Below are 144,179 nucleotides of genomic sequence, written 5' to 3' on the forward strand. Positions count from 1 at the left end.
TTCCACTTAATGAGAACAAAAGTGGATTTACAGACAGGCATCTCTATTACTGCCCAATCAATGTGATGCATATTATAACAATGTAATATCAAGACATTCAGCGCTAATTAGTTCTCATAGAAAAACTTTTTTTTAAAGTTTTTCTATAAGAACTAATTAGCGCTGAATGTCTTGATATTACATTGTTACTATAGATCGCTTTAGGCTGTATACCCTATTTTCAAGATTTTGGCTGCATCTAGAATCAGAGCGCTGTGTTAGTGGTTATTTAAATATTTATCTATTGTGATGCATTTCAGTGGTCTATTTGCGTAGATCATTCCTAAGATTCATATGTGCCATTTTTAATGTTGCTATGTACTAATTCTATATCATGCATGATAAATAGTTCATCATTTTTAATTCTATGCCTAATATGTGAACAGTATTTTTCACTTGTTTAGTTCATATTTCTATTCTATTGGCTACAAATTTATTAAATACATATATATCTATCGGTGATTCTGCGCAATTCATTTGTCTGTTCTATTAAAATGATGGTGTCTACTACAGAAATATCAGAGTGCCAAAAGCAATGCTGCTCAGTTCTGCGCATGTCTGGAAGTGACGTCTGACACATTTTTGTTATTAGGATAATGCACCATCTGAAGCATTTTCTTCTTTTTGGGATATACCATCAAGAATCTAATATATATATATATATATATATATATATATATATATATATATATATATATATATATATATATATATATATAGAGAGAGAGAGAGAGAACAAACTTGACATCATTGAAGATATCCCCGTACACACATCATTTTCAAAGCCTTTTTGAACAGAGATCTCCTTTGTGTAAGTCTGAAATTCAGAAGGGAGTGGATTGAATACACGTGGTGGTGATAAGTAATCAATGCCACTGAGGTGTTTAAAGGTGCTGGATTAGTTTTAATCATATATGCATCAGATTCTGATAACTGTTTCTTTATCTATTTTTTATGCACATCGGTGGAACACAATATCTGGATTCATAAGATCAATGTATGGATTGATTGCTCTATTGACTTTAAGTATTCAGGAGCACGGAAATTTCATCTTTTCTGGACAGCATGACTTTTAACCTATAGATACATGTATGAATATATCCATTTGATTTATACATTGATGCACTGTTTAATATGTATTAGATCATTAGCGCCTATTCTATTTCACTAATATTTTATGTTTTACTTGTGTACATATGTTGATGGAATATATGTAAGTGAATAGTGGCAGCTGTTTGATCTTGTCAGCGCAGATATACCAATCTATTTATTTTACTTAATGCACATCAGCCTGCATCTATTCACAGATCTTGTTTTCACTAGCAGACAATTATAGTTGCCAGTTCATTTGTTTGGTGTATGTAGATGTGCTTACAGGAGTTTACTATTATACATATATGCTTTGTAGTGGATGATTTAGGTTATATTTTAATCATACTTGCCCACTCTCCCTGATTGTCTGGGAGACTCCCTAATTCTGCATAGATCTCCCGCAGCACCAGGTTGGTTTTCCCGCATCCTGCTACTTCCTAGTGAGGAATGATTCTGAGGATGCCCTATCACAGTAAAATCATATTTATATATATATATTATATATATATATATATATATATCACACACAAACAAACAGATGTATAAAATGGCGCTCACAACCACAACGTAGTCACAATATTGCAGTATAATAAGCAGAAAAGTTCCAGATGTGTAGATGAGATGAGTTTCTCTGGCGCTTTGGGGATTATGCAGCGTGTGCGATCATATCCCTTAATTATATAACGTAGCCGACGAGATGAAAGCAAATATCTTGATATATTAGTATTGTTTACTGTGGGGCATATGGGTGGCTCTACTAGAATATCATACTACATATACGGAATTACAGTACTGATCCGTCCAGTATTTGTGAATATCAATAAAGTTATTCTGACGCATGCGCAGTGAGTGGCGGCTTCCGCGCATGCGCCAAGATGGCGTCCGGGCTCTATTTAAAGCCGGTAATTCAGCGGTGTATGTATCTGCTGTTTTCTTGCTCCTGATGAAGTCCCGTTTTACCGGGACGAAACGCGTTGAGCCTACCTTAAACATCTATCTGCACTCCTTGATGTAAGTGCATATATTCATTTTTTAATAAAGCGCTATTGTACTTTTTACACCTCTTTTCTTGTCATTATTGCTGCCAATGACTGAGACTGAGGGAGAGGGATTATACAACTGATCCTCCAAAGGATTGATTTTGTGCCAATTTGAAGAGACCATCTGGTACGCAGTTTATATTTGTATACCCTTCCTTTGGCTGATACACACGGGTGTCTTATATATCATAATTGTTGATCACTGTGTATATGTGTTTCTGCACGATAAGGAAGCCCCATAGGTGGTGTATATTTCACAGGTGGTGTGATTGCACATCCTGACAATACTACTCTATGTTGTGCTCTGTTTTCTGCATTGTCCATTACCTGACCAACTGGGAGGAACAATTTATGAAGATGATCTTCCTCCTCTGATTAGACGACCTACCAAAACCTTATGGTACGCATGATATTATATCCATTACGTTATACAAGTGGTAATACACATTGAGGCGCCCTGCCTGTTTTCTGTTACAGTGTCTTCATTTCCGGATTAACCATCTGGCTACAGGGTATCGTGGCTGCCGCTCATACTTGAGCTATCTACACATCTGGAACTTTTCTGCTTATTATACTGCAATATTGTGACTACGTTGTGGTTGTGAGCGCCATTTTATACATCTGTTTGTTTGTTTGTATGTATATATGTATGTGTGTGTATATGTGTGTGTATGTATGTATGTATGTATGTATATATGTATATATATATATATATATATATATATATATATATATATATATATATATATATATATATATATATATATATATATATATAATCATTGGTCTGCTTGTTTGTCCAGTTATGCTTTCAGACACCCCTGTACCGATTGGGATGAAACCAATGCGAGATGGTCCACTTGGATGCTGTCCAGGTTTTAGGGAGGTTAGGGTCCCGGTAGAACCTCCCGTTGGTGTGGTGTACGCTGGGCAGAAATTTGACCTGACAAGCCTGTTCTGGTCCTTCCATTAGATGGATTTCAATGACATTTAATATAAAAACGAAAACGACACTGGGCAGCCACCTACTGGGTGTGTTGGAAGACCTGCTAAGCTTCTAATTATTTTGAAAAGGTTGACAGTTACATCCAACTCATTGATAACTTAATAGCTTGAAGATTTAAGCCCAGGCAACTCCGGGTACTTCAGCTAGTAATTAATTAAATAGGACCTTAATTTTGCAAATAATCTTAAGAATAATCTTTTTTTCAATGCCACAGCTTTTGTCTCTCAGGACTTATTGTGGTGGGCACAATATGCAATGAAAATTAGAGTGCACCACATTTGTGCACGGCAAATTTAGGATCAGACACGCACCTAACTTAAAATTACCTGCACTGAAAAAAGATGTAGTTAGTGGCACACTGTACAATTAAGCCCTAGTGGGATTATGATGGATCAATTGCAAATCGCATTACAAGTTACTTCTTGTTGATATAGGTGCAAAACTAAGTTTATTATGCAGTGACCTCTCTTTTCATCAGATGTGGTGCAATAGACTTGGTGCTAGATGTATTTTTTTCCCCATATGTGGACATTTTTTTAATCATAACAACTGTGAATATGTAATGATTGTCAGGCTAAAAGAAACGTAGGCATTCAATAAAACAATCCTAATATGTGGCACATGGTTCTCATAATATATTGGCAAATTATGTCATTACTTTTTAATAAAAAAAAGACAATTAAGAGAATAGATAGAAGTATATTATTTGTTTTACATTGCTTGGTTCAGTGGGTATATTTCATGCATTTATCTAATATTTTGACATGCTTTTAGGACACAAAAGGAAAGCAAGAAGGTGTCTTCCACACAGGTCACATATAGACAGGATAGACATGTAACAAACATCTAACATACACAGGGAGGGGGGTGTGCGAAACTTATCTTGCAGGTCTGGTGGCTTGTAAACAAAATAAAATGTGCTTTGTGCCTTTCTACCTCCCTCCCTCCCTCCCTCCCTCCCTCCCTCCCAATCTCCCTCTCCCTGGTCATCATAACAAGCAACAACATAAAATCACTCTTCACTTTAAATTCATCAGGCATTATCAGGTGGAGCAATAACATGAAGTTCGAGAGTATAAATAAAATAATTAATAAACTGTCTATATTAGGTTTCTTGCTTTCTCCTTCGTTAATATCGCTTGATCAACGGACACTGTAAAAAAAGAAAAACCAGTAACAGTCCGCTCCAGAACGTGTCCTTTTACCTTCTGGAGCGCAGCTCTGGGAGAAGTAAGTCACAAGCATCATTTGAACTGTCCGTTAAACTGGTGACTTTTCAGCAGGATCCTGCAGTTAGAGACGATACTTGACAGACACACATTCTGTTGAAAAGTTCCAGGGACAGCATTCAAGAAGTGTCGTAGTCCTAAGAGCGGAGGTAACCAGGGAGGGATTAAAAAAAAAAAAAAAAAAAAGCGTCAGCGTGAGCAGAGGGTTGGTATGTACAGAGATTGTGATAATAGATGTAACAAGTGGAAATGGATAGGACAGTACTAAATACGTTTGTAGTGAAAAGATAATTATAATGGAAGACAATATGATTTCAGTAGGAGAAGAGTAATTAATGATGGAGAGTACAAAGGTTATTACTACAGCAGCTATTTGCATGGATTGTAGGGGACCAAGATATCATTACAGCAAGATGGAGGTTGCAGCAGTCTGGACAGTACGTAACAAAAATTGCTTTGTAGTACAAGAAAAAATGTTTTATTTCTGAAAGAGTAATCAGGGAAAGAAAACAGAAGAAATAATAGGATTTTTATATATCCGATAAATCCTTTTATCTTAGTCCACTGAGAGACACTGAGAAACATTAGGGTATAGTGTAGGGACCAGTCATGCGGACACTTTAAGACATCCTAGAAGTTCACCATAGCTTTACCCCCTCTACACCACTCTCCCGATAGGCCTTCAATTTATGTTTAACCCTGAAGAGGAGTAGACAGGCTCAAACATTAGCGATCGTGGGTGGGCAGTACATCATCATGCCAATTTCTTATCAGCAGACAAGAGAAAAAAAAAAAAAAAAGGAGAGAAACCTGGGCACCTTAGCAGGAAGTAAAGCACTTTTTCCTCATGTCGCCTAAGTAATAATATTGACTAACTACCGCCCAAACAGGACACCCACAGAAAACGGAACTGACTCGAGTCTTCTTAAACTCCATATCAGTTTCCAAGGACTAAAGCCAGAGAGTCCAACAAGCTATATCCATGCCCCGATCAATCCAATGTCCAGCAACACCTCTCCCAGATACTGCGTAGCTCTCTGAATCTGCTCCACCAACAGGAGCAATTCAGATCACGGATTGCCAGCTAAGAAGCCCCCCAGTAAGGTGCTCGGACCAACATTTCACAACCTTGGTCACCCAAGCAGAGGCCAAAGTGGGCTTTAAGGAGGCTCTTGCTGTACTAAAAATGACTTAAGGTTGCCATCCTTAAGCATGGCTGTATTAGGACTTTGGATAATAGTTGTCTTGGACAACTGCGCTACAGGTGCGCCCGCCCACCTTAGGAGGTGTCTCCCATTTACCAATATCCTCAGAGGGAAGAAGTAAAAAAACTGTAACCTACTGGGAAACCTGGAACTTCTTGCGGAAAGTTACAAACCTCCCCCAACAAATTATCCAGCAGAAGAAAAAAGGACAAAAACCTTAAGATGAGCAAAGAAAAGGAGAGCTGGTGATCCAAGATGGCTGCTGTTCTGGTGACTGCACATGTGGTGTGACAGACCACTGGAGAGAAAGTGCAGGGAAAGGAAAGAAGCACCTCCCACAAGAAATGCATTGGCAGCTGTTCAAAAGGACGTACCCTCCACCAGTCCAGTGCCTAGTGGGGGCTTACATATACACAGTATCCCCCACCTGACCAAAGCACCTTAAGGAAACGTGAAGCCTGCCCCAACTAAGAGGTATCCATTCCTGTACCCCACATCAACTTGCTAAACCCATCTTCCAGCACTGTGGTGAGAAAGGTTAACACTTAGTCTTGACGTCCTACAGAGCACCACAGTAATAAAAAAAAATATGCTCTGCCACGCTGGGCAATTAATCTAAAATGAAGGCCTACAGGAGAGGGGTATAGAGCAGGAGGAGTGTCAGTGAATTTGTAGGATGTCTTAAATCACCCATTCGCCTGGTCCCAACACTATCCTCCAATGGTTCCTGGTGTCCCGCAATGAATGCCTGAAAAATATCAAAATTTAAAAGTTATGGATGGATAAGTGAGAAAGCTGAAGTATGCCACCTAAAAAAAGTGCGTAGAAAACTGGATGTATTGTTATTTTTATGAGATCATCTTTTATGTATGGTGTTGTGACAAAAGCAATTATACTCATGGCCTGTAATGATAATATCATCCGTGTACAACGTGACTAGATAAAGTATTTTTAAAAAGCAAAACCACAACATCTATGGCAATAACGGTCTCTGTATTATCTCACTTGCTGGTAAGGCTTTACTCCTCTTTCAAATAAAAGATGCCTCTTTTCATTTTGAAGTAAGAGTTGTCGGGATGGAGGCAGCGGGGCATGTGAGAGATAAGATAATGAGAACGTGTCATGGGGAATATCAGAGAAAAGTTGGCAAGTGTTGTCAGGATATTGTTGGTTGAGGAGGGGCCGTGTGGGGAAGAGGCTTCTCTCTCACATGCCCCCTCTGCCCACATGCTTTACTCACACATGGCCCCCTTTCTGCCCATCACCTTCACACATGCCCCCCTCTCTGCCCTGCAGCAGCTTCATCACACATGCCCCCCTCTCTGCCCTGCAGCAGCTTCATCACACATGCCCCCCCCTCTGCCCTGCAGCAGCAGCTTCATCACACATGCCTCCCCTCTCTGCCCTGCAGCAGCAGCTTCATCACACATGCCCCCCCTCTCTGCCCTGCAGCAGCAGCTTCATCACACATGCCCCCCTCTCTGCCCTGCAGCAGCAGCTTCATCACACATGCCCCCCTCTCTGCCCTGCAGCAGCTTCATCACACATGCCCCCCTCTCTGCCCTGCAGCAGCTTCATCACACATGCCCCCCTCTTTGCCCTGCAGCAGCTTCATCACACATGCCCCCCTCTCTGCCCTGCAGCAGCTTCATCACACATGCCCCCCTCTCTGCCCTGCAGCAGCTTCATCACACATGCCCCCCTCTCTGCCCTGCAGCAGCTTCATCACACATGCCCCCCTCTCTGCCCTGCAGCAGCTTCATCACACATGCCCCCCTCTCTGCCCTGCAGCAGCTTCATCACACATGCCCCCCTCTCTGCCCTGCAGCAGCTTCATCACACATGCCCCCCTCTCTGCCCTGCAGCAGCTTCATCACACATGCCCCCCTCTCTGCCCTGCAGCAGCTTCATCACACATGCCCCCCTCTCTGCCCTGCAGCAGCTTCATCACACATGCCCCCCTCTCTGCCCTGCAGCAGCTTCATCACACATGCCCCCCTCTCTGCCCTGCAGCAGCTTCATCACACATGCCCCCCTCTCTGCCCTGCAGCCGCTTCGTCACACATGCCCCCCTCTCTGCCCTGCAGCCGCTTCGTCACACATGCCTCCTTCTCTGCCCTGCAGCAGCTTCGTCACACATGCCTCCTTCTCTGCCCTGCAGCAGCTTCGTCACACATGCCCCCCTCTCTGCCCTGCAGCAGCTTCATCACACATGCCCCCCTCTCTGCCCTGCAGCAGCTTCGTCACACATGCCCCCCTCTCTGCCCTGCAGCAGCTTCATCACACATGCCCTCCTCTCTGCCCTGCAGCAGCTTCATCACACATGCCCCCTCTCTGCCCTGCAGCAGCTTCATTACACATCATCATTTATTTATATGCCCCCCTCTCTGCCCTGCAGCAGCTTCGTCACACATGCCCCCCTCTCTGCCCTGCAGCAGCTTAGAGCACACATGCCCCCTTCTCTGCCCTGCAGCAGCTTCATCACACATGCCTACCTCTCTGCCCTGCAGCAGCTTCATCACACATGCCCCCCTCTCTGCCCTGCAGCAGCTTCATCACACATGCCTCCCTCGCTGCCCTGTAGCAGCTTCATCACACATGCCCCCTTCTCTGCCCTGCAGCAGCTTCATCACACATGCCCCCCTATCTGCCCTGTAGCAGCTTCATCACACATGCCCCCTTCTCTGCCCTGCAGCAGCTTCATCACACATGCCTCCCTCGCTGCCCTGTAGCAGCTTCATCACACATGCCTCCCTCGCTGCCCTGTAGCAGCTTCATCACACATGCCCCCTTCTCTGCCCTGCAGCAGCTTCATCACACATGCCCCCTTCTCTGCCCTGCAGCAGCTTCATCACACATGTCTCCCTCTCTGCCCTGTAGCAGCTTCATCACACATTCCCCCCTCTCTGCCCTGCAGCAGCTTCATTACACATCATTTATTTATATGCCCCCCTCTCTGCCCTGCAGCAGCTTCGTCACACATGCCCCCCTCTCTGCCCTGCAGCAGCTTCATCACACATGCCCCCCTCTCTGCCCTGCAGCAGCTTCATTACACATCATGATTTATTTATATGCCCCCCTCTCTGCCCTACAGCAGCTTCGTCACACATACCCCCCTCTCTGCCCTACAGCAGCTTCATCACACATGCCCTCCTCTCTACCCTGCAGCAGCTTCATCACACATGCCCCCTCTCTACCCTGCAGCAGCTTCATCACACATGCCTCCCTCTCTGCCCTGCAGCCGCTTCATCACACATGCCTCCCCCTCTCTGCCCTGCAGCAGCTTCGTCACACATGCCCCCTCTCTACCCTGCAGCAGCTTCATCACACATGCCCCCCTCTCTGCCCTGCAGCCGCTTCATCACACATGCCCCCCTCTCTGCCCTGCAGCAGCTTCGTCACACATGCCTCCTTCTCTGCCCTGCAGCAGCTTCATCACACATGCCCCCCTCTCTGCCCTGCAGCAGCTTCATCACACATCATCATTTATTTATATGCCCCCCTCTCTGCCCTGCAGCAGCTTCATCACACAGGCCCCCCTCTCTGCCCTACAGCAGCTTCATCACACATGCCCTCCTCTCTGCCCTGCAGCAGCTTTGTCACACATGCCTCCCCCTCTCTGCCCTGCAGCAGCTTCGTCACACATGCCCCCTCTCTACCCTGCAGCAGCTTCATTACACATCATCATTTATTTATATGCCCCCCTCTCTGCCCTGCAGCAGCTTCGTCACACATGCCCCCTCTCTACCCTGCAGCAGCTTCATCACACATGCCCCCCTCTCTGCCCTGCAGCCGCTTCATCACACATGCCCCCCTCTCTGCCCTGCAGCAGCTTCGTCACACATGCCTCCTTCTCTGCCCTGCAGCAGCTTCATCACACATGCCCCCCTCTCTGCCCTGCAGCAGCTTCATCACACATCATCATTTATTTATATGCCCCCCTCTCTGCCCTGCAGCAGCTTCATCACACAGGCCCCCCTCTCTGCCCTACAGCAGCTTCATCACACATGCCCTCCTCTCTGCCCTGCAGCAGCTTTGTCACACATGCCTCCCCCTCTCTGCCCTGCAGCAGCTTCGTCACACATGCCCCCTCTCTACCCTGCAGCAGCTTCATTACACATCATCATTTATTTATATGCCCCCCTCTCTGCCCTGCAGCAGCTTCGTCACACATGCCCCCCTCTCTGCCCTACAGCAGCTTCATCACACATGCCCCCTTCTCTGCCCTGCAGCAGCTTCATCACACATGCCTACCTCTCTGCCCTGTAGCAGCTTCATCACACATGCCCCCTTCTCTGCCCTGCAGCAGCTTAGAGCACACATGCCTCCCTCTCTGCCCTGTAGTAGCTTCATCACACATGCCCCCCTCTCTGCTCTGAAGCAGCTTCATCACACATGCCTACCTCTCTGCCCTGTAGCAGCTTCATCACACATGCCCCCTTCTCTGCCCTGCAGCAGCTTAGAGCACACATGCCTCCCTCTCTGCCCTGTAGTAGCATCACACATGCCCCCTTCTCTGCCCTGCAGCAGCTTCATCACACATGCCCCCCTCTCTGCTCTGAAGCAGCTTCATCACACATGCCCCCTTCTCTGCCCTGCAGCAGCTTCATCACACATGCCCCCCTCTCTGCTCTGAAGCAGCTTCATCACACATGCCCCCTTCTCTGCCCTGCAGCAGCTTTATCACACATGCCTCCCTCTCTGCCCTGTAGCAGCTTCATCACACATGTCTCCCTCTCTGCCCTGTAGCAGCTTCATCACACATGCCACCCTCTTACACTGCAGCTTCAATCTCACACACACTAGCTAGCTACTGTCACATTACCCCTTCCTCTTACCTTTTTATTAGACCAGTAACTCCGGAAACAGACAGAAATGCTGCAGCTCTTGCACTGACTACCATAGAGTTCCATCAGCCCGCCTTCACTGTGTACCATGTGACCGCGGTCACATGACCCTGGGATGTCAGAGTGACGTGGTAATGTACCTAAACTGAAGGAGATTTTGCAGCTACCAAAAGCAGTGCTGCGCATGTCCGGAAGTGATGTCTGACACATTTGAAAACGGCTCGCGGGGTTGGAGACTGGTAAGTATATAAGGCAACTATACAACAAGCCGCGTAACAGCCTCTTCGTGATTTTTGGGTACTATTATTTTCGTAGTTCTGTTAGAATGGATTAAGATATAGAATACGATGTTTTATAACTTTTGTATTACATTTAGGAAAACAAGATATAGATTATACTGAATGAGCAAAAGGCTTGTGCCTATATTGTATACAGGTGTTAATGGTGCAAGGCGAACACCTAGGCAGATGACAATAAACGTTTTTTATTTGTGTTAACAGACAAAACTGCATTTATAAAAGGTACCCCATTCTGTGATGGAGAAATCAAAGTTACCTGTTCTTAGACCTCAAGCAACAAACAGAGGAGGTAAAGCAGTCATTTCAGGTTTGTTTATAAACCTAACGTACACAGCCTATATAATATGGGTTTCTGAGAAATAATACATTTGAAAATAAATGAGTTCTGAATACTATATTTAGTAAGAAACGTTATGATGATGCACATTAATTTAGACTTATAGTTTTAATTACCCTTACATTCAAAATTTCCATCTCCTGTGATTAGCAGTGGCAAATAACCATGATGATCTTGGTTGACATATGCAGATGTTGAGGACCATATAGATATATGGACTATTTCTGTTACTCTGCCAATATCTTTACTGAGATGTCATAATGTGTTCTGTTTGGTTTGGTGTTTACTGAGGTGTTCTCCACTCAGTATTTTTTGTGTGTGTGGGCTCAGAAGATATATATATATATATATATATATATATATATATATATATATATATATATATATATATATATATATTTTTTTTTTAATCATTGTGTCCTGGATATATTATAACTCCCATGTAATGGCCTACTCTTTAATCATATAAGCCTTCCATATTTTACAAAAAAGAGGGGTGGACAGCTGTTACCTAAAGTACTTGGTCTGTCCATAGCCATTCTATGAAAACTCATTTAAAGAGCTCTACTGAATTGTTCTGGATATGTTTGTGATACACTAGTAGGCAGTGGTTGAAGTGGAGGTGTATACGGTGATATGCCATACCATCACTTCTCCTATTTCTTTGATTATAAAACTATCAAGTTCAGTTCACTTACTCACCTATTACATTTGTCACTTCTAAATTTCCACTTGGACTGCTGCTAGTATGAGAATTTTTTGCTGGCTGTTTTTCGGTCTTTCATATAATGTGATTCCCTCACGTTATATGTTGGGGTTATGTATCATTAAAAAGATGACCTTATAAAGCTTTCAGTTTCCTGTCTCCATAGGTGGGTGGACCTCCTTTTCATGAATGGTGTTATAAGATATGGAAACATAGCCATAAGGCTTGTTGGCATTCTTCCTGATCTCTTATTAATTTGGTTGAATACATTTTTCCTGTGCTCACATTGGCTTTAATAGAATAGCCATTAAATGATGAATATTTTTGCACTATGCACATAACCCTCCTACGGTGTTGTGTAGTAAGAATTTGGAAGGCATTATAAACTATTGTACTCCTCGTGCAGTTTCCCATAACTAATGATGTAACATGCAGCACTTTTTAAAGTAGTAAGAATATGGTCTGTTTGTTAAAATTTCATATTTTCTTTTTCTCTCAGATTTAATGTTGCCTTGTGCCAAGAAACCTTGTCTTCAGAAGCCTGTTCTTACAGTCTATAGTAAGGATCCCAATATTGCTTTCTCATCTAATGCTTCTGGTGTTGGTGTGTTTAAGACTGGAGGTAATGGGTAAGTCATGAAATAATAGTGATCATATTGCTTTGTCTGCTTATATAAAATAACAAGGCTACCATTTGGCCAGGTTGATTTGTGTTGTGTTGGCAATGTTTACTTATGTAGTTTAAATGTAGTGTGCTGATGAAAGTAAGCTATTTAGTCTGAATGTGCATGGTGTAGTTTTGAGAATTAGTGTTTTGTATTTTGACAGGTACGGTTACGAACATATGGCCTTTAACGTTTGATTGGTTAATAAAGACTATAGGAATAGTGTGGCTTTAATATTAAGGATAACCAGTGCTGAAATATATTTGTTTATAGTTTTTATTGCTGCATGTTTACACTGCCACATGTAGGATGACTATTAAGCTATGCTGGTGCAGATTTTACAAATAAACCTTTAGTTGTGAGGCTAATTTTTCTCTGGTCCAAGACAGTGACCAAGTTATTATAATTTTTTTTTTTTTTTTTATATATATGTATGTTCAGAAAAAAAGCGGTCTTGCCTAAGAAAACAGTTCCTCATGTGCGTGGGTGAGTAACAGTATTTAGATAATGGAGATAGAGATATATATATATATATATATATATATATATATATATATAATTAATGGAAAACTGTACGTTATTTGTATTCTTAATGTGGCAACTGCAAATAAATACATTGATATGGGGGGATGTACAATGCTGTAGAGAATGACACATGTTGGCTTTGTGCAGCTTGTAACCATCTCCACACCTTTCAAACTTGTTCCTACCATTTGCTGTTAAAAGCAGCTAACCGCATGTATCACAGGGAAACAGTACCTCATGTTGAGAGAGATGGGCGGCATTTAGCATGTAGCTATACCGAAAATGATGGGATACTTTGCATTGAACGAACAGATCACAATTCAATTGCTTAATTCCTAGAGCTTCCATCCTCATTATATTGAAGTTTTTCTAAAAGTCAGTTTTGTAGGGTCACTAGAAGACATTTGTATTACATTGTTATTGGACGTTGTTTTACACTATAGACCTCCTGATACTTGTATCTTGTGATCCGACTAGATATAGGACTTTTTTACTCGGCATATATGTGTTATCTTCACAAATCGCCATTATTAAAGAAATCTTTTTACCTGCTAAGGGTTAATTTATCATATATCTGAGCATTGTTTCTTTTTTTTTTTTGCTTTTTTGTAAATGCATATCGGATGACTGTTGCCCATTTTGTTGTGTTAAAAAAAAATAAAAAAAAAGATAGGATAATCACTATTGAAGTTTTTACAAATTTTATGTAAAGCAACTTGTATTTTAAGTTGGGCTGTCTTTTAAAATGTATTTATTGGCATGCTCATTGTGTGTACATTTCTGTGTATTTTTTTTGTGCAGCCCAGTTAACCGGTACAGAATGGAAACTGAGTTGAGGGACAAGAATCAGTTATTGGAGGCTGCAAATACCAGCTTACACAGCAGTTTGGTCAGTGCACAGGTGGGTGTGTCTGTATCTTTCACTCCTTACAGAAGTCTGAACTAGAAAGAGTTATGTAGTCAAATAAGGAAATGAGAATAGCTAAGTTCAAAATTTAGTTTTGATATATTAATTTATAGGTATTGTATTCTTACCAAGTACATGTTGTCATACACTATATGGCCAAAAGTATTCAGACGCTTGACCATTACACCAACAGGGACTGCAATGACAGTGTATTCAACTACATACTTTAATATGAAGTTGGTCCCCCTTTTGCAGCAATAACCGCTTCCTCTCTTCTTGGAAGGCTTTCCAGAAGATGTTGGAATGTTTCTGTGGGAATTTGTGCCCATTCATTTTGTAGAGCATTTGAGGTCAGGCACTGAGGTTGGATGAGAAGGACTGGCTCGCAATCTCCGTTCCAGTTCATCCTAAAGGTGTTTGATGGGGTTGAGTTCAGGGCTCTCTGCGGGCCAGTCAAGTTCTTCCACACAAACTCATAAAACCATGTCTTTGTAGTCCTTGCTTTGTGCATTAGAACACAGTCTTGTCGGAATATAAAAGGGCCTTCCCCAAACTGTTGCCACAAAGTTGGAAGCATAGCATTGTCCAAAGTGACTTGGTATGCTGAAGCATTAAGATTGCCCTTCACTGGAGATAAGTGGTCTAACCAAACCCTGAAAAACAGCCCCATACCATTATCCCTCCTTCACCAAACTTCACAGTTGGCATAATGTAGTCAGGCAGGTAACATTCTCCCGGCACCCACCAAACCCAGACTTGCCCATCTGACTGCCAAACGGAGAAGCGTGATTTGTCACTCCACATAACACATTTCCGCTGCTCCACAGTTCAGTGTCTGTGTGCTTTACACCACTCCGTCCGACGCTTGGCATCAGGCTTGGTGATGTGAGGCTTGCATGTAGCTGCTCGGCCATGCAAACCCATTCAATTAAGCCCGTGCCGCACAGTTTTTTAGCTTACATTAATGCCAGTGGAAGTTCGGAACTCTTCAGCTGTGGAATCAGCAGAGCGTTGGCGACTCTTACACACCATGCGCCTTAGCAGTTGTTGACTCCGCTCTGATTTTACGTGGTTGAGTTGCTGTTGTTCCTAAGCGCTTCCACTTTCTAAAAAATATCACAGTTGACCGTGGAATGTCCAGCAGGGATGAAATTTCATGAACAGTCTTATTGCAAAGGTGGCATCCTATCACAGTTGAGCTCTTCAGAACGACCTATTTTGTTTCACAAATATTTGCAAATGGAGACTGCATGGATAGGTGCCTCATTTTATACACCTCTGGCAATGGTTCCGATTGAAACACTTAAATTCAATAAGTAACAGCTGTGGCCAAATACTTTTGTCCATATAGTCTATCTCTGAAAATGTCCATCACTAAAATGTTACCTCTAAGATTACTTACAATATGATTAAGAGGTTGCTGGTAGCTGAAGAGTTAGACTCTTGATGCTTTATTTGTTATTGTTTACCAGATTGCACTGTTTACGCCCTGGGTTAGTTGGGCTTATGTCTCTGGGGGTGATCTGATGCACCCCTTCTGCTTGCTTTCCAGCCCATGGAATCATATTGCTTTGTTACTAATTATGGGAATCTGAAGCTTCTGATGTGCTGATTTTGCGGGGAAAATGACTAATTTATCATTACTAGAAAGGCTGCTTAATGGCAAGTAGTTGTCTGAAAAAAGTAATGGAAATTAGTAAGGTTAGCAAACTCTTATCTAGTCCCAGCTCTGGTGGTATGACTGCAGTGTATCTCTCCAGCAAACCTGTCTTATGGTTGTTTAGTCAGTGAATCCGGTGTTTGGGGAGATCCAGCAAGTTTAGAGTTATACAGTCAGGTCCATAAATATTGGGACATCGACACAATTCTCATATCTTGGGCTCTATACACAACCACAATGGATTTGAAATGAAACTAACAAGATGTGCTTTAACTGCACACTTTCAGCTTTAATTTGAGGGAATTTACATCTAAATCAAGTGAACAGTGTAGGAATTACAACGGTTTCTATATGTGCCTCCCACTTTTTAAGGGACCAAAAGTAATGGGACAAACTGAACAATCCTACATCAAACTTTCACTTTTTAATACTTTGCTGCAAATCCTTTGCAGTCAATTACAGCCTGAAGTCTAGAAGGCATAGACATCACCAGGCGCTGGGTTTCATCCCTGGTGATGCTCTGCCAGGCCTCCACTGCAAATGTCTTCAGTTCCTGCTTGTTCTTGGGGCATTTTCCCTTCAGTTTTGTCTTCATCAAGTGAAATGCATGCTCAATCAGATTCAGGTCAGGTGATTGACTTGACCATTGCATAACATTCCACTTAGCTTTAAAAAAAACCCTCTTTGGTTGCTTTTTCAGTATGCTTCGGGTCATTGTCCATCTGCACTGTGAAGCGCCGTCCAATGAGTTCTGAAGCATTTGACTGAATATGAGCATATAATATTGCCCGCAAAACTTCAAAACTCATCCTGCTGCTATTGTCAGCAGTCACATCATCATTAAATACAAAGGAACCAGTTCCATTGGCAGCCATACATGCCCATGCCATGACACTACCACCACCATGCTTCACTGAAGAGGTGGTATGTTTTGGATCATGAGCAGTTCCTTTCCTTCTCCATACTCTTCTCTTCCCATCACTCTGGTACAAGTTGATCTTTGTCTCAACTGTCCAAAGGATGTTGTTCCAGAACTGTAATGGCTTTTTTAGATGTTGTTGCCAAACTCTAATCTGGTCTTTCTGTTTTTGTGACTCACAAATGGTTTACATCTTGTGGTGAACCCTCTATATTCACTCTTGTGAAATCTTCTCTTGATTGTTGAGTTTGACACATATACACCTACCTCCTAGAGAGTGTTCTTGATTTGGCCAACTGTTGTAAAGGGGTCTTTCTTCACCAGGGAAAAAAATTTACCGTCATCCACCACAGTTTTCCGTAGTCTTCCGGGTCTTTTATTGTTGCTAAACTCTCCGGTGCGTTCTTTCTTTTTAAGAATGTTCCAAACAGTTGATTTGGCCGCACCTAATGTTTTTGCTATCTCTCTGATGGGTTTGTTTTGATTTTTCAGCCTAATGATGGCTTGCTTCACTGATAGTGACACCTCTTTCGATCTATTGAGAGTTGATAGCAACAGATTCCAAATGCAAATGTCACACCTAGAATCAACTCCAGACCTTTTACCTGCTTAATTGATGATGAAATAACAAGGGAATAGCTCACACATGTCCATGAAATAGCTTTGGAGTCGATTGTCCCATTAATTTTGGTCCCTTAAAAAGTGGGAGGCACCTATAGAAACCGTTGTAATTCCTACTCCGTTCACCTGATTTGCGTGTAAATACCCTCAAATTAAAGCTGAAAGTCTGCAGTTAAAGCACATCTTGTTAGTTGCATTTCAAATCCATTGTGGTGGTGTATAGAGCCCAAAATATGAGAATTGTGTCAATGTCCCAATATTTATGGACCTGACTGTAGATTGTGGTAAGCTTGTTGTACATTAAAGGCCTCAGTGTTTGGAGTAAATCTGTGGAAAGTGCAGTTGTGCTCTTGGGAAAAAATGTTACACTGCAGGGGATACAAACTTGTTCTGTTATATTGATAGATGTCTTATCTTTCATTTACTCCATAAAATATGATGCATGTTTCTGCTCCTATGAAAGTTATAACGATTACTGAGAATTTTGTAGTACTCAAAGCCAAAAGTTTAGCATATCAGGTTCCAGATTACATGCATACAAGCCTTCTTTCATCTCTAATTGCTCATCAATGCTTTCATTTGACAGAATAAGATTAAAGAAATGACTGAACAATACGATGAGGTCAAAGAGGATCTAAAAGAACTAAAGTGGCATTTGGAGAAAAATATGATTATTTTAGAGAGTAGAAACATCGACCCAGGTAACTAGATCAGGCAAGTAGTATGACTAGACAAGAGCATCAAAATCAATGTCCAAAGGGGGAAAAAAAAATTAAAATATCTCCTCTCTCCCTCTCGAACAAAGCATTACCTGAATGTTCTGTATTTGAAACAGAGGTAACATATGTTCTGCTCAGTAAAACACCATCTTTATGTATCCATGATGATGCATGTTTGATTTCTACCACTAAATGGGTCTGTTGGGAGACCAGACCATGTACGTCATGACAAACTTATTCAAATGAAACCCTATTATAGACTTTGGAGAGAGTACTTGTCATGCTTGCTTGTTTTATTCCCACCATGTTATGTTAGAAAGGAAACTAAACCCCAACAATGTACGCTTTAATATATGAAGCATGAAGGTGAAATGCGCAGTATAATCTTGCCCTGACAATCCACTACAACGGTGTTAAGAAGTAAAGTGGGATTGAACCACTCTTTTCCATTCAATTCCACATCCTAAAGTCAAATATCACATATTTAGCACACTGTCCTAAGTGAATCTGATGCACAAACTGAAAGTAGCAGCATGTTGGTTAGTATATACCACCCTGTTTACACAGAAAAGTCCACATGGCAAGAATGTTGCTACCACTCTGATACTTCTGGTTGATAATGGATAGGAGGTACCTCTTCCCTAACAAGGCAGCCTGCTAAAGGGTGAGAGCATGCAAGATGGACAAGCATAGTCAGATGGGTTATTTCACAAAAATGATTAATCTTGATAATACATGAACTGTCAAATAAGTTATCAAATAGTGGATTGAATTTACTACCTGTAAGAGGTGGGGAGTTGGAGTTCTTCTTTAAAATGTGTTTAGTATCTTGCAGTCTGTTATAATATACAGCGACGGGTTGGTTTTGTTTTGTTTTTTCATCAATTTGGAACGGTGGTCTTAACTTCCTGTCACATTTACAAATATATACATTTTATTAAACTTTTTAGAATTTAAATATTAACAATATTGAGTAATTTTGAATTAATTTAGATAACTAGTGTTTATGTATGATTGACAACATCAGTGACATGATTTAAAATTTTATTTATAAAAAAAGAATGCCAGTTTCATATTTGTCTTTATAAAAGTGGATTTAATATTAATCTGAATAATATGTGCACCAGATATTTCCTTCTGCATAAAAGTACTTGGCAGTATGCAGAAGGAGAACTCTATGTTGAAATACGTCTCACACACGTTTGCTGTCAATACCTGCGACTTGAAAAACTAAAAGAGGGACTTGGAGAAGTGTGTTTTTAAAAATGTTTAGGCTGCAAAAGTGTATTAAAGTAAAATTAGCCTTGTAAAGAAAAGACAAAGAGGATAAAAAAATATGATCTGTTTCATTGTTTTTACTGCCATTTAAAATTTCTACAAAGAACTTTTATTTCTCTGCATATTTAAATTTTTAGGCTGATTGGGAATTTTTCATGTCCTAATTATCATTTAAAAGCTGTTTCGAACAAGCCAGAAAGAAGCAAAATAGCGCCGACCTTGGGATAATTGATCCCAGTGCCTGCATGCATACCTTGTCAGTTCACACGAGCTTCAGCGTACATGTTTTTCCACTGTGGAGACATGCCAGCCAAATGCTCAGTATGGCAGATCCAAATCAACTTCGTAGCGGAGTCTTAATAGTTGTTGAATTCTTGTTATATTTTCCAAGCAATAACTTTACTTGGTTAGAACACCAAGCAAATGTATACTTAAGACTACAGGTAGTATTATACGTTAGAAATTAATTCCAATATTCAACATTTGCTATACAAGTCATTTACCTGTATTAACACTAAGCATAGACCAGAAGCTGCATAAGAAGGCAACATGCCTACAGATAGTGAGCCAACGCTTTGTCAGAAGACTGGCACTAATATATGTATAGTATTATATAATACCTTGCCTTCCCTGTCAGTTTCAGGTGAACATATTATTGCTGCTGCAGCAGAAACCAGAAAAATGAGAGAAGAGACTACGGTGAGAAACCTGAGGTTTATGATCTGCAGTATGTAGAATAAGTCGCAGTTTGGGTGTGATGAGATTGCCCAAATGCAATGATCATGTTGCCTGCTCATGACTGCCCCCCCCTAGTAGCACAAACAACAATGGGGAATTAGAATAGAGATGTACTGAATAATTTATCTTTGTCTATCATCTATAGATCTATTTTTACAGGACTATTTTTGGATGTACTGAATGGTTAGAAACCATAACTAAGAAGGTGTTATAATGTCTGTGTGCCAAAGACTTAAAGGGGGGAAATCAATTGGCCACGTTACTGATGAAAGTAATGTGGCCTGCGCACTATTACTGTTACTACAGTAACAGTCTGCTCTATTATCGTTAATACAGTAATTTTTAACAGATTTTTTTGCTCAGGGAGCCGCGAGCAGAAATCCGGGTTAAAATTACAGAATTAATGGTAATAAACTACAGGCCGTGTTACTTTCGGCAGTAACGCGGCTAATTGAATTCCCCCTAAAATGTAATAAAAGTTGCAAGTTGTATTTTCAGATAAACATTTCAATGCTTTTCTATTTAAGGTTGTCACAGAGAATCTATTAAAAGAGCTGAAGCTTTTTAGCCTAACTGCTGCGAAACAAAAAAATCTTATGCAGGTATGTATTCCGTTTGTTTATTTGGCCTCCTTATAAGTACAAGAGTAATTAGTTGTTGGCTGTTGGTCCTGTGGTGTTTGCTATTTAAATCCAATAAAAGAAAAACAAAATATGAATGTAACATGTGAGGGAATATTTATTTCTCTTTCATCCAGTCTGGGGGACACTGCTTTACCATGGGTTGTGGAGGGGAGCTGGGAGTTGGCACCTAACTAGTTAACTTTAGTGCTGGTGATAGACCCCTCCCCTCTACAATCCCCCTGCCTCTTCCTGTACAATCTAGTTTTTTTTAGGTGCCCTGGAGTTGGGCAGCCTTTTTGCTTAGTGCTTAGTTTAATGTTAAGAAATTTTATTTTTTTCTTTTACTTTTTACTTTTTTTTTTTTCAGGTGGCAGCGCTGGAGTGTGTTCTAATATAGAGAACACACTCACAGCTTGGCAGCGCAGGCATTCCCCTGTCAGCAGAGAGCCAGCGGTTCTCACTGACAGGGACTGAAGTACAAAGTGCCTGATTGAAGGGAGTGACAAGCAGTCTCATGGACCGCTGCACTCCTACAGCCTCCCCGTTAACCGGCGCTGCCATTACAGGCATAGAGCGCCGGTTATCCGATAATGAAAATGGCGGCGGCCATCTTGGATTTCGGCAGGCAGCGCCGAGGAGAAGGGGGCTAAACCAAGATTCCCCCCTCAGACATAGGAGGGGGTCGTCGGAAAGGTACCGCTGCGGAGACCTCTGTCCTGGGAAGAGGAACTAATAGAGGTCTCCACAAATCTGCCACCAAAAGCCGTTTTTCCTATGGATTTTCAAGCAGGAACATCGGCATCAGGGAAGAGGGGGGAGCTAAAACATAGAGTTCCCCCCCTTCCTACAGAGAAAGAGAGAGATGGACTGTCCCAGGGTTCTGGCGCCAAAGCAGAAGCCCGGGAACAGGAACAGAGCTGAGGGAGAGCACAGACTGCTGTTGGACTTCTCCCTGTCTTGGTGGCCCTTGGGCTAAGTACAAGCTTATTTAAACACATATTTGTTGTTTTATTACTGGCTTAGCAGGTTTACATTATAGTCTCCTGCTAGCCTAAAATATTTATGGTGTTTAAAAATATTCAAGTACAACTTTTTCAAAGACATTAGTTGATTACTTGTAATTTACTCTGTTCTTTTAATATATTTTACTCTCTCTCTCTCTTCCTTTATCTCTATCTGTATATTCAGCTAGATTGATTTTGTGTGATTGGTGTGCCTTCCTTTATATAAAATGACAGATAAGGGAAAGGGCCCTATGGCAAAATATTTCACATGTTCTAAATGTCATGTTAAAATACTGTGTGGGCAGAAGGACCCTTTGGCGCTCTGCGCTGCATGCGAAGCAGGGGCCCCCTCTGTGCAAAGCCAGCAGGTTACAGCCCCTTCGTCTGAGGAACCGGCCTGGGTAACCTTCCTAACACAGTCGGTTACCTCCCTAGCCCAAATGGTTTTTCAATCAAATCAGTTGCTATCAACTGTGGCAACTTCGGTGGCTAGCAATACTAATACGCATTCAGACCCCCAGGCTTTCTCAGATGCCAGTGGATCGAGTTTGCCGGGAGCTTCCACATCACAGGCTGACCCAGCCCCTGCTAATACAGACCCGGCTTGGTCTACAGCTTTTTTGAAGGGATTAAACAAGCTTAACCATTTGCTAGATTCCTCTAATACCCCACCTGCTAAGAGAAGGAGGCTTAGAGCGGTAAATCCCCTTGTGGTCCTTTCAGATTCTGAGGAAGAAGGGGAAATCTATTCGGATGCTGACCATAGTCATTCCTCAGAGCAGGAAGTGTACCCTAGAAACCAATTTGTTAATGATTTGGTTTTAGCGGTTAGACAGGCGCTGGACTTCCCAGAGCCGGAGGAGGTTTCCCCCAGGGACAGAAGTCTGTTCAAAAAGGCCAAAAGAAAAACCAACCGTTTCCCTCCTTCTGCAGAACTCAGAGAGATTGCTGAAGGGGCCTGGAAACAACCTAAGAAAAGGTTTTTCATTCCCAAAAGGTTCGCCTCTCTGTATCCTCTTCAGGAGGAAGAGGCAACTCGCTGGGAGAGTATTCCCAAGGTAGACATTCCTATTGCTCGCCTGGCTAAACATACTCTACTCCCAGCCCCGGGTTCAGCGTCTCTCCCAGACACCAATGACCGTAAGGTAGAATCCCAGCTCAAATCAATATTTGCGGCTGCGGGTTCTGGCTTTAGACCCACATTTGCTTCAGCCTGGGTAGCAAAAGCCATGGAAGCATGGGCAGACCAGCTGGCAGAAGCTTTACAGGACTCCGAGCTCCTTCCCCTTGCTTTGCATTTAAAGGAAGCTTCGGGATATCTCTGAGGCGGCCCAGAATTCAGCGGCGGTTTCCTCTGCCATTCAGGCGGCCTCCATTTCAGCAAGGAGAACACTATGGCTGAAATCCTGGGAAGGTGATGCAGAGTCAAAGCGGTCCGTTGAAACCATCCCCTTTTCTGCAGCGGGCTTATTCGGCCCAGAATTGGATACCCTCGTTTCCCAGGCTACGGGGGGCAAAAGCACTTCTTTGCCAGTATACGCTAACAGAAGCCGCGCTCAGAGAAATAGCTCCTTCCGACAGCCCTTTCGAGGGACCTCCTTCCAAAGGGGTCAGTCCTTCAGAGGAAGGCAATCTAATTCCCGAGGCTCCTCCTCTAGGGGAAGATCCTCGTTTACTTCCAAGCGCCAGGCCGCTAAGACCCAGGAAAAGCCTGCGTCCTGACGACTAACCTGTTCTACAGGGGGCGCCAGTGGGAGGACGTCTGTCCCTGTTTCAGAAACAGTGGACAGCGTCTTCCCAAGATCCTTGGATTCAGAGAATCATTTCAGAGGGGTACAGAATAGACCTATTGGGCCCGGCTCCACAGCGTTTCTTCCAGACCCCGCTACCTCAGGATCTTTTAAAAAGACGGGCTATACAGGATTGTGTCGCTTCTCTTTTACTCCAGCAGGTCATCTGCAGAGTGCCAGATGGGCAGAAAGGAAGGGGTTTTTATTCAAACCTGTTCCTATTTAAGAAGCCGGACGGCTCCTTTCGGCCCATCCTAAACTTAAAGGGCCTCAACGTTCACTTAAGGGTGGAGAAATTTTGGATGGAATCTCTGAGGTCAGTAATAAATGGCCTAGAGATAAATCAGTTCATGGCGTCCATAGATATAAAGGACGCTTATCTCCACATTCCCATCTGGATCCACCACCAGTCTCTTCTCAGATTCTCGGTAGGATCTGCTCACTATCAGTTTCGGGCCCTCCCCTTTGGCCTCTCAACTGCGCCAAGGGTCTTCACGAAGATTGTCAGTTATGGCAGCATGTCTTCACCTGCAGGGAGTTCAGGTCGTTCCTTACTTGGACGACCTACTCATCAAGGCTTCCTCAGAAGGTTGCCTGCGTTATCACCTGTCCCTCACCCAGGCAGTTCTCGAGGGCCACGGTTGGCTAATAAATTCAAAGAAATCCCAGTTGATCCCGTGTCAGCGCATGGTATTCTTGGGACTCATCATGGACACCAGGTGGCAAAGAGTGTTTCTTCAAGCAGAGAAAATCTCCTCTATTCAGTCGGTAACCTCCCAGGTTTGTCTTACCCCAGCCCCTCAATGCACTTGTGCATGAGGCTACTCGGAAAGATGGTGGCCTCTTTCGAGACCATTCCCTTCGGGCGAGCCTATTCTCGATGTTTCCAATGGGATCTGCTATCGAAGTGGTCAGGGTCACACCTACACCTGAAAAGTCAAAAGATCTCTCTATCTCAGAAAGCGAGAAAATCTCTTCAGTGGTGGATGTGTCTGCACAACATGAGCGTGGGAAAATCCTTCGCACAATGGTCATGGATGATAGCCACGACAGACGCCAGCCTGAAGGGTTGGGGGGCGGTAATCCTTCACCTCCGACTCCAGGGAATTTGGTCGCCTCAGGAATCAACTCTACCGATAAATGTTTTGGAATTGAAAGCCATTCTCTTGGCTCTCCGGGGAGCCCAGTCTTTTCTTCAGGGCCAACCGGTCAGAATTCAGTCCGGCAATGCCACGGCCGTGGCATATGTCAACAGACAAGGAGGAACCAGGAGTGCAGCGGCTATGGAGATTGCAGCCCAAATATTTGTTTGGGCAGCGCAATATGTCACAGCAATATCGGCGGTTTTCATTCCAGGAATAGAAAACTGGGAGGTGGACTATTTAAGTCGAAACCAGCTGATGCCGGGGGAGTGGTCTCTACACCCGGATGTCTTCCAGTCTCTGGTTCTCAGGTGGGGTCTTCCGGACATAGACCTCATGGCCTCCAGACACAACCGGAAGGTCCACAAATTTTGCGCAAGGGCAAGGGATCCCTTAGCGGCGGCAGTGGACGTTTTGACGATGTCATGGGAGTTCAGATTGGGATACCTGTTTCCCCCAATTCCCATGCTTCCTCGAGTACTCAGACGAGTTCGGCAGGGCCTTCGGCCAGTAATTCTAGTCGCTCCCTCTTGGCCGCGCCGAGTGTGGTACGCAGACATCATATCTATGGCGGAAGGGCCGGGGTTCCGCCTTCCGTATCGAATCGACCTGCTTCTGCAAGGTCCATTCCATTTCCAGAATGTACCTCAGCTCAATTTAACGGCATGGCTGTTGAATCCAGCCTCTGGAAGGCTAGAGGTTTTTCGCCCAGTGTAATTCAGACTCTTGTGCGAGCCAGGAAGCCAGTTTCTTCTCAAATCTATCACCGGATTTGGAAGGCCTACATTAAATGGTGCGAAAATAGGACGTTCCACTCGTCCTCTTTTCAGCTTTCCCGTCTATTAGCCTTCCTTCAAAATGGCCTGGAAGCAGGCCTTATACTAGGTTCCCTAAAGGTCCAGGTTTCGGCACTTTCTGTATTTTTTCATAAGAAATTTGCCAAATTGCCAGACATTAGGACTTTTTCCAGGGAGTTTTACATATCCAACCTCCCTATGTCCCTCCTACTGCTCCTTGGGATCGTCAACATGGTCCTGGAGATGCTCAAGGGCCCCCCCTATGATCCTTTGAGTAAGGCAAACCTAAAGTGGTTGACCTGGAAGGTCCTCTTTCTTTTGGCTATCGCTTTGGCTCGTAGAGTTTCCGAATTAGGAGCTCTGTCCTGTAGGGAACCATATTTGGTTTTCCACGAGGACAGAGCGGTGTTAAGAACTCTCCCTTCTTTCGTACCAAAAGTAGTGTCGGCTTTTCATCTCAACCAGGAAATTGTAGTTCCGGTTTTCTCATCTTCTTCCCATACGGATCAGCAATCGATGGAATAGTTAGATGTGGTTAGGGCTCTCCGCATTTATGTTAGGAGAACCTCCCAGATTAGACGTACAGACTCTCTATTTGTCCTTTATGACGCTAATAAGAGAGGCTGGCCAGCCTCAAAACAGTCCATTGGAAGATGGATTACGTCTACCATCAGACAAGCTTATATAAAGGCTAGCCGTCCTGTGCCGGAGAGAGTCACAGCCCATTCCACCAGATCGGTTGGGGCGTCTTGGGCAGCAAGGAATGGTGTTTCTGCGGGCCAGCTTTGCAGGGCAGCCACTTGGTCCTCTGTCCATACGTTTACTAAATTTTATCAATTTAATGTCTTTGCATCAGCAGATGCAAATTTCGCTCGTAATGCTTTACGAGCGGGATTTTCAGAGTAGTCCCACCCTTTAGGGGCTGCTTTAGAATGTCCCCATGGTAAAGCAGTGTCCCCCAGACTGGATGAAAGAGAAAAGAGGATTTATGTACTTACGTTAAATCCGTTTCTCTGATTCCGTCTGGGGGACACTGCGATCCCTCCCTTCTGTTATTCTTCTGTGTGCTCTTGTTTGACTGCCCTTTTTTCTCCTGGGGCTTTTTAAAACTAACTGGATTGTACAGGAAGAGGCAGGGGGATTGTAGAGGGGAGGGGTCTATCACCAGCACTAAAGTTAACTAGTTAGGTGCCAACTCCCAGCTCCCCTCCACAACCCATGGTAAAGCAGTGTCCCCCAGACGGAATCAGAGAAACGGATTTAACGTAAGTACATAAATCCTCTTTATTATTATTATTAATTTTTATTTATAGGGCGCCACTAGGTATCCGTAGCGCCGTACAGGGACAAACAAAGTACAATACAAAGGTGAGACAGCACGATACAGTAAACAAAATGCACAGTAACTCCGAGATCTCAAAGCACAGCTAGAGGTGCGGGGGAGGGGAGAGGGGAAGGTCCCGCATATGGCGGAGCCCAAGAGGGCACGGAGGGCAGGGAAACCCCCAGAGAGGAGAGGGAGCAAGAGGGAACGGGGTGGAGGAGGGCAAGGTAGCTGGAGAGCAGAGTTAAAAGTGGTGAAGACAGGAGGAGAGATGACCCTGCTCAAAGGAGCGTACAATCTAAGGGGTGGGGTAGACAGACAGAGAGACACGAGGGAGGATAAGGGAAGGGGAGTGAAGGGGAAGAGGCAGAAGATCTGGTAGGGAGTTAAGTGGGAGACTGGAAGGCTTTAAGAAAAAGGTGGGTTTTTAGAGCCCGTTTGAAACTGGACAGATTAGGGCAGGTTCTGATAGAGGAAGGGAGCTTGTTCCAGTGGAGGGGGGCAGCGCGGGCGAAGTCTTGGATACGCGCATGGGAGGAGGTGATCAGGGGAGAAGAGAGGCGACGGTCATTGGCTGATCGGAGAGGGCGGGAAGGAGCATGAATAGAGAGGAGGGTGGAGATGTAGGGTGCAGTGGAGTTGGCGAGGGCCTTGTAAGTAAGAGTGAGAAGCTTGAAGAGGATTCTGAAGGGGAAGGGGAGCCAGTGAAGGGAAAGGTAGAGGGGGGAGACAGACGCGGAGCGGCGAGAAAGGAAGATAAGCCTAGCGGCTGCGTTAAGAACAGATCGAGGGGGAGCGAGATGAGATTGGGGCAGGCCAGTAAGGAGGAGGTTGCAGTAGTCCAAGCGGGAGATGATCAGAGAGTGAATAAGACATTTGGTGGCATCTTGGGAGAGGAAGGGCCGGATGCGAGCGATGTTACGCAGCTGGAAGCGGCAGGATTTCGCAAGAGAGAGAATGTGGGGGCTGAAGGAGAGAGAGGCGTCGAGGATGACACCGAGGCAGCGAAGTTGGGGGACAGGGGAGATGGAGGTGTTGTCGACAGTGATAGCGAGGTCAGTAGAGGGCGAGGTATGAGAGGGAGGAAAGACTATGAGTTCTGTTTTGGCGAGGTTGAGTTTGAGGAATCGAGAGGACATCCAGGAGGAGATGGCAGAGAGGCAGGCGGACACCCTAGAGAGGAGGGAGGGAGAGAGATCAGGTGAGGAGAGGTATAGTTGAGTGTCGTCAGCGTAGAGGTGGTAGTTGAGGCCATAGGAGCTGATGAGTTCACCCAGGGAAGAGGTGTATAGAGAGAAGAGTAGGGGTCCCAGGACGGAGCCCTGAGGGACCCCGACTGGAAGGGAGGACGGGGGGGAGAGAGAACCAGATGTGGTGACGGAGAAGGATCGGTCAGCAAGGTACGAGGTGAACCAGGACAGGGCCGGAGAGGCCAAAGGACTGGAGGGTGTGGAGGAGAAGGGGGTGGTCGACGGTGTCGAAGGCTGCAGACAGGTCAAGGAGGATGAGAAGGGAGAAGTGGCCCCAGGCTTTAGCAGAGAGGAGATTGTTGGTGACTTTAGCTAGGGCCGTTTCAGTGGAGTGAAGGGGGCGGAAACCAGACTGGAGGGGATCAAGGAGGGAGTGTTCGGAAAGGTAGGAGGAAAGACGGCTGCAGACGAGCCTCTCGAGGATTTTGGAGGCAAAGGGGAGAAGTGAAATGGGGCGATAGTTAGAGGGAGAAGTAGGGTCAAGATTAGGTTTCTTAAGGATGGGGGATACGAGAGCATGTTTGAAGGAGGAGGGGAAGATGCCGGTGGAGAGGGAAAGATTGAAGAGGTGAGCGAGGTGGGAGCAGGTGGTGGGGGAAAGGGAGCGAAGAAGGTGGGAAGGGATGGGATCCAGGGGACAGGTAGATGGGGGGGAGGATGAAATGAGAGAGTGGACTTCCTCGTCGGTGGTGGGGCGGAAGGAGTGGAAGGGAAGGTGGCTGGGGGGGGGGGGAGTACGGAAAAGAGGGGGGGTGGAGGAGGAGATATCAAGTCGGATGGCCTCAATTTTGGAGGAGAAAAAGGAGGCGAAGTCTGAGGCAGTCAGGGAGGAGGGGGTGGGGCCAGGAGAGTGCTGAATGTGGCGAAGAGGCGGCGGGGGTTAGAGGATTGGGAAGAGATGAGGGATTTAAAGAAAGATTGTTTAGCAAGAGAGAGGGCAGAGCTGTATGATGAAAGGATGAATTTAAAGTGGAGGAAGTCCGCTAGGGAGCGGGATTTTCTTCAGTGGCGTTCAGCGGTACGGGAGCATTTTTGGAGGAAGCGGGTGAATTTGGAGTGCCAGGGTTGGGGTTTGGAACAGCGAGGGTGGACGGAGTGGGCAGGGGTGACCGCATCCAGAGCAGAGGTGAGGGTGAGATTGTAGAGGGAGACCGCCTGGTTGGGGCAGGCCAGGGAGAAAAGAGGAGAAAGGAGGGTATTGAGAGAGGAGGACAGAGAGGCCGGGTTAAGAGCGTCAAGGTTGCGTATGGATAGAGTAGGTTTAGGCAGGGGGGGGGGGAGCAGGAGAAGAGGAGAGAGAGAAGGAGAGGAGATGGTGATCGGATAGAGGAAAGGGAGAGATGGAGAAGTCAGAGAGCCTACAGAGGTAGAAGACTAGGTCAAGGGAGTGACCAAGGCAGTGGGTAGAGGAGGAGGTCCATTGGGTAAGACCAAGGAAGGAAGAAAGGGTGAGCAGTTTGCTGGAAGCAGGGTCAGTGGGATTGTCCATGGGGAAGTTAAAGTCGCCAAGGATGATGGAGGGGAGGTCGGAGGAGAGGTGGTGAGGAAGCCAGGCAGCAAAGTTGTCAAGGAAGAGGGAGGTGGGGCCAGGGGGACGGTAGATGACCGTGACGCGGAGATGGATGGGGTAAAAGAGGCGGATGGAGTGGGCTTCAAAGGAGGAGAAGGAGAGGGAGGGTTCAGGGGGAATGACGCGAAAAGTACAGGTGGGGGATAGGAGGAAGCCCACTCCCCCGCCTGGGCGGGCACCAGGTCTGGCGGAGTGGGTTAAGGTGAGGCCACCATAGGAGAGGGCAGCGGGGGAGGCGGTGTCAGAATCGGAGAGCCATGTTTCAGTAATGGCAAGGAGGTTAAGGGAGTTGGATAAAAAGAGGTCGTGGATAGCAGTCAGTTTGTTGCGGACTGATCTAGCGTTCCAGAGGGCACATGAGAAGGGAGGAGAGGGGGGAGATGGGGATGAGGTTAGCAAGAAGGGCAGTACGCGGGGGAGGGCGGGCAGGAGAGGTAGGGCGGGGGGAGAGTGTGGGTATGGAACGAGAGCAGGGAGGCATAGTAGGGAGAGAGATGGCAAAAAAAGGGTGGAGGGAGGAGGAAGGGAGACCAAGAGCGAAGGGGATGAGGTCGGGAAGGGAGGCCTAGTATGATGAAGCTAAAGATCAGGCGGGGAGGGCTGGGAAGACAAAAACAGGAAATAAGGCAGGGAGGCAAGGAGTAACAGAACAGTGAGATAAAGAGAGAGGACAGAGAAATATAGATAAAACAGGGCAGGGAGACAATGGCAATATGGAAGACAACAGGGAGACAGTGGCAAAATGGGAGACAATGGCAAAGTTAGGGCGTGGAAGGCATGGAGCAACAGGACAGAGAGATACTAAGGGCAATGAAACAGGTCAGAATAAAAACAGGTACAAATAGTAAAAAATATGTAGTAAAAAAGTAACAGGTAAGTGTAAAATCAGGAAGAAAAGAAACAAAACAGAGTAAAGGTAGGTAAAGTATTATAAGGCAAAACAAAATAATGGCAGGTAGACTAAAACAGATAAAGATTAAAATCCGGAAAAATAGTATCTGGTACCAATCAAGTCTGAGGTGCAGGCAGAGGTGCAGATCCAGGGGGAAAAGGTAAAGTCACGGTGAGGAGGTCAGTCACAGTTCCAGGGAGACGGTTGTGGAAGCAGAGCACCAGATGAGATGAGGGGGAGCAGGAACATGGAGAAGACATCAGAGGAGGATAGGAGATGACTCACGGCAGGAGGTGGGCATCAGGAGAGGAGAGCCAGCAGGATCGCTGAAGGCCAGGAGCACGGGGAACCATCCGATGGCGATCAGTGGAGGAGGAGGTGACCTGGGCGAGGATGATGGCAGCGGCAGTTCAAGGCAGGGGAGGAGACCAGCACTCAAGCCAGGGATTCAGGCCGGAAGTTGGCCTCACCGACGTGCAGGCAGGCCAGGCAGCGAAGATCCGGAGGAGGCAAGACAGCCAGTGGTTGCAGCTGGGCCGGAGATCCAGGAAAGCCAGGAGCGGAGGCAAGAAGGCGGCTGCGGTACAAGGCAAGCGAGGAGACCGGCACCCAAGGCCGGGGAATATGAGCATGTATTACATGCTTCTGTATACGCAAATACACGTGTGTAGTAAAGATAAGGGTTTTTGGTTTTTTAAAGCCACATGGTCAGCATCTATGCGGTACTGAAGGACATAATCTGACATAGGTTTGTCAGGTGGTTAAGTTGTTCAGAGTTTGTTTAAATTCCATTATTTAATTTTGCCCAGTGTAAAACCATTTTACATTTATATTACACTGAGACAGTCAATCCAGCTAGCATGGATGCACATGTTTCGAGTCTTCTAGACTCTCCACTGAGTAAACATCATATGCTTCCCAACTGACTCATAAGGGATTAAAAACTCTTTTAAAGTTAAGGGGTCCTTCTGTAATCTAGGCATTAATAGTATGGCATTAAAAAGACAAAAAAGGAAATCCCTTGATGCTAAATATGACAGAGTGTGAGGACCACTGCACGAGGTCTGCGTCCCCGAAAATACAAGAGCAAATAAACAATATAATGCAATGGTGCCTCCGGTCATCAAAACACTACTAAATATAATTTTAATTGATTTTAATAAATGCTTATTTAAACAATTATCCACAGTGCATTAGTAGTGTTTTGATGACCGGAGGCACCATTGCATTATATTGTTTATTAATAGTATGGCATAACTGCTAGGATCTAAAATTATATTTCTTCACAACGCCATATTAATTTAGACTGCTGGAATTACATAACTATACCGTTGTAAAATTAGTGGGAAAGGTAAGAGAACTTGTGCTGTGTTTTTATGTGTGATCTGTTTTGTTTAATTCAGTTAGGTGTGTGTTACCCCAAAGACATGCATAGATCCCATTATATCTTGCAATACATATCCCATACCATGTCCTGGTTAGTTATGCATTTTCTAGATCCTGGTCTTAAGCCCAGTGAACCAGAAGAATACTTAGTGATATATTTACTCAAACGTCTGAAAGAGAAGAGCGGAGATGTTCTCAGCAACAATCTGATTCTAGTTATCATTTTCTATCTGTACTTGATAAATTATAGCTAGAATCTAGTTACTATGGCAACACCTTCACACTTCCCTTTTAAAAGTTTTAGTAATTCTGCCCCTGGACAGTATAACATAGATTAATGTTGTGGCGCACCAAGGATTCAAACCTAGGGGCTTGTTCACATATTGTGTTGAGTAACGCAACATCACCCCCTGTAAGGATATTCCAAGCTCTGTAACTCTTCAGTGTGTCGAGGAAGATATGAAGAATTTTGCAAACATAGGATGTTTCGTTTCTGGATTGTTTTGATTAGACATCACCTCTTTTGGAAGTAGGAGGTGTGATACTCGCCCAGACCAAGTGGTTGTCCTATACACAGTAAGCATAGAAGGTTTTCTTAATGTAGTTGACTAATGGACCTTCTTTGTTTACTTGCTCAACATTCCAAAGTTAATAGCAGTTCTAGATTAACCATAAACTTTTAGGTCAACATGGAGCAGAATATACAATACTTCACAGGCCCTCCTGTCATCATCATCCGCTATTTATATAGTGCCAATTTCGCAGCGCTGTACAGAGAACTCACATCAGTCTCTGCCCCATTTGGAAGACTAGGCTCAATTTTAATAGCAGCCAATAGTCCTACCAGTATGTTTTTGGAGTGTAGGAGGAAACCCACGCAAGCACAGGGACAACATACAAACTCGGGAATCAAACACATGACCCCAGTGCTGTGAAGCAAAGTGCTTACCACTATGCCACTTTGCTGCCCATTAGTATCGCTTAAAAACAAAAGTTAGTTTAGCCTACCTATATGTAAATATTTCCAAGATGTTCAACCTCATCCGTGATCCTCCTTACTTTATACCCCGAATAAATGAGTTTTAACTCCAAAACCTGTTCTGAAAAAGGGTGCACTAGAGCAAAGCTGCATGATTGTAGTAACTTTATGGCACCCATAAGCTACATAAGAAGGTAACATGCCTACAGATAGTGAGCCAACGCTTTATCATAATGCAAGTGACTCTTGGCTTGTGTAGAATTTTGCTGTGATAATCCCAAATCTTTACCTGTATTAATAGATTTGTAGTGCCCTTAACACGTGAGACATCTGTTCACAACAGTTTACTGTCCCATAAGCAAAAACAGTCTGCTGTGAAATCCGTCCTGTGCGTGGATGAAGAGTTGATATTCACCACGAAGACACAGGCAACTCCAGGGCAGGTGAACAGCCCTATGTTGTGATGTAGTACCAGCTATCCAATCCTAAAGCAATACAGATAGGTGGCCAGTTTATCGCTAAACATGGGCCTATGTCCTCCGCTGGCAAAAAAGAAACCATTTTCCACATGTGATGCATTCTACTCATTAGCTATTGTTGAGACAGGTAGCTCCACTGCATGTATCTCAATTCACCTGTGGACAGTGTTTTGATCTTTATAATGCAAGAACCATGTGCCTGCAAGAGGGCGCACCAGGTTAGGCATGTGTCATTTCATATGATATCTGCAAAATAAAAATCCCCCCACCCTAGCATACTTATTTTCCAGTAGCTCCTCTTATCAGAGACCCTAACAAAGCTGGGTTCTCTTTATTAATGACTTGTTGCTTTGATTACAGCCTCTTGGAAGCCTGCCTCTTATAGCTTGTTCTCCAGCAGTTTAACTCAATCCCCCCTTATAGGCATGTCCAGTACTGTAATTATAGATGCTAGAGTGGGTTATCACCTCTCTTGGTATCCAGGCTCAGCTCTACTGATCTGCATTTTGACTATTGCTTGCTGCTCAAACTCCTTGTGTGAATTGCTAAACCTTTACATGTAATCATTCAAGCAGCACTGTATCCAGAATTGCACCCACCACCACAATGTCCACCTTAAGCCTCTTTCTGCAGTTGCTTAATACTGTAATTTAAATACTCTGAATGGAGTATTAGCATGTTCCACATGCTTATTTCCCTAATAGAAAAGCATTGTTGCTGCCTAATATACATATAGCCAAAAAAATTATAATCTTGAGCACTAGTGTAAGAATCAGTCCACCGGTTTAATATCTCGGAAGTATAACAAAATAACCTAACTAGTTTGAGTACTCCATGTGGGTTGTTTTATGACTAAAGCTCAAATGTGCAAAAAATGTACACAACCAGTCATATATTTACCATCATTGCCCAAGTTTCACTAGACTGGTCAAAGCTAATAACATTGTTGCTCTGGGCATACTGTACAAATGTACTTTGAAAGCAAATATCACTTTACTGTGACTTTGCTTATCTTTTTGTAAAGAATGGTTGTGTTGCATATGTTGTATAGCTTGTAAACATTGCCTAAACTCCTGAACTCTTAAGATCCTCCACACCACAGGTAATAAAACATCCTGCACACCATCTAATAGAAATAAACGTAATAAAGCAAATATAGTAACCATAAATCACATGCATTTATACTCATGGAAGACTTCTCCTTTCTACACAACAAATTATGTCCAATGCTACATATTTTGCTGCCAATGTATAAGACCAGAAACATTCCCCTGTATAAGGGATGTGATTTACTTATTCCAAGTGGTTTGCATTGAACATCATGACTAAGTCTTTTTAATTAGTCAGTTCTTATAACCCATTTCTCTGTCCTACCACTGGGGGACACTGCGTTACCTTGGGGTATAGTAGGTGGGACTGAAGTTAGGCACTTATAAACTTGTATGTTCCCCTGACTCCTCCCCCACTATGCCCTTCTTCTGTAGCTGACTTCAGTTGTTGTAAGTGCCTTCTGGAAAAAGGTCACTTCTGTATAGGCTCCTGCCTGTACTTAGTTTAGCAGTAGGTTTTCCTGTTTTTATTTTTATTCCTTTTTCAGGTGCAGCGCTGGACTGAAAAGACCCAGAGGAGTGAAAATCCCCGGGATTTCTTCACTCTGCGTTCCAGCGCAGGTAAGCAACACGCTTCCCTTGCACCTCTGCCGGCAGTCTACCCCTAGAAAACAACGAGCAAAGGGGCCATTTATGTTTATTAACGGCCTTATAGACGGCCAGGGCCATGGTTTATTTAAAGTGTGCCTTTATAGGCAGCTTTATATGGGGCGCATATGTTTGTTAACGGCCTTATAGACGGCCGCGGCCACGTTTAAACAGGCGGGAGTGAGGGTGTTTCTGCCTCTCCTCCCCGCCCGCAGACTTGCCGGCAGCCACCCCCCTCCTCCGCCCCTAGATAACGAGCAGCAGCGGGGGAGAAGGACAAGCATCGCGCTCTGTAGAGGCAATGAAGTCAGTGAGACCGCACGCACCCTGGGCATGGCAGAGCGGCGGTTCTCAATATTACAGGTACTCCTCACTTAACGACCGAGTTCCGTTCCTACGACTAGGTCGTTAAGCGAATTGGTCGCTAAGTGAGTACAGTACTGTTATATGCACCTACATGTATTGTAATCATTTTTATTGATTCTGAATGAAGAAATAGACTAAAGAAAACTGTATTTTGTTAGTTTGCTTTACATTACATAACGCTGCATAACAGAAAATAAACATGTGTACAGTAAAGCTCTACAAACAGCAGCAATTATACCAATGAGGACCCAGGGAGAACCTGGTTGTAACTCCGAGCGGTCATTAAATGGGTAGGTTGTTAAGTGAGGAGTACCTGTACACATATACACACACACACACACACACACACACACACACACACACACACTGTCGCTTCTGGTGGCCGAACACATTAAGGTGATTTTTAAGTTTTAAATGGTACGTGAGTTATACCCTTTTTCATGCTTCTACACACGTTTATACTGTGCTGGTTAAGCACCCACACAGCTTATATCTGTCCGCTAACACAGAAGCGGCATTACGCTGTTCAGGTATAAAATCATCTGCACAGAGATGCTGTTGTTCACCATCTTCCACAGATGGAGAGGATTTTATCTTTCACTGTTGCCACAGTCAGAATAAGGATGTTGTTCATTCCTCACCAGAGGATGTCTATTTCCATCTTGTTTTACTATCAAGAGGAATGTTCTTGCTGATTACACTTACGAGGTGGATAATCCCAGCTTAAACTGTACCCAGTTTTCGCATTTGCAAGACTTAGTCTATCCTTGGTTTTCAATTTTCAACCTAAGCCTTAGTGACACCCTAGTTGGGAAAAATGTTTTTCCTCATATCTTAGACTCGGTGTCTTTCTTTTGTCAAAGACCAGGTAGACAGTATTAGACTGGCTATGTTTTTCACCTCCCATAACTCTCCAGAGTCAATACAAGGGAGGTCCCTGTTGGTGACAATCCGGTGGCTCGTCTGTTCTCTTGTTCTGCTGTCCCCAGCGGGAGCAGACAAAGAAGTCCTCCTACGCAGAGCAGGGGCTGGTAACGGGTTTTATCTAGCGGCTCTCGGACAGAAGTGCTCTAGCCTTTATTCTCATTAAGGGTTAATGGGGTGGTTTGTATTCAGCCAACAGCATCATAGCTGGTAGGCATACAGCTATTCAGCTATGATACCTATAGTTAGCCACATGCTTACAGCACTTTGTTCCAATATCAGAACTCTCAATTTGTACTATTACAAATGAGTATCCAAAGGCTTCTGGCAGTAGGTGTGCTTTCTTTGTTTTATGTCGGCGACACCAGGCCATGATGTTTACGTGTTCCATCCGTTGATCCTCTCTGTTGATTTGAGGTCAGGGTGCCACATTCCGAGTCAGACTTAGCCTTACAGGGGTGGTTATAGTTTATGTGCTGTGGAAATCGGGTAAACATCCTTTGATTTGTGGACATTCCCCGAAGGTGGAAGTTATTTATTACATCCAACGCTTAGCTTTCAGCTAGACGTTTTCAGCCAGAACATTATACTTGCAGCCTCTCAGCAAGAAGCAGGGTTGCAATATTGGGTTCACAGGTGATCACTTTGAGCCTACCCAGCTCTTCGTTTATTCTACCACGTTATAAGCGTTAGCTTATGCCTTATCTTCTAGTTCGGGGTTTTCAGTAGCTTACTACCGAAGAACACGCTCATCTCTTTTCTACACAGTTCCAAATTGCTCCTGGCAGAATTTCCTTTCAGTATCAGGAGTTTCTGTTTTGCAAAATAGGATACGAAGTTTCTACTTGTATCTTTGGCTCTCCTTGTTCGTAACATCTCCCATGTCTCAACAGGGAGATTCTTATCAAGGAAGGCTGATTTTAAGGCTTTGGACGTGCATAGCACCCCTTTGCCTTAATTCACTAATTTACCTTTCGGGTGGTGCTTAGTCACATTGTTTTTATTAGTGAGTCAGTTGTTCTTCTTTTACAGAGGGTCAGAAAACCTGTAGAGATTCGGTCTCAGAATGCAGTGCTGTTGCATATTTGTAGTACTCATGCAATTCCTGTATCCTAATGCAGGATAGGGGTTGACCTGTGTATGGTCGGAGGGGTGTTCCTTGTGCCATCCTATGGGCCAAGCTAGACCAACTTATTATTATTATTGTTATTGAGGGCCGAATGCCTTAGCAATCAATCCTTTAACAGGTAGAGTGGGTCACCTCAGGGTAATACCTTTGTACTCTCCTGGTTAGGTCATTGGGCTCTCTAAGAGGGAGCCCAGGTTCTTTTCACATGTTAACCTGTTTTCTCTATCGGCTCTCAATCTAATGACCCTCAGGTGGATTTGTCCATAGCCAAGTCGGGTCTCCCTATAACTTAGGAGGTGATTCACAGCTCCTATTTACTCGTGGGAGTTCAAGAGTTTCTAGGAGGGGGCGCATTCCAGCTAGTCTGGTGGTCTGCCGTATGTCTCGCAAAACAGTGTTCTACTGTTTTAGGGGACTTGTGTTGTCGTCCCTCTTTTCCCGTTTTCAGAGCGGCCTCATCTCGTAGTTCGGCTCTTTTTGTTTTCATCATCTGGTTTGACGCTGTGGCGTCGGATGGCTAACCTTTTCGGCTAGAGAAGGTTATGGTTGCTACCTTCAATTCAGCGGTAGAGATTCTTTCTCAGCTGTTTTCTTTGGGCTAGAAATTATATTCGATGGTGTAAATTTCTAGAATTTCACACGTCCCACTCAGGAATCTTTTAAAGAGTTTTCTTTACCAGCTGGCTTCTATGGGGTCTACGCCCTTCTTCTTTCAGCGTGCAGCTTCCGTGGCTCTCTGTCTAGCTCAGCGGAAGGTTGTTTTGCTTAAGTGGTTTCTTTATGCTCAGCCCTCCCTTGGTTGGTTGTGGATTTCCAGGGAGTCTAGTTCTAGTCATCAGGAGGCTTGCTTTGGCCTCGGGTGACTCTCTGAATTAGTTAAGCTGTTAGCTCATGAAATGAGTGCTCCCTTGTTTATCTCTGAATGGTTTAAGCACTGTATCAGTGCTCCCTTAGATATCACTGAGTGGCTTAAGCTGTTGCATCAGTGTATATGGTGATCCTTTGTATATCATTGGGTGGATTGAGTTGTTCGCTCAATGCAGGCTGTTCTCAAGGATGTCCCATCTCGTAGGGGATCTGGGGCGAGAGTGTGCATGGCTCTTCCTCATTTTCTTTATCAGAAACTTAGTGGCGGCTCGAGACATAATTGGTTATGACCATTAGTGCCTGCATTCCACTGACACAGAGATTGTAGTTCATCATTCTTGTGCCTCTTCTATTTGTGTAACGTTTCTGCGACGGGAGATAGTTTGTGCTCTTGTTCGCACAGTTCCTGTTTAGGAATTTAATGCCCATTTAGCCTCTCTAACGCTAAAGAGCGTAGGGGGGACAGGGTCTAGGTGGTCTCTTGCCACTGCATCACGACCAACATTCTGTCTGTACCCCTCTGCAGGTTCCAGTGACTTTTACAGTGCACTTTCCAGGAGGGTTGCAGCTTTTTGTACACCACAAAAGAGTCATTCAATGGCGCAGTTGTACAGAGTGGCAGCGTCTGTTTCTGCTGCATATTGTTTATTTGTTGCATGCCTTTGCATTCACAAATGCAGGATTTTGAACACAAAACATTGCGCACAGCCGTTCCAGAGCATTCCCGCCCTTGGACACAGCTTTGGTAGCTCCCCAAGGTAATGCAGTGTCCCCCAGTGGTAGGACAGAGAAAAGAGGATTTTTACTCACCGTAAAATCAATTTCTCTTACTACACTGGGGGACACTGCGTGCCCTCCCTTGCTCTGAAAGTAGTGCTATCTTTGGTGTTGCTTTCTAAATTGCTTCTCTCTTCCTGGCTTGGTTATACAAAACTGAAGTCAGCTACAGAGGAGGGGCATAGTGGGGGAGGAGTCAGGGGAACAAACAAGTTTATAAGTGCCTAACTCCAGTCCCACCTACTATACCCCAAGGTAACGCAGTGTCCCCCAGTGTAGTAAGAGAAATTGATTTTACGGTGAGTAAAAATCCTCTTTTCTTTATGTATGTAGATTAGTAGAAACACTGGTTAGTAATTTTGCTAAACTATAAAAATACGGTACTGTGTGACTGAAATTACTTAATTCTTTTCTCAGACTATCACTACAAAGTGGAAAGAGGCCGAAGACAGCAGGAATGTGTTTTTGGAGGAGCAACAGGCTTTTCAGAGTGACATGGAACAGTTTCGGTCATCTCTTAAAGAGACACAGAAATGGCTTGATTTGTGACTACCATTTTAATAATCTCAGTGCTAGTCACCTGTCACCCATGTATACCTGACAATTCATGTTTTCCATATATTGTTGCAAGTACAAAATGAACAATTAATGGCTTAGTAAATCTATTATCCTTTAAATGGGTTAGTTATATTCTTTAAAACTTTGCCTATTAATTGTAATTAGTGAATGACAACGGTTCTCTAGGTTAGTGTGAGGTTTTTGTTTTGTTTTTTTAATCCTCTCCTTAAATGGGACCTGCTAACATGAGATTGTAGTTATTTGTGTAGCATTTTGCTGTTGTGTGGTTCTTATGAAGTTGATATGGACAAAGTAGAAACAGAACCGTTTAATCTTCACAAGACAAGAAAAGTTGGCTGCAAACATTCTATGGGGCATATTCACTTGTCTGTGTTACTTGCAAAAGTAATGCGGCGTTGAGTATTACCGGTATTATGGTAATTCTAAGCCGGATTTCAGCTTGCAAGCTCCCTGAAAGCCGGCGTTAAAGGTACCGTAATGGTAATTATGCGCACTATTACCGTAATAACGGTAATAGTGCGCACGCCACGTTACTTTTGCGAGTAACACGGACAATTTAATATGCCGCTATGTCGCTTGTGTATTTATTTCTAAATTGATTTTTAAAAAAAATAATTTCATGCCTGAAGGTAAGTGCATCTGCAACGTGCAGTTAAGTACTTCTCAACTGTACATTTTAAAATGAATAGCTGAGACATACATGCAGCAAAACTTTTACTTGAGAAGACCAAGAAGTGTCTGGCTGAATTGAGGATATGAAAATTGTGAGCATTATTCATTATTCTATACATATTGAGTATATACTTTCTCCAGCATCCTTAAAGCTATTGTAAATTACTGCAGTCTTTCCGTGTATATTGTTCAACAATAATTACTTATTGCTAAACGATGTTTGTTTTGCTGTAACAGAGCGTGTTGTGTTTTTTATATAAATATGTATTTGTAAATAAAATATATACATAATCTCTCCTCATGATATTTGGGTTTCTAGGTAAATTTATGTAAATCTGTCACGAACACGCTCCCAAGCTCCGTGACTTTGGGTGTTTGCTGTATGAAGTTACACATGATTCCAGCCTGCAGTCTCTCTCTACCTATCACACAGGTTATAGACCTACTGAATCGCCCCCACAACAGCGCTCACACTCCCACACACTGTTTGCCACCACCTATTGAATACAGGCTATAGGACCCCAATCTACTGGCACACACTGGCACACAAGGCTTCTGGCTACCCACAGGTTAGCAAAACCCACACCAGCAATCAAAGGGTTAACTTGTCACACCTCCAGACTATTCCACAAATTTAAATGCAAGCGCACACTAAGCTGTTTAGTCAATTGTATTAACAAATCACACACCGACATTCAAAGGGTTAACTTGGTCAAGCTATATTCTTAACAGGCTAATGGATTCATTAAGAGTATCAAGGATGCCACTTATGTTTATAGATTTAATATACAAAGGTACAGGGCATTCAGATATAAAAAAACAATTAACATAACATACACAAGCAAAACAGTTTAAAATGGGTTACATTCAGAGTATACCTTACATGAGTTGTTTAATCTGTGCCATGGGAAATTGGCTAGGAAGACTGACAATTGATCAATGTGGATTGATTTTCGCAGAAGACTGACAATTTGCCCATTCCCAAGACAGGTTTTTTTTAAGCAAAATGAAATGGGACGGTCTCACGGACAGTGTTAATGCTAATTCGGCAGGGATGTCCCCTGGGTGTCACTATAGTTTGCTCACAAATATTCCAAAAGTTTTGACCTTTGGGTAATTCTTTACAGATATATCCCAGAGACATAGCTTACCCCTTCAATAAACCTGGCATAATCTCCCGCACGTTTAAATACCATCATGATAGAATTATGACAGTGACATACCTTTCCCAAAGATATGCGATTATAGCTGTTCCCGGATAATGCCTGTACCTGTCATTCACATCCCTGGTGTGATATCTGCTACTCAGTATGGAGTGGCACCCACATTTCCCAAAATATGAACTATGAAGATATATTCCTTTTTGAAGTTCATATTTCTATATACCTGTATAGGCCTTCAAATGATGCGTTTGGCTGCAAGGATGTCAAGCTGTGACCGACCCCACAAAGTCTATTCAGGTGTCCAAAAAAACTAACTTGTCAGGATATAACTCACAGCAGGGGCCCTTTGAAGCTGCTACAAGTGACACTGTTATCTTCTAACACTGGAATGTGCAGAGCCATCAAATACACACAACGGACTTTCTGACTTCACATTTTACACTTTAGTAGCTCAACCTACCAATGGATTCAATTGATGTACCTGACTTGCACTGCAGTTATGATTTAGCCCTTATTCCCCACAATTATGTGATGGGTTAATCCTTATAAATAACGAAGTTCTCTATGTTCACAACAAAATCTATAGCATGGCTCCACTTGGTTGTCTACACACAATGTAGAGCAAGGGTGCCCAGATTACATCCTGCCCAGACCTTTTTTTTTGCAGACTGTACAGCTTCTGTTGACGTCCCTGTAGCTCAGCCCATTCTCAGAATTACTCTAGATGTCAAAAAGAAAATGTAAGTTTGCAGAAATCTGCATAGGGATAGAAAACATTCATGATCTTGATTTGAAACGAAGGCTTTCAGTGCCAAATTTGCCACCCTAGCTTTAAGACTTATATGTAAGGCTGATTCCCTGACTGTCCAGATGCCCCTTACTGTTTTTTTTTTGTTTGTTTTTTAAAGAAACCTTCCCAGCCTTGTACGAACCTTTCTGTTGTAATGCTCATGTAAGGAGGGGGATGTAGAATAGAACATGGAGGGGACAGACAAAGATTGCACCTAGGAGACTGCTTCCATCTTACTCACTGTTTCAGTGACGTATTGTCTGGCCAAATGTAGTGTGTGCAAATAAACTCTAGGGGCTTGAGTCATTAAGGAGAGCAAGGCAAAAAAAAGAGTACATTTGATCCAAGACAAACCATGTTAAATGCAAGCGGTGCAAATTAGTTTATTTTGCATGTAAGGAAAATGTTGGCTGTTTCATGTAGCACACACATACCTGATATCTTTATTTTTACACTGAAATTTAAAGTTGATCCAGGACATGCCCTATCCCAACTATAAATCTGTCCCCACATTTTAAATTTACCTCCCCCTCCAATGTAACATGGTTTTGCCAAGATGCAAAGTTAATCACTTTTTTTTTTTTTGTTCTCAATAAATCAGACTCTATGAGTCTGCATTGGAGCAGCACAAGCAGAAAATGTGGGTAAGGAAAATCATTTTCCCTAAGATTCTTGGTAGACACTGAAGAGTAATCCTCTGAACACATCGCTGTACCTCTAGCCATTGTCCTGGAGCCACTGCCTGAGGAAAGGAAGGGGTATCTCATTCTAACACTAGAACTGTAAAAGAAAAGGGAGCATGTCGTCTAGATACATCATGCAATAAATACTGCTGATAGAGGTGTGACACTACTGCTTTCATCACTCAACAGTATAGGGACAATGGGCCTGCCAAACACAAGTACAGTCCAACAATAATGATCTTTCCAATTAAAGCTCAAGAGCAGTAAGTGTTAAGTGAAAGTTTTAAAAGAGGCTTTCCCTTTCATATCCAATCTTTATGGACTAACACCCCTTGGTTAGTAAGGGATATTTGGCAATTTTTTTTAATTTCGGTTTTTGTTTTTAAATAGTGTTTGAAGGACCTGACATAAACTGGATCAATCCTGATTTGTGATGGGAAACAAGTGATTGGTCCAATGGAAGTACGGGTCAGACAGTTTTATTTTTCCATAGTACAGAGCTAACTTTAGGACCTCGTCCAGCAGAAACTAATTTAATTTCCTTGTACAAGGAAAAATCTGTTGTGGAAACCTTTTGATGGAAGGTGTAGCACTGATTAAATTATCCATTACAAGTGGTCTGTTGTAGTTTCCTGCCATACATGTAGGGTGTCCCTGAGTAAGGATATTATGGGAGGAAAGTGATACACTGACAAAAGTTTTTTTTTTTTTTTTTTTGTTTTTTTTTCCCTTTTCTGAAGGAAGTCAAGGGACTTGACACTGCACCTATAGCATTGTTGTGGAGTCTGTATCTAAAACCTTTGTGGGATTTTCCAGAGCCTTTATTCTTGGGACAGAAGCTTTGCTTTGAAAGGACTTCTTGACTGGATCTTGACCCTTCTGGAGGTTGTAATATGAGTATTTACCTCAACAAGTTAGGAAAATACAGAGACTTGGTGGACCAGGTCTGCAAGGCCTACTGTGGATAGCCAAGAGGGTGGATATTAGTTCTATAATTAAAGGTCTATCCTATAATGACTGTCTCTCTGCTGATTGCTTTGAGGAGAGCAATTTTAGTCTTCCAGAAACGCAAAAGAGCAAAGAGTTACCTTGCCAAGCACATACCAATAATAATGGCCCAGCCACACATGCAATTGGAGTTTTCTTGGTATCTGTTCAGTGGGGTTATGCATCTTTCTGCTGACAATGGAGGCAAATGTCTGGAGCAAAGAGTAATACTCTGCATTGTAGAAGCACATGCAGAAGACCTGGGTACAGTCATGTTCCCAAAGCACCTTGACAGAAACATAAGAAAGCCTCGAGCTGTGTTTTAGAGTCCAGTGTGTACCATATAATGCAGTTGATGGTAAATTATACTCTAAGGCCATACTGGCCATTTTGGATCTTACCAAGTTTTTTTGCTTGGACAGGGAGGTGGGTCGTAACTCGTCCTGAGTGTAAGAGGAACCTATCAATCCCTCCTTCAGGGAGATATAGTGTGGCTTGTGGTGCGTTGACCCCTTATACTGACTATGGGCCCCTTTATGCTGCCAACTCGGGACAAAATAAGTATGCTAGCTACATGCAGGTATAAGCTTGTTAGCTACAGGGAGTGCTCTAAAACGTTTTATTTAAAAAGTTTTTACTCCAAATGTTCTCTTTTTTTTCTTTAACACTGAGTAGGGGTAAGAAACGTTGGTTGCGTGATCTTGTACTTCTACCTCAGAGTGAGGTAGAAGAGAGCAAAGGTTCCCTGTAACACTTTTTCTTCTCTCTAAAATTAGACAGCTCTTTTGGTGGTCTTCCTTCAAGATTTGTACACCTGAATGCTGCTGGGGGGTAGTGAAACTTTCTTATCACTGTCTCTCTCCTTGCTACAGTGGTATTTCGGGGCTTGCTACCTGACCACCAGCTGGTGCTAGGTGGTCCCAATGAACAAAAACTCTGGTTTGAGATTGGCCACACTCCATTTGTGGGCTGGCCAATGAACAGCTGGTGAACTGCTCATTATAGGTAATGCTCATTGACAGGGCATGGGTTGCACTGTGCCATAGTGATTCAGGGCAGAACACTGATAGGAAGCCAGGGAGAAAGGTTGCCGCCAGAAATTGCCAGGCCCAGTACAAATGTAAGAGGCAGGGCCCAACTTCTTCCTTCCTTCTCTCACCCCACCCCAATTTTTAAATTATCCTCTACCCTGAGGCGGTCACGATGCTTACAAGGGTGCCTGCTGCTGCATCCCTTAATTCAAGGCAGAGGCCCCATACACCCCTTGCTTCTCAAGAGCAGCTGCTGCCTAGAAAGGGAGCTTGCCACATCCATTCATGGGCATAGGTCTTGTTGGCCCCAAACTGCTGTACTCCTCTGATGGCAGCCGTGCCTGGGAGAGAAAAGTTGTAGCGGGCAGAGCTTTTGTGACAATGTGGGAACCCTGTCAGAAATACCTGTCTGGGTATTGCTTGTATGCAGGACTCCCTTTTGACTACATACAGAGGGGCACTTCCAGAAAAATGACCCACAAAATCTCTAGATTCATTTCTAAAGTCACTTAGTGAACCCCAATGAATTAGTGTATTATTCCACACCCACATAATCAAAAACCATGCCTGAATTTGTGTAAACCCCACTGCTACACTTATTTCACCAGCCTCCTGTAGTTTTGCAGGTGGTTAATACATTTTCTCAAGCCTTGTGTAAAGGTTTACTGCATATTTAAAGAAAGCAATCATTTTTCTTATGCATGCATATGAAAACAAAAGTTTTGCGGCTGTGAGAGTATTGGCTTACTATGCCACCCTGTTCCACAGGGCTTTGCTAATTTTCAGCAACAAGTCATCACTGACTACTATTGGTGCTACTTGGCCAAGTCAGCTTCTCATTGACTGAAAATGTCAACTGCACACAAACCTTATGTCCCCAATTGTAGGAGGGTAATTGCTGCCACCACAAAATTCCTTCACAGGAACCTAGAACCACTCACACCTCTTTGGCAGTATTTACCTTTGCTGGACACTCTGGCTGATTCCTTTATGATCGCTTACTGTGGATTAGGACTACTAGGTATCTTGCATAGCAATGATTGAGGACAACTAATCTCAAGGCCAGACATCTGGGGGTGCATTAAAGTGTAATCTTTAATCTGTTGGTCACAAGAACAGTGCAGGGACAGGCACAATCACAGGAACAAGCAGGAGATTACCTCCTGCTTGTTCCTGTGATTGTGCCTATTTGGACAGGGCGGTGGGTTCGGTAATTGTGTTTATTAGCTCAAATAGCACTTAGAAGAGTTGTACCAAGTGCATACACATATACCACAGGAATGTTACATTTGCATGGGCTACTTGAACACATTTTTACAAACTGGTCTGTGCATTGGTGGGTGGACCAGCCCTTTACCCAATCCAGGCATATCTGTCTACCTGGATATTTCACATTAACTATAGTAGTGGGAGTGTATGTACTACTTTGGTAGTTTAACAGCGACAGACCTCACAAGACCACCAGAAAATGTTTTGTTAGTTTTTTAATTTTCCCCTTAAATGTCAGAATACCGTATCTCCCAACATGTTTTTGTAAATCAGCACACGGACATGCCCCTCTATCAAAAGAGACATGGCACTGGCAGTGTCATGTGCCCAACTACCCTCAGTTGTCAGCAGACACCTCTCTGTGGCTTTGGTACTGCTGTCCAGAACGGTGGTGATGGGACATACCACCCAACATTCCCAGCAAGGCAAGACAAATGTCCTGCCAGCTGGGGCAGTCCCTTACAATCTGGACTAATTTGCCAAAGTTGCTGGGTATGAAATTGCTGTTTTCCTGCAAAAAAAAAATAATAATTCACCTGCAATATTTCTGTGAAAGTTCGGACAATGTCCTTAGTCCGTTATTTCTTTACGACCTGTTTATCCATATCTACCCTGTTAAGACTTTGTTCTTGTAATCGTATATAAAACCCACAGGGCGCTCTCAAGGTGAGTCAGCCGTGTAGTGTAAAGAGTGGGCGTGGCGTTGGTGGACGTCATTGTGGCAGGAAGTATTGGTTATCCAGAGGTGATTGGCTCAGGCTCTTCCACCCCCTTTATCATTGCGTTCCATAGGAGGGAATTGCGTCGATTGTTCCTGGATACCATGGCCGTGCTGCTCCGTAGACTGACCCGTTGTAGCCTCCCGAGTTGGCCTGTGCTGGCACAGAGTAGCCGGAGATGTTTGAGTGCTGAGGTCCCGGTAGATGACACTGTTAACGGACTAAATGATGAGCAGAAACAGGTGGGAGAGCGTGTACAGGGTGACCCCACTCATCCATACGGCTCTAGGGCTGTATAACATTTATGTTTGTAGTGTAAGGATTAGAATATAATGTACAATACATGCGTGGATGGATCCAGAGAGCGTGATTCTGTTACCGGTCATTAGCTGGTTAGTGGTACCTTGCTATTGATTGATAAATCGTGGATGTTAAAATGTGTCTTGTTTTGTGTTATTAGTTGTTCGTCCCGTGAAATTTCGGTGTTTAATTTGGCCCCAGCATTCTAGATGCTGCATCGGTTATTAGCTGTGTTCAAGCTACTGCCAGGGTCAACTCTGAAATGAAAAACAAGCCCAACTTACAGGGGAGTTGTTGTAGTGAAAACTACAAAGTTTATTGTTCATTATTAAATAAATACATATAAAGATTTCTACAATCTGTCTTCAGTGTCACTATAATGGTATTTCGCAGCACACATTGGCATTTAAAGCTTACTAGAATTTTCATAAATATTCATTGTAATTTTTTTTTGTAAGATAAAGATAATTAAAGCAGTGAAACTGCTTAATCTACAAGGTAGTAAACAGAAGCCCAGAAAAAAATATGAATGTCTATGAGAGAAGTTATCATTACCGGTGGAAGCAACTTGTACTTTGTGGGTAAGGCTTTTGGCTTGTTCCCACAAGAGAACAATGGATAAAATCTAAAGAAAATACTATACCCTCTCTCATACAGCATCTGGTACAGTAAAACATTTACCAATTGTGTTCTCACTGCTATTAAAATGCATTGAATGAAAGAGGTAATAATTCCAGTCAGGAACAAATATGACATATATACATGAATATAAATATTCACAGCTTAAAATAGGGATGTACTAAAAGGGTGATCACAGAAGGGGATGATCAGGATGATTACCTGCAGTTCACCTCCACACAGTCTACAATAGGAAGTGTATGTATGTATGTATGTATGTATGTATGTATGTATATATATATATATATAATTTTTGTGAGGAGTCTGTGTGTGGACCAGGTGTATTATAATAAAAGAATATAGCTAATCTATAGTTATAACAATCCTTAGTGTGTATTATTATACTGTAGTGACATATTATTTGTACATTGTATAAAAAAAAAAGCTTTTATATTTACGTGGGATGATCACATTTTAAGCATAGATATGCACACTGTGGAGTGTTTCCCCTGGGAAGATGGCTATATCTTCTTTATGTATTTGATATAACCATCTTCCCACTGGAAACTCATAGAAAACACTCCACAGTGTACATATATATGCTTAAAAGGCCTTAATTTCACATAAACAAAAAAAGAAAGAACTGTTTTGCTAGAATAAATCAATGCATGTAAGTTTATTTGTAATTGTTACATTTTGTTACGTTTTTTTTTATCAACAGGAAGTTATATTAAAGTAGAATTCATACTTTAATAAATTGTAAATTGAAAATAGTTATAAATTTAATAAAGTGTAATAGAATTGCTTTTTCTCTATTAGCAGCATTGGTTGAAAGAAAAAAGTTAGTGCCAACTAATGGCAGAAAATGTAACTGCGAACAACCATCCCCATCATCCTTTTCTGTGATCATCCGTTTAGTACATCCCCTTAAAATATTTTATGTAGATCTAGACTCCAGTTCTATTTTAATATAATTTATTGTAAATTCAACTTGACTTTAAGTTCTATGGAAAGAGTATGCATATACATGTCCTAGTATATGACCCTGCATTCCTCACTGGTTTCTTTACTAATCTCTTATGTTAATATTATATATTCTATGTTTTATAATGACTAGTAGCTGTTGGATCCTCCATGCTGGCTATGTTTACCCTGATTGGCTAGTCACAACACTTATTTAGTCATGTGCCATATTCACTTCACCATTTCCCTATGTGCTATAATATCCACAGCAAAATAGTGTTTTCTCTCTTTCTCACTAAGTCGTGGCTACTGACTGTAAATAAGGTAATGTTGTGAGTTCATGGGGCGGTACCCAGAAGCAGGCTGCGCTAGCGGGCAGGAAGCATCTGTCCCCGCCCCAGGCTGGTACCATAGTGGGCTACCTTGGCCTGGGTCACTAGGCCTCCTGCATTTTCTTTCTTTTTAAAATGTTCCTAATAGGCTGCTAAGCCAGCTATTGTTCACCGGGCTAAAATTTGCCAGCCCTCCCCTGGAGGTGCCACATTAAATTGGGTGACTAATTGGGTAGATTTACTAAAAATGGAAGTTTGAAGTGTTACCCATAGTAACCTATCAATTTCTAGAATGCACGTGATAAAACGCCTCCACTTTTCCTTTTTAGAAGTTTTAGTAAATCTACCCCTATCACTTCAGTCACGTGTGCTAGTCTTCTCAGGGAAGGCTCATTTAAGTCTGGGAAGAAACAGCTGTCATACGGATTTTGATCCCTAAAATAAACCCTACTCTTGTCCACTTTTGAACGCTCATTTAAAACACACTGAAAGTACAACATATATTCATTGTACCAAAAAAATGGTGAACAGTGTATGTAGTACCGATATTTAAAATTGGTGCAAGATCGTAACATAAATGTAGACCAATATTCGTACGGACTTTGCTTCAAGGGACATAAAAAGATGCTATGTAAAAAAAAACCTATAATACCCCATTCATACTGCACCAAAATCCCGGGTTTTTGCCGGGGCGAGCTCAAACGACCCGGGTCTTGGTGCAGTATGAATGGTACAAGTCAAAAATCCCGGGTTTAAAAACCCGGGTCTTCAACCCGGGATTTATCGAGGGGTAATTCCCGGGTCGGACCCGGGTTGCCTGCACTATGAATGGTGCAACCCGGGTTTTTCAACCCGGGTTGCACAGAAAACAAGCTGATTGGCTGTCTGCCTGTCTCTGGAGGATGATGTCATCGGTGGGAGCCCGTGAAAGATTCGAGAAGGAGTTTAGGAGAAATGGTGGATGGTGGAGTGCAGATCAAGCTGAAGCAGAATCGGAGTTTGTTGGAGAAAATTGCTTTTATTTCACTGAAAAAGTCACCTTTCAATGACATCACCATTTTTCAGCCAATGAAAACTGCTCTGGTGATGACTCCCACAAATTGCCAGGGCACAGACTTGTGCAGTATGAATGGGGTCAACCCGGGAAATTCCCGGGTCCGAGGTGCAGTATGAATGGTGTTTCTGAGCTGGGACGCTCCGAGCCCCGGCAAAAACCCGGCTTGAAAAACCCGGGATATTGCTGGGGCGGCAGTATGAAAGCGGTATAACATTGAAAACTAATTGATAGTATCAAGTATATATGGATTATGTGTTCCAGATTATCCTGCTTAACTTCTGTGAGAATATAAATAATAACCTGTATCTGGGAAAGGTAGTTTGTGATATGTTTGGACTTTGCTATAGCTTTTGATACTTTTCCACATGACCGATTGTAACCTACGTATAATGAATACTATTAGACAGTTGAATAGAAGTACCCAATGCCAGTAACTTCTGCAAAGGCTAATAATATCCTGACATGCTTTAAAAAGAAATGTACATGTTTCCGTCAATAACTAGACAACACCTTGAGTATGGTGTACTGTGTTGAATTCCTGTAAAAAAGACATGAGAACTAGAGATCGCTGGGTGCAGGTTGTTGGACAAAAGGAAATAGACTTCCAAGAGATGAAGTCATTGTTTAGGGGATATGTACACATGTTCCCATGCCTATAGAAGAGGCGATTTCTTGTACTGCTACCAAAGGGTACTCACTCCTGACCTATTAGTGTGGTGGAGACCAGCCTGAAATGCCGTGCGCTTATGAGATCTATTTCATTGCAAGTGCAGCTTTTACTGTACTACATATCCCATTAAACCAAGTATGTGTTTCCCTTTTTCTCCAACTCTCTCCATTCATGGATCTGTGATTACTTTACCGTGTGGCTGAGCAAATACTGAGATTCCATTTCCCAGTATCCTCTCGGTTGGTGGTGCTGTGGACTATAGCTACACATAAGTGTATAAACTCTACAGAATATATATAATTTTTTCCTATGGGGGGGCACTGTAATCGGTATATATTTGATATATATTTATTTTCGGTAATCAAAGATGGCAACTTTATTAATGAAAGGGATAGATAATTTAAGCAGCAAATTATGCTACACAAATTCAGATTGTTCACATAATGAACACTGCATCTAAAAGCAGACCTGATTAATGTGTACAAATATAATCATAATCAGCATAAAAGGGTAATGGATGCACAGCCTCCCCACCTTCTCTGAGCGTCACTCACTTCAGGGTGATAAGAGGAAAACTAGAAATTAAAAGGGCATAAATATCTGAGTCATTGCTGTCTGAAGAAAGCAGTGACTGTAAACATTGATATTATATTCAGTGCAAGAAGAAGCATAAATGAGTTTGTACTATTTAATCTGTATTTATGCTTTTTATTGCTTTCTCTAGTATAACTGTGTTCTTAACTGGTATCAATAATCTATATTTTTTGACTGAAGATTTATTTGTGCTCTGTTTCTGCATAGCAGCCCATTTGTACTTACCGTAAGAGTCGTAGAGGTATAGTATTCTCTGTTACAGAACGTGTTTGTCATATATACTAATTGGATTTCAGAATGGATTAAATACATTTATTTAAGGAAACAGTAGTGTCAAATAGTAAATATTAATTTATTGGGATAATTAATCCAGGGAATTGGTTGCTATTTTTTGCTTATCTTGTATCACTGTTTTTATATGACACTATAGTCAATTTTCATGAACTATATATGGAAAGTGATTGCAGAAATCATACTGCTGCGTTCCACTACAAACTGTACATTTGTATTGTTAACATTTATTTATAGAACAGCAGCAAGCTTTACAATTGTGGTAGTAAGTAACACGGTAATACAATAAGACTGGGTATTAACAGACAGACAAAGCGGTAAGAGGGCCCTGTTTGCGAGTTTATAGGAAGTTTATAGGAAAACAGGAGTTTTATACAGGAGTAGAAGTGTCACTTATGGCGTATTAGTTCAGACAGATAGCAATGGAAAAAGGGTTTGCTGAGGCTGTGTGATTCCTTGAGGGATCAGAGGGGTTTGGAATGTAGAAGCAGAATAGCTATATGTTCAGTGATCTCTGTAGAGTGGTATGTAATCTGGTAGAATAGCCTTGGAGGCTTGGGAATTTAATAAGCTTGTCAAAAGTGGTGAGTTTTCAGGGAACATTTGGAGTTTTGGAGCTTGGGGGAGGGGACACCACGGAGTGAGTGCAGCCTGAAAGAGTAACCGGGAATTGGAGCAGGTAATGTGTGGATGAGAGGTGCAAATCTTGGGCAGACTGGAATGGTTGAGTTGGGAGATATTTTGAGACTAGTGAGGAGATGTATGTAGGTGCAATTTTGTTAATGACTTTGTATGTTAGTAGAAGTGTTTTATATTTGACTCCGTAAAATACAGGCAACCAATATAGGGACTGACAGAGCAAAGCAACAGTAGAATAATGTTTTGCATAGTAAATTGGTCTAGTTGCTGCTTTCAAAATAGTTTGTAGAGGTTAAAGTCTGGTTTGGTGAAAGCAAAAGTTGCAATAATCAGTGTGGGAGATTAAGAGCATGAATTCGTTTTTGCAGCATATTGTGTGAAATATGTGCGTGTTCTGGAAATGTTTCTGAGATATAACCTGAGTCAACACAGCTGGTGATAGATGTAGAAAGGATAGATACATGTGGGTATCATCTGCATTGAGAGGATACTGAAATCCAATGGAGCTTATTAGCTTTTCCAAGAAAAGTGATATAGATAGAGGAGAGGACTTTAGTCTAGTCTCTAAGTAATGTAATTAACTGGGCAATTTTCCAGTGAATGACAAACAAGACTACACTCTGTATAAAGTAAGTGATGTCACAGGCTTGTCTTATGTCCAGTATATTGAAATAAAGTATTTCTTTATTGGAGATCACTAAAATGATCCTGTGGCCTGGGATGTAGTTTGGCTTCCAAATAACCATAAAACAACCTACCTGTTAAAATGTTTCAGTTTTAACATAAGTACAGACGGTTTACCAACTTAATGTGGATGATGCTATTTGTTAAGTTGATGGGTTTTGTGTTTTTTAAACGTTCGGTAAAGTAGGCTTGTGTAAAAAAAAATTAGACTGTACTGTAGCTATATAATTGTATTCCATTAATAATTGGTCCCCGTTTTATAAATGAATACATAATTTCCCCATCTACCAAAACAGAAACGCCTCCTACTGATCAGTAACCTATACTGAACTAATTGGAGGAAAAATGTCTCCATATAAATCATGCAATGCCAAAATACTGTATTAATAATCATTTACATATGGAGTAGAATTTTAAACTTGACCATCCAGATTATGTAGATTTTTGGGTGGGCTTCAATTTAAATTCTAAACTGGATTATTGTGATATTACGTTCCATTCCAGCATTTATTCAGAACAAAATGGTCTGTTTCTGGCACATGTGCTATAAATGTAATCTCCCTCCTATTTAGCTCCGGCACACACTGCGCAAGTTTCTTCAGGATCATCTGGCCCCTAAAGCACAGGAAATAGACCAACAGAATGAGTTCAAGGACATTCGGGTGAGTAACAGTAGTGAGAATGTGACTGGAAGTTGATGGTCCTCTTGCAGAAACAATTTACTGTGAAGTATATCCCATTGTTAATCCAACTTCAATACATTTCTGCTTTGTTCTGTTGTTCACATCTATAATATCTAATAAGTTCCTTTTCTAGGCTTTTTAAAAATTGATTAAAGAGGAAAAAGATAAAAGGGAATTAAATAATAGGCTGCTTGTGTACAACCGTCTGACCCACTTTCTCTCCACTCATTCCTACCTTTGCATTTGGGTTTCCATCATCCACACTCCACAGAGTTTACCATCACTAAAGTTGCCAACAATCTACTCGCGACTAAGTGGAATGCACATCTCTTTACTCATCCTCCTTGACCTCTGGCGATCTCTGCCCTCTCTCCTGGACACCCTTTCTTCACTCTTCTACTTGCATCCTCCCATATTTATAGGAATTCCTTTGACAACATCACTATCTGCCTAGTACATAATGCCTCAAACTTGCAAAATTAAAAGCAAATAAGTCAATGGCCCCAAACGGTATACATCTAAAAGTATTAAAAGAAGTAAGAACAGTGCTTCCATCACTATTAACCAATTGCAGCTGAAAGGTGAAGATTCAGTTTCTGCAAATCCTGATTATTTTCTCTTGGAGATTCCTTCCTTAACTATATGACAGGTTATTGAATCCATTGAGGCGTTCCCTTTGCTCATTATCATCTGCATCCTCTACAGTGGGAGCTCCTGAGGGGCTGGAGAAATCTCACCTGTTGCATTCCCTCTGAATGTATGATACTCCAAAGTATAGTGTCCATTGTGGACTGATTCTGAGTTGTGAGATGTGATCACAGTTGTTAGCCTGAGGGCAGGAGGTAGTCTGCCAAGATTACAAGGCAGACCATCTAGCACCTTTTATCTAGCTCCTTTGCCAATCCAAGGCTATCTGTACATGTTGTATTCAAAAGTCTTTAATCAGCTTATAAATTGATTAGAACTTCCAGACATGGACCATATGTCCTAAAGACAAAATCACAAAATTTTACAGCTCTTGCATGCACGATCTACAGATGTTCCTGTGGACACAGCGGTGAGTTCCCCAGGTCTCTCCTGGTCCTTTCATCTGGATTATGTTTTCGCCCTTGGTGCTTCTTTCCATGGTCTGGAAGTTTAGGTGGGAGGACATCCTGCTGATCTTGCTGGCTCCTGACAAGTCAGAGTACCCTCAATCCTTCCTTGCAGGTTTTTCATGGTGACTTTATCCAAATATTTTTTATGAAGGCCTTTTCCAATATCAGAATCTCACTGGCTTAGCCCTACATTAAATACTCTTGAGGCCGTAGTTTTAAAGTGCAGACGTTTGTTTGCACAGGGTTATAGGTCAAATTTGCTTGTGACACGCATGTGCAAGTGAGTGCACCACCACTTCCTTCTTGACATCTTTCACCTGCCTCCCCCCACTAGCCTAGAGAGACAGCCTGTTCTCACCTCTTTGAAGGTTTCTGTACTGTTTTGACATTCCACTTCCAGAGACCACTAGTCTTTGTCCCAGAGATCATGCTTCAGGGATGGCTCAAACAGACCTGTTTCGCCATCCAGCCCCTCGGTAGGACCTAAACTGCTGCATTTCTCTCGTCAGGCAGACCTTATTAAACACCAAGAGGACAGGATATTACACTTCAAGTGTTGAAGCTGGCGGTGTTACCTTGGGTCCCCAGCTCATTATTTTTCATAAGGACAAGGTGGCAGCCTACTATTCAATTCTACTGCTCTAAATTCCTGTTCATACTATTTAAGAGCAAGCGTAAATAGGTCTCCTGAGTTCATCTCGCATTGGGTGTGTGAGGTAACCTGATCTGCTTGTGCATGGGCTGACACATTGACATTTCACTCCAAATGTAGTTCCTTCCTGGGCCTGGAAGCGTCAGACTTCTGCTGAACACTTGTGTTTGGAATCCTTCGCAAAATTCTGTTGGGTGCATATTGTCTTTTTTTTTTTTTTTTTTTTTTTTTTTGGTGCGGCTTGGCAGGAAAGTGTTTCAAGTTATGGTTGCAGAGTATCCATTTCTTTTCCGTTTCTTAGCAAAATATGTTGGGATATTCAATAGCTAGTCTGTGCTCCACTTAATTGAAGGATAAAATAGTGTTTAAACCCTTTTTTTTTTTCTTCTTTTCTTTTTTCCCTCCAGAGCCATGTTCAGATATGTTTTACTTCACTTGGTTTACATGTTTTGGATTTTTCTTTTTACATCTCCTATTCCTTGATGCCAGTGACAGTTGTTTCATTTACTGGGCTTGTGGCTGGTATGGGGCCCAGAGGTGAGGCGCGGCCGTAGGTGCTGGTCCATCTGCTCTCGAAGCTGAGCACTGCTCTTCTGAGCTTACAAAGGGGCTGGCACATGCAGTGAAGAGCAGAGTCCTCAGGAGGTTTGGACTGGATCCCAAGCCGCCCCAAATGTTGCTCTGTTGTCCAGTGATTGGGTGTTATTCAACTGTTTGCTGCTGTGCATAAATTGAGCTCCCTGGCTTAGGGAAGGTGCTATATGGGGATAGCATGGTATTTCTTTTTATTTATTGTCAAAATGCCATGTATCCTGTGGTTGGTGCTTAACACTATCATTAGTTTGTGTCATTTGACTTCAAAGAAAAGAATGTATTGGTAAGTGTAAATCCTATTTTGTGGACTGTTGGTGTTGTAACTGCCCATGAACAATGTAGAAAAAAAACCCTACATTCCAAAGAATGGTGGAGGAAGAATTTGACCAACTAGACCTTAGAAAACCACAAGGAGTGAACTTGATTTTCAATTTAAAGGAAAAAGAAGCCCTACGAGAACTAAGTGAGAACTCACATATTGTCATAAAACCCGCAGACAAGGGAGGGGGTATAGTCATCATGGAGAAAGAGAATTATAAAAAGGAAGCCCTTAGATTATTGGGAGATCCCATAATGTACGAAAAAACTTAAAGAAGACCCTACTAACCAATACAATAAATTACTTTTAGAACTTTTGAAGAAGGGCAAAGAAAAGGGAATAATCTCCAAAAAAGAACATGACTATATATTTTTGAACAACCCGAGACTACCGGTGTTCTACTTCCTCCCTAAAATTCATAAGTCATTAATAGATCCGCCGGGACGACCAATAGTGTCAGGGATAGGTTCACTCACGTCCAGATTGTCAGAGTATATAGATATCTTTCTCCAACCCATGGTGGTCAACCAACATAGCTATATTAGGGACACCACGCAAATACTCAATATTTTAGATGATCTGGAATGGAAAGACAGTTATATTATGATGACATGCGATGTAACGTCACTTTATACAGTCATCCAACATGAACAGGGGTGTTCCCACGTGGAAAACATCTTGAAGACAGAATCAACACTTAAGCAGGAGCAAATAGAATTCATAGAGGCCATACTGTTTATACTGAACCATAACTATTTTTGGTTTGAAGGGGTGTGCCACAGACAGGTTTGCGGGACCGCTATGGGGACAAAGTTTTCCCCGAGTTACGCAAACCTGTTTGTGGCCCATTGGGAGAACCAGCGAATTTGGAATAATAACCCCTTCATAAACAATGTTGTACTATGGCGTCGATTCATAGACGATTTAATAGTCGTATAGGAAGGGGATATGGACACCCTTTTATCCTTCGTTCAGTGTATTAATGAGAATGATGTCAATCTGAAATTCACCAACTCTATCAGTAGAGAAAGGGTGGAATTCCTGGACCTGGAAATCGGTATCCAGGACGGTAACTTCCACACAAAGACCTTTGTGAAGGAAGTAGACTGCAGTGGACATATATTGGCAATGAGCAATCACCACCCTAACTGGCTTAATAGTATACCGGGAGGCCAATTTAAAAGGATTAGGAGGGACTGCACCAAGATAGAAGATTTTGAAGAACAAGCCGAAGAGCTTAGTAGGAAATTTGAGGATAAGAAGTATAATAGTAGCAAAGTGCAAGATGCACTAACAACAGCAAGAGACCTTTTAAAACCTAAAGATAAGACCTCCAACAAGAACATTGAAGAAAAAATAAACAACATTAGATCTATCACACAATGCAGTAGCCATGCCAATAAAATAAGCAACACGATTAGAAAATATTGGCCAATACTCTTAAAAGATGACAAATTGGCTGGATTAATCCCAAAAAAACCTCAAATTACTTTCAAGAAATCACCAAATCTACAGAATAGCCTAGTTAAGAGTGCGTTACCTATACCAAAACAGGTAACAACAAGCACTTGGCTGAACGAAAATAAAGGAGGATTCTATTTTTGCAATAAATGCTCTTCGTGTAGAAATAATCATATTTGTACAACGAAGCCTATAGTTGAATTTACATCTAACTACAATCAGAAAAATTCTGCATCAAAGAAAAGATTACATGCGACACTGTGGGCGTCATTTATCTCCTACATCGTAAGTCTATCCATTATAATATATTTAATGATGCAAACAGTACATTGGACTGACTATTGATGGATAGTGAAAATATGATTTTGTAAAGACTACATCATTTTATGATCAGGAATGTTTTAACTGCAGCAACATGCACTAGAGATCTCAATCAGGTCACAGTAGAACATAGTTATATACATACTCTGGCCAGAGATATACAAGTGTGCATATCATAGCAATAAATAACAGCTTTACCCGATATGTGTTAGGTCTTCTTCTTTTTTCTAAGTGGTGGAGCGCCGGGGAAAAACTTTATAAAAAAAACCTACTGTTCCTCATTTATTGTGTCTTAACAAAATAATAGCTAAGCAGAACAGAATGTTATTTAAACTTATTGCCGGAATTTTCACTTTATAGAGAAACAGTATGTTCATCAGATTGGCCCTAAAAATATACACATACACACACATATTTGTGTGTGAATTAATGAAGAAATAACATGTAACAACTGTCACTTTTTCAAATTATATCATTTATGCTGCTGATAATTGTGCTTGCATTTATGTTTTTATTCATGTGTAGAACTTTTGGAAGAAGCTTGGAGATCTTGGCGTTCTTGGTATAACTGCTCCAGGCAAGTACACAACTCAAATGTACAATGTACATACATACTGGAGACTAAAGGAAATACAGAGGTTCATGTACAACAAGCAGTTAGAAGGCCATGCTGATTTGCATATTTAGGTATGGGAGCTTTTTATCCAGAATGCCTGGGGCTTTGCGTTCTCCAGATCAGCCCCCGCCCCCCATCAGTTTGGAGCATTAAAAACACATTTATAATGGGCCCCTGACTTTCCATAATGACAGGCATTGTCCTCATTACCATAGCTAGTAGTACTTCTCAGAGTGACTGTAGTAAGTGCACAGTAATCATGTCTGCATGTAAGACAAAGAGCAGCAGAAATTTACTTATTTTTCCTATTCTTATTGTTCCAATCCTATCCCTGCACGAGTTTCTAGTTCTATTCCATAGTTGTTGGTTTTCTTTTTTTACCTTAAATCATAAATATACTTCTTCTATCTAATTTTATTGCCCCTCTTTCTGGGTTGACTTATTGGCTTAATTATTTTTCAGTGGAGTATGGCGGAGCTGCTATGGGTTACCTGGAGCATGTTTTGGTAGTGGAGGAAATCTCACGTGTGTCAGCAGCTGTCGGCTTGAGCTACGGTGCTCATTCCAACCTCTGTATCAACCAGCTGGTGAGAAATGGAAGCGAAGCACAAAAAGAAAAGTATCTGCCTAAGGTATTGTCTCTAGTATTATTGATTGTTAATAGCTCACTCTGTAAATTATATCTTCTGTTGAACCTATTGTTTTGGATGTTTTAGGGGACAAAGTTATTAAAAAAAAGAAAGAAAGGGATTGATAAAAGACTGGCTCATCTTTAATTATATCACTAAATTATTTACAGCTTAAATAAAAAGAAACCAGTTGCAAGTCCCACACCTACACTGTTTAGTTTACAAGTTACTGAAATGTAAAGAAGTGGAAGTTGCTCAAATCAATTTATAGGCTATAGCAGGTGCTTGAAAGGGTGGGGTTAACCTAAAAGGAACAAACACTCAGAGATCCCCCAGCACACTATAGCCAGCGACAGATCTGCCATTTCTACTGTAGATAAAAATGCAAAAGTTGCACACATTTGCAAATGTGTGTTAAAGCCACCCGCCACTCCACGGCGCTTTTGCTAATAGGGTGGTCCTAACTCTAAACAATGAGTCCCATATATTACTTACTATATATTACTGCTTTTATGTAGGAGAGGGGTGAATTGAAATCTCGTTCTAAAGTATGTTTTGTTTGTACAGTCAACCAGTGTGACTGGATCACTCATAAATAACTTATGGTATAGACTTATTTAAAGGAAATAGCGCAGGGCGCTTATTTATATAATTATAAATAACTATTATAAATAATTATTATAACTTATTTTTGATATTGTGAATTAGGAAATCATTATTTCCTGAGACCAGGGTAGAAAATTAGGTTTTTCTGTTTTTAACCTTTCTAAAGCAAATGCCTATTTCTGATGTATATATCTGATACAATGAGTCTTTGTTTACAAAGCCTTTGTGTATTGTGATGTAGGGAAATTAATTTTGGGGTTTTTGTCTTTCTTTGGGAATGTGTGTTCGGCGACTGTCTGAAGAAGGTGTTCATATCAGCTAGAGCTTTTGACTTGCTAGTATGTGTCCTGCCTCTGAAATGAGACGCAGGATATCACAGCAAGGTTTTAAAGATATCGCAGATAAGTGTAAATATTGTGGCCTTTGCAATGCATGTAAATCCATGTTTGTGTAAACAGGTTATATCCTGATCAGGAAAATAGGAGGTTGCATTGGACAAATAGTGGTGTAGTATTAGCTGCAGCCAAGGATGGGGGTAACCAACCCTTATATGATACAGATGAGAAAATCTTGATGTGCTCAAATACTGATATCAAAGTGGGGGTGTGGTGCTGGAATATATCACTAGAAAAATGGTGATAGATGGCAGGGAGGTTAAATTGTATGTAGCAGAGTAATTTGGCAGTACAAGTGAGGTATGGTGGCCTCTAAGGAGAACAGGCAAACATAATAACAAATAAACAATCAAAGTTCTATGCTGTGGTAATGAATGGGTGACCAAAAGTTCCGTGACATCTATGTGTCCTGTGCAGGAAAAACGCTGGGGATCTGGAACTGCGACACTGGTGTGGCTGTGTACAATAAGAGGCAGTGTGGAATAGCTGTGCAAATACCTTGCAGCGCTATGTCAAGTGTGTGTGAGTAGAGGTGTCTTGCAGCGATGATCTGCTGCCTGGTGCCGCCGTATGCTGATGCGAGTCTGTGGCCAGCTGACTGTGGTTGTGGGGAAGCGTGTGGCTCCCTGGTCAGTGGTATCCTGGTTGTTAGCCGCCGTGTCGCTCGTCCATTAACGGGATCTGCAGGCGCCGTGTGAGTGACGTCACGTGTTCGTCGGGTTCTGTTAGCGCTGGCAAACGCGCATGCGTCAACCGCGGTGGAAAGAAGTATGGGAAACTACATGGTGAAGTATCTCAAGGAAGTTTATTACTTGTGTAATGCAGCACTTGCATAGAGAATACTTGGCAGTCAATCGAAGAATAATCAGGAGGAATGTATTGTTCCGACGCGTTTCGTCCTATGGACTTTCTCAAGGAGTGAGTGGGAGTGGAGATCCCCTGATTGGATGGGAGATCTATGGATTGATTGGCCGCTGTGACGGAGGAGGGGTTATGGGCTATATTGTAGCTGGTGGATAGGCGGATGAGGTGAAGGTGTGGATTTGTTTTCGCCAGTGTAGAATAATGAAAATAAAAGTGAAAATGGAGGATGGAAATAGAAATAAAGGTGACGCTGAATATAATCATACCGACTAATAAGATTTCAAAATGAATTGAGAAGTAAATGGAGATGAATGGGAGAAATGGCGATGGCGTGATGCAAACAGATGGAGGCATAAGACGTGCTGATTTATAATGCATGGTTGGAGGTTCCGTTGTATGTGTATCTGATGCTGCGGTCTGATTTGGATGGGTGATATCCAGGCTAGTGTGACTTGATGAATTTTGATGGACAAGGGAATGGGGGGGGGGGGTTGGGGAATGATGCAGCATGTTGCTAAATCGATGTGGGGACGTCTGTGAGTAGACACAGTATGCGCCGGGAGGTGACAGTTTATTATCATTATGGACATATCATATAGATCTAGATGGAGACTGTGGGGTAAAGGTTACTAATATCTTACGCAACATTAATTAAGATAATAGTGGTTTCAGATCGAAATCTAAATTCAGACCTCTGGGGCTGAGGGTCTTAAGGTTAAAGATCCAAGATGCTTCTTCCTTATTGATTAATTTTAAGATGTCCCCGCCTCTCCAGTTCCTTTTGATTTGTTTAATGGCTGTAAAAGTGAGACCTTCTGGATTAGAGTTGTGAACTTTGTGGAAGTGATCTGGCACGCTATGGAGAAGGAACCCCTTCTTAATATTACGTATGTGTTCGTAAATACGGGGTTTCAATGGTCTGCTAGTTCTCCCTACATACTGTAGGTTGCATGTGCATTCCAGAAGGTAGATTACATTATTGCTGTTACAGGTCATGAAATCTTTTATCTGAAACTGTTGTTTGGTGACTTGCGATTGAAACTGACTGGTTTAGTTGAGTTGGTATGCATGTTTTTGCAACCTATGCATCTGCCACAGTGGTAGAATCCTGTAGGAGGTTATGACTGATCAATAGTTGACTGTTGTAGTTTGGAAGGGGGTATATGGTTGTGAACCAGGGTCCTGTGTAGACTTTTAGCTTTTGTGAACACTATTTTGGGTTGGGTGGGCAGAATATGTTGCATTGTCGGGTCCTTTAGTAGTATGTTCCAGTGTTTCTTTATGATTTTACTGATTTTGTTGGCTGCTGATGAGTATTGGGTGATGAAGTAAATGTCGTCTGGAGAGGAGGTGGTTGATTTTTCAATCCCGATAGGTGGGGGGTGTTTGTATGTCATCAGAGATGCTCTGTCTGATTCTCGGGCCTGGGTGAAGGCTTTGTCGATTGTTGCTGCTGGATATTGTTTGTCAAGAAAATGTTGTTTAAGTTCCTCCCCTTGTGTGTCGTAGTCATTAAGATTTGAACAGTTGCGGCGTATGCGTTTGAATTGACCCAGTGGGACACTGGAGAGCCAAAGTGGGTGGTGGTGGCTTGAAGCTAGAATGTAGCTATTTACATCTACTTTCTTATGGAATGTACATGTGTTAATGGATTGATTGTGTATGAATATCTCAAGATCCAAGAATTCTATTTTAGATTGGCTTATTTGGCAGGTGAACTTGATGTTATCTGAGTAGTCATTGATGTCATCTAAAAACTGGTTAAGGGAGTTTGAGTCCCCTTTCCAGAAGAATAATACATCATCAATGTATCTTTTCCATAGCACCAAGTTTGCGCCGATGTTCCCGTTCCCCCATATGTGATCTTCCTCCCACTCTGCCATGAAGAGGTTCGCGTAGCTCGGCGCAAACTTGGTGCCCATGGCGGTGCCTCTGTGTTGGAGGTAAAGGTTGTTTTCAAACCAAGTTTAGTTGTGGGCGAGTATGAAGTTTATGCCTGTAAGGATGAAATCAATCTGATCCTGGGATAGTAATCCTTCAGATTGGAGAAAATGTTTAACGCTATTGATACCTGTCTGATGTTCTATGATAGTGTAGAGAGAGGTGGCATCAATAGATGCTAACCACAAATCTTGGGACCAGTTGATATCCTGTAGTGCTTGAATGGCTGCTGTGGTATCTTTGAGGTATGATCTCTGTTTAGTAAAGTAATCTTGAAGGAAATGGTCAAGATACTGGGACAGATTGGATGTTAATGAATCTATCCCAGATATGATGGGTCTGCCAGGTGGGTTGATGGGGTTTTTGTGCAGTTTGGGCAGATAGTAGAAAACTAGGATGATGGGATGTTGTTTGTATAGGAAATCGTATTCTTTACTGCTGAGAATTCTGGTTTCTTTCCCAAATTTGAGTAGAATCTGTAGTTCTTTTTGGAACATTGGGGTAGGGTCTGATTTAAGTCTGCTGTATGTGTTGACGTCATCCAAAATGGATTGGGCTTGTCGTATATAGTCCCGTTTTATTGAGTATTACTAAACCACCACCTTTGTCGGCTGGTTTGATGACAATGTGGGTATTGGATTTGAGGTCCTTGAGGGCCATGTTTTCTGGTTTGGTGAGGTTGGGCTTACTAGTGGTTGGTTTGGTATTCATTGTTTCGAGTTCGTCTGTGACTAATTTCTCAAAAGTGTCTATGTAACTTGATTTGGACTGTATTGGGTAGAATGTGGACTTGGGTTTAAGACTGGTGTGTATGTACTTGGAGTCTTGTGGCGGGCGATGTTGGTGTTGGGCAAAATACTTTTTTAAGGCAAATTTTCCTAGTGAAGCGTTGAATGTCAAGGTATGTCTCAAATTTGTTAAGATGACAGGTGGGTGCGAATTTAAGTCCCTTGCTGAGCACCGAAATTTCATGATCTGTAAGATTGTGTTCACTTAAATTGAAGATCCCCAATCTAGTGGGGGAGGGCTGAGGTTCGGGTGTGATTTGATCTTTTTGTTGGTGCAATTTGTGGCCTCTTCTTCCTTGTCTAGTTCTGAAAGGTTTCGTTTTTTGTGTTGTGTGTGTATTTGTGTTAATGGGTCTGGGGCTGAGGGAGGTTTCAGGCCTAAGGCTAAAAAAGGCTGTTTGGAAGTGTTGGGGGTGACTGACGGATAGGCGGTTGGATTTATGTTGGCTGGGTGTCTGGCAAGGGTCTGATGTTCGGAAGGGATGCCTAGGGTGGAATTTGAAGTTGTAGGGTTATCTGGTGCGTTGGGGATGGTTGTGTTGCTGGATAGATAGAGGTTGGCATCTATCCATCCTTGTTCGAATGAGCGAATAACCAATGACTCATACCTGGATGTATCTAGGGGTGTACTGGCAGGGAGAGATTGGTTGTGTCATTATGTATGGTGAGTAGGGAGGAGTTGGATAGATTTGCGTCATCAGTTGGAGTTGGTGACATGGGGATGTTGGTGGTCTGGGAGTTCACATTGTTAGTTAGCCGCACGCTTCCCCACAATCACAGTCAGCTGGCCACAGACTCGCATCAGCATACGGCAGCACCAGGCAGCAGATCATCGCTGCAAGACACCTCTACTCACACGCGCTTGACATAGCGCTGCAAGGTAATTGCACAGCTATTGCACACTGCCTCTCATTGTATACAGCCACACAAGTGTGACCGTTCCAGATCCCCAGCGTTTTTCCTGCACAGGACACATAGATGTCACGGAACTTTTGGTCACCCATTCATTACCACAGCATAGAACTTTGATTGTTTATTTGTTATTATGTTTGCCTGTTCTCCTTAGAGGCCACCATACCTCACTTGTACTGCCAAATTACTCTGCTACATACAATTTAACCTCCCTGCCATCTATCACCATTTTTCTAGTGATATATTCCAGCACCACACCCTCACTTTGATATCAGTATTTGAGCGCATCTAGGTTATATCCTGATGCTAAAATAGCCTGTCTAAATTGTATAAAAGGTACTAGCTTGTAGTGGGAACTTGTTCTTTCTGACCTGAAAGCTGGTACCTTCAACCAGTTTCCTGTTTGGTTGTACCTACTTACTAATACTTTCATTTTTCATGACAATGTATACTGGTTTTTAAACAATTTTATTGTGTGATGCCAATAATCGGCTATACAAGCATTTGTTGTAGGCCTACATTTGCTCAGTCATCTTCCTAATGTTTTATACACAAATAACTTTTTATTTTTGGATGTCTGTTCCATCCATTTCTCATAACTGTATGTATGTTCTTTAAACAGCTCATCAGTGGAGAACACATGGGAGCATTAGCCATGAGTGAGCCGAACTCTGGTTCTGATGTAGTGTCCATGAAACTGAAGGCAGAGAAGAAAGGTAATCTCTTGCATAAAACGTTTGGTAAAAAATATAAGTGTCAATGTTTTAATCACGTGCCCCTTTTATTATATCAGCCACAACATTAAAACCACTGAGAAGTGGAGTAAATTGAATAACATTGATTATCTTGTTACAATGGCATCTGTCAAGGGGTGGGATATATTAGGCAGTAGCAAGTGAACAGTTGGTTCTTGAAGTGGAGTTGCCAGAACTGGACCATTGAGCAACAGAAGAAGGGGACCTGTTCTGATGAATCACGGTTTTCCTGTGGAAGGCCAGGTGTGTGTGCATCATTTAACTGGGGAAGAGATGGCACCAGGATGTACTATGAGAAGAAGGCAAGTCTGTGGAGGCAGTGCGATGTTCTGGACAATGTTCTGCTGGGAAACCTTGGATTCTGGCATTCATGTGGATATTCGTTTTGACACATACCACCTACCTAAACATTGTTGCAGAAAAAGCACAGTCCTTCATGGCATCGGTATTTCCTGATGGCAGTGGCTTCTTTCAGCAGGATAAAGCACCCTGCCACACTGCAAATATTGTTCAGGAATGGTTTGCGGAACATAACGAAGAGTTCAAGGTATTGACTTGGCCTCCAAATTCCCCAGATCTCAGTCCGATAGAGCATCTGTGGGATGTGCTGGAAAAACAAGTCCGAACCATGGAGGCCCCACCTCGCAACTCACAGGACTTAAAGGATCTGCTGCTAACGTGTTGGTGCAAGATACCAGAAGAAAAATGCTACCTTTTGATTGGCTCAATATGAAAAGGATATTACTGTAATTTCGTTATTTCTGCTATACTCCCCATATCCAGTTTCTCACCCAGGCATGTTGCTCCCACTTTCTCAATATTTCCAAGATACAACCAATTCTCACCCTAGACACAGCAAAAAATCATCCGCTACCTCATCATGTCCTTCTTTGACTGTAATCTTCATTCTCTTGTCTATTTTCCTTAGAAATAGACATAGAAATGGAACTCTTAGAATTATCAATAAAGGTTTACCTCAGATGGAGCTGCTAGTGAAACAAACTTGAGAAAGTTTCACAAACAAGGAACATAGGTCCTCTCCTTCTTTCTCATGTGCCCTCTGGAACGCTAGATCAGTCCGCAACAAACTGACTGCTATCCACAACCTCTTTTTATCCAATTCCCTTAACCTTCTCGCCATTACTGAAACCTGGCTGTCCAAATCTGACACCGCCTCCCCCGCCGCTCTCTCCTATGGTGGCCTCTCCTTCACCCACTCCGCCAGACCTGGTGCCCGCCCAGGCGGGGGGGAGGGTGGGCTTCCTCCTATACTCCACATGTACTTTTCGTGTCATCCCCCCTGAACCCTCCCTCTCCTCCTCCTTTGAAGCCCACTCCATCCGCCTCTTCTACCCCATCCATCTCCATGTCACTGTCATCTACCGCCCCCCTGGCCCCCTCTTCCTTGACAACTTTGCTGCCTGGCTTCTTCACCACCTCTCCTCTGACCTCCCCTCCATCATCCTCGGCGCCTTTAACTTCCCCATCGACAACCCCACCGACCCCGCCTCCAGCAAACTGCTCCCCCTTTCTTCCTCTCTTGGTCTCACTCAGTGGACCTCCTCCCCTACCCACTGCCTTGGTCACTCCCTTGATCTTGTCTTCTCCTACCTATGTAGTCTCTCTGACTTCTCCATCTCTCCCTTTCCTCTATCCGATCACTATCTCCTCTCCTCCTGCTCCCCTCCCCCTGCTCAAACCTACTCTGTCCATACGCAACCTCAACGCTCTTAACCCGCCCACTCTGTCCTCCTCTCACGATACCCTACTTTCTCCCTTTTCCTCCCTGGCCTGCCCCAACCAGGCAGTCTCCCTCTTCAATCTCACCCTCACCTCTGCTCTGGATGCGGTTGCCCCTGCCCACTCCGTCCACCCTCGCTGCTCCAAAACCCAACCCTGGCACTCCAAATTTACCCGCTTCCTCCAAAAATGCTCCCGCACTGCTGAACCCCCACTGGAGAAAATCCCGCTCCCTGGCTGACTTCCTCCACTTTAAATTCATCCTTTCATCCTACTGCTCTGCCCTCTCACTCGCTAAACAATCTTTCTTTAAATCCCTCATCTCGTCCCAATCCTCTAACCCCCGCCGCCTCTTCGCCACCTTCAGCACTCTCCTGGCCCCACCCCCTCCTCCCTGACTGCCTCCGACTTCGCCTCCTTTTTCTCCTCTAAAATTGAGGCCATCCGACTTGAAATCTCCTCCTCCTCTCTCTTGTGTCATCCTCGACTCCTCTCTCTCCTTTGGCCCCCACATTTTCTCTCTCGCTAAATCCTGCCGCTTCCAGCTGCGTAACATCGCTCACATCCGGCCCTTCCTCTCCCAAGATGCCACCAAATGTCTTATTCACTCTCTGATCATCTCCCGCTTGAACTACTGTAACCTCCTCCTCACTGGCCTCTCCCAATCTCATCTTGCTCCCCTTCGATCTGTTCTTAACGCAGCCACTAGGCTCATCTTCCTCTCTTTCGCCGCTCCTCGTCTGTCTCCCCCCTCTACCAATCCCTTCACTGGCTCCCCTTCCCCTTCAGAATCCTCTTCAAGCTCCTCACTTTTGCTTACAATGCCCTTGCCAACTCCACTGCACCCTACATCTCCTCCCTCCTCTCTATTCATGCTCCATCCCGCCCTCTCCGATCTGCCAATGACCGTCGCCTCTCTTCCCCCCCCTGATCACCTCCTCCCATGCGCGTATCCAAGACTTCGCCCGCGCTGCCCCCCTCCACTGGAACAAGCTCCCTCCCTCCATCAGAACTTCCCCATATCTGTCCAGTTTCAAACTGGCTTTAAAAACCCACCTTTTTCTTAAAGCCTTCCAGTCTCCCACTTAATTTCCTACCTTTTTCTTCTGCCTCTTCCCCTTCATTCCCCTTCCCCTATCATCCCTTACTCCCTCTCTCCCCCGTGTCTCTCTGCCACACCCCTTAGATTGTACGCTCCTTTGAGCAGGGTCTCCTCTCCTTCTGTCTTCACCACTGTTAACTCTGCTCTTCAGCTACCTTGCCCTCCTCCTCGAGGACCCTCTTCCCCCCCCCCCCCCCGTCCCCCCTCGCTCCCTCCTCTCTCCCCTGGGGGTCTCCCTGTCCGTGCCCTCCCTCTTGGGCTCCGTCGTATGCAGACCTTCCCCTCTCTCCTCCCCTGCCCTTGCTGTGCTTTGAGCTCACGGAGTTACTGTGCTTATTGTTTACTGCACTGTGCTGTCTCTCCTCGTATTGTAATTTTGTTTGTCCCTGTTGGGCGCTACGGACACCTAGTGGCGCCCTATAAATAAAAATTAATAAAAAATACGATACAAGGAAATAAAAAAATGTTTACCATTTAACTTCTATATCTGTAATTTATATTCAACGACATAAATACTCTCATTTTCTCACCTTTCACCCTGCTCGAGATCAGTTTATATTTTGGTCCCTGTGGCGAAATTGCAATAATAGCGGGCTTAACCTCCATACATTCTGGAAAACAGGCGCCATTTTGGTTATTATAACGGTACAGGTATGTGCCCAAAACATTTAGCTGTCTACACATGTTCACTGAAATACCTTCGTGAAGAACTTCTTTAGTATATTTTTCTTTTTCAATTTTTTCTTGTTTGCTAACAGGTGTAACATTAGTGGTATCTAAACAGGCCTTCTCACCGTTAATTCTTCGTTCTGACATAAAAAATTAGGTTACAAATTAGTTTACATTGCTTTATGTGACACTAGAATGAAATAAAGTCCTACCAGGTACACTACACGTGCTACTGACCTCTTTAATGTCGTTGTCGTCCTGGTCCAGTACTTTGACCATCATCTCCACCTCTCTTGGGCTCATTGGATTTGCTCTTTGCTCTTCTTGAGTATCTCCACCCCCCCCACCTTAACTTTTCCAACATTTTTTGGCCCTTCCAGCACCATCTCTAACTCTATCTCCGTCTCTGTCTCCATAGCTGCAACCCCCACTGACACATTCTCCTCACCCGCAACCCCCACTAACACTTTCTCACTCGCCATCTTCTGACGCTCCTCGGCGCCAAACAGGCTCCTCTGTCATTTTATACACTCAGACATGGGCGTTCGTTTCTACTGTGGACCAATCAGCGATGATGCTTGCCGAGAATGGAACATTCCATTACATACGAATGGCTTTTATTAGGGAATATTCACTGCATTGTACTTTAGCAGTTAAATGTTTTTCTAAATTTAATGTATATTACTAAACTTCTATTTTATAGAAATGAATGAAGAGACAGTGTTGCCTTCTCTTTTTATGCAGCTTTGGGTGTTAACTATAGTGAAAGCTCTGCCCCTTTATGCTTATGTCTTTGGTATCTCGTTACATTTACCTCAAATGTCGCTGCAGTGTGTACGAAATTTAAAATCATTGCTCATGTCAACATGGCTGTAAAAAGTCGCTAAAGGGGCGTCCGCTCTTCCCTTTATCGTCCTAAACAAGGCTAGTGTGTATGCAGTCCATGGACCAAGCGATCGGACCATCGATCGCATGTAAAATCGCTCGGCATAAAAATTTGGTCGAAATTTCTGTAGTGTGTACCATTGAGAGAGTTCTTCAATGGTCCAGGGTTTACGATGTTCCAGTAGACTGCTGGTCATAGGTCAGTTAATTTGATCTTCTTCCAAAGGTACGGCCTACTCGCTCCCAACTGTTGCATATGTGTCTTCCCGACGAAAACCAGTTTAAACTGACCCATAAGCAGAGTGTTTTTGAGTATTATTGTTATACTGTTCATAACTAGCGACCGCTGGGTGCACTCGTTTCTCAGGTTTTTCAGCTGGTAAACTATGGATTGAGTCCAAACTCCATATATTTTAGGGGACCTGAACAAAAACACCTGGAATTCCCATTTTACGGTCAATTATTTCTTACGGCCATCTGTATTATTGGTGATGTAAGTGCAACACTAAACACCAAATTGGGTAGCTAATGTCACACAGTTTCCACCAGTAATAGATGTAAGGTAATTTAACACCAATCTATGTTGATCTAACTCCTTTTTATAAGCCAGTAGCTCCTTACCCGTATATCTAAAGGTGTCATCATACAGCTCCGTGCTATTGTCAATCAATTTAGCCAGGTCTTGTATGTATTTAAAATATAGAATTCCCCGAGAGGTCTTGGTTGGGTCTAATGCGACCATGATTTGGAATCCTGTAGTTTCAGTAATTAACTTTTGTAGCTACAGGTTCTTCACCTGGAATCATATTTCTTTTGCCACAGTGTTCATACTGTTTGTGTACATATGGAGGTGATGTTGGTCGATTGGATATCGGTCATTTCATCGTGTGTTAGTCATAATCTCAGGGACCAATTTACCTAGAAAACATATACCTCTGGAACTCTGAGTTAACCATGTGTAAGTCCTTCTCCCACAAATATAATACATATCATCTGGAAGACTATAAGGCACAGTATGATTTGGTTAGAACATTGCACAAAGTCTTCACAAAACTCCCCATGCCTAGCGTCTCCATTTGTTTAAAGCAAATTTCAGCATGTATGACATTCAAGCAATAGCCCAAAGGAACTTTCCCAATCAATACTCTTATGTTTGTTGACATGACCTCGTCTATATCTTTCAGTATTCCTGGTTATCGGTATTCTAGGATGTCTCCCATCAATACTGGTGTGGCGAGCTATTGTCTGATCATGTAGTTCAGTGTCTCAATTCTCAAGTTTATTTGCGTGTCAATAATTCAAACACAGCAATGACTGATCTGCTGAGTATTGGCGAAGTTTCAAACTAGGGAACTTAGTGGTATTATATCTCCATTCTATTTGTCTCCCTCCCTGTAATTCAAGAACCGCAAAGTTGTTTAGTGGAAACTGTACTAGTCCTACATTATTTTGTCCCTGAGTCACGTGAGAGCACACCCAGCATTCAGTTTGGTTTAAGACCTTACGCACCAAGGAATGATAATCTAGTGGATGCCGCCCAAACCCAAATTAGTACTGGACTGGCACCGCTGGATGCACCTCTCTTTAATTAGGGGGTCACAGTACTTACAGATACAATATTCTTCAGATAATAGCCCCTCACTGTCTCCGAACTTCAAGATTAGCAGATCTTTTCTTTACCCCTGAATTGAATAAGGCAACAGGCTGTACTGATTGTTTTAACTAATTCTCCTCCATTTCTACCTCATCAGTATCACTACTGGATCCAGTCTCTATCATCTGACCATCATTGCAAGAATAGAATGTATTACAAAGAGTAAAAATAAGAAAAACTCTGGAAAAAGAAGTATAAAATAGCCGCCACTCAATTCTGGGATTATAGTCGTTGCAACGTCCTTGGCTCGGGTGTTAGTGACTGCAGTTTTTAGGTCTTTCTGAACAGATTCACGAGTGACAGATCTTGGGTGTCAGCCTTGGATTTATCTGGTACCTTCTCCGGATTGTTGACTTTTCTGCAGTGGGTGGAATGGTTCCAATTGTCTCTGCTACTTTCAGAGATGTGATGCTGGTCATCAACACTTGGTATGGGCCTTCCCACCGCTCTGTTAAACAACCTGAGTGTAAGAAAGTGCGCAAAATGACATGTTCCCCATTTTCAACATCGTGACAGTTAGTGTCTGGCATACCAGGTGACAGTATTTTGAGTTTCTGTTGCTGTCGTCTTAACTACTTGCTCATCTTTCACATGCATTTTAAATCATCCTGTGGATCTATCATCAAATGAGGTTGTTGACAAAAAGTATCTGATAAGGGGACAAATTAAGAGGTGGTCTGAGAGTGGTTCTGATGCTATGGAGGACTAGTGGCAATGCTTACGGCCACGCCAATCCAGTTTCAGCCATTACCTTACTCAATTTGTTCTTAATGGTACCGTTTACCCTCTCGACCTTCCCACTGGCTTGTGGTTGGTAGGGAGTATGAAGTTTGCTATCAATTCCCATGAGTTTACACATGATCTGAAAGATATCACCAGTAAAATGAGTGCCCCTATTACTTTCTATAATTCTAGGGATACCATAATTGCATGCAAATTTCTGGACCTTTTTTTTTTTTTTTAGCAGTAAAAACAGCAGTATTGGTGGCAGATAGAAATGCCTCCACCCAATTGGAAAATACATCAATACACACTAATACATACTTGAGATTCCTGAAAGGTGGTAATTGGATTAAGCTAATTTGTATTACCTGAAAAGGACCATTTGTAGGAGGGATGTGGGATGGCTCTGTTGGTATTGTCTTTCCAACGTTTTTCCTCAAACAAGTAAGACAGGGCATTACCTTCTTACTAGCTTGAGAAGAAAAGCCTGGTGCACACCAGTATTCTCTAACCAGTTTACAAATACCTTCTTTAACCAGATGAGTCAGACGGTGTCCTCAGCTAGGCCTGGGAAATATGTCATACTTGCCAACTCTCCCGGATTGTCCGGGAGACTCCCGCATTTTGCGAGAGTCTCCCGGACGAGTGTGGCAATCTCCCTGATAGGAAGTGGGAAAAATTCAGTTTAAACGCCGCGATTCACCCGGAATCGCGGCGTTTAGCCCCGCCCCCGCTGTAAAATGACGCGATTTGCGTCATTCCGTCACGGCGGCGGGGCCAAAATGACGCGATTTCGCCGCCCCGCCCCCTGCACGCCCACGCCCCAGCCGGCATCTCCCGGAAAAATAAAAAGCAATGTTGGCAAGTATGAAATATGTTCTGGGAGCCATGGGCCTACCTTGTCCATCTTAAGTGACCGCCTTTTCCTGTAGGGTACACAAACCTTGCATTTCAATTAATTTGTGTATTTGTGGTTTAGAAAACCATCATCTTGTCAATTGTCATGTTTATAGTTAAACCTGCTGCCCATTTGGCAGCTTCATCTGCTCTACTTATTACCCAATGATGCCAGGGGGTAAATGTATCAAGGTCCGATTTTGCAAATCCAGTGATATTCTCGGGAGAGTTGTAACTCGCATATGTATGAGATTTCAAGTAAAATCACCAGAGTTGTGCTTCTGTCAAAATCGCTATTTCCAAAATCGATAGATCAAACTCCCGACTGTTTGCCACTCTAGCTATACAAGTCTCAAATGTATCCAGCTGCGATTTAGCAACCTCTCCTAAGTTTGCTTTAAAACACGCTAGATACAACACGCTGCTTGCTAGCAGCTTCTTGTATAAACACATCACTGTTACACTGCCCTGTCATACTGCTGGAGCTCCGGCAGCTGTCAAAATTTGTAAAAAATAGATAAAAGTTTAAAAAAAAGAAATAAATTGTGGGGTCCCCTTCTATTCAGTCTTAACCCTAGTACTGCCAGACTACTGCTGGTTCCGTGAAAATCGGGGGAAAATTTTGCTTGGGGTCCCTCCTATTTTCACGGAACCAGCACTAGGCAAACCAGCTGGGTTGGTGGCACTATAGCAGGGGGACACGCGGCAGGGGTCCCCCTGCCATAATGACACCAAACCCCAGGCTGTTGAGCGCTGGGCTGGATTCCCTAGGGAGTGGGGTCCGTTGAATAAAATGAGCGGACCCTCCCTCTAGGGACACCCAGCCCAGTGCTGACAGCACTAGGGCTCTTCCTACACCCCTGGGCGGTGGGTGTAGGGTAATAACGGCGATTTAACATATTAAAAAAAAAAAAACAGACGACATTTTGTTTTGTGGAACTACAAGTCCCAGCCAGCCCGGGTGCCATTACTAGTGTGGGCTTGCTGATACTTGTATAACTACAAGCACCAGCATACCCATGGCAGCCAGGGCATGTTGGCACTTGGTGAACCACAAGTGCCAACATGCCCTGACACCCACGGCTGGCTGGGACCTGTAGTTCCACAAAACAAAATGTTTACAAAACCACAACACCCATATATATATATATATATATTTTTTTTTTTTTAAATAATAAATTCCCTATGCTCACCACTGACGTTTTCTTCTTTTGTCAGCAGCTTTTAATCCAAAAATGACTGTCACCAAAGTCCAAAATAAATTTGTAATTCCCAAAGTCCATGCTTGTAATGTCACCAAAGTATTTTTAGCCAAAAGTCCATGCTTGAAATCTCTTCAGTTCTTCTTGGGCCCAAAGCCCCCTTTGTTATTTGAAGTCTTCAGCCAGGAGGGCCCCATATTCGGTTTTGATTGAAGGAAAAAAAAAACAGCTGAACCGCCGCAAACCGCTTCTACTAGCTAGAAGCTCCGATACGCAATGAACTTGGCTGACTGCGCTAGGTCTATTTATAGTATTAGGGTATTTTCTCACTGTCGTATTCCACTAATCCTGTGTGCACATCTTGGCTAGTAATTGAAGACTTTCTTAGGTCAAGTATGTTCCCTTTTGAATATGGCCTCATTATATTTTGTGCTAAACAGTAAAACTCATTAGCCAAACATTGGAAACCATTTCTAGCAGTCTAACATCTGCAGATGTAGTAGTCCTCATTGGTTTTTGTCTTCAGGTGGTTTGGCTGTACATACTCATACATTGTAAACTCATCAAAAGTTGGAATAGTCATGAAATTGTTGTGGGTACTCCTCAATTTCATGAAGATGTGAATTTACTCTTGCTGAAATAGCGCACTACCTCTGGTCTCTTGCCTGTCCTTTCGAATACATTCTTCTATCCATCGCAACCTTTAAAGCAACCAGCTGAGGCATTAGCTTAAAAATTTGTCTTGGAATGACTGCAAAAACAAAACTCTGGCCATACTCCCACACTTCACTAACCCATATCTTCATTACCATGTCCTGCGCTTTGGAAGAAGTATGCCTCCAACAGGATCTGTGTCACAAGATATGTTGCTTTTTTTTTTTTTTTAAAGCTCTTTGTACACTATGCTGCTGTGTAGCTTTACAATGCGCTCAGAGTGCTTTCATTAGCGCATCTCAAACACATATTGAGCACTGTTAAAGTGAGGGGAAGTTTGCCATGCTTTAACTACTGTTTGTTTCTTTGGGCTTGATTCATTACGGATCTTAAATGAAGAGGTATCTTATTTATGTCTTCTGGACAAAACCATGTTACAATGCAAGGGGTGCAAACTAGTTTTCTGTTTTGCACATAAGTTAAATACTGACTGTTTTTTTCATGTAACACACAAATACTTGATAGCTTATTTGTACACTGAAATGTAAAGTTGATATTTGTGTGCTACATGAATAAACAGTCAGTATTTAACTTATGTGCAAAACAGAAAACTAGTTTGCACCCCTTGCATTGTAACATGGTTTTGTCCAGGAGATATAAATAAGATACCTCTTCATTTAAGATCCTGAATGAATCAGGACCTTTGTTGTTTAATGCTCAGGTGTATTATCATTTTTTATTTTTTATTATTAATAAAGTGCTGTCATATTACTCAGCATTGTACATTGAGGGAACCATGACAGAAAACAAATGACATACAATGACAGGAAACAGAATGGTAGAAATGGCTCTGCCCAAGTGAGTTTCCAATCGAACAATGTGCCTTTATTGGGGCGGTGGTAATCGTTAAAGTGATTACCATGATTCCGACACCGAGAATACCTACAAATAAAAACCGAATTTAGGAAAAAACGATTTCAATATAAATAGCCTTACCTTAAAACAGACGCTGCACATCAGCGTGCTGACCGCAACTTATTCCGAATGAAGAGCTCTCTGGCACTACACTTTGACGTCATCGCGACTTCTATTAATGTTAATTTAAAGCGGCAAGGTCGGGACCCTGCAGGTTAAGAGTTTAAACACTTAACCCGAATGTCGGGTTAAGTGACATCACGGTTACAAGCATAAACATTCCTAATAACAGATTTGTATGTATTTTATAATGAAGTCATGATTCTTTTTCTGATATCCCTAACCAACATAATTTTCTGGGCTTTTTGAGCAGATAGAATGTGGATGGGCCTCAGTATGATTACTCTTTGAAGGTATTCCCAAATCAAGCTCTGCATCTATGACATAAAAGTTGAGAGAATACAAAATAAAAATACAGTTGTTGTCTGCTTCTATTCTTAACATTGCATATATGTGTGCAACTAGCAAAATGAAAACTTGAGGTATTGGTTCATAATTTTTATCAAAACATTTAAGCCTGCATCCCAGAGTCAAGGGCACCTCATTGTCTGCAGGTTCAACACTGATCTATATGCTTTATACACTATTAAAATGCAGTTAAAAGCAAGAGCATACATAATAAATAGTGTATCACATTGTGTCTTAATAGGTTATAAATCACCTTACTTAAAACAATTATTAGGCAGGAGGTGGCCTCTTTTGTGTGCTGGATCATTGAACTCCAGTCTTCATCAGAAATTACCCATAAATCTTCTGCCCACTTAGATATAGGGCGATCAAGTCCTTTATGTAAAACCTGAGGCAATAAGAGTGCATAAAGAACAGATCACCTTCCGAGAGCCCACTTTGTGCAGTACTCCCTTAACAGGGGAGGCTATGAGTTGAGTAGTGTCCTCACCAAATTGGGATCTAAGAACATGGCACAGTTGTAAGTACCTAAAAAAAAAAAATGAAATGAGTTAGATGAGCACTCCATTCTCAACTGCTCGAAAAATTTTAATAGCTATTTGTATAGACCTGGCCAAGGGTATGAATCCAAACTCTCGTACATTTTACATCACTAGTGAACTTAGCCAGTTCCTGGAGCCCATTGCTAAACCAGAGAGGTGAATCCGGATCATGGTCTTCACCATCCAGGTGCTTACGTGCTACTGGCCAAACCTCTGAGGCCTTTATAATGCGAGCTAAGCTGTGGAGCTTATGGCTTATCAATAGTATCTGCAATGGCCCCAGGGAGATGTCTGACTGCTAAACCAAAAAGTGCCTCAAGGATATTCCTGGAGATGTTCCTTCGTTTCTAAGGTTAGGGAGGGCTGGAACTGCTGTATTTTTAGACCTACATGATGTACCAATCTTGACTCCCGATCTCTTGTCACCCCAAACCAACAACACTATGGGGTAAATTTCTCAAGCTGTGAATGTGCTAAATAAATAACTAGAATCTGATTGGTTGCTATAGGCAACATCTTCACTTGATAAATTTACCCATATGTGTTAAATTAATATTTAGAAAAACTTTGTTTGGCAGGTAAATTGAGGAGTGTTGTTGCAGGTTCAGTATTTTGGCTGATGAACCATTTTGACAAGTTTTAGCCAAGAGTGGTATTTGTTTTTGAGGTACTCCGTTACCGAGTTAATATTAATTTTGGCATACTCCTGGGCAACCCTAGTCGCCTTTATGTCCAGATATTTAAACTTGGTAGTCCACAATAATGAGTGTCTGTCAGGAACCCTTCCAACCAGTACAACACCACCCGGAGTCTACTCTGACAGTCAGGTGTTCACTGGAGCCCCTAGTGGTGGGGACAGACTTGGCTGCAGACTACAGAGGGTCATGTGGCGTGTACCAGCTGCGGGGAACCCAGGAGCAGAGGGTAATGGCAGACAGCAATTCCAAAGAACAGGCCGAGGTCAGGGGTCACTTGCTAGGAAGAATCGTCAGGAAACACGCTAAGGGTCGAGGTCATGTGCAAATCAGCAGAAACGGAGGTACAGGCCAAAAGGTCAAGGGCACAGGCAAAAGAGAAATCCAGGAAACAGGCAGGGGTCATACACGGCAGGCAACAATCCAAAGGCTTAACACCAAGAGTACAGGAGTACAGCAGCAGGCAGCAACACAGGAATCTGGAAGCTATAACCGGCAGGGAGGCTAAACCTTTCCTGCCTTAAATAGTACAAACAGCCAATCAGAGCCTGGCTCTGAAGTCACACAGCCCCCTGCATAAATTAATTTATTTCATTCATTAGCCCGCAAACTGGTGGGGCCAATTTGCGCATGCGCCCGGCTTTCATTCATTGCCGGGACGCAGTGCTGCAGAATAACCCGGCCGGAAGTGACGTCCCGGTTGTCAAGGTGACGGCCGGGACTTCGGGGAGACCAGGAAGTGAGTAACAGTGTCATGTAGTAACCTCATCTGGGATCCTCCAGCCTAGAGGGAAAATGTTGGATTTGGTCCATATAAAGTTTCCCAAACATGTTTACCGCCCTGAGAAGACTTGGATCTGCCAAAAATAGTGATCATCATATCCCCAGCATACTATATATTGTTGGTGACATCTCCCATGTGGGGGTCTTTAATATTTGGATGAGAAAGTATGAGACAGGCGAGTGACTCTATGGCCATGCCCTAAAAGGGCAGCCCTATTGAGTTCCCCTTCCCAGTCCAAACAAGGGTCTGGCCCACTGGTGAAGAATAAAGTAGCTTCACTGAGTGTATGAAACCGTTTCCCATACCAATATGACCCATTACTTGCCAAAGATATTCCCATTCAACAGAGTGAAAAGCCTCTGTATCCTCCAATGACACCACCAGTACCCTTTCATACATCTTCCGGGGTCATCTGAAGGTGTTTGTAGAGAAGTCTAATATTGGTTATAGTGAATTTGCCAGGAATATACCCAGTTTGAGCTGGGTGGACAACATCAGTGATAACCTTGGGGTGGTAGGAATCTAGATATAGGGCATCTTGGACATAGAGGGAGGTAGATTCCTATATTCTAAAAGGAGGGTGTAATTATCCATTAGTCTGGGTATAAAAATCTGCCTAAACTGTTTATAGACGTCCTCCGGGACACCATCAATCCTTGATCCTTTCTGTTAGGGAATGAGATTATAGCCTGATTTATTTATTCCTCTGTGATGGAAGAAGCCAAAAAATCAGCTGAATCCAATGATACTGTAGACAGCTTAATGTCATCCCAGTAGTCAGCAAGCTGGGGGGGGGGGCGGTATATGAAACTTTTTATTTCCTTCACAGTGCTTAGTGTTGTGGCTATCCACAATGGCCTGTTTGGCCAGGGATGAACTGTCTAAGACAAGTAACTGCCCTCCATATTCACGTGGAAATACTGAATATGTCCAAAAATAAATAAAGTAGAGGAGTTTACGATTGATTGAGGGATTGTCTTTTCTAAAGGTGTAGGATGATTTATAAAGAAGCACATATTTAAGCAAGAGATTATAATTTATTTATATAGCGCTGATCATATTACTCAGCGCTGCAGAGAAAATATTGAATCATTCGCTGCCACATAGGAGCGTACAGTCAAATTTCCTTATCACTCAAACACACTAGGGTGCATTTTGTTAAAAAACAGTTAAGGAACTAGTATGTTTTCGAACTGTGGGACAATACCCGGGCACCTGGAGGGAACCCATGCAAACACGAGTAGAACGTAAAAACTCCAAACAGATTAGGCCCAGGTCGGAATCAAAACGCTGTGAGGCAGCAATGCTAACCACTGTGCCATTGTGCTGCCCCTTAATTGCTTAGATTACTGTGCTTTAAGGAGGCTAAATAAATGGTAATCCAAAAGGGGTGGTGCATGGCCAAGTGGCGGTGGGGCCAATCTGTGAGACCAGGCTTTATGCTAATCAGAATATAATTAGAGAAAGGAACGACTTCAGAACATTCTTACAGCTCTGAATGTAGATGTGTTGATTCTTAAACTTGCCCTAATGCTGTTGTAGCCCAATGTTAGATACAGGTAGAGATCAAACTTCTTGGGACCACAAGGTTAGGCCATATTGGGGTTTGCAGACGAAGATCACTGTAACCTTTATGTTTCTGTGCCAGAGAATAACTTGCCATTATGTACTCTCTATGCCTATAGGATCTCAGATAAGGGGATGGACATGCTTGAAATCCATGTACCAGGTAATGAAGCTGGTCAGAATCCTTGGGCCTTTGTAGTGTAGTGTTTAGTCACTTTGCCCTAGCACTACGTCAAATAAGCAAAGGCACCAAATTCAGTTTGTCGAAAAAATTACCTAGGTAATTCTGTGCTCAACTTTCTGTATAGAGTATGCTAGGGTGTTGTATTTAGTGCACACCTCTCATCCACTTCATAGAGGTCAAACTTGAGTTCTGCTCAGTGGACAGTGTGTGTGAAGGTGGTATCATCCCAAAGAAGATATCCTCTTCATTGTCTGTGTTTAAGGTTAGTTTTTTTTCCATAGGTTCTACACACACATGGCAAGTGCAGAATATAGGAGGATATCTACATCACTAAACCGTGTCCAGTACGGACTATTTATGGACTGATTACTCCAGATTCGATTGTATTAACAGGAATCATGTCTACCAGAACAGTTATTTTAGAAACTTGCAGTAAGCAGAAGCAACCAAGTTGTTTGCAAATCTTAGTCACCTCTGGATATTTTTTTTCATTAATGCAACATGTTGGTAAGGTTGGACGATGGCATCAGACGTGGGCTGATGGCAGTCATCTTGCGACAGTACGCCTGGTAATAATGCTATTAATTTCAAGCTGATTCTCTGTCTTATGTGCTATATTGCAAAATGTGTGGTAGCTTTAGACATGGCAGGTCTAGCTCTGAGGAATTTAATTAGGAAGCAACAACAAGGTGAGAAGTAGAGAATATACCACATGGATGTAGTATGTAATTAGAATTAAATATATGCTGATTAGTGCATTTGCAGTTTCGTCTGCCTCTCTCCTCTGCCCCTTTCTGTGTGTTTATCTCTCTATTGCCTCTGTGTGTGTCTCTCTCTCCTTTCTGTGTGTGTCTCCTTTGTGTGTGTGTGTGTCTCTCTCTCTCTCTCTCTCTCTCTCTCCTTTCTCTGTGTGTGTGTGTCTCTCTCCTTTCTGTGTCTCTCTCCTTTCTGTGTGTCTCTCATTCCTGTGTGTGTGTCTCTCTCTCTCTCTCCTTTCTGTGTGTTTCTGTGTGTATCTCTCCTTTCTGTGTGTGTCTCTCCTTTCTGTGTGTGTGTCTCTCTCTCTCCTTTCTGTGTGTGTGTCTCTCTCCTTTCTGTGTGTGTGTGTCTCTCTCCTTTTTGTGTGTCTCTCTGTTTCTCTCTCCTTTTTGTGTCTCTCTCCTTTTTGTCTCTCTATCTCCTTTCTGTGTGTGTGTGTGTGTGTGTGTGTCTCTCTCTCCTTTCTGTGTGTGTCTCCTTTCTGTGTGTCTCTCTCCTTTCTCTGTGTGTCTCTCTCTCTCTCCTTTATGTGTGTGTGTGTCTCTCTCTCCTTTCTTTGTGTGTGTCTCTCTCTCTCTCCTTTCTTTGTGTGTCTCTCTCCTTTTTGTGTGTCTCTGTCTCTCTCCTTTCTTTGTGTGTGTCTCTCTCTCTCCTTTCTTTGTGTGTGTGTGTCTCTCCTTTTTGTGTGTGTCTCTCCTTTTTGTGCGTGTCTCTCTCTCTCTCCTTTCTGTGCGTGTGTGTGTCTCTCTCTCCTTTCTGTGCGTGTGTCTCTCTCTCCTTTCTGTGTGTGTGTGTGTGTGTGTCCTTTCTGTGTGTGTCTCCTTTCTGTTTGTCTCTCTCTCTCCTTTCTGTGTGTGTGTGTGTCTCTCTCTCTCCTTTCTGTGTGTGTGTCTCTCTCTCCTTTCTGTGTGTGTCTCTCTCTCGTGTGTGTGTGTGTCTCTTTCTCGTGTGTGTCTCTCTCGTGTGTGTGTCTCTCTCTCGTGTGTGTGTTTGTGTCTCTCGTGTGTGTGTGTCTCCTTTCTGTGTGTGTGTCTCTCTCTCTCCTTTCTGTGTGTGTGTGTGTGTGTGTGTGTCCCTCTCTCTCCTTTCTGTGTGTGTGTGTCTCTTCTTTCTGTGTGTGTTTGTCTCTTTCTCCTTTCTGTGTGTCTCTCTCTCCTTTCTGTGTGTGTGTGTGTCTCTCTCTCCTTTCTGTGTGTGTGTGTCTCTCTCTCCTTTCTGTGTGTGTGTGTCTCTCTCTCCTTTCTGTGTGTGTGTGTCTCTCTCTCCTTTCTGTGTGTGTGTGTGTCCTTTCTGTGTGTGTCTCCTTTCTGTTTGTCTCTCTCTCTCCTTTCTGTGTGTGTGTGTCTCTCTCTCCTTTCTGTGTGTGTGTCTCTCTCTCCTTTCTGTGTGTGTCTCTTTCTCGTGTGTGTCTCTCTCTTGTGTGTGTGTCTCTCTCTCGTGTGTGTGTTTGTGTCTCTCGTGTGTGTGTGTCTCCTTTCTGTGTGTGTGTCTCTCTCTCTCCTTTCTGTGTGTGTGTGTGTGTCCCTCTCTCTCCTTTCTGTGTGTGTGTGTCTCTTCTTTCTGTGTGTGTTTGTCTCTTTCTCCTTTCTGTGTGTCTCTCTCTCCTTTCTGTGTGTGTGTGTCTCTCTCTCCTTTCTGTGTGTGTGTCTCTCTCGTGTGTGTGTCTCTCTCCTTTCTGTGTGTGTGTGTGTGTCTCTCTCTCGTGTGTGTGTGTGTCTCTCCTTTCTGTGTGTGTTTGTCTCTCTCCTTTCTGTGTGTGTGTGTGTGTCTCTCTCTCTCCTTTGTGTGTGTGTGTGTCTCTCTCCTTTCTGTGTGTGTGTCTCTCCTTTCTGTGTGTGTGTGTTTGTGTCTCTCTCTCCTTTCTGTGTGTGTCTCGCCTTTCGTCTCTCTCTTTCGCTCTCTCTTTTTGTGAAAATAAATATGTGCCACTCATCCCGACAACATAAGTACAGATAATCCATGTGCAAAAGCATAGTGTTAATTATATGTTTCAACAAGCCGCATTAGCGAATTGGTAGCAATCTTTTGCCAAGACTGGAGTTCAAAGACATTTTCAGAAGAAGATGCTAGTGCGTAATCTAATTACTTTCAGGGTCAAGAGTATACTTGCTTAATAAGAGAGACTCTTCAGTCCCATAAACATTTGCCACTCGCTTAACTCTCCTTCACAACTTGACTGCTTCTGAAGTACTTACTGTTTGAGTAGCCTAAATTATTTACAAAGCACAAAACTTAAAGGGCCCCTTTTACCTTAATCTAATAGTCTGCCATAATATTACATGATCATTTCTATTGGCTGTAATATATTTCTGTACAAAGAACAAGCAAGAAATGCTATATTTACAGATCCATGTTAGAATTCAAAAGCATAAAGTTGCACAGATTTTATTTGTTAAAAGTATATTGGGCAGCTGAACATTTTATTGTGAATGTGCTTGAAAACTGTCATCTACATTGTTTTCCTATTATTTTATATTCCTAGGTGATTATTATGTTCTGAATGGCAACAAGTTCTGGATCACAAATGGGCCTGATGCTGATGTACTTATTGTGTATGCAAAAACCGACTCCAATATTCAGCCAGCCTCACATGGTATCACTGCATTCGTTGTGGAGAAGGTTAGTATCCCCCTCTGTAGTCTGTTCCTCAGTAATAGGCAGCTGCTGGTTGGCAGAAGGTGCAGTTAGAGCTCTGTAACAAATGGATATTGGGATTTATATTTATGTTTTAGAGTGTTTGGGGTTTTTTGTTTGCAGGGAACACCAGGATTTAGCACTGCACAGAAACTTGATAAGTTGGGGATGAGAGGATCAAGCACCTGCGAGCTGGTGTTTGAGGACTGCAAGATTCCAGGTGAGTTAATTCCAAGTAATATTATTGAATAGCATGGTGGCTTAGTGGTTATCACTTCTGCCTTACAGCACTGATGTAATGAGTTCAATTTCTGACCATGGCCTTATCTGTGTGGAGTTTGTATGTTCTCCCCGTGTTTGCACGAGTGCTCCGGCCGCTCCGGTTTCCACCCACAATCCAAAATCATACTGGTAGGTTAATTGGCTGTTATCAAAATTGATCTTAGTCTCTCAGTGTGTGACAGGGAATTTAGACTGTAAGCTCTATTGGGGTATGGACTGATATGAGTGAGTTCTCTGTACAGCGCTGCGGAATTAGTGGCGCTATATAAATAGATGATGATGATGATACAGTGGGGGAAGGTTTTATTCCCAGTACATTTACTGAGTAGAACTAGTGCAATAATCTAAAAATAAATAACATTTCCAGATTAATAGGATATAATATACACTGGTCAAGATAGGATTCCTAACCAATCCCGCCATCACAAAAAACTAAAGTTTATGTAAAGCCTCCCATATCACACTGTATCCACAAGTAAAAGAACACAGACAAAACAAAAATAAAATTTAATGTAGGTGTCGTTATCATTTGCAAATAGGAATGAGAGGAGATAGACTTTTAGTGGCAAGTATGTCCGAGTTCTCTTCCTAATGCACTTTTGTACTTTTGCCACCTCCATGGTTTAAAGGGACATTATCCCTACCAAGAAATGTGTAGTTTTCCAGTATAAACCATTATTCTAGCATAACAAATGTAATTGCAATGCATACCAACACAGAATACAATTTGTTGTTCTCATTTTGTAGTCTAATTGCTCATAGTTTTCCTCTTAACAAACTCTTCTTTCAGAGAAGAACATGCTTGGACATATTGGCAAAGGGGTCTATGTGCTGATGAGTGGTTTGGATTTGGAGAGACTTGTGCTCACTGGAGGCCCATTGGGGTAATTTTTTTTATAAATGTACAACTGCTATTCTTTATGTACAGGTATGAAGTGTACTGTTTGTACACATGGGAAACACTGTAGCCCACTGATAGTTGGAATATGTGTAGTAAGTGTTTCTATAATTATTCCTCTAAACATAATTGTATACCATTAACCATATGGTGGTGACTGAGTGTGATCGTACAATTCGGCAATTCCTATCGGGTATATGCGAGTATCAGTATTTGCCTTGGACACCACCATTTGTACGGATCATTTAAAAGCGACAAATTGCATATTGTTGTGGCTGCATCTATTGAAATATCTGTCTCTAACATTGATACGTATAGCAACATTTATATGGGTCACGTTGTACTAATCTTAGCATTTACTGGAGGAAATTGTTACATCTAATATCTCTGTGTAGTTAGTACTAAGCACCATCACACAACATTCACTACTGAATGTCTGATCAGATAAATAAATATGGTAAAGCAAGACATCTTTTTAAATATTTCTTGGGGGGATCATTCTACTCAACATGTTTGTTAATTACATAGTAGATAATTGCAATGTGCTTGCGTGAACTACCTCATAAGAGGTTTGACATTGCAGCCTGTTAATCCGTTCCTAGAGTCAATCTTAAATAAATTCAATTAGTAAAAGTCCAATTTTTTAATTATTTCTTTTACCATCAAGGATATGTTTTTGTATCTGTAATCATTTAGCATTATGCAGGCTGTATTGGACCATGCTCTCCCCTATCTACACACAAGAGAAGCCTTCGGTCAAAAAATTGGCTATTTCCAGGTAAAAATATGCAGAAATTTGTATAAAGATTACTACTACCTCTTTACTGTTTATTCAACACCAATAGTGGAAGGTTAATAAGAGCATGAATTAGTCCTGTAGAACAGGGCTTGGCAACTTTTTTCTACCAGTGTGCCAGAAAAAATATTTTCAAGCCCAGGAGTGCCAGTTGTGTGTGTGCGTGTATGTATGTATGTATGTATGTATGCATGTGTATGTATGTATGTATGCATGCATGTGTGTGTATGTATGTATGCATGCATGCGTGTGTATGTATGTATGTATGTATGCATATGTATGCATGTATGCATATGTATGCATGTGTGTGTATGTATGTATGTATGTGTGTGTATGGATGTATGTATGTATGGATGTATGTATGTATGCATGCGTGTGTATGTATGTATGTATGTATGTATGCATGTGTATGTATGTATGTATGCATGTGTGTGTATACATGTATATGTATGTTCGTGTGTGTATGTGTGTGTATATATATATATATATATTATTTTTGTTTCTTATTTTATCATGCTAGTATCATGGTAATGTTAATAGTAAAGAGATCAACAAATAAACATTAATGTTATGCAGCATAGATGTGCCCCCAGTTTATATTATGCCTCATACTTCCTCTCTGGAGACTCGGCACGCACATCCACACATCATTCGCTCCACAAGGAAACCATGGAGCTGCTTCATTAAAACAGCCAATCATTATCAAAATGGAACTGTTGCATTTCGGCTATCTTTGGCTGCTTTAGTAAGGCAGCTGCAGAGCTCCGGAGTGCCAGAAAGAAGTGGTCCAAGTGCCACGTCTGGCACGCGTGCTGGGGGTTGCCTACGGCTGCTGTAGACCATTCTCTGTTACACAATTATAAGCTTTGTAAAGTGCTGCAAATTAAAGATAACAGAAACTCCTTTACTGTTGGGTAGAAACAGCCCAGTTTTAATTATATATGAATATGAGGCATGCACTAAGCTTTATCAAGAGAGGCAATTGCAAAATGATAAACAGAAAGCCAAATAGCCAGTCTACCCATAGGCTTCTCAACCACACATGACTGATCTCAGGTTCTGATGTCCATTTAACAGTAGTTTATAATATACTCTCCAGAAAGCATTTGTCAGATTCCAGAACACACTCCAAAACAGCATTTAGTTGTTTTATGAAAAAATGTTAATTATGATATAAAGCTAAACTCAGATAAACAATAAAATATAACTAGAACTTTTGAATTGTTATTAAGACATGTTTTCATTCTCCAGGCTGCTGATTCTTTATATTCATCTGTGAAATACAGGTTTGTTTAAAAACTTATTTAAAGGATACATTATTTCTTTTGCAGCTAATGCAGGGAAAGATCGCTGATATGTACACACGTCTTTCAGCGTGCCGCCAATATGCTTATAATGTGGCAAGGGCCTGTGACCAAGGGCATTACAATGCTAAGGTAAGCGGGTGCCCAATGCTGTTTACAGCTCTATAATTTCCTATGTCTCCTCACTGAAACAATGAGAGTTGTGTAGATGTTAAAGCGAGATTATGAAGAATAGAATTCTGGGTAAATGCCATGTTACATAATAGTAGTTCCTGAAAAAATTCTCCTTCGTTCAATGGCGGATTTTGGCCTTAAGTGTTCCCAGTCCTACCCCAACCACACCACACAGCAGAATGAAGTGACAGTCATTAAGAACGCTCTACTCATTCAGTGAAGTGCACATTTACAAATACAGTGCGGAATGCAAAGTAAAAGTGTAACTCGGAAAATTTAACACCAGAACTTTGCATCTCTGAGATACCCCCCTCGACTCCTCTTTACATAACAGCCATTTGTATTTTACCAGGGTCATTTTTTAAAAGCATGTCACTTGCACTGAGGAGTTCTAACAAGGATGAAACAGTCTGTGTGTAGTTGGATATTCTGAGTCAGTATGATCCTGTGTTATGCACACAGTGGGTAAAGTATTGATTCAAAGTTTTGCCATGTAAATTGCACTACCAGGAGTATTCTCATGAATAATTATAGTTCATTTGATATTGGAGAGTTAAATATCTGATGAGAGGCCTTGATGATCTGGAACATTTGTTGGCACTATAATATGCATACTTTATTGTTTGTTTGCTCTTTTTTTACAGGATTGTGCTGGAGTTATCCTCTATTCTGCTGAATGTGCTACTCAGGTGGCTCTTGATGGCATCCAGTGTTTAGGTAGGCTGATCAGTGACTTGCACAACTGGTGTTCCCAATTGTTTAATTTATACTCGACTTTGAGAGTGAGGCTCAGTCCAATTTTACTAACCATGTTTCTGGGTCAGCATCAGCTATACAGCTTTGCACATGTCGCCCTCCAATGCCATTAGCTAGTAGGCTTTAATGAAGCTTTGATGCTTTCTGGTTTATTCCTTAAAGCCGTTTATTAATCCATGCTGTCACAGAAACACTAAAGTCAGCCTCTAGCTTAATGAGTGGCAATGTCTGCTTTGTCTATTTTCTGTTCTTTAAATTATGTTCTTTATTTTATCCACAGGAGGCAATGGTTATATAAATGATTACCCAATGGGCCGCTTCCTTCGTGATGCCAAACTATATGAGATAGGGGCAGGAACTAGTGAGGTCAGGAGACTTGTCATAGGAAGAGCCTTCAATGCTTTGTACAAATAGTCTGCTACTCTTGTGAACCTATTCAGTTGTCCTTGGATGGGAGTTCAGCCAACCACTAACCTCATGTAATATTTCTAAACTGGTTCCCTTAAATCCTTTGGTTCCAAGACCTACTGGGAGCATTGGGTACAAGAGATTACAAATTTACATCACTTAGAGGCAGTTCTCCAAATAGCTGCTTACGGATCTTATGAACATGTAATCACATGAAAGTATTTTTGACTTTTTAAAATCACAGAAACATTCATGTATTGTTGCATTTTAAGAATGAGACGGCGCAGATGTTTTATGTACGCAAATATGGTGCTGGAGAATGTAAAAATACCATCTGTCTGTGCAGTGCTCTTTGTGAATGAAGGGGTCACTATTGTTTTTAGCTGTTTATAGGACTGGAAAGAAAGTTTGTGTACATTGCCTGTTTACTCAACAGACAAATAAAACATTATTTAATAATTTTTGTGTTAAGTTTATTCACAGCTTCTCCTTGATTAATGGTCTTTGTTTGTTTTAATTTATTATGTTCTTTATCATTAGGATATTCTTTTTTTTCTAGCAACAGAATCTCAAATTGGATCTGGATATTCTGTGAGACAAATCATAATACCCTTATTCCAAGACCCTAACAAAGTCCTGTGTAACCAGAGACTGGTCCTATAATGACATCATTGCTTGGCCATTCCCATGGTATCGTCTACTGACATTAAAGTACTACTGCTGTCGATCTGCTAATTAATAGACGTTGTAGCATACACCATGCTAATGCAAAGATATATATTATTTTCTGTTAATGACATTGTTAGTGGCAAGAGAGAGAGCCAATCTGGATCTCCATTGCACTCCTGTTAAACTTTTCATCATTGTGGGAATTCCTAACAACATCATCATGATGTATTTGAGTTTCACAGCATTCCTACCCCACTGAATGCAGAAAGCACTTGGCTTCTTCGTATACAGCACACAGTGTTCATTGCTTGGTGATAACAGGGTCAAGTCCTTATTCTATGCCAGCAATTGACCTATTCCCTGTATCAGATTGTGTATTTTATTGATGGTAGTAGTTTTGTGTATTGTGTTTTGCTACGAAGATGTCCATGAATTAGTTGCGTTTAAAATGCTTCCATAAGAACTGGTACTGGCAGCCAAAGTAAAACAAATAAAACTGTTAATTACCCTTTTCACAACCCTGTGAGATACAGTATGTTTTCGTCCAACTGCTTTTGTCCTTTCCTGGACCTGATGCTGAGCAGGTTGTATTCTGTTCAGGTCACGAATGTAATAATACACAGTGATCATATCATTCTGACCCCTTCAAGTCTAGATATTGAGCTTCCGTAACAACAAACTGTCGTGGATTGTCTACAAGTGTGAGAAACCTTATTCTTAAAGCACAAGCTGACACATGGAGGGGCATCAACTTGGAGATATCTGAATATATTGTGAGACACTGTGTCTTTGCACTGTGTGGGCTTGGATTTTCATCACTGCCTATGTGCCTACTAAATCACAGTACTTTTCTCCTTAAGATCCAGATTTATATATCTGTGAACTCCTGACAGTCTAGTTAACTGCTAAAAATCTGTAACCAAATATTTTATTATAAGCCTGTTCTCACACAATAGTTAATGCATTCTTTTAACTACCAGCTGGTTTTGTGTGTGCAATTGACATATATTTTTGTATATGCTTGTGTTAGTCAGTTATTATTATAGAGTACAGGTTCTACAAAGTTAATGTGCTGGGTTGGTATCAGCACAGCCAAAACTTTTTTTTTTTTTTGTTTAAGCATTTGTGGAGAGTACACTGCCATTTACAAAAAATCTTTCAACTTTTGGCTGTTGTGATTTTTCAATTGTGTTTACTCCCTCCTATGTACCCCTCTCCCCCTGTTCACTTCTTATATTTAGCCTCCATCCCCTATTTTATTTTCTGTATCCCCAATGTTTGATAAATGTTTCAATAAGAATTTTAGTTAAAAACAAATCATTGAACTTGAAAATACAACACGCCACACTTGTACAAAACATGTCATAACAGTTGGTACACTAGGTAAAAATTGATGCAAATACAAGTAAAGATCAGAGTTCTTATAGAGTACCCAATGCATAAGACATTTTCCTGGTTAATTGGGAAAGGGAAGCCCAAGTATCTGCAAATGAGATCTGTTCTAGACCTGCCTTGCCTCTAAGCCAAACAATGAATACACAATACATACTCTGAAAAAAACATTACAAGTAAACATAACAAATCATTTAAAATTAAGCCATACCTAAGAAACAGTAAGCATACATGGGCACAGATCAGCACAATAATGAAACCATGCAATTAACACAAATTGCATGGCATACAGAAACAATTCCGCATAAGCCATGATAGGGACAAAGATGAATACGGACATTGGTCCTTACCTGTGAGAGCTTACATTCTAAAGGGAGTGGTAATGAGAGAAAACAGGACAATAGGCCTAGTGGGGTCACTGTGGTGCCATGGTCTGTAAGATGCTGAGTCCAGGATGGTGCAGGGGACTAGATGGTACAGAGTCCTGGAAGGTGCAGCTGCTACAGAGGACAAGATGGTGCCTGGTAGAGGTAGTGCAGATAGCTGGATGGTGCAGGGGCCATGAAGGTGTGGAGGTCCAAAGTATACAAGCAGGCAGATGAAGCAGGAACCCAGTGTATGCCACCTGACATATGACAGGTATATATTCTCCAACGGAGAGGCTTGAGAATTTTGCTCTCTGCTGAGAAAGTGGGTACAGCAGAGTGAAAGTTCGGGTGTAACATCCTCCAGTGATGCCAGGTTAGTGAACAGCCAGTGAATCTCATTCATGGTGCAAATTTGAGATCAGGGCATTGCTAGATTAGCCAGGACCAGCATTGATGACTACGGCTTTCCTGTCGGAGCAGAAAGAGATGGGAGTCTGTCTAATGCCCAGTCGGGTATTAAAATAGACATGAATGGGGGGCATGGCTGGGCAGGACCTTGCCTCCCACTTAGGCCATTGGAGCTGGGCTTCAGGCTTGCTGAGCTAAATTTAAACAGTGCTTACCTGCCCGTAGAGCTGAAGCACTTGAACAGAATTTCCAGGATTATCCGGCCCGGTATACCAGTGAGGAGGTGTGGTATGGCAGGCTTCAGCAGTGGACAAGGTCATGAGTGGGATTCCTGCTGGTGTACCATGATCCTGGTTTATTGAAGGCAGGAACAGGGTCCTCTCAGAGAGGTTGGATGCAGGTTTGTAGCTAGGCTAAGTGGATGGCCATGTGCTGATGTCCCGGTGGATAGGGAAGCTGTAAGGAAGGAAGCAAGGTGAGCACCGAGGCCATAGTAGGCCTCTGTGTCCGCAATGCTGGTTGAAACAATGCTAGGCCTTTGGATCATCAGAGCTGTCGGTCCAGTTAAGAGTGGAAACCAACATACAGAGCTCCAGGAGAGTGTTTATATGTTCCTCAACAGATTAGAGGAGGATTGATGTAAAAAGAGCCATGATTGTGGATTTGAGAAATATGGTCTTGATATGTGTCATGCTTCAATGTAAATCACAGATCTGATGAAAGCATAAAGGTGTTTATTGAGCAAGTTTTAATAAGAAAATAGTACAAACCAAATCTTGCTGATACTGCACAGGGATTTCTGAGTACAGCTGAATATTGGTAGCGAAGGAATACAACGGATGCAGGTAAAATGGCTGAGTGGAGAGAAATCCGGTGTAGTGATGTCAGCAGCAGCATGTGACAGTCCCAGAGCAACAGAAGAAGCAGGAGAACACAACCATAAGGAAAAGCAACTAAACAACAATGACCAGCACAGGTAAAAGAGATAGGCAGGTATAAGTAGGGAACCACCAGGTGCAGGAGATAATTAGTGCAACAGTTTATAACCCCCTAGTAGTGAGAAGGATAAAAGCACAGTAGTAGCACCTCTGGTGAATTAGAGGTACTGCCAGAATATACACACAATGAAACACAATAATAAAGTCCAATCTAAATCCAGAGTTAGGAGCTGCCGAGATGAGGCAGCATCCTGCGTTGATGCTGCAGAGGAAGCGAGGCAGGTCCTGACAACATGTCTGACTGCTATAACGTTAAGCCAGTCTCAATTTTCTCTGACTAAAATGGACATGACCTGCCAGAAATTTATCATAGAAAATTAATGTGGCTTAGTCAGATCTGGGCTTTGTTTGGATGATCACAGTCATGGCCTGTTGTGTTCTGAATTCCCATTCGGGAATGTTGTCTTGTGTACTCTTAAGCACTGTTAAATGCGGTGTAATTTGATTCTAAAAGTAGCTGACATGTGAACTGTTATTACATCTAGGTTACACTGAATCTGCCAATGCTGGCAATAGAGAACTATTGATAGACTCTTCTGGTTAAAGAACTGCTCGCACAGGACAACCATCGCTGCTGACATTTTAGTCATGGAAATTGCTAGTAAAATATCAATACCCACTTTGCTAACATAAAGTCAATACTGGTATAAAAAGGAACACAACTCTGCTGATATGTAAACATATGGGCACTTCCAATGGAATGTGGGGAAACATTTGACTGATATATGATTATATTATCACTGCTGGTATTATATGAGCTATGATATATGGATAAAGGAAAGGAAAATAACTGCCTTATTAGAGGCACTCCAGGAGTTACTACAATATGGTATAATTACCATAGAGGTGAATCTGCAGCTGTTCTTCTAATTATTGTTTTGAAATGACACTTCAAAATTACCATAACATTATCAGTTCAGTTTATAGGTAGTCGACTCCAGATTGTTGGACGGAAGAAATTTAAAACTTAACCTTTATTATTAAAGGTATAAAAAAAATGTAATCTTAAAAACACTAAAAAATTGGGCTGACTCTTTAAATGAACAGGGTTGTATACATACACCGATGAGCTACAACATTAAAAACACTGACAAGTGAAGTGAATAACATTGATTATCAGTGGCACCTGTAAATTGGTCAGATATGTTAGGCAGCAAGCAAACAGTCAGTTCTTAAATTTGATGTGTTGGACGCTGGCAAAAATGGGCAAGCCTAAGGATTGGTGGACCAGCAACAGGGCCATGGGCACCAAAGGCTCACTGATGTGCGTGAAGAGAGAAGGCTAGTCCCTCTGGTACAATCTCGCAGAAGAGTTACTGTGGCACAAATTTCTGAAAAAGTTTGTGCTGGCTATGATAGAAAGGTTTCACAACACACGGTGTATTGCAGCTTACTGCATAGCCTCAGACCAGTCAGAGTGCCCATGCTGACCTCTTTCCACCGCCGAAAGCGACTACAATGGGCTCATGAGTGCCAGAACTGGACCATGGAGCAATGAAAGAAGGTCGGATGAATCACGTTCTCTTTCACATAATGTGGACGGCCGGGTGCATGTGTGTTGTTCACCTGAGGAAGAGATGGCACCAGGGTGCACTATGAGAAGTAGGCAAACAGGCGGAGGCAGTGTGATGCTGTGGGCAATGTTTTGCTGGGAAAACGTGGGTCCTGGCTTTCATGTGGATGTTACATTGACACGTACCACCTACGTTGTTGCAGACCAAGTACACCCCTTTACGGCAACGGTATTCTCTGATGGCAGTAGCCTCTTTCAGGTGAATATTGTGCCCTGCCAAACTGCAAAAATTGTCCAGGAATAGTTTGAGGAACATGACAAAGAGTTCAAGGTGTTGACTTGACCTCCAAATTCCACAGATCTCAATTCGGTTGAGTATCTGGGATGTGCTGGAAAAATAAGTTTGAGCCATGGAGGACCCACCTCGCAACTTACAGGAAATAAAGGATCTGCTGTTACTGCCTTGGTGACGCTACCACAGGACACCTTCAGAGGTCTTGTGGAATCCATGCCTCGATGGGACACAGCATGAAGGGTTCATACACAATATTAGGCAAGTGGTTTCATTGTTGTGGCTGATCGGTATGTACACTACATGGACAAAAGTATATTCAAATACATATACTTTAATATGAAGTTGGTCCCCCTTTTGCAGCAATAACCGCTTCCTCTTTTCTTGGAAGGCTTTCCACAAGATGTTGGAGTGTTTCTGTGAGAATTTGTGTCCATTCATTCTGTAGAGCATTTATCATTTATGAGAAAAAAATTAAATCAACCATATTTTGTATTAATGATTATATGGTTTAGAGATGTTCATTTATTTTATAATATCATTATTTGTGTATGCTTTCTGATGTTACCTTATATTGCACAGACTCTCGTGGGTATATTGCACTCTGTTCTGTCTGTTTTGGGTTTTTTAAATTTAGTTTTTATTAAATTTTTTAACAATTATACAAATACAGTACAAATCACAAAACAAAAACCGTAAAAAAACAAAATAAGATTCCCCTCCCTCCCCCCCCCCCCAAAAAAAAACACATTAAAGATACACAATCATAAAGTAAACCTTGTGTATTACAATGCCTAATATGATGCAAAAGCCATATCGACAATTTACTTACTACTTCCAGAATCCCCACTGCCCTACTGAATAGGTTCCGTTTCTAGCCAGTCCCTATATTGCAAGGACCTAGCCTGATCAGAGACAAATGGTAACCAACTATACCATTGTCTATTCTCAGATCTAGTGGAATTAGAATAAGAAGCATCAAAAGTTTCCATATCCCAGCTAGCTTACACTTTAGAAACTTCTCTTATGAATAGAGAAGAGTACCTCAGATTTCCATTACTGTCCAACTACAGCCCGCGTAGCAATACAAATGTGAACACAAACATATTTATCAAGACGTAAATGTCCGATGGAAACAACTGAAATAGAGCTACTTCTGGTAGCATAGGTATATCTTGCTGAGTGCACTTACAGAGGTTCGCAAAACTTGCACCACCGGACAGAACCAAAAGATATGAAAAATATCTCCAATTCCCCCACATTTTCACCGACACAATTTTGAAGCATGAGGCCATATTTTATGTTGATGGGTCATTGTGATATATGGTAAATAGAAGAAAAAAAGAGATTCCCATTGGGCTGTAGTATAAACCTGACCCAAGTCCTGCTCCCAGAGCAATTGAGAACGGGACTGGTTGTTCCTGAGCTAACAGAAGAAGTTTATACCAGAACAAGATACTAGCTCTGTTCTGGCCAGAAATCACTCTTGTCCATAGCCACTGAGGAGGCTTGGGAAACTGGGATTGGGGAAGGTCCAATGATTTTATCCAATGTCTAAGTTGTAAAAATTTGCTCGATCAGATTGAGATCTGGGGCATTTGGAGGCCAAGTTAATATCTTGAAGTATTTGGCATGTTCCGCAAACCATTCCTTAACAATTATTGCAGTGTGGCAGGGTGCATTATCCTGCTGAAAGAGACCACTGCCATTAGGGAATACTCTTGCCTTGAAGGGGTGGACTTGGTCTGCAACAATGTTTAGGTAGGTGGTACGTGTCAAAGTAACATCCAAATGAATGCCAGGACCCAAGGTTTCCTAGCAAAACATTGATCAGAATATTACAGTTCCCATAGTCTATTCTGATGCCATCTCTTCCTCGGGTAAATGACACACACACACGAGATAAAAGAAACCAGGCCACCTTCTCCCGTTGCTCCATGGTCCAGTTCTGGGGTTCACATGTACATTGTAAGCATTTTCATTGGTGTATATGCATATGTAGCAAGCTGCGATGCACTGTGTGTTCTGATACCTTTCTATCATAGCCAGCATGAACTTTTTCAGCAATTTGTGCTACAGTAGCTCTTCTGTGGGACTGGACTAGCAGGGTTAGCCTTTGCACCCCATTCAGATCAACGTTGGGTGCCCATGACTCTCGCTAGTTCACCAGTTGTCTTTCCTTGGACCACTTTTGGTAGGTACTTACAACTGCATACCGGGAACACCCCACAAGACCTGCTGTTTTGAAGCTCATCATCATCATCAACATTTATATAGCGCCAGCAGATTTCGTAGCGCTTTACAATTGGTTACAAACATTAATAAAACAATATTGACACAGTATAATACAGACACAGAGAGAGGTAAGAGGACCCTGTTCGCAAGCTTACAATCTATGGGACAATGGGAGTTTGAAACACAAGGGTACGTGTTACATCATTTTGCACATTGGACCAGCTAGAATGCAAAGGTAAAAAGTATTAAGTGGGCTGTGTGATCAGTTACACAGCAATGTTGGTCAGAAGGTTGTTGTCTTGCGTTAGTTGAGGAATATGATAAGCTTGTCTGAAGAAGTAGGTTTTCAGTGAACACTTGAAAGTTTGAAGACTAGAGGAAAGTCTTACTGTGCGAGGGAGGGAATTCCACAAAGCAAGTGCAGCCCGAAAAAAGTCCTGTAACCAGGAATGGGAGGATGTGATGAGAGTGGAATAGAGATCTTGTCCAGAACGGAGGTGTCGAGTTGCAAGATATTTTGAGACAAGTGAGGAGATGTATGTTGGTGCAATTTTGTTGATGGCCTTGTATGTTAGTAGAAGAATTTTATATTGGATTCGTTGAAAAACAGGCAACCAATGTAGAGACTGACAGTGTGGCTCAGCAGAGGAAGAACGGTTTGCAAGGAAAATCAATCTAGTCGCTGTGTGCAAAATAGATTGCAGAGGTTCGAGTCTGATTTTGGGAAGACCATTAAGGAGGGAATTGCAATAGTCGATGTGGGAGATGATGAGTGCATGTATTAAGGTTTTCACAGTGTCTTGTGTGAGATATGTGCATATTCTCGAAATGTTCTTTAGATGTATGTAACATGAGTTAGATATAGAGTCAATGTGGGGAACAAAGGATAGTTATGAGTCAAGGATTACACCTAGGCAGCGAGCTTGCGGGGTGGGATTTATGGTCATGCTATCAGCAGAAATAGAAAGCAGGAAGCTTCTGTTCTTGAGTTTGTAATATTATTAATTCAGTTTTTGAAAGATTAAGTTTGAGTTAGCAAGAAGACATCCAATTGGAAATGGCAGAAAGACCGTCAGTAACACGAGATAACACAGATGGTGAGAGATCAGGAGAGGATAGATAGGTTTGTGTATCAGTCGCATAGAGATGATATTGGAATCCAAAGAACCTTATTAGTTTTTCAAGAGAAGTTGTGTAGATATAGAATAGCAGAGAACCTAGGACTGAGCCTTGTGGTACTCCAACTGATGAAAGAAGTGAAGCAGAGGTGGATCCAGAGAAATTAACACTGAAAGAGCGTTTAGATAGGTAGGATGAGAACCAGGATAAGACAGTGCCCTCAAGACCTAGGGATTGTAGCGTTTGTATGGGGAGAGAGTGGTCAACAGTGTCAAATAGTGTCAAATGCAGCAGAGATCCAGGAGAATTAGAAGAGAGCAATGGCCTTCAATTTTTGCTGTGATCAAATCATTGACAACCTTGTTCAGCGAAGTCTATGTGGAATGTTGAGAGCAAAATCCTGAGTGAAGGGAATCCAGTAGGTTGTTTGCTGTAAGAAAGTGTGTGAGGCGAGTGTAGGTTATTCTCTCGAGAAGCTTGGAGGGGCATGGGAGCTGAAGGATGGGACGGTAATTTGAGAGTTTGTTTCAGAATTTTGTTTTTTTAAAATGAAAATAATCACTGCATGTTTGAATAGTAATGAAAAAATACCAGTAGAGAGAGATTATAGATTTTAGTTAGAGGTGGAATGAGCACAGGAGACGGGGACCTACCAATTTGTGAGGGTATGGGATCAAGACAACAGGAGGTAAAGTAGGAAGATGAGAAGAGAGTAGAAGCTTACTCTTTATTTGTGGGATTAAATGAAGAGAGGGTGTCAGAGGGTGCTACAAAGGAATTGCGCTGACTGCTTGTCGAGGGAGATGATACCATTTCAAGTCTGATCTTATCTATTTTGTCCTTGAAATAGAAAGCAAGGTCCTGGGCTCTGATGGTAGTCGGAGGGTTTTGGGTGGGAGGGTTTAGAAGAGATTTGAATGTGTTAAAAAGGCATTTGGGGTTAGAAGCCTGAGCATAGATGAGAGATTGGAAGTATGTTTGTTTTGCAGTGTCCAGAGCATTTTGAGTGTTAGATAGCAGTATTTGTGATGAAATCATTAGAGGTACAAGATTTACGCCAGTGATGTTCTGCTTTACGAGAAAGTTTTTGTAGAGTTTGTGTTACTTTAGTGTGACTCGGTTGGCAACGAAGTCTACGGGGAGTATGTAGAGTAGTTGGAGCCACTTAATCAAGGGCAATTGCTAGGGTTTGGTGAAAATGAGGTACTGCCCTATCAGGGGAGGAGAATGTAGAAATTGGGAGAGAAGGTGTTGAATAGAGGTGGAAAACTGTTGAAAATCAATAGAGTTAATATTCCTGCGGGTGTGAGGAGGCTTGTGTTTTGTTAATATACTTGTAAATCAGTTCATCAGGACACTGAAGCATGGGTGGGCACTGCTGAGCTCTTTATTCAGCCATTTGCAGACTCTGGGTACATTGCACACTGCCCACACCCACTTCCCAGCATTCCCCATGGTCTTAGGGACAATCACTAAAGATTCAAGCTTAAACATATAAGGGAGTGTCTACAAACATTAAGCATATCTAATGCAATAACATCACAGCTTGGAAGAGTTTGACACTGGGGAGGGTAAAGAACTAAGGGTGAGCGAGTAGCTAATAAGGTCATGATCCGAGAGGGGGGAAGGAGTGTTAAGGAAAACAGAAACTGAGCATAGTCTAGAGAAAACAAGATCAAGACAGTGGACATCCTGATGAGTAGCAGATTCAATCCACTGGGAGAGGTCAAATCGTCTAGCCATCACAATTTGGCCCTTGTCAAAATCGCTCAGATTCTTGCACTTGCCCTTTTTTCTTGCATTCAACATATCAACTTCAAGAGCTGACTGTTCACCTGCTGCCTAATATATCTTATCCCTTGACAGGTGCCTTTGGAACATGATAATCAATGTTATTCACCTCACTGGTCAGTGATTGTAAGTGTGTGTGTGTGTGTGTGTGTGTGTGTGTGTGTGTGTGTGTGTGTGTGTGTGTGTGTGTGTGTGTGTGTAAAAAGACATTGATTATCTGCACTCTCCATGTAACTGTTGTGCAGTAGGGGGTTACCCACATTTTTAAGGCAGATAACATGGATACTCCACACTCACCAAATACACAATTAATGGTGTTCTAATTACTTTTCTATATTAAACACAGGGAATGTTTCACATATTGCAATATATGTTAGTATGATCAACTCATTGTAATATGTGGAACTAACATTCCCTGGGCCTATTTCATCAAGACACGCATGAGCACAATGTGCATTTGTTTTAAAATGTATGTAAATAGGCTGTTAGGAAATAAGGAAATAAAAAGTGTTTTTTCACCCATGAAATACATTTATTAGAACGTGCTTAATGTTTGCTGAAAATAAAATAAAGTTTTACAGTTGCTCCTGATTGCAAACACATGTTATAGCATGCATACAAAACTATCATCACTACTGATCAGGACTTAGACAAGCCCTGTAGTTTGAGCTAGAAATATGCAGGAAAACAAGTAACTTTGTGATGCCCAGAGCTTGTTTCGGATGTGGCTGTGTGCACTTGAGTTTGACACGCACTTACTGTAATTTGACTACGGCTGAAGTAGCGGTGTCAAAACTATAATGGGAATGTAAGTGAATGGAATTTGATAATTTTACAATGATGGCAGTTGGAGAAGTGGAGGTATGGCCTTCCACCATATACACTCCCACTTCCACCACTGTACATTATATATAAATATAGTATGCGGATTGGGACACAAGCATAAACATAACTTGCGATTTAAAAAGTGACAGGTAAGTGTAGACGTATTGTTCACTGTGGAAAAAAAAGAGGGGGGGCTGTCTCACCAGATTATACAGATTAACGTTATATATTAAACCAGATGCTCCTATTTAAAATTATATGTTAAGTGTATTATTCATCATGTGTTCATAGAAGGTGCAAAGGTGCAACCATTATAAATAAATGGTTTTCGTACATGTTGGTAAGTTGTATGTAAGTGTCCGAGGAATGATTCTATTGTCAAGTGGATGCATCTGCTACTCATTCAGATCTGGACATATCTTCAACTCTCAACAGAACTTACATATGTCTACACTTGTAAAAAAAACAAAGAAAAGTATGTATATAAAAAAATGCACGTATCTGGAATTCCCTTTTAATAGAGTTATTCAAACTATTTCCCGATTGTGAGAGTACTCCGATCCAAATTGGATTAAAATAATATCTTTATTAATTCAATAGTAAAATCATAATGTCAGCAAACTGATGTTTAAAAATGAATAAATGTAATATAGTGTGGTAAAAAGACACATTAGGAACTGAATACTATATTACAATGGTACCCCTTATTATTATTAACATTCAGATATATTCGCTAAATTCTTGTCTTCAATAGTTGTGTTTAAAAGCCTAAGGCAGCGGTTCCCAAAGTGTGTGCCGCGGCTCCCTGGGGTGCCGCGGCGCTGTCACAGGGGTGCCGCGATCGCCCTGGGAATAGAGGGGAAAAAAAAAAAGAACTTACCGATCATCCAGCGCCGGATCCTCCTCACTGTTCTCACTGACTGTCGGGTGTGACGTCCGACAGTGTCAGTGAGCAGCAGAGAGGAAAGAAGACAGCAGAACATGAGAAATAAGGTAAGTGAAGGAGGGGAGTGGGACAGACAGAGAGACACTGAAGGAGGGGAGGGGGACAGACAGAGAGAGACGCTGAAGGAGGGGAGGGGGACAGACAGAGAGAGACGCTGAAGGAGAGGAGGGGGACACACACAGAGACGCTGAAAGAGGGGAGGGGGACACACACAGAGACGCTGAAAGAGGGGAGGGGGACACAGAGAGAGACACTGGAGGGGACAGACAGAGAGAGACACTGAAAGAGGGGTGGGGGACAGACAGAGAGAGAGGCTGAAGGAGGGGAGGGGGACAGACAGAGAGAGACGCTGAAGGAGGGGAGGGGGACAGACAGAGAGAGATGCTGAAAGAGGGGAGGGGGACACAGAGAGAGACGCTGAAGGAGGGGAGGGGAGGGGGACAGACAGAGAGAGACACTGAAGGAGGGGAGGGGGACAGACAGAGAGAGACGCTGAAAGAGGGGAGGGGGACACAGAGAGAGACGCTGAAGGAGGGGAGGGGAGGGGGACAGACAGAGAGAGACGCTGAAGGAGGGGAGGGGGACAGACAGAGAGAGACGCTGAAGGAGGGATGGGGGACACCATGTGTGAGCTGGCGAAGAGGGGGGCACAGTGTGTGAGATGGCGAAGAGGGGGGCACAGAGTGTGAGATGGCGAAGAGGGGGGCACAGAGTGTGAGATGGCGAAGGGAATACAGAGTGATATGGTGAAGGGGTCTAAATACATCTCCAGTCATTTTGACCCAACTAGTTAAAAAACGGGAGTACCCGGTAATTATTTTGGCTTAGGGGTGCCTTGGAAAAATTATGGTGACCCTAAGGGTGCCTCGAACTGAGAAAGTTTGGGAACCACTGGCCTAAGGCTCAATATAATCGTCCTTACATATAGTAAATATAAACAATTAATAGCCCAGATCAAATGCCGACTAAAGAAGTGAATAAGTCTAGCACTGCACAGTAAATAAATAAAGTATTATAAAAGTGTGTAGCCATAAGTAGTAGTACATAATTAGTTTCAGGAATATATTCATTGAATTTTAGGCTCGTGTTCCTGTCACGTCCAAATGTGTAATTAGATATATGGGACATGCACACGCTGTTGAGCAGTGTAGCAGGCTTATCTCTATTATCAGACAGTTATAATACTAGTTGAGTGAAATAATTGCATTGATACATGCTTGCAATTCTCAACACTCTCAGAGGAATAATGTATCTCTCTTAAATTGACTATTACTTGGTGAGTAAAAAGAATGTTAAAGTTAATGTTCAAGTGACAGTTGTATCTATTCCTATTGGACAATTTTTTATACGTATGGTAATTGTTAATATTTATTGTACAGAATAAATCTTTATAAATGTAACAATGACTGATATTCATTGTACCAAATGATTGTCCATATTCTATATCAATTCTGTCATTGCAGATAAACTCTATTGAAGATATCGTTAAGCTTAAATGAATCAGTTTAATAGTTGTGCATCTACCTTAATCTAATTATTTAGACCTCATAGTAAGACACTTATTAAAACAATTATCGATAATACCTAAGTTAGCATTAATAGCAAGTTCCCTTAGAGTATTTATAACATATTGAAATACATTTACTGCATAGCTTTACGATCAGAGACTGGTAATGTTTGTGATTGTTCATTTAACTCAATGTGCTTATTAATTCCCCACAAATAACATTATCTTTTACTAAATTTTCTTGTTCTTAGGATAATATTAGTAGTCGTTTGTAATAAGTTAAATTATATTAATGACACATCAGACGAGCGCAAGTGGTACTGATCTCTTGTTTCATGAGCTGTATGTATTCTGTGACTACATAGCTTCTTTCTAATTCAGCTTCTAAATGAGCATTTTAACTTATAAGTATTCTATTACGGCAAGTGCTGATTGTATAGTATAGTATGTATGTTTCGGGATGACAGTTCCCAGTGTAAAACACCAACGCGTGTTTCGCTGTCAAGCTTTGTCAAGACAAGCCGTTTCAGAGGGTGAGCAGTGTTTTTAAATCCCTTCCAGCAAATCATTTGCCATGTTGGTAATTAGGATCAGGTAAGTATGAGAGTCGTTATTCCGAAGTTATAACAATAATCATCAGTGTCAGTAGACAGGTATATATATGTACCAAATCAGATGCATTCAAATACAATTTGATAATATCTATGGTCTAAAATAGGGGGAAACTAAGTTTAAACTAAGTTTGCTGTATTTATTAATAATCTGTATAACTTTATATTTTTGTATTATTACATGTTTATTATTAGGTTTCCTCGGATCCTCGAGTAATCCAGCTCATCTTGACATTTAGTAAGTATCTCCTTAATTTTACTCTATTGGGTTTGTCATATTGTTTCTGTGTATAATAGGCAGTATAATATTTATCTTTAATGCACATGGTACAATATTCCATAGTATTTATTGAGGTATATTATCTGAGGTATTTATTATTAATATTGCTGTTAATTGCAAGTTTATCAAATTATATTAAAAAATGTAATTAAAAACAAAAAAAGTAAAAAAGGCGGATTACAAGATAAAATGGCTAAAAATATTTAAGAAAATTGGGCAAAAAATATTGCCAAAAAAAGAACCTTCTTCATGTTTTGTCCCAATGTGTGTTCAGTCTGTCATCCGAATTATTAATAAATTTACACATGAGTGTCAGTATTTTTAGATGTAAAATTTAGGAGTTGTGATTTTAAAGATCCTCTTAATCGTGTATATCATTAAAATTAATAATGTTGTTATTAAAAAAAGAGTGAAAAGATACTTTTAATAACAAGTGACAAATAATTTTTAGTGTTTGTGATTGTTATGAATATTCTTATGATGAATACTTGAGTGATGCTAAATAAATTGAAAAATAAATTGAATAATAAATTCAGATTGATATAAAGAGGAAAAATGACCATCAAAATCTATGTGCATAATATTGAAAGAAAATATGGTGCTAAGGGTATCTTGCGACAATCAAAAATGATTGTGACTAAATAAATGTAGGTGTGAAAAATCACTAGTGGATATGTAATAATAATATTAAAAGTAAAAAATCTGTTTTATAGATAGTGATTAGATAAACATTATTCAAGATTTATAAAAAAATATGGGATGAAATTAAAATAGTTAATTTGTCAATTACAAAAAGAGAGAAAAATTATTATTATCATTAAGGCTATTTGGAGTGACATAATTCATCATGAAAATCATTCTGGATTCCTTCTTTAACAGTTCCTTTTTCATATCTCATCCTCTAATACCCATCTCTATTTTTCAAGTCCAAAAGCTTGTAAATATTTAGGATTTCCGCAATGCTCTTTTAGAAAGTGTTTAGCAACTGTGGTAAGTACCTTAAATTTTCTGTGATCATTTTCAGCATTGCAGATATTGCCTGCATGTTCAAGGGCTCTCTGTTTGAGAGGCCTACTTGTCATACATACATATGTTTTACAACAAGGACAAGTAATTCAGTATATTACTCCATGAGTATTACTGTTAATAAAGCATGTTATTTTATGTGATTCTCCATATCGATCTTCAAATGATTTAATTGGTTTAATGTAATTACAAGCCTTACATCTACCGCATTGGTAGTACCCTATCGTTGTTTTCTAGTTAGTTTGCTTAGAAAAAAATGTGACTTTTAACCAATTTGTCACCCAGATTACGTGATCTTCTCCAAGTTATTGGGATCCGCTTAATCATTAATCTCTGATAAATCTGGATCAATTTTCAGAATATATTTATATTTTTGTAGAATATGATCTACTTGTTTCCATTGTGTATTAAAGGTGCCTATAAATCTTAACTCTTGTTTCTGTTTACCATTAGAGTGTTTGTTAGGATGTATAAGAAGTTCTCTATTTGTGTGTTTGGCTGATTGATACGACTTATCAATTAGTTTCTTACTATAACCTCTTTTGATTAATCTGTCTTTCAGTTCATGGGCTCTCATTTGGTAAGTATCTTCAGTAGAACAATTACGTCTTGTTCTCAGAAATTAACACTTGGGGACACCCATAATTGTGAGTGGGAAGTGGGAACAATTAGCATGTAGTACACTATTTGGCGCAGTTTTTTTAGGATGCATATCTGTATATAGTTGTCGATTAGGTGATATAGAAATAGTGAAATCTAAGAGGTCACTTTTGTAGAGTCAATATCAAATGATAATTTGAGATTTAAGTTGTTTTCACTGAGAATCTTGAGAAACTCTTCAAGAAGGCTTCTTTCACCCTCCCAGATAATGAAAAGATCATCAATTTACCTGAGCCAGATTAAAATATTATTAGTGTACTTTTCATTCCTTGTTGAAAAAACAAATTTGCGCTCCCACCACCCAAGGTATAAATTTGTGTATGTTGGTGTGCAGGTTGTCCCCATAGCCATCCCTCTTATCGGCAGGTAGTATTTTTCATCAAACGTGAAATAATTTTTGGTTAGGACAAATTCCAGTAATCGTATTAGGAAATTGTTATGTTGAATATTAGTACCCATGTCTAAAAAATATCGTACTGATTCCACACCTATATTATGGTGGATACTGGTGTATAAGGACTCAATGTCACAAGTACATAGCCATGAGTTGTCTCCTAATTCAATGTCTTGTGTTTTGCTCAGTACACCCAGAGTATCGTGTAACACAACTTCTCAGATGTTCATCTATATATGTACTCGCTTTTTCGGTGAGAATACCGATGGCTGATGCTATAGGTCTTCCCGGCGGATCGTGTTCATTCTTGTGTATCTTAGGCAAAATGTATACTGTAGGGATTCTGGGGTATTCAATCCAGAGAAAGTCTAAGTCCGCTTTAGTAATAGTTCCTTGAGTATAAGATTCCTGAACTAATCCTTGATATTGTTTAAGGAAGTTGGCAGTGGGATTGATAATTAGTCTTCTATAACAATTGATATAATTTAATTGTCTATAGACCTCTTTTAAGTGTTTTTCAGTAGACCAGAGAACTATGTTTCCGTCTTTATCGGAGGGTTTGATGACAATATTATCCCAAAGCTGAATTTCTTTAAGAGCCTGATTTTCCTGAATAGTGACATTATGAGTATGGGCATAGTGAGTTTGTTTTTGGAGAATGTTGAATTCTTTTGATACCATATCAATATAAGTTTTAATTTGTGGACATATTGCAATATTGGGAAAGAAAGTTGATTTTTTTTTTCTGTATTTTGGATGATCTCAAATTGGGCTGATTTTCTATAACTTGACTGTTGCCTACAGATTTAAGTTCCTCCAAGATATTAATTGCTTCTATTTCTTCTTTATTTAGGGAAAGATACTAAGTAACTTCCGAGTATATAAGTGAAGATCTTTTTCTAATCCAAAACGATCTAATCTTTGTGATGGCGAAAAGGATAAACCTCTGGAAAGTATTTGTTCATGGATATCAGAGATTTTTATATACGTTAAGTTGATAACTCTTAATGCAGAGTCTGATATTGTATTTAATGTCTGATTTTCCGATGTCATCGGAAAAATGACTACACACTTTTATAATACTTTATTTATTTTCTGTGCAGTGCTAGACTTAGACTTATTCACTTCTTCATTAGTCGGCATTTGATCTGGGCTATTAATTTTTTATATTTACTATATGTAACGACGATTATATTGAGCCTTAGGCTTTTAAACACAACTATTCAAGACAAGAATTTAGTGAATATATCTGAATGTTAATTAATAATAATAAGGGGTACCATTAAAATATAGTATTCAGTTCCTAGTGTGTCTTTATAACACACTACATTACATTTATTCATTTTTAATCATCAATTCGCTGACATTATGATTTTAATATTGAATTAATAAAGATATTATTTTAATCCAATTTGGATCAGAGTACTCTCACAATATGCCAATAGTTTGAATAATTCTTTTAAAAGGGAATTCCTTTCCATACTTTTTTCTTTGTTTTTTGACACGTGTAGACATATGTAAGTTCTGTTGAGAGTTGAAGATATGTCCAGGTCTGAATGAGTAGCAGATGCATCCGCTTGACAATAGAAACATTCCTCGGACACATACATAAAACTTACCAACATGTACAAAAACCATTTATTTAATATGTTACGAACACAATTGCTTTGAAGCACCATTAAAGCTTGAACAACATAACTAATACAGCTGGAACCACTTCCTGACATGCATACCAAAAGAATAATTGTTTTTATCTTTGTTTCAACACGCTCGGCAAATCCTAATAGCCGTGCAATTACTAAAGTCTTAATAAATGTCTGCAAATTGTTTGCAAACCTCTAATTATAAGCGGCTCGTTAGTTTGGGTATTCACCGTCATCATCATCATTTGCTACTTACACCTGTCCCAGAACACCCGCAAATAAAAACACTCTTTCAGTAATTTCTGTGACTACATCCCACTATGAATTCATACACAATTGCTCAAATACACCTTTACTGTACATTGTCTACATTAAAACATCCCTTCCTTCCCTCGTTATGCCTCTTCTAAGATGTCGTAGATGCCAAAAAGTTGCAGGTCTGAATTTATTCTAGTTTTTTTAAAATTCTCCCCTTTTGTTATTGGGGAAAGAACTAGGAAGGAGGGATGCTGTCAGGGCCCTTGGGCCCTGAAGGTACGTATTGCACCACTGATCCCTGATCTGTTCCTCCCCTTCTCTTCCTCCTCTCTCCTCCCCACAAACTTTGGCTTACCAAGTGAGGATGGTGTAGATATAGCACAGGAGGCAGACAGAGGAGTCAGCCTCCCAAAGCATTCAAGAGCTGGTAAGTGTCTTGGGGATATTTATATAAATTGGGAGCTGCTGGTGGGTATTAACGTAATGCAGAGGCTATTAATGTAATGTGAGGTTGGTAGGGGTTAATAATGTATTGTAGGGACTGTTACTGTAATATGGAGTTTCTATGAAATGTTTGGGTTAATAATTTAACGTCAGGAGATGTGAATGTATGGTATAGGGATAGGTGGAGAGGAAATAAACCTATTTACTAAATGTGAAAACTATTAATTTAATTATGGGGATGATTGGGGACAAGGTTTTTACTATTTATTAAACATAAATAATATTCAAACTTGGAGTATTTGGAGTTTGGGGGGGCCTAATTATTAGACTTGGGAATTATTGATTTAGTAGTCCTATTTATTTAATACCAATGATATTAATTTAAAGTTGAGGCTGGGTGATGGAAGGAGGATTATTTGGTAAAGATAAATGCTATTTAATATGAGGCTTGTCGGGAGGGAAGGATGAGTCAATTTTAATGTAGATTTATTTGCTATTGTTTTAATATCAGGGTGTTTGGGGGAGGGTGGCCCATAGTGTTCACTCCTCTGTTTGTCTTTCCAAAATGTGAACAACACCTGTCTCTTTTCCAAACATGGCCCCACTATTAAAGGATCTAGGCAAGCAGCAACATCAGCAGGTAGTGAAAACTACAAGACCAGGTTGGAGAGAGCTGCAAAGTCTGTCAACTAATGTGATTTTGGTGAAACCATTCCGATTTTGTTCTGATTTACTGCTTGGTTTGTGAAAAGGGATTTACGTGCATCTAAAGTGCTGCATGCAACAATATGGATGTGCATGAGGGAGAAGAAGACAGGTGTGCCTATCAGGATTCCTAATATGAAGACCACCGATAGAGCGTAAGTGGTTTATTAATAACACAGATATTATGGGCAGCCGCGTAACCGAGAGGAAGTAGCTTAGCTGTGAATATGTGAGCCCCACAGTCTATGGAAGACTCTGCTTTCTGGTATTAGGGGGTCAGCAGCAATCTTTAGTAAGTCGGGACCCAGGAAGGAGGAGGGTGGTCCCTGGTGAAAAAGGGGGGTGCGTGGAAGATGCCGCAAGGGCACCAGTAAATGACCCCTTCAGGGGGAATAAAACAGCCACATATTGAGAGCACTGTAGAGAAAAGACAATGACAGGGAGATCCCCACCTTCAGGGGTACCCCAAGAAGAGATAGCAGTGACAGTGTGTACGAAATTGTGCATGAGAGCTGCATCTGAATATGGCTGGACAAGAGAGGGTGAGTTTACCCCCCCAAGCAAAGGATCCAAGTATGAACAGGGGAGCCTTTGGAGAAGGAATTGCCTGCAGAGTGGCATAATGGAGCAATAAACCCTTGGAGTGGTGAGTGCGTGCTGGCTGCCATGGGAGTAAATTGTGGCATAAAAGGGGGGGGAAGAGCGCTCCAATAGGAGGATTGTGTGCATGGTGAGACAGCCACAGGAAGCAGAGTGAATGTCTATAGGAAAAGATTCCTCATATGTAAACACTCACCATGTGGAGAATGTTTTAAGCCAAGAGCAATCTGGAAGTGTTCCCTGGCCCAAGGTCTGTAAGATGTAGAAATGGTTTCAGCTCAGAAGTGTTATTGATAGGTTTTTGGCATGAGAGAATAATGGCCATGAATTACTATCTCTTCTTGGGGTAGCATGGTTCGTTCTTTTCAGGGTCTTTTAACTCCAACCTCCCCAAGGAAGCTTTTGTTCCCCCAATTACCAGGGGTTCCAGGAGGATTACCCAGGTAACTCTCTCAATGTGGTTATGAAATTGTCCTTAACATCTCCATATTAATGACCCGGGCTGTGACTGGCATCTGGGAAGACAAAGTATGCAGAACTGCCTTTCTGAATTCTAAATTTCTATAGCCCACTCCTTCTGGAAGAGTATGAGAAGATCCTGAGTCCGTTTGGTCATGAACTACATCTGTGCCTGCTTTGTTTCTTTCAGGCTCTGGTCTTGTAACTCTTTCTGGAGCAGAATGATCTGTTGAACCAGGGCCTCCATAATGTTAATAATCATAATCTCGAGTCCTAGGGGTCTGGGCTTGACTCTGTTCCACTTTTACAACCAACTTGTAAAGACCAGGAGTCAAGTCAGGAGTGTATATATATATATATATATATATATATATATATATATATATATATATATATATATATATTTTTTTTTTTGAGGTAATCAGGGGAATAGCTACCATCTCCTGCGGAAGATGGCGACAAACAGCAGTAATAAGTTACTTGAATGCAGGGTTTTCAGTTTAACTGGTCTCAACCAGTTATATTAGCATAATCAAAATAAACAAAACATAAGTAAAAACCTTGCCAGTCCGGCACTTAAACATTTGTGGACACCCTCTCTCCTTGTGTTCCACACACAAATCATATATACATCGTTGCTCACCACAGCAGTGCCTCTCAGAAGGCCTCCAGCATCCAGCATCCAGCCTCCTCCCCAGGACTGAGACCCAGATTGAGGTAGAGCTGCAACCTTTTAACGGGCAGTATTAGGTGCAGCTCCTAATCAGTCTGCTTAGAGACTGGCAGACCAGAAGACCCGGACTGGACCTTATGTATGGATGTATGAAGCCCACCCTTCTCTTTCTCCATACATAACACCAGGTACCCTTACCATGTTTTGTTACAGCAGCGAAACACCCTCTGGGAAGCTTTTCCCACACACCTACACATTATCCCTGGTGTTTTAACATACACAAGGCAGAAATCCTGGGACAAATACCTATGGCATTTAGCCTCATTCCAGTGACTGTCACAATATACACACACACATATGTATATATATATATATATATATATATATATATAACTAGTGACTTTACTTGCTTTTTAAGTCAATATTGATGGTACATTATAAATTGTGTACCTGTGGGTTGAAGATTTGTTCCTGATTGTGTTCTTCTTTTAAAGTTAATAATTAACTAGAGCATAGTACTGCACTCTAAATCTACCAAAGATCTGATTGTGCTCTCTGCTCCAGTCCATACCAGTAAGAAGTAGAATATGCTGCATTCTTCACAAATAAAAATCCTTTCGCATGTATTTTAAATCTATTTAACCAGTGTGGTTGATGCAATTCCCTATACACGTGTTTTCGTGATGAATGTATGGACAGCTATACAATACCATTTTTCTTGGTAGAAGAGAGCCTTCTGATGTCCCATTAAAAAATTGTGATCAGTAATTTCTAGTTACACCCCTGATATAAAGTGTCTATTAAAACAGTAGAGTGTATTGGAGCATTTTGTGGCCTGAAAACTTTGAATCTTGATCTGAGACTGCTGCAGCTCTGTCTTAGTCCTAGCCTGTGGCCAGGGTTGGTGGAAGGTTTCCCAGTACCCTAAGCAAAGCTTCAGCCTACCGCCCCTCCTAACCCCAATTCCCACTTCCTAGCCCCTCACACACTTGATATTTATAAAATAAATATAGTGACTCTCACTTCCTCCTGGCTGGCTAGTAATTCTGCAGTCCAGATACACTGATGGCTGATGCCGAATGCTGTCCAGGCTTCACTCCTGCACAGGAGCAAACGCAGGATTTCTAGAGGGGAGACTCCAAATGTTAGATTTCAGAACAAAGCAAAGAAAACTTGACATCACTCACCTGTCACATACTGACATGTTCCCCTCTGCCCACCAGATATTCTTACACATGCCACCCATACCCATTAGCTTTTGTCACACATGCCAAATCCATTCCACCGACTTTTCTCTAGTATGCACCTCTGCCCTAAGGGCCCTAGTCAGCATTTTCCACACACTTCCCCCTGCCCACCAGCTTTTTTCTCACATGCCCCCCTCCCCAACAACTTTTCTCTCAAATGGCACCCCTGCCCACCAGCTTTTCTCAAACATGCCCACCTACCAAACAGTTTTTTTGTCACATGTCCTCTTGCCCGCAAGATTTTAATAAATAACCAGCTTAATGCCACCTCTCCACCCATTTTCTCCAGCCACCTCTCCTCCCATTTTCTCTAGCTCCCTCTCATCCTGGTTTCTCCAGGTACCTCTCCTCCCATTTTCTCTAGCCCCCTCTCATCCTGGTTTCCCCAGCCCCCTCCCATTTTCTGTGGCCCTTTCCACATTTTCCCTCTGCCTCCCCATTTTCTTCAGCCCCTCTACCTCCATTTTCTTTATATTAATATAGTTACCTTTTCTTTTTTTTTTTCTCATCTTTTCTGCTTCTTACTTCTTCTTTCTTGTTGCTTCATTGCGTCTTGGAGCCTATCGGCTCCTCTCCAGTGACAGCGTTGTGACATCACAACCCTGTCAGGACTCAGCGTCAGAGAAATGAGGGAGGCAGTGCTGCCTTGTAGCAACACTATCCTTTTGTACAGGTAAACACTGGGGAAATAGCTGGCGGGCTATTGCAACGATTGCAGCACCTCATTGTTAGCATGGGTGCCCATCCACAGTGTTGTACCCCCGGCACCCTAGGCAGCTGCCTAATGGTGGCGCCAGCCCTGCCTGTCACCTTTTTCCTTCTGCTTTTATGTTCTCTGTGTCTTTTGTATCTTGTTTAGGCTGTGTTTGACTTGTTCTGTTATTGCTGCAACCTTCCTTTGTCTTTCAGTCCTGTCACCTTCAGTTTGCCCTACTGTGGTTCCAAAGTTCCCTATGCTATCCAAGACCTGTGGGTGTCTGAGTACTCGAATGCAGCGTTGAATGGTAAAACAACTGCTATTGGCTTAACTGCACTCTGAGACTGGAAACTTGGTTCTCTTCCCTATACCTATTCTTGCCTTATTTTTGTCTGGTTTGTTTTGCTGTGTCCGTGTCCTGTTTATGTTTTCATTTGACCCTTACTATTGACCATACTTGCCAACTCTCCTGGAATTTCCGGCAGACTCCCAAATTCCAGGAAGGTCTCCCAGACTCCCGGGAGAGTAGGGCATCCTTCTAGTGAAGTGGGCAGAATTAGAGCCGCAATGACACGATTCTCAAAGAATCGTGACATTTTGGCTCCTCCTCCCACTGTAAAATAATGCATTTGCGTCATTACGCCACATCGGCGGGGCCAAAATGATGTGATTCGTCAAACCCCAGCTTCCCCCGCCCCTTCGCACATACCCCCTCCGGGAACTTCCGAAAGGGATCAACAAAAAGTTGGCAAATATGCTATTGACGACTACCTGGCTGACTACAATGCTGCACAATGAGGGGATTATGAAATGACACAAATTATATACAATGACATAAAACAGTAGATCGCACTGCCTAAATGAGCTTACAGTCGAAAAAGTGTGGGGAACACATGATACAGAAGGTAGTAGAATAACATTGGAATACCTCCCTTCATTCAGAATCACAAAAGCAGGAGAAAATAAACCCCACCTCCATTCCACACAAACCTTAAAATTGAGGTAAAACGTCACCATATTTTTCCTAATAAGCCACCACCATTTTTGCGGCCCACAAATCAGGATGTGCTGACACAATCAGGAAATTTAAGAGGTATGCATTGGTGGGGAAAGTGTGCGTGGCTGTAGTTAGATGGCATTGTCACTCACTCTTTTGGAGGGAGAGCTGCATTATCAGCCTCTAATAATAAATAAGCAATCATTGTCATGTCTGTGTAGCAACCAGTAGTTGTAGTAGTGCTGGAACAAGGAGAGACATCAGGAGACAGAGACACCAATCATGAACTAGTCACAGCAGAAAAAGTAAGCTGCTGTCAGCCATAACCTTCAATATACCAAAATTCTTCTTATAGCCTTCCACAGTGATTTATATTAAAAAACAAACACTCCTATTTTTTTCATGGGATTGCTGCCTTAAGAATTTATTTCAAGTGTGAAAACTGAATGTGAGAAAAATAGACCTTTATATGACTAACAAAATAGTTGAATGACCTCTAGTGGAGCCTTAGCAGATTGCAAGCAGATCTAATGTTTACTAGTGTGATCTCAAGTGGTAAACTGGTAATTAATTTTCAGGTTTGTTTTATTGGATTGGTTAGTCTATTCCCTTTTATGCATTGTTGTATAGCAATAATAATTAAACCAGTATATCTAGAGTAGATAAAACAGGATATAATATACTTGCCTACTGTTTTTGGTCTAAAGAGGGCAAGTGCTTGGGCGTGATGGTGCGTGGGTAGTGACGATCATCTCAGCGCATAGCGCTGGTGGGACTATATTGAAATGATTGGCATCATGAGGACCTACCCGGCAAGGCCTGATGGCACGAATCACATCATCAAGGCCCTGCTGTCTTTACAAGAAGGAAAGGTTTGATCCAGGACAATGGCTTCCAGCTTAGAAATTTAGAATAATATTACACTGGTCATCAATTAACAGCAGTTAATTGAGATACATATATATATACACAATTGTTACAAGCTATAACAAACAAATCTTACAAGAAATCAGGAAGGAGCTGTGGGCCAATGAAGGATCAGTAAGCTGCTTGTTCCCCATCACTGGTCTAACCGTCCCATGTACAATGCACTGTGTAAAATAATTAAAATAAAATAAATAACAAACAAAATGTTAAGTTGCTTCCTTCCCCAAATCATCAACCAGCACCAGGGCAAAACAGGCAGTAGATTTCACTGGAAGAAGGAGACCATGAGGATATGGATAGGAATCGCACTCTATCTATGTTTTGCAAGAGCTGCACCGGCTAAGGGTATCCCTCCCTTATTCAAAGAATCAAACACATCAATAATGCTGGGCGGCTCATCGACTCCTAGAACTAGGCATAGTAGTGATATAAATAACAGTATCCAATGGTTAAACGTATATAGGATGGCAAATTCAATTAATATAAAAAACAATTTATTATGGGCTTGGATTTTCCAGTAAATAAGCATATAACAAGAGTTATTTAAAACTCTGCATAGCAAAGATTAACAAGGTATAAAATAACATAAAATCATATTAATGATCTCCAGCCTTAATGTATAGGTAAAGTGTTCCTTATCCGTGCCGGAGTGATGGTATTAAATCCACTAGTGAATAACCAGTGTTGAGAGGCGGCTGAACATTCCCGAGGAAACAGCAAGTATCAATCTCTTATATCGATATTCATTGCAATGCATATTGGATCTCACCTACATACTATTAATTAGTACGACCTGGATGGACTTTCTTTTTCGTCGAGACGCCGTTTACATTTATATTGTACCTTATTATAGGCACTTTACTTAATTATACTACCGCCTCTCAACACTGGTTATACACTAGTGGATTGAATACCATCACTCCGGAACGGATAAGGAACACTTTACCTATACAATAAGGCTGGAGATCATTAATATTTAGGGATTATTGTATAGATTCTCTATTTACTGGAAAATCCAAGCCCATAATAAATTGTTTTTTTATATTAATTGAATTTGTCATCCTATATACCTTTAACCATTGGATACTGTTATTTATATCACTACTATGCCTAGTTCTAGGAGTCAATGAACGCCCAGCATTATTGATGTGAAGGAGACCATGAGGGCAAGGATTAGGGCCTGATTATTCAATAGACTGAATAGGCTGCAGCCTAGGGTGCAAGGCTTGGGAAGGGGGGGGGGGGTTACAAAATTATGACAGGGAAAGGTATAGACTGAAATAAATTTTAAAATATAAGATATTAGTGCAGTTAGGTTTTAATCTTGATGTATTCCCACAGGCAGGCACTTAAGGATAAGTGAGTAGGAGAAACAAGGATGGCAACAGGCAGATGTTTGACAGCCTTTCCTCCATCCTCAGCACTCATGCACACCTCCATTCTGTTATATAGATCTGATTTCAATGAAATGAGTGACAAAGATTGTTGTGACTCCTATAAAAAGCCAAGTGGAGCAGAGTTTAGAAAACATGCAAATGTAAAAATGGGGGTTGGGGTGCAGAAAGAAGCTGGATTTTAAATTAAGGATGAGTTCATTTTTAACTTTCACCCTGACATGGTTGATGAGGGGGCGCTATGGGCATATTAGCCTGGGCAACCTGAACCTTTAATCTGACCTTGGCGAGGATCCCCTGCTATAGTGACAGACAATAATATTTAATTGAAAGAAATGGTATTAAATGGATAGCAAGTTGGGCTTTGAGGTGACATTTACACTTTTCCACAGTGCACCTCCTAAAGATGTTTCCACCTCTCTACAAATTGAGGGGTACATTTACTTTGAGGAGGTTGTACTAGAGTGCAGAGAGTAGGCATGTACCTCAATGTGTACAGAGTGGACCAAAAAGGTCTTTCTCTGTGTGCTTTGTAATCAACCACATGCTGGCTTCGTGCAACTTTTACATGCCTCACTTACGGCCATATTGCCAGCCACTTTGCCATTTATGCAATACACAAAATAATGTAAATGCCATAGCATAAACCACCCACTGCAGAAATCTTACTATTTTTAAAATATATATTTTATATGCAGTTGGAAAGGTGTATTACAGCATTAAAATAATGTTAAGCAGCTCCTGTTGCTGACTATACTTGGCAGTTTCACTCAAGAGTTTGCCTCATTATATGTTTAATGAATGGTATTCCTGTGTAGTAAAGTAAAAGTGTGCCTTGATCTGCGGAGAAGCATAAAGATCTTTAAAGGGGCCCTGTTTAAACTTCACATCAAAGTCCAAATTCCTACCCCTGTAGTGCATTCTCTTTCAATTAAAACAAGTTTCTGTTTTTCAGCCAAAACACTGTTTGCATTTGGTCTGTGGTACTGGTACATCACGATTGTTTTACTGAGACTCACTTTTACGTGTGTAAAGCTTTTTAATACATTGCTTGGAGTCTACCTATAAATGTGCTTCTCCAACGAACTACAACGTGTTGATACAAAATGGATCTTATGACCCCACCTTCTGACACAATTACCTGTCCTGATTTCACAGGTTAAAACAAAATTTAAATAAAAATGGGCAGCATGCTTATCTCCCCAAATCCTCAACTAGCCCAACACTAGACAGTATGGACTGGTCTTAACTAGGGGGTGGGGGGTATATATGAGAATGAGGTAGTGTGAGGGGCATATATGACCTATGCATATATCCTGACATTGGACCCACACCCTCCCTGGGGATGGGGGGGTGTGTTCTTGCGTACACTGGCCCACTGCATTCATAAAAACCTTTCCTGTTATGGTGAATCTCAGTAGGATGAGCGGTCCATTCAAATACATGTCTGACACAGAACAGAACACAGAGAGTGGCATACCACACAACATTCTGGTAGATGGGATAAAATTCCTGACTGGTGGGACAGAGGGACAACAATTACAATCTGGACTGTCCTTCCTAGATCAGGAGAGTTGGGAGCTAGGCATATGCCCCACTGTCACCTTACTACATATGCTTCACCAACATTCTCACCTTATTACACGTGCTCCAAGAATCTCCGTCATGCGTTGTCCCCACAGTACTGCTGCTGCCAGGGACGGACACCCGACTTCTTCCGGCCGCAAGCGTTCTGTGTAGCAACAGAATGCAGTGCTCCCAGCCATCTGCAAACTTACGCTAGGCGTTCCGTTGCCGAGCAACTATGAGGCTTCCTGTCTGAATAGGTGGGCTGTTTGCTTCGCATCTGCCTATCCGGAGCAGGCTTTCACGCTCCAATCAGGAGTGCCAGGCCTCTATTTAAACCTGCCTCTGACATCACTAGGGCATACTTACCAACTTTACAATGTTGGTATCCGGGAGCCTGCGGGGGAGGTGGGCGTCATGGGGGGGGGGCCTCCAAAATCTGTGTCATTTTGGACCCGCCCCCATGATGTCATGACGCAAAATGCGTCATTTGACAGAGGGGGCGGGGCCAAACGCCGCGATTCACCAGGAATCGCGGCGTTTGTGACCTAATTCTGCCCACTTCACTAGGAAGTGGGCAGATCCGGGATTTTGCCACACTCGCCCGGGAGTCCGGGAGACTCTCTCAAAATGCGGGAGTCTCCCGGACATTCCGGGAGAGTTGGCAAGTATGCACTAGGGTGCCAGAGTATTAGGCTCACACCTGATCTCCAGCGTTGTTCCAGTCTTCTGTTCCTAGTATCCTGCTGACTCGGCTTGTTACTGAGTTCTTGTCACGGCAATAGAGTTTCTGGGATCCGTCTCGGGACCCCAGGGACTAGCTGTGGCAGGAGTGTAGTGGAAACTGGGAGGCTGGATGAATGTCTTGCTCATAGAGCTTACTTGCAGGTATAAAGAAGGTGAATCCACGCGAGGAATAACAAACCAAGGTATTTATTTCAGCGGTAGAATGAAGCTGAATTCTCACAATTGGTTAATAGTTGATATTCAGATAACAAAAGATGAACTTGAATTCACACAAATGGTTAATGTTGCAGTTCATATAATTGCAGCAGAAGAAGTTGAACTCACTGAGAGATGTGCATAACATAACAGCAGGTCGAGGCTGAATACACTCAGAGGTAACGATGAAGATCTGTACACAGCGGGAGGAGAAGCAATAATCAGGATGAGGCTGAATACACACAAAGGATAGAGCTCTGTATATAGCAGATAGTCTGGAACAGCAATTTGTAGATCTGGAACCAGGAACTAGGAAGTGTTGCACTGGCAACTTGCTGAGTGTAGAAGGGGACTTTTATAGTCTGCAGAGGAAGCCAATTGGGGAATGGGATCAGGTGATCAGACTCAGCAGGAAGCTTAGCAAATGTCTCACCCAAGATGGCAGCCTCCAGTGCTGCAAACAGATGTCATGCTTGTCCCAGGATAACATGCTGCATACGACCAGGAGGAAGATGTATGGTAATATGGTACCGCCGAGTGGTGTAAACAGGGATAAGACCCCGATTTGTGACAGTACCTTCCCCTCGAAAGGGTGGCCACTGGACACCTAACATTGGGCTTAGCAGGAAATTTCTGATGGAATCTTTTGACTGAGGCGGGAGCATGAACATCAGAAGCTTTGATCCAAGATCTCTCCTCAGGGCCATAGCCCTTCCAATCAACCAGATATTGCAGATGTTTATGTCGAAAGTGAGAGTCCACAATGGCCTTTATCTCGTATTCCTCACCTTGTTCAGTCAGAATGAGAGGTGAACCAGCTTTAGGAGAATAAAATCTGTTCAACACCAGCGGTTTTAGAAGGGAAATGTGAAAGGTGTTTGGTACCTTGAGATACTCTGGCAACTGAAGTTTGTAGGAAACAGCAGGAAACTTTGGAGATTTTGAATGGATTAATGAAGCGAGGAGCGAACTTCATGGAAGGTACTCTGAGGTGGAGATTACGGGTAGATAGCCAAACTCTGTCTCCAATTTTCATGTCAGGAATGGATCTACGTTTCTTATCCGCTCAAATCTTTTAGTTATGAGAGGCTTTGAGTAAGGACTCACGGACCTGCTGCAACTTGTTTGCAAATTTTCTCAGGGCTGTTTCAGAGGCTGGAACAGAAGTTGCAGGTAACGGGGAAAATACTGGTACTCGAGGGTGAAGTCCATTAACCGTGAAGAATGTAAAGTAGAAGAAGAGGACTCATGATAGTGAGAGTTGTGAGCGAATTCTGCCCAGGGAAGCAGAGTTGACCAATCGTCATGAGAGGAGGACATGTAGAGTCTGAAAGAGTCAATCAGGATCTGGAAACAATAATCAGTCTGACCATTGGACTGTGGATGGTATGAGGAAGATAAGTTCAGTTTAACTTGGAGGGCCTTACACAGAGAACACCCGAATTTTGCTACAAACTGAACTCCTCGGTCAGACACGATCTCCTCAGGACATCCATGTAAGCGGAGTATCTTTGATGAAAAGCTGGGCAAGTGTAGAAGCAGCTGGAAGACCTTGAAGTGGGATGAAGTGTGCCATTTTTGAAAATCTGTCAACCACTACCCATATAGTGTTAAAGTTGTTAGAACTCGGCAGATCAGAAATAAAATCCATGGATATGTGCATCCATGGACAAGAAGGAATCGGCAGGGGTAGTAGTAAACCTGCAGGAGCTTGCCTGGAACTCTTATGTTGGGCACACTTAGAACATGCTGCGACAAACAGTTTAACATCTTTAAGAAGAGTAGACCACCAATAACTCCTTTGTATAAGAGCATTAGTTTTCCGCACACCAGCATGTCCTGCAAATTTAGAACAATGACCCCAGTGGAGAAGTTTCTTGCGTAGAGGTTCTGCCACAAAAGTTTTGCCATGAGGAGGAATTGGCTCAGGTTTGGTGGCTGCAATGCACGTAGGACTGATAATAGGTTGTGGTTCAGAAGGATTGGGATCCTCATTCTCTACTATTGATCGTGACTGGGCATCTGCCTTGCAGTTCTTAGAGCCTGGACGGTAAGTAACAGGAATGTTGAACCGAGAGAAGATCAGCGCCCAGCGAGACTGACAAGGGTTCATACACTGTGCAGTCTTCAGATACAATAAGTTCTTATGATCTGTATAAACTGTCACTGGATAACAAGCCCCTTCCATCAAATATCGCCATTCTTCTAAAGCCAACTTAATGGCAAGCAATTCTTTGTCTCCGATGGCATAATTCAGCTCAGCAGGGAGAAATTTCTTAGAGAAGAATCCACACAGATGCCATTGTTCATCAGGAGACTTCTGGGAAAGTATGGCCCCCACACCAACCGAGGAAGCATCAACCTCCAGATAGAATGGGCAGTTAATGTCAGGTTGTGAGAGGATAGGAGCCAAAATAAATGCTTGTTTCAATTGCTGATAAGCTGTCTGTGCTTCGAGAGACCACTTGGAAGGGTTGGACCCTTTTCGGGTTAAAGCGGTAATAGGCGCTACTACCGTAGAGTAGCCTCAAATAAATTACTGGTAATAATTAGGGAACCCAAGGAAACATTGTATTGCTCTTAAGGTAGTAGGTTGAGGCCAATTTATAATGGCATGCACCTTGTCTGGATCCATGCGTAGACCGCTTCCTGAGATAATGTAACCCAGGAAAGAAATGGAGTTAACCTCAAAGGTGCATTTTTCCAGCTTACAGTACAACTTGTTCTTACGGAGGCGTTAAAGGAACTCCTTCACATGGGTTCTATGAGACATGATATCTGGAGAGAAAATAAAAATATCATCCAGGTAAACTACTAGGGTGTTGTACAAGAGATCTCGGAAAATCTCGTTCATGAAGCCTTGAAAGACCGCAGGGACATTACTGAGTCCGAAGGGCATAACGAGATACTCATAATTTCCATCACTGGTGTTAAATGTCGTCTTCCACTCATCACCTTGTCTAATCCGGATCAAATTATAGGCGCCACGGAGATCAAGCTTGGTAAAGATGGTAGCTCCCTTGACCCAATCAAAGAGTTCTGTGATGAGAGGCAGCGGGTATCTGTTTTTTTACAGTGATGGCATAAAGTCCCCGATAGTCTAACCAGGGGCAAAGACCACCATCCTTCTTTTAAACAAATAAAAATCTGGCCCCAGCAGGTGAAGAAGATGGGCGAATGAAGCCCCTTTCTAAATCCTCCTTGATATATTCAGACATAGCTTGTGTCTCAGAAACCGAGAGAGGGTAAACCCGTCCACAGGGTGAAATCTTTCCTGGTATCAAGTCTATGGGGCAGTCCCAAATCCGGTGAGATGGCAAAGTCTCTGCAGCCCGTTTACTGAAGACATCTATGTTGTCTCGGTAGGGCAAAGGAATAACAGGAGTCTCTTTGTTGGAGTTTTTGCGATGAGGCAATATCTTCTGAAGACAAGTTTTAGTGCATTCCGGGCCCCAGGAGAGCACTTGGGGAGAAGACCAGTCAATATGGGGGTTGTGGCGTTGGAGCCATGGGAAACCAAGAACAATGGAATTAGTGGCCTCAGAAATCACTAACAATTGAATGATCTCAGAATGCAGGATATCTACTTGCAAGGTCACTGGAGATGTAAGGCAGGAGATGGTACTACCAGGAATATGACTCCCATCTACAGATGTTAGAAAGATGGGTGGAGACATCTGGACCAGAGGAATGGCTAACTGCTTGGCTAACTGAGCTGACATGAAGTTGCCTGCAGCTCCTGAGTCCAAGAGAGCAGAGGTGTACACAGAATTTTGAGACAGTCTCAACGTCACAGGAAGAACACAGTCTCTAGCTTGAGGAGGACAAACAGTAACTCCTAACCCAACCGCCTCACTGTTGGTTAGGAGATGGCGTTTCTTGACCTCTGGGAGCAAGATTTCAGATAGTGTCCGGAAGCACCACAGTAGATGGAGAGTTTCTGCATGACCCTCGGCTCACGCTCGGTGGGCGAGAGCCGGGCCCTGCCCAATTGCATGGGTTCTTCTTGAGGGGGAGAAGGGGACTGGATTTGTTTGTCATACTCTGAACCCCTTTTCTCTAAATTTCTTTCTCGGAACCTCAGATCTATCCGATTGCACAACGTGATCAGTTCATCCAGATTGGTGGGCAAGTCTTGTGTGACTAACTTATCAGAGAAAGACCTTGCCATTAGGCTGCCACTAGTGCGTCATTGTTCCATGAGAGTTAAGATGAAAGAGTTCTGAATTGGACTACATATTGTCCCACAGATGATTGGGCCTGTCGTAACTGCAGGATGTCAGCAGCGGCAGATGATGACCTCCCAGGCTCATCAAATATTCTCTGGGTTAGGAACTCATTGATGCTGGACAGAATGGGATCAGACTTCTCTCAGAGGGGAGATGCCCAAGCTAGGGCTTGCCCTGATAGATGGGATATAATATAGACAGTCTTAGTTCGATCTGTAGGAAAATTATCCGGCTGTAACTCAAAGTGAGTACTGCATTAGTTCAGGAAACCTCTACAGTTCTTTGCGTCTCCATCGTATTTGGCTGGCATAAGAAGAACCAACCGGGACGGTGGACCTGGTACAACATTGGCGCTGATACTCTCTGAAGGAATTTGGATAGGTGTCCGTGTCAATACAGTCTGAAGGTTTGCCATACAAGCAGATAGCTCTTGCAAATATGTCATCACTTGCTTCTGAGTAATTTCCTGTTTTTCCATGCGTTCAACTAGACTTCGGACTAAGTCTGCCCTTGGGGTATGTTCCCCTGCCGGATCCATTGGGCCAGTGCAAACTGTCATGGCAATAGGGTTTCTGGGATCCGTCTCAGGACCCCATGGACTAGCTGTGGCAGGAGTGTAGTGGAAACTAGGGGGCTGGATGAATGTCTTGCTTGCAGGTATAAAGAAGGTGAATCCACACAAGGAATAACAAACCAAGGTATTTATTTCAGCGGTAGAATGAAGCTGAATTCTCACAATTGGTTAATAGTTCATATTCAGATAACAACAGATGAAGTTGAATTCACAGAACTGGTTAATGGTTGCAGTTCATATAATGGCAGCAGAAGAAGTTGAACTCACTGAGAGATGTCCATAACATAACAGCAGGTTGAGCCTGAATACACTCAGAGGTAACGATGAAGATCTGTACACAGTATAGTCTGCAGAGGAAGCCAATTGGGGAATGGGATCAGGTGATCAGACTCAGCAGGAAGCTTAGCAAATGTCTCACCCAAGATGGCAGCCTCCAGGGCTGCAGACAGATGTCATGCTTGTCCCAGGATAACATGCTGCATTCGACCAGGAGGAAGATGTACGGTAATATGGTACCGCCGAGTGGTGTAAACAGGGATAAGACCCCGATTCATGACACTGAAGTTGGCACCCTTATCTGTTTCCCGAGGTCTGTCTTTAGGCTCCCCCACCTCATCCATCCCAGCAACCTCGTCCTCCACTCCTGGAGCCCCAATCCGGATAGCAATATTGTGAAACACCACACACAGAGCTTTGATGTCGCATACTTTACTTGGCCCATACTTCAGTGCACCACCAGACCGGTCCAGGCATTTGAAACGTGCCTTTAGAAGACCAAAAGCCTGTTCAATTACCGATCTGGTGGCTGTATGAGCCGAGTTGTATGAAAACTCACGCTCTGTGTGTGGGCTCAACATCGGAGTGAGTGAGTAGCCAAGGGTGTAAGGGATAAGCGCTATCTCCTATGTATGAAGAAAGACAGAAGAACCACACGTTAATACACTCCTAGACTAACAAATGACCACCCTCCAAATGCTAACATAGAAATATGTAACAAGTACATTATAGTGAAGGCACATTGGCAGGTAAGTCTTGAATATTTGCTACAAGAAACAATACATTATTGTTTACTAAACACATTTACCAACCCACAAAACATAGGTGACTGAAGGCTTTTTACAATGTGCTTTCTACATGGTATTGGAGGGATGTCATGGGCAAGATCTAACTTACATGTAGAGAATACTTTAAAAATAACCACCTCTTTAACAATGTAAGGTACCAACATATTATATAACATTTAGAAAAGACGCTAATTTATCAAAAACTTTACTTAGGCATATGGCCTTCTAGAGTTTGCCAAGTTTACATTGAGGTTCCAAATTGCCATTTTCAAAAAATCATGTAACCTTAGATGTAATTTATCTGTTTACTAAATCATGCTACATTAACTGGAGCATTTACAAATGTGTTCAAACCAACCAACCAAATGATTTTTTATATGACCCAATGTTGAAACATAACATCTGAGGACAAATATCACATTCAGAGTGCAGTCACTATGAAGTTAATGATTGTGAAAAAAAGGTTGGCAATAAATTGAGTCAATACATTACTCTAATTACCAAGAAGCCACGCGTCTCCACTTGGCCTTGCACCCCCTTGCCTCTCTTGCAATCTGTGCCACGTCCCCGATTGCTTAAACGCAAACGAGTTTTGGGTACTCCCACCCAATTTGTCAACCAGGTCTCGAATCTGGAGAGACGGGTCACATATAGTCGTGACATTTATCGAGCACAAATGCTTTCTGTTAAAATACAGAGAAGCATCTCGACTCAACTGGACCAAGGCCACATGTGGCCCATCTAATTCCCCTATGACGTGCGGAAGGCCAGAAGTGCAGTACCGCCAACAGTTTGGTCAAAGGCGGTACTGCTGTCGTGATGTTGCGCATTGGCTCAAGGTCACTCTGCATAATGCGCAGGGTGTCCAAGATGACATGAGGAGTAAGCCCATAGCGACAGACAATCTTAGCATCTGACATCCCAAAGAGGCGGACATGTGGCCTGATGACGCGCTCCCTAGGACGGCGATGTTGTACCAGTTGCTGGTTTGGACGGTGTGGAGGATCATCCTCCTTGAGAAACAGATCCTCATCATACCACTTGCTGTCATTTTGTGCCACTGTACCACTGTGCCACTGACAAAGCATATAGGAAGGTAGTGGACAGATAGATTGAGGAGAATGGACACATTTTTTAAAAGGGCAGGACCCCCTTTGCAAGGGACTATGGATCCAGATAAATTAAGAGATATGAGAAGGAGTCACCTGAAATATATACGGGACCTGGAGAAATAGGTAGATCAGAAAGATTGGTATATGAACTAGAATTAGATGAAATGGAGTAACAGATGTGCAGCATGGACCTTGCAACAAGGGAACAGTCACAGTCAAATACACACAATTCAACCTTAAGAAATAGAACATGATTCACCAATTGGCAATGTTTAAATTGTGGATATTATAATGATTCAGGTGACACAATATGTTTCAGTTGCCAGCATAAATGGACACTGGCCTGTCCATCTTGTGCGAAATCCAACCGATCACGAAGAGACATTACCAGATACCTAGATAAATTAAAAGCCAGTAGACCCAAGAATTTGGGCAATGTGGGTGCCAGAACACCCACTTCTGGACTAATAAACATTGTCCCCAGTGTTGATATACAGGGCCAGTGAAAAGACTCTGAAATAGGGCCCTCTGCACCACCTCCTTTATATGGGAATGTGTTGCATGCTGGAATATTTCCAGTAATGACACAGAACAGAGAAGGTGGCATCTATGGGCAGCCGGCTGTCATTACCACCTGGTTCAAGCCCTGGAGAAAGACTGAATTAATGGCCATAGCCAAGGACATTCCAGACATAAGAAATCAACCGATGGCAGTTCATAGATATATGCAAAGATTGCATACAGTCTATGGTGCCACCTGGATTGATTTAGATGAGGTTACCTGAGCAGCAGCAAGAGACTCCACAGCCCAGGCAATTTCAAGGGGAGTGGTCATAATTAACTTTAATCAAAATTCCCCTGCTGAAGGGCATGAACAAAAGACACTGGCATCTGGTGGTCAATGGCTGCCGAGATGTTAGGTTTACTGTGAAGTTCCAGTTGAACATGCGCTAGACCATGGTTGTTCAACCAGCCGCATGCGGCCCGGCATGCCTGTAAATGTGGCCCAGCAGGAGTTTTGGTTGTGGCAAGGGGGCAACACTGAAAAAAAAAAAAAAAAAAAAAAAGAAAATACTTACCCTGCGGTCACGTCAGCTGGCGCTCCGGCTCCCTCCCTGGTCTCCTCCTCCGTGTGGTGCTCGCAGTGAATGTTGGGGGTGACGTCATCATAACCGACATCCATTGCGTAGCGCAGCACAGGGGAGTCACCCGCGCAAACTATCAGCAGCAGTGAAAGATTATCCAGTATCTTATTGTTGTTATTCTGAATTTGGACTTTCTGCACCATGCAATTATGAACTAGCTGTGTTCTCTGTATGTATCTAATATAAATATTAAGAGATGATTGTATTTTTAATATTTTAAACCATTTTAAATGTGCAGTGCTGAGTAGGGTGAAAATATCACCCACTGTTACCCTCATCGGAGGCTGCTCCATGAGCCATTTTTCCTGCCACCCTATCTTTAAATCTCTGTAGATTTCTATTAGTCCTCCTGATGCTGCCTATATCGGTGACCATTTCAAACTGGTCAATAAAAAAATGATTAATGGGTGCAGAAAGAGAGGAAAAAAAAGTTTTTGGCATTTAATTCCCCGAACCCCACTAAGGGACAGATGCAGGTAAGTTTAATTGTAGCTGGTAATGGGACTACTGCTTTAATCATGATTCTGCAACAGGTTTCCTAACTCTTACTAACTTCATTTCCAAGGAAGTTTAATATGTTAACTATGTTTTCTATGGTTTTTTCGATGATCAGCTATCGTTAGGGTTAGTGCATTTTATGTGCGGCCCAAACCAACTCGTCGTCTTCCAATGTGGCCCAGGGAAGCTAAAAGGTTGGACACCCCTGCGCTAGACAATATAGAGAAAAAAACAGAAAAAAAGGCGAGTCAGTACAGACCTATTTTGATTATGTACTTCGTAGACACACAGATCAGGGATTTTCCCTAGATACACCTCGAGAGGCTCAAATTTTTATAGGTACCCTTTTGAATGGATTAGATCCAAAAATTAAGGAATAATTCTATAGAAATCACCCAGATGCAGGATCCTTATATCCCACAACATTGCTCACAATTCTGAGAGCAATTGAACAGAACCAGAAGGAAAAAGCAGAAAAGCGTAATAAATCTAATCTCCAGCCAGTTTATTTCATAAACACAGATAAATGTGGCAAACGAGATTTCCCCAGTAAGAATGGGGGCAAACAGGGTCAATGGAAACCAAGTTCAGAGGAGGCAAAGAGAAAAGGCCTCTGCTTCCAATGCCATAAACATGGTCACATAAAGAGAAACTGTCCTTCACTAGCATCTATGGAGCCCACAGGTCCTAGTGCATGACCCAATACACAATAGGAAAACTGCCCCCAGGTACCCACTCTGCCTGTGTTGTCACCTAATGATGCAGGGCCTCAGTGCACTGTACCTATTAAAATTAGAGATGGGCGGACTCGGTTCCCCGAGATCCGAATCCATTCGAATTTACCCTATCCGAGTACCGAGCCGAGCACGCTCGGTACTCCCCCGCCCGTTCGGATTTGAAATCGAGGCAAAACGTCATTGTGAAGTATTCGTTTTTCTGAGCTCGGTTCTCGCGAGATTTGAAAAGCATAAATACCAGCCTCCACAGCAATCCATCGCCATTTGACATTTGAGGGAGAAAGCAGGGTTAGGTCACACTGGCTATATCAGTGCAGGGACAGTGATTGATTGTATTCAATACCATTGTAATCTTAATACCAGTTGTTACAGCAGTAAGAGGAGAAGAGAGGAGGGTTTTTGTTCAGTTTCTGGCACTCCAAGTGCTGTTGGGGTGTCCCCCATTCTTTTGCAGAAATGTATCTGGCTGTCAAAAAAGTCCTATTTTGCAGCAGTGTCAAAAACAATTTGTAGCACTACAAGTGCTCTGGGCTCAGAATGGATTCAAAGCAGTCCACATTAGGGATGTGCACTGGCCACTTTTGGTGTCTCGAGTTTTGTGTTTTGGATTCGGATTTGCTTGAGGTTTTGGGTTTGGATTTGTTTCGCAAAACACTTGACGAAAGGTTTTGGTTCGGATTTAAGGTTTTGGATTCGGATTTTTTAAAAAAAAAAAAAAACATAAAGAGTGTTTTTGGGTTTATTTTCACTCCTACGCTATTATTAACCTCAATAACATTCAATAACAGTCATTTCCACCAATTCCCAGTCTATTCTGAACACCTCACACCTCACAATATTGTTTTTAGTCCAAAACGTTTCAACGAGGTATCTTTCTGGACTGCATAGTGCAGTGGTCCCGGTACACAATTTGGTACTGGGGCCACAATACCTCCGCCTTCAAATGGTCTGAATTCCACTGCACAGCTGCCTGCTCCTACATCCTCTGCAGCATATACAGGGTGTAGTTCGAGTGTGTCAATACCTCTTGTTTTTGACGAGGACAGGTCATTTTCATTAATTTATGATTTGGCAGCAACAGTCAACGTTGTTTAATATCTGATACGCCTCTATCTGGACTGCATAGTGGAGTGGCCCCGGTACCCAATTTGGTACCGGGGCCACAATACCTCCTCCAACTTTCAAGTGTAGTGTTTATAATTTATAAAAACTACAGTAGTTATAGCACGTCAATAACTCTTGTTTTAGACGACCATGGTACAGAGCATTCATCATTGAGATCCCATCAAGTATGTGAAAGACAGACAGGGTTGAAGTGTTATTTGTTGACTTTGTTAACCCAAAAATTGTCGCAGTTGCAAATATTCGTGCAATGAAGAGTGACTTTTCCTATTAAAGGCTCAAGCTTTCAAGTGTAGTGTTTCTAACTTATAAACACTACAGTAGTTCAAGCACGTCAATACCTCTTGTTTTTGATTATGACAGGGCATTTTACTTTTGGTTTAATTTGTTGAATTTGTTTTAATTTTGTTTTACTTTGTGCTCATGGCAAACGACTGTTGAATGGTCACATAATGGCAATAAAAGAGTTGCAAGATGGAATTCTCCTTGGGCCCTCCCACCCACCCTTATGTTGTTGAAATAGGGCATGCACACTTTAACAAACCAATTATTTCAGCGACAGGGCCCACCAAACAACTGTGGCTGAAATGATTGGTTTGTTTGGACCCCCACAAAAAGAGCTGGCAAAGAAAAAAAAGAGTTGCAAGATGGAATTGTCCTTGGGCCCTCCCACCCACCCTTATGTTGTTGAAATAGGACATGCACACTTTAACAAACCAATCATTTCAGCGACAGGGCCTACCAAACTGTGCCTGGAATGATTGGTTTGTTTGGAACCCCACACCAAAAAAGCTATTCATCTCTCCCTGTACAAAATAAACAGGCTCTACTGAGGAAAGATGTCGTCCTCATCCTCAACCTCTGATTCCTCTTCCCCTACAGTGTGTACTTCCTCCTCCTCACACATTATCAATTCGTCTCCGCTGGACTCCACAACCACAGGTCCTTCTGTCCTATCTGGAGGGCAGTGCTGTACTTGATTGAGGAATTGATAATTCATTTTTAAGAACATCATTTTTTCAACGTTATGAGGAAGCAACCTCCTTCGCCGCTCACTGACCAGGTTCCCCGCTGCACTAAAAACTCTTTCCGAGTACACACTGGAGGGGGGACAACTCAGGTAAAATAGAGCCAGTTTGTACAGGGGCTTCCAAACTGGCTTATTTTCCTGCCAGTAACAATATGGACTGTCTGACATGTCTATTTGGATGGTGTCAGCAAAATAATCCTCCACCATTTTTTTTATTGTGACAGCATCCAATGCAGCAACAGTAGACATGTCTGCAATGGTTGGCAGGTCCTTCAGTCCGGCCCAGATGTTATCAGCATCCCCGCCAGCGGCTCTTTTAGGAAAACTGAGCTTTTTCCTCGCAGCCAGAGATGTGGAAGAAAATGAGGGTGGAGCTGTTGGCATGTCACGGTCCTCTTCAGAGGACAATCTCCTGACCAGAAGGTCTTTGCACCGCTGCAGACTTGTGTCCGCCGGAAACAGAGACAAAACATACGCTTTAAACCGAGGATCGAGAACGGTGGCCAGAATGTATTCCTCTGCCTTTAAAATAGTGACCACCCGCGGATCCTGGCAAAGCGTACGAAGGGCTTCATCCACAAGAGCTACATGCTTGGTGGAATCGCAATGGTTTACCAGCTCCTCCCTCACTTTCTCCAGCTGCTTCTGCAACAGCCTAATCAGGGGAATCACCTGACTCAAGCTGGCAGTGTCGGAACTGACTTCTCGTGTGGCAAGTTCAAACGGCTGGAGAACCTTGCACAACACGGAAATCAGTCTCCACTGCGCTTGACTCAGGCACATCCCCACTCCTTTGCCTATGTCGTAGGTGGCGGTGTAGGCCTGAATGGCCTTTTGCTGCTCCTCCATCCTCTGCAGCATATAGAGGGTGGAGTTCCAGCGCGTCACAACCTCTTGTTTGAGGTGATGGCAGGGCAGGTTCATGCTTTTTTGATGTGCCTCGAGCCTGCGGTAGGCACTGGCAGAATGCCGAAAGTGTCCAGCAATTTTGCGGACCACCGCAAGGATCTCCTGCACACCCCTGTCACTTTTGAGGTAATGCTGCAGTGTGGGCAAAACATGGGACGTGCTGGAAATTGCCCATATGCAATGCCCGCACAATGTTACTGGCATTGTCTGACACCACAAATCCCCAGGACAGTCTAAGTGGGGTAAGCCACTGTGAAATAATTTCCCTCATTTTCTCTAATAGGTTGTCAGCGTTGTGCCTCTTATTAAAGCCTGTAATACACAATGTTGCCTGCCTTGGCACGAGCAGACGTTGTGTAGATGCTGCTACTGATGCAGCTGCTGCTGTTGCTGCAGAAGGGGATGCATCTACCCAGTGGGCTGTCACAGTCATATAGTCCTTCGTTTGCCCAGAACCACTTGTCCACATGTCCGTGGTTAAGTGGACAGTGGGTACAACCGCATTTTTAAGAGCACTGAGGACACTTGCTCGTACTTCTCTGTACATCTTTGGTATCGCCTGCCTAGTGAAGTGGAATCTCGAGGGGATTTGGTACCGGGGACACAATACCTCCATCAACCCTCTAAATCCCACTCCACTGATGGCGGACACCGGGCGCACGTCTAACACCAACATAGCAGTTACAGCCGCAGTTATACGCTTTGCAATAGGGTGACTACTATCGTATTTTGTGGTCATGGCAAATGACTGTTGGACGGTCAATTGTTTTTTGAAAGACGTAGCGGTCTTACGACTTCCCCTCTGGGAAGATGACCGACTAACAGCAGCAGTGACAGTAGTAGGCGTACCGCTGCAGGATTCCTCGGATGAATCCCGTATAGAAGAGGACTCAGTCTGGCTGGTGACATGGCCTGCAGTACTAAATCTGATGGAGATCGTGGAGGAAGTTGACGAGGAGGGTGTTGGTGGTGTGTATCCAACAGGACCAAGGGATTTAGGTGTCCCTGTACTGATGACGGTCCTAGGCCCAGTTCCTGAACTAACCACTGAACTATGAAGGTTATTCAGGTGACGTATAAGGAAGGATGTCCCTAGGTGGGCAAGATCCTTACCCCTGCTTATTTGAGCTTTACATAAGCTACATATGGCCATACATTGGTTGTCCGGATTTGGATAAAAATAACTCCAGACCGAAGAGGTGCATTTTTTGGTCTTCTGACCAGGCATGATGATGGGCTTTCTCATCCCATAGACATCAGCTGTTTCCCCCCCTGGTGCCTCATTTACAATAACCACATCACCATCCTCATCATCAAGTTCCTCCACAGTGCCAGCTACATCAATAGCCTCCTCCCGGTGTACAACATTGACACCTTGATTATCCAAATCTGGATCTACACTGTGGGTGATCCTTCCAACATATGCAGAGGTTGTGCTGCAAATGCTGGATGGAGTCCCCTCTTCCCGTACAGTGATGGGAAGGTCAGGCTTCACAACCACCAACACCCTTGGACTCGCCTTGGGGATTTGTGATGCCATCTCTTTAGAAAGCAGAGTTGTTTGCTGTGTTGTTGATGACAGCTTAAGTCTCTTAAATTTTTTAGAGGGGGGGGGGGAGGAGGGCTTAGATCCTTGGGTGAACTGAACCACTAGTCATGAACACGGGCCAGGGCCTAAGCTGTTCCTTGCCACTCTGTGTCGTAAATGGCATATTGGAAAGTTTACATTTCTCCTCAGATGATTTCAATTTTCGTTTTTTGCTAATTTTAGTGAACTTTGGCTTTTTGGATTTTACATGCCCTCTACTAGGAGATTGGGCATCGCCCTTGGCAGACGACGTTGATGGCATTTCATCGTCTATGTCATGACTAGTGGCAGCAGCTTCAGCATTAGGAGGAAGTGGGTCTTGATCTTTCCCTACTTTATCCTCCAAATTTTTGTTTTCCATTATATGTAGCATAAGAGAGCATACCCCTAAGCCACACACACTCGGCAAAGCCTTTAAAAATTATATGCGGCACAGGAGAGTACCACTGGACTTATACTGCTGAATCAGTGAACTTTGTAATAGCAGTACCACTGGACTTATACTGCTGAATCAGTGAACTTTGTAATAGCAGTACCACTGGACTTATACTGCTGAATCAGAGAACTTTGTAATATATCAGTACCACTGGACTTATACTGCTGAATCAGTGAACTTTGTAATATAGCAGTACCACTGGACTTATACTGCAGAATCAGTGAACTTTGTAATATATCAGTACCACTGGACTTATACTGCTGAATCAGTGAACTTTGTAATATATCAGTACCACTGGACTTATACTGCAGAATCAGTGAACTTTGTAATATAGCAGTACCAATGGACTTATACTGCAGGATTGTTTTGGGATATTTTTTTTTTTTATAACTTTTTTTGAAATTTTTTATAATTTGGGAATAATGGGTAAATAACAATGCCCTTAGAAGGACAGAGCACAGGACACCGCACCACTGGACTGAACAGGACACAGCACAGGACCCAGCAGCACCACTGAACTCAGAAGGACAGAGCACAGGACACAGCACCACTGGACTGAACAGGACACAGCACAGGACCCAGCAGCACCACTGAACTCAGAAGGACAGAGCACAGGACACAGCACCACTGGACTGAGCAGAACACAGCACAGCACAGCACAGCACAGCACGAGATATAGCAGGACAGAGGACCACCTAACACAACCTCCCTCTACCCTGATCAATGCCCGAGTGAAGATGGCGGCGACTAGCGGGGAATTTATAGGATCCGAGTATCGCGAGATCCGACAGCGGGATTATGACTCAGAGCCTCGGTTTCAGTTTTGCAATTGGCGGGAATACCCGGATCTGTCTCGGATCCGGCTTGGATCGGCAACGTTCGGGTGGGCTCGGATTTCAGATATGCGAGCCCGCTCATCTCTAATCCACATATGAGCAAAATGAGCAACCAGATTCTGTCACCAGTTCTAATGGTAGTGTTCCCAGTACGTCATCTGGAAAAGGCGATGTCAAACTACACCGTCTTTTGAAATCAGGCAAAAAAACACACACCAAATTTTTTTTTACCGTGTTGAAGCGAAAAAGAAGTGTAACTGAGCAAAAGTTAACTGCCGATAAAAAAAATAATTGCCAACATGCCATTCTACACACGCAGTGGCAAAGAGAGAATGAGGCCTTTGCCTTTCTCTATTAGTGGCAGATCCAAAAATGTTACCGAGCCTACAAGTGGTGCACAACTACTGTTACGCGTCAAAGCTGAGCTGCAAGATAAAAGTAAAGCATTAGAGGATAATGTTTGCTCTGAATCAGAAATGACACCAATTGCTGTGGAGAGTACATCCAACAGTGGGACGTCTAATCGTAAGCATTCTGTTAGTGTACCCATAAAGAGGGGCCCTTTCAGCAGTTCTGCTGATGTGTGCCTGAACAGCCCGAGTATAGCCGATGATACACAAATTGAGGATGCCACTTTGGAAATAGAAGAGGATGAGGGGGAGATTTGTGTAGGCGACGAGGGCGCTAATGAGGATGTTGATGATTATGATGCAGACAGATACCAAATTGCCTTTCTCAATTTCTATTTATATTCTAGATTATATAACGGCTGAATAGTTTTCTATTTTACTCCTAGTGGAGAGGTGATCTGATGCAGACAGATACCAAACTGCCTTTGTTCATTTCTTTGTATATTCTAATTCTACAGGTAAAAAGGGTCGCTAAGCGCTCAAGTGCATGCGTAGAATAAAAAGGCTTTTTATTCTACGCATGCACTTGAGCGCTTAGCGACCCTTTTTACCTGCCAGAATTATGAGGAGTCCGGTTAAACTCCTTCTCTCTAAGCAGCTCGTGCATTACCTTGTCCCAGTGCCTCCACCCCACCCCCTCTACTGTATTCTAATTCTACAGTCTATGCAGGCTGCTTTTTTTCTATTTTACTACAAGTGGATGGGGGGGCGCTGATGCAGACAGATACCAAACTGCCTTTGTCCATTTCTTATTATATTCTAATTCTACAGTCTATGCAGGCTGCTTTTTTTCTATTCAACTACAAGTGGAGGGCGGGGGGAAGTCATAGACAGCCACCAAACTACCTTGGTCCATTTATTGTTTATATTGTTGAGTCTATCCAGGCTGCTTTTTTTCTATTCAACTACAATTGGAGGGCGGGGGGGGGGGCTATAGAGACAGAAACCAAACTGCCTTTGTCCATTTCTTTAGATATTTAACTAGAAGTGTAGGGTGTAATATACACCCAAAGACGATGGCTGCATTGCCAATAGGCTAAGATGGAGAGGAAGACAATCAGGTTCGTGTGCAGAATTAAGGACGGCCTGCCAGGGATTAAACTGTTTTCTTCCTAATTTATTAGCTTTAGGATTACCTTACTTATCCAAGAAACAGGTGGAGCACTAAATTTGGTTACTTTATGCCCAAAAACATTGATTTTTTTTTTTTTTGAAAATAGCAAAACAAAACCAAAACCAAAACACGCAATGGCAGTTTGGCAAAGCCAAAACCAAAACACGACGGTAATCCAGATCCAAAAACAAAAACAAAAACAAAACACGGGGGTCAGTGAGCATCTCTAATTAAAATAGTAGAACATAGAGTAACTGCCCTGACTAGTGGATACTGGGGCAGGCAGGACAGTAATTAGGGCAGATCAAATTCCTAAGAAACTGATAATGATTGATCACATAAATGCAGTGGGCCTTAATGGCAGCAATATTCCTTTAAGAAAGACAAAGCCCCTATCTTTACAACTACCTTCTGGTAAAGCTGTGGTCGCTCAGGTGCTGGTATCAGAAACTTGCCCAGTTATTTTACTTGGGGCTGATATGCTATCTGCGCTGGAAGCAGCCATAGTAAACAAAGATGGAGAAATAACCATCTCCACAGGGGCAGGGGTACATCAGCAACCTGCATTTGACACATTTATGTACCTACAGACATTAGACATGCACACAAAACTAACAGATGAGCAATATAGAGTTTTTATTGAATTAAAAAATTAGATCATCCGTAGTCCTGCACTAACACTCCCAGGGTTAAATGTATCAAGCTCAGATTTTTTCATCGATGAAAAATTGCGGCAAATCATGGGTGATAACCCGCGATTTTAGTCCCCAAGTCTGCAGATGTATTAAGCTGCAATTTTTTCGCTGATCTTCAAAATCGCTGATCATCTCTAGCAATTCCTGGGATTTCAAACGCTCCTGTGTTTAGCTAACTCTCCCGTGTTTAGCAAACTCTCCTGTGTTTAGGTTAAAAATGCCATAGACAATATGTTGCATGCTAGCTGCGAGATTAGTAAACACATCACTGTTACACTGTGCTGCCTATATAGCCAGAGGTCCAGCTGCTGTCAAAAGTTTAAAAATAGATACATGTTCCAAAAAAAAACAAAAAACAAATGCGTTAGGTCCCCCTGTCCGAGCATTATTAACCCTAGTGCTGCCAGCCTACTGCTGGTTGCGTGAAAATAGGAAAAATTTGCGTGGGGTCCCCCCGATTTTCAAGCAACCAGCACTAGGCAAACCAGCTGGGGTGCTTGTAGTTATAGAAGCATCAGCATGCCCAGATTGTTTATGGCACCCTAGCATGGCTGGGACTTGTAGTTTAACAAAACAAAATGGCGTCTGTTTTTTTTTTTACTTTATAATCGCCAATACTTTCAGCACTGGGCTGGTTATTCCTAGAGGGGGGTCCACACGTTTTTGTTTTTGCGGAACCCACTCCCTAGGGAATCCAGCCTAGCGCTGAACAGCCTGGGATTAATATGTCATTATGGCAGGGGGAGCCCTGCCGCATGTCCCTCTGCTATAGTGCCAACCACCCCGGCTGGTTTGCCTAGTGCTGGATGCTTGAAAATCGGGGGGACCCCACGCAAACTTTTCCTATTTTCACGCAACCAGCAGCAGGCTGGCAGCACTAGGGTTAATAGTGCTCGGATGGGGGGACCCCACGCATTTTCGTTTGGAACATTTATCTATTTTTAAACTTTTGACAGCCGCCGGACCTCCAGCTGTGTAGGCAGGGCAGTGTAACAGTGATGTGTTTACTAATCACGCAGCTAGGGAGCAGCATGTTGTGTCTAGCAATTATTAAAGCAAACTCGCAGCTCCATACATTTGAGACTTCTATAGCTAGAGTGGCAAACAGTCGGGACTTTGATCTCTAGCGATTTTTGAAATAGCGATTTTGACAGAAACATATCTCTGGCGATTTTAGATGAAATCTCAGGTTCATACATCAGCGAGTTTCAACTCTCCTGAAAAGTCGCTGGATTTTCAAAATCACAGCTCGATACATTTACCCCCCAGACTATTCCAAGCCATTTACACTCTTTTGTCATGTAAATTCAGGTCATGCTGAGGGGGTGCTGTCCTAGGAAGATGTAAACAAACAAAAGCCATTAAGATATTATTCCTTACATTTTGACTCTGTAGTCAGAGGAGCTCACTCCTGTGTACAAGCTGTCTCTGCAGCTGCCACACTCAATGACAAAGTTGCAGACATAGTACTGAGATACCTGATAACCATTCAGGTTCATCATACTGTCACAGAGATCCTGAATCAAGTTCAAACCAGACACTTGTCAGCTGCAGACTTACAAAGTATAAGGTAGCTCTGCTCACACCTTCCAAAATTACCATCAAAAGATGCACAGTTCTGAACCCAGTGACACTGTTGCCACTGGGTCCAGATGAGGGGAATACTGAGTCAGGAGGATGGGATGTAGAACAGGGAGGAAGTGAGGTAGAGGATACAAATGACACTCATTTTTTTTCTGAATGTACTCATGATTGCCTTGAACTAATGAAACCTGAAACACGTGATCTCCCTAATACCACTTTCATACTGCCGCCCCGGCAATATCCCGGGTTTTTCAAGCCGGGTTTTTGCCGGGGCTCGGAGCGTCCCAGCTCAGAAACACCATTCATACTGCACCTCGGACCCGGGAATTTCCCGGGTTAACCCCATTCATACTGCACAAGTCTGTGCCCTGGCAATTTGTGGGAGTCATCACCAGAGCAGTTTTCATTGGCTGAAAAATGAAGACTGGATGCTGCTCCAGTGTTTAAATCCTGGCAGAAAAACCTGAACTTTGCTTTCTTTCACACAACTAGTATTTCCCAGACTTTGTGCCTCTGTAATGTGGGATATCAGCTACATCAGACACCCAAATAAATACACAGCACTGCACTTTAATCAGGACAAGTAACCTTTAAAGGGAAATATACTCTATCTATTAGCATAATTTATATATATAAAAAAGTACAATAGTAATGGTATGCCTTCTCTATATATCTCCAATCATGTATACCCAATGGTATATTTATGTATGTAATAGCCATTAATAAAATTTCTGTAAACTGCCCTTCTTTTCATATACATTCTTTGTATTCTCCTGCTTTAAATCCTCCAGAGACAGGCAGACAGCCAATCATCTTGTTTTCTGTGCAACCCGGGTTCAAAAACCCGGGTTGCACCATTCATAGTGCAGGCAACCCGGGTCCGACCCGGGAATTACCCCTCGATAAATCCCGGGTTGAAGACCCGGGTTTTTAGACCCGGGATTTTTGACTTGTACCATTCATACTGCACCAAGACCCGGGTCGTTTGAGCTCGCCCCGGGGAAAACCCGGGATTTTGGTGCAGTATGAATGAGGTATAATCTGGCTGATGTCCCAGCTTTTGTAGATGGCTCTCGTTATTATGTAGGTGAAGTACCACACACAGGATATTCAGTGACCAAAGAAACTGAAATTTGAATACAGGAAGCATTACCAGCCAGCAGCTCAGAGCAAGAAGCCGAACTGCGAGCTCTGGTAGCTGCCTGTATATATGCTGAAGAACAGACAGTTAACATTTACACAGATTCCCATTATGATTTGGTGTAGCACATGATTGTGGCCCTATTTGGAAGAGCAGGGACTTTATGGGGTCCTCAGGGAAACTAAACAAGCCGATTGCATTCGGTAGCTATTTGCTGCTCTCCAGTTACCTAGGCAGGTGGCTGTGGTGAAGGTAAGTTGCAAAGAGTATTTTAAGAAAAAAACAGGAAGTTAAGAAAGTAGTGATTCAACAAGGAACAGAAGTTAAGATACACGCCACTTCTTAAGTCATTTACGCAACGGAAAATAAGAAGCAACATCTTAAGTAGTGAATTCAACTTAAATTAAGAACCGGATGTTACTTGAGATAAGATCGCATTACATAACGGGAAAAGTGGGAGGTGCAAAGGGTTTGTTTACAAAGTGTAAAAATCAATCTGGAGTGTATTGTGCAGAACTGTTATTACTTAATTCTTCGTATTAACATTTATATACTTATATAACCTGGGACAAATGACTTTGAAATGTTAATGAGCTAAATGAACACACCTTCTTATTCACAATATGAAGGATCGTGTAATGTGTTGGATTTGAACTAAGTATGTGGATGCAAATGCATCTCATAATAATTGGCAAGCATAAATAAACATGCACATTAAAATCAACATCAGAGTATTGTAAAAATATATCTTGAACGTTACAAAATGTTTAGTGTACTCTTCCATAATCGATACATAAGGAGAGTACATACAACCTCCACACAGATAAGGGCGTGAATCAGAAATCAAACTCATGACTCCATTGTTGGAAGGTGGATTGGTGAACCACTAAGGCAACGTTCAGTTGGAAAACTAAATTCATTCTATAGACCAGGGGTAGGCAACCTGCGGCTCTCCAGGTGTTGTGAAACTACAAGTCCCAGCATGCTTTGCCAGTAGATAACCAGCAGATAGGTGGCAAGGCATGCTGGGATTTGTAGTTTCACAACACCTGGAGAGCCACAGGTTCCCTACCCCTGCTATAGACTATAATGAGAAGCACAACAATACAGCATAAAATGTGAAAGCTAATTTAACGGCCAATAATGCGCACGTATAAATAAGCGCTGGCATTATAGTTCTCCTTTGTCGACAAATTGACAACCTAGCGTACTCTTCAATATTACTAAAAATATATGGCAGTTCACATCAGCACATTACCTTAGTGTCAGGGTTCCCAAGATAAGACCACGGAGAGAAGGTAGGTGAACTAAGTGGTTTATTAGAAACACAGGTAATACAGGTTCAGGATGCAAAACTGGTAAGGCAGTAATATAACCACAGTTCTTAACAGTGGAATAGGCAATGCTGTAAAGTGATGGAGAGATGAGTAGCCTGCAGATTGCAGGGTTGGATACCTCTGGAAAGGTGGTGAGAAGAGTAGCCGTGGGTTGAAGGGTTGGATACCTCTGGGAAGGTGGTGAGACGAGTAGCCTGCGGGTTGCAGGGTTGGATACCTCTGGGAAGGTGGTGAGACGAGTAGCCTGCGGGTTGCAGGTTTGGATACCTCTGGGAAGGTGGTGAGATGAGTAGAACAGGTAGCAATAATATGCAAGGCGTTACCACAGGATAGTGGAGTAGACACAGTGGCTGAGATGATCTACGGATAGATGTGCTGGGAACTGTAGATAACTGTTATGAATCCTAGAGCATTCACGAAGAGCAACGGAAGTATTAAGCAAAGTTTCTTTATTCAGGTAAATACTATGAGATGCCTCAGAGCAGACAGTACTGGCAACTCGGGCTGAACCGCACGCACTGGCAACTCGGGCTGAACCGCACGCACAGGCAACTCGGGCCGAACCGCACGCACAGGCAACTCGGGCCGAACCGCACGCACAGGCAACTCGGGCCGAACCGCACGCACAGGCAACTCGGGCCGAACCGCACGCACAGGCAACTCGGGCCGAACCGCACGCACAGGCAACTCGGGCCGAACCGCACGCACTGGCAACTCGGGCCGAACCGCACGCACTGGCAACTCGGGCCGAACCGCACGCACTGGCAACTCGGGCCGAACCGCACGCACTGGCAACTCTGGAGCAGACTGTATGGGTAGCGCCCCCCTCTGGAGCAGACTGTAAGGGCAGCGCCCCCTCTGGAGCTGAAGACTCGGGAGTAGAGGCAGCGGCTGAAGACTCGGGAGTAGAGGCAGCGGCTGAAGACTCGGGAGTAGAGGCAGCGGCTGAAGACTCGGGAGTAGAGGCAGAGGCTGAAGACTCGGGAGTAGAGGCAGAGGCTGAAGACTCGGGAGTAGAGGCAGCGGCTGAAGACTCGGGAGTAGAGGCAGCGGACTCAGGACCGGACACAGTGGCTGGCACCTCGGAACAGAAGACAGAGGCTGGCACCTCGGAACAGGAGGCAATGGCAGGAGACTCAGTGCTGGCAGTAGTTGGAACTGGCACCGCAGGACAGGCAGCAACTGGAACTGGCACCGCAGGACAGGCAGCTGGAAGATTAGGCCCCATCCCGGGGAACGGATTAGGTTGAAGTAAAGCAACAGGAGGTGACGTGCAGAACAATCCAGGGTCTGGAGAGGAGCACACTGAAGGCTGCTCCATAGGATGTTGTGGTCTGCGGAGCGGACAGCCTTGTAAGAAATGCTCGCCACTGGCGACGTAGAGGCATAGTTTACCAATCCTTCTGCGCCATCGTTCCTCCTCAGTGAGAGGGTTACGCAGGTAGCTTGGTCATTTAGAATCCATAATGGTTGGGACCGCTGGCATTACCATAGATGCAGCACCAATGTCAGAAAAAGTTCTGGGAGGATTCTCTGCGGTCTGCATGCTTTCATTGGAGGAGATTGTTGCTTTAAATTAAGAATTAGTGTTGAAACTACTTAACACAGCAGCAGGAAGGGTTTTAAGCAGTTCTTGGAGTAAAGTGGATACCTGTATGATTTGGCAACGGAGCTGAACAATGTCCATTTGTAGCATTTGTAATTGTAGATTAACTGACATGTCGAATAGTCAAAAACAGAGTTCAATGCAAAAACACTAGGAATTCCAGGACTAAGGCAGAGGGCGTGCAATCAGCAGGCCCAGATTGTATGGCAGTTCATGTTATGCATTAATGAAGAGCAACGGAAGTATTAAGCACTTAAGTGTCTTTATTCAGGTAAATACATAAACAAAGATAACTGAAATCCACGGATAAGAACAGGTTCCAAAAGAGACTGTATAGTAAAATGGCAGAAACAGGTATTATAAGTTTACCCCAGTCCAGAAGGCACAAGGCTGTCCAGGGAAGCAGACAGAGTCCAGGGATCAAGCAGAGATCAGATAAACAAAGTCCAAATAGCCAGGCAGAGATCAAGGTCACAAACGAATAAGCGAGGTCCAGAAGTCGAGCCAAAGGTCAGGGCAACAGGCAAAACAGCGGGGTCCAAGGTACAGGCAAATGAATCAAAGCCACAGGCAAGCTGGCTAGGTCCAAGGTACAGGCAGGGGTCATACACAGAAGTTCAATCCAGAAGGTATACACCAAGCAGCACAGGAGCAGGTTAGCAGCAGCCAGGAACAAACAGATGAACTGCACAGAGCACAGCTTGAGGCAGGTATTTGAAACAGTGCAACAGTTGCAGTTCTAATTAGGTATCAGACAAGGAAATTAACTCCTTCAGGCATGTTGCAGAGTTCAGGAGCAGAACAGCAGCACCTCTGGTGGATTACAGGTACTGCTGCCAGATACAAAACATAGACAGTCATAACAACAACAGGAGCCAGGGAACAGGAACAGCAACACAGGTAAATGCAACAGATGATCTGGCAAAGGTTGCTTGGGACAGGCAGGCTTATATAGGCCAGAAGCAGGTGTTTAAGCTTCCAGCAATAACGAGGCAGGTAAGAGCAGTCTAAGTACCACAGTGGCCCCTTTGGTGGACAGTGGTACTACAGGCAGGACACAATTATATAAAAAGGTCCAACAAAGTACCTGCAGACAGTATCACTTCTGTCTCACAACACTAGCGTCATAAATTCTAATCCGAAACATGGCCTTAGCGTCTGTGGGCAGCTTGTGAGCCTGAATTATGAAGAAGAGAAATTTTGGCCAAACCAGCAGATGTTTTTAATTAGCAAGGGGTAGTATTAGGCTATTATTTTGCACATAAGGAAAGTAATGGTTTTTTTTCTGGTAACACACAAACACTTAATAGTTTGATTTTTACTCTGACCTTCAAACTCCATCTACTATACGCTCTACCACAATTATAAATCTGTCCTCATATTTAAGATGTACTTCCCTCTCAAATGCAACTTTGGTAGGCCAAGAAGTATTTCTTATTTATGACATTGTTTTTAGTGCAATAATGAATCTGGCACACAGGACACATTCATCATTCACATTATCTGCATGCTGCCCATCAATTAGTATGAATGCCCTAACACTTGGAGGAGAGTGGGGGTTGGAGGGGACAGGCTCCTTTGAGGTTAATGCAACTATTGTCTGCTAAACCATTTCCTCATCTACCGCTTTTATGTTATGTATTGGCTGCATAATATCTATGCAGCCAGCACTTAAGCACCACAGTGGCTTAGTGGCTAGCACTTCTGCCTTACAGCACTGGGCTCATGAGTTCAATTCCCAACCATGAACTTTTCTGTGTCAACTTTGTGGGCCTGAATAAGGGAAATAAAGTTAGCCAAAGAGTATCTCCGAACCTTGGCCAAACCATGTTGTGACCCATGAAAAATAAAGCTTAATGTATGTGGTAAATGTGCAATCATCATTTGCAAAAGTGACATGAATACATGTTTTATAATTACATTATAAAAGGCACGCATTGTTTTATATATACACATATATATATATATATATATATATATATATATATATATATATAAAAAAAAATTAAATAATGCCAACATTAGGCAGCAACCAAAGTAAAAAATTTAAAAAAAACAAAAACTAAAAAAAAAATTTGGGGAGTCTTCTTGAGCTGTTAAAAACAAGGAAAAATAACACAATTAGCAATGCTTAGGTTATTTCTCATACATAAATTACTTTTTGGAGTGTTGTTTGACGGAATCAGCAGAGGTGTAAACTGTGACATAACCTTAAACTGTCTGCAAAGGTTAATGGGATGCTAAACACTTTAGTAGCCAGAGGACTAATACTTCTTGGTGCCATATATAAATGTATATATATATATCGGAGTTTTGCCAATATCACGCATGTGCAGTTGGCTCTCTTCCGGTTCCTAGTGCACACGCGCAAAATGGCACGGTGCACTATATATAGAGACGCAGCTGTGGTGGTATTAACTTCTAATTATCCTGATGAAGTCTGGAATCTAATCAGACGAAACGCGTTGAGCGGTACTATCGCTGTGTCATTGTTTATCCGGGATCTTTGGTTTACCTGGATGTGTTCTGTGATCGTTTACAGATAAGCTGATTATCTGCTACTTGACATGTGAGTGGCTTATGTGCACTTAATAAATTACAGTATTGAGATAATACACCTTTGGCTTTTTTTGATCCATTTCCTGAGGCATCCAGCTGTGTGTCCTGTTATGGAGAGTGTGTGACCTGATTTCAGCATTCCGTTGGACAACTATACAGATAAGCTTAAAAGACCTTACTTCTGATATGCACATATACTCACAAGAGTGGCTGGGGTGATTTTTGGATTAATCACTGCAATTAGATCTCTGGTTCACTTCCTATATTGGTGACAAGGATTGGCTGTGTTTTGGACCTGTTTGGTCCTAATATGCACTTCTGATATTTTCAATACAATACTACACTATTGTGCGCCTCCTCTTTTACTCTTTATTAGATTATTTCCACATTACACCGCTTGGTTTATGGAGGATTGGCAGCTGCCTACAGTGTTTTTAAAGAACTCTTAAAGAATTCCTATATATCATTGGACTTTGATACTATTTATTGCTGGTATTTTGTTGAAGCGCCCTTGTGTATCTTGTTGTTTTTATATATATATATATATATATATATATATATATATATATATATATATATATATACATATTCTCCTCATCCTCAGGCTCCTCCCTGGCCTCTTGTTCTTCATGCCTCTGACGGCCTGTTGGAATAAGTATAACACATTAGTTTCT

The 144,179-nt window shown here is 42.4% G+C and overlaps 2 protein-coding genes across 3 annotated transcripts; both read left to right on the plus strand.

Moving 5' to 3' along the window:
• The first annotated feature begins 10,324 nt into the window (after positions 1-10,324).
• On the plus strand, positions 10,325-40,370 carry KNSTRN (kinetochore localized astrin (SPAG5) binding protein). Of its 2 annotated transcripts, none has more exons than XM_075193642.1 (9): positions 10,325-10,755; positions 10,959-11,046; positions 12,300-12,429; positions 12,907-12,951; positions 13,792-13,891; positions 17,684-17,798; positions 19,732-19,793; positions 20,360-20,434; positions 39,246-40,370. In XM_075193642.1, exons 2-9 carry the CDS (start codon positions 10,995-10,997, stop codon positions 39,375-39,377), a joined length of 711 nt encoding a protein of 236 aa, XP_075049743.1. In that variant the 5' UTR covers positions 10,325-10,755; positions 10,959-10,994; the 3' UTR covers positions 39,378-40,370. The 2 variants fall into 2 exon arrangements, with proteins under 2 accessions (XP_075049743.1, XP_075049742.1); XM_075193641.1 differs by having other exon boundaries at positions 10,325-10,697.
• Positions 40,371-46,776: 6,406 nt separating this feature from the next.
• IVD (isovaleryl-CoA dehydrogenase) lies at positions 46,777-88,652 on the plus strand. Its single transcript, XM_075192854.1, has 12 exons — positions 46,777-46,963; positions 53,442-53,531; positions 58,522-58,573; positions 59,075-59,244; positions 65,370-65,463; positions 83,424-83,560; positions 83,699-83,795; positions 84,648-84,741; positions 85,452-85,533; positions 86,883-86,987; positions 87,674-87,746; positions 88,066-88,652. Exons 1-12 carry the CDS (start codon positions 46,826-46,828, stop codon positions 88,197-88,199), a joined length of 1,266 nt encoding a protein of 421 aa, XP_075048955.1. The 5' UTR covers positions 46,777-46,825; the 3' UTR covers positions 88,200-88,652.
• Positions 88,653-144,179: the final 55,527 nt, after the last annotated feature.

The sequence above is a fragment of the Mixophyes fleayi genome, chromosome 12 (assembly GCF_038048845.1).
Source record: "Mixophyes fleayi isolate aMixFle1 chromosome 12, aMixFle1.hap1, whole genome shotgun sequence".
NCBI classification, from domain to species: domain Eukaryota; kingdom Metazoa; phylum Chordata; class Amphibia; order Anura; family Limnodynastidae; genus Mixophyes; species Mixophyes fleayi.

Bases quoted from the DNA above. Each gene is read 5' to 3' on its own strand.
- KNSTRN (XM_075193642.1), top strand. From the start codon at position 10,995: ATGGAGAAATCAAAGTTACCTGTTCTTAGACCTCAAGCAACAAACAGA. The intron at 11,047-12,299 runs GTAAAGCAGTCA...TTTTTCTCTCAG, and splicing joins TCAAGCAACAAACAGAGGAG to ATTTAATGTTGCCTTGTGCC. The intron at 12,952-13,791 runs GTGAGTAACAGT...TTTTTTGTGCAG, and splicing joins ACAGTTCCTCATGTGCGTGG to CCCAGTTAACCGGTACAGAA.
- IVD (XM_075192854.1), top strand. From the start codon at position 46,826: ATGGCCGTGCTGCTCCGTAGACTGACCCGTTGTAGCCTCCCGAGTTGG. The intron at 58,574-59,074 runs GCAAGTACACAA...ATTATTTTTCAG, and splicing joins TCTTGGTATAACTGCTCCAG to TGGAGTATGGCGGAGCTGCT. The intron at 65,464-83,423 runs GTAATCTCTTGC...TTATATTCCTAG, and splicing joins ACTGAAGGCAGAGAAGAAAG to GTGATTATTATGTTCTGAAT.